The 115,857-nt window shown below is 32.3% G+C and overlaps 7 protein-coding genes and 3 long non-coding RNA genes across 13 annotated transcripts; 5 read left to right on the top strand and 5 right to left on the bottom strand.

The window, feature by feature from the left end:
* Positions 1 to 9,861: 9,861 nt before the first annotated feature.
* Positions 9,862 to 14,916, top strand: LOC124454241 (angiopoietin-related protein 7-like). The gene is made up of 4 exons (XM_047005055.1): positions 9,862 to 9,947; positions 10,233 to 10,660; positions 10,741 to 11,118; positions 14,489 to 14,916. The coding sequence occupies exons 1-4, from the start codon at positions 9,892 to 9,894 to the stop codon at positions 14,749 to 14,751; spliced, it is 1,125 nt and encodes a 374-aa protein (XP_046861011.1). The 5' UTR covers positions 9,862 to 9,891; the 3' UTR covers positions 14,752 to 14,916.
* Positions 11,031 to 22,387, bottom strand: LOC124454240 (choline kinase alpha-like). Of its 3 annotated transcripts, XM_047005052.1 has the most exons (10): positions 22,007 to 22,387; positions 20,979 to 21,219; positions 20,499 to 20,632; positions 20,210 to 20,317; positions 18,551 to 18,609; positions 18,390 to 18,474; positions 17,707 to 17,815; positions 17,024 to 17,115; positions 16,880 to 16,961; positions 15,233 to 15,532 (listed from the first exon to the last, which is right to left on the bottom strand). In XM_047005052.1, the coding sequence occupies exons 1-10, from the start codon at positions 22,165 to 22,167 to the stop codon at positions 15,422 to 15,424; spliced, it is 1,182 nt and encodes a 393-aa protein (XP_046861008.1). In that variant the 5' UTR covers positions 22,168 to 22,387; the 3' UTR covers positions 15,233 to 15,421. The 3 variants fall into 3 exon arrangements, with proteins under 3 accessions (XP_046861010.1, XP_046861008.1, XP_046861009.1); XM_047005054.1 differs by lacking the exons at positions 15,233 to 15,532; positions 17,024 to 17,115 and adding an exon at positions 11,031 to 11,067; XM_047005053.1 differs by lacking the exon at positions 17,024 to 17,115 and having other exon boundaries at positions 15,446 to 15,532.
* A 3,711-nt stretch (positions 22,388 to 26,098) lies between these two features.
* On the bottom strand, positions 26,099 to 27,879 carry LOC124454478 (angiopoietin-related protein 7-like). The gene is made up of 2 exons (XM_047005286.1): positions 27,740 to 27,879; positions 26,099 to 26,852 (listed from the first exon to the last, which is right to left on the bottom strand). The coding sequence occupies exons 1-2, from the start codon at positions 27,854 to 27,856 to the stop codon at positions 26,184 to 26,186; spliced, it is 786 nt and encodes a 261-aa protein (XP_046861242.1). The 5' UTR covers positions 27,857 to 27,879; the 3' UTR covers positions 26,099 to 26,183.
* A 2,528-nt stretch (positions 27,880 to 30,407) lies between these two features.
* LOC124454415 (collagen triple helix repeat-containing protein 1-like) lies at positions 30,408 to 33,311 on the bottom strand. Its single transcript, XM_047005225.1, has 3 exons — positions 33,215 to 33,311; positions 31,741 to 31,851; positions 30,408 to 30,966 (listed from the first exon to the last, which is right to left on the bottom strand). Exons 1-3 carry the CDS (start codon positions 33,272 to 33,274, stop codon positions 30,616 to 30,618), a joined length of 522 nt encoding a protein of 173 aa, XP_046861181.1. The 5' UTR covers positions 33,275 to 33,311; the 3' UTR covers positions 30,408 to 30,615.
* Positions 33,312 to 34,671: 1,360 nt separating this feature from the next.
* On the bottom strand, positions 34,672 to 62,327 carry LOC124454620 (collagen triple helix repeat-containing protein 1-like). 2 transcript variants are annotated; one of them, XM_047005401.1, is made up of 6 exons: positions 62,316 to 62,327; positions 53,289 to 53,298; positions 40,057 to 40,238; positions 38,934 to 39,160; positions 36,900 to 37,001; positions 34,672 to 35,668 (listed from the first exon to the last, which is right to left on the bottom strand). In XM_047005401.1, the coding sequence occupies exons 3-6, from the start codon at positions 40,160 to 40,162 to the stop codon at positions 35,318 to 35,320; spliced, it is 786 nt and encodes a 261-aa protein (XP_046861357.1). In that variant the 5' UTR covers positions 40,163 to 40,238; positions 53,289 to 53,298; positions 62,316 to 62,327; the 3' UTR covers positions 34,672 to 35,317. The 2 variants fall into 2 exon arrangements, 1 of the variants encoding a protein (XP_046861357.1); XR_006951537.1 differs by lacking the exons at positions 34,672 to 35,668; positions 36,900 to 37,001; positions 38,934 to 39,160; positions 40,057 to 40,238 and adding exons at positions 41,767 to 41,922; positions 44,245 to 44,248.
* LOC124454621 lies at positions 57,105 to 85,149 on the top strand. Its single transcript, XR_006951538.1, has 5 exons — positions 57,105 to 57,164; positions 58,128 to 58,203; positions 63,367 to 63,375; positions 78,715 to 78,724; positions 85,139 to 85,149. It is a non-coding gene; the product is annotated as an uncharacterized LOC124454621 (long non-coding RNA).
* LOC124454622 lies at positions 59,201 to 60,790 on the top strand. Its single transcript, XR_006951539.1, has 2 exons — positions 59,201 to 59,354; positions 59,631 to 60,790. It is a non-coding gene; the product is annotated as an uncharacterized LOC124454622 (long non-coding RNA).
* On the bottom strand, positions 64,412 to 67,362 carry LOC124454619 (angiopoietin-related protein 7-like). The gene is made up of 3 exons (XM_047005400.1): positions 67,143 to 67,362; positions 66,344 to 66,722; positions 64,412 to 64,831 (listed from the first exon to the last, which is right to left on the bottom strand). The coding sequence occupies exons 1-3, from the start codon at positions 67,299 to 67,301 to the stop codon at positions 64,578 to 64,580; spliced, it is 792 nt and encodes a 263-aa protein (XP_046861356.1). The 5' UTR covers positions 67,302 to 67,362; the 3' UTR covers positions 64,412 to 64,577.
* Positions 85,150 to 87,666: 2,517 nt separating the features above from the next.
* On the top strand, positions 87,667 to 88,676 carry LOC124454525. Its single transcript, XR_006951485.1, has 3 exons — positions 87,667 to 87,773; positions 88,150 to 88,205; positions 88,632 to 88,676. It is a non-coding gene; the product is annotated as an uncharacterized LOC124454525 (long non-coding RNA).
* A 21,280-nt stretch (positions 88,677 to 109,956) lies between these two features.
* Positions 109,957 to 113,862, top strand: LOC124454904 (fibrinogen C domain-containing protein 1-A-like). Its single transcript, XM_047005656.1, is given in 4 exon segments — positions 109,957 to 109,960; positions 110,386 to 110,763; positions 113,607 to 113,700; positions 113,702 to 113,862. Coding segments are annotated over 4 exon segments (624 nt in total). The 3' UTR covers positions 113,850 to 113,862.
* The last annotated feature ends 1,995 nt before the right edge of the window (positions 113,863 to 115,857 follow it).

Here is a 115,857-nt window from a genome sequence, read left to right on the forward strand (position 1 = left end):
TATCTTACATCATTATTCAATATGTAAGCAATGTTGCTTTTGATTGGTCAACTACCTGCAAATAATTCTAGATATCTGGAGGTAGGACGTCTACAATTTCAGTTAGTAACAGTCAACAAGTAACAGTTTCTACAATTATGGACGCCATTAAAAGCCGGTTTTGAAAAAAAGTCAAATCATAGCGATGTTTTCCACAGTTTCTAAAAGCGATGTAAAAGCTTTTAAACAAGAAGCATCCAGAAAACACAAAAAAAGCGGCAAAGATGATTTTGAGCATGTTTACAACATATTCAAACGGGACGAACTTAAATAAACCAGCTGACAAAAACAAATTAGCGAAGGTTTTAAAAATATTTTATATTGATTTGTGTTGATAACATTTCAGTTAGTTAAAGTGAACAATAAAACAATTATTGAACTCGGTTTTCGTAGCTATGACTTTAAAAATTGTTCAGACCTCGTCAACGTTATCTGCTTCAGCTTTGCTTCTGCAGATAACAATGACCTTGATCTGAATAATTTTTGATATCATGCTAACCTTATCCAAACAATTGTTTATTATCTGGCTCGTCAGCAATCTTGTTCCTTCCAAAGAGATTGGTTGCACACCATCTATAACCGCGTTTACACTTATTGCAAACTAACATCTGTTCTGAACAAATCCACATGGAAAGAACTTAGTGCAAAAGACCATGCATTTACACAAAATGTTTGTGAAGAAATAACGCACACTATATGCAAAAAGATCATGATATCGTGGTACACATTTCTAACATTGTTCGATTTAGAATAGTCATAAGATATGGTATTTTAAAAATATCAAATGTTGTTTAGGATACTACGGTGGCCGGTACGGGTCATCAGAAAAATAATTTAAGAAACATAACAAAGAATAAGAAAACATCACTCAAAATCATACTACACATTTCAAAATACTCACTACACATTTCAAAATACTCACTACACATTTCAAAATACTCACTACACATTTCAAAATACTCACTACACATTACAAAATACTCCTACACATTTCAAAATACTCGCTACACATTTCAAAATACTCGCTACACATTTCAAAATACTCACTACACATTTCAAAATACTCACTACACATTTCAAAATACTCACTACACATTTCAAAATACTCTACACATTTCAAAATACTCACTACACATTTAAAAATACTCACTACACATTACAAAATACTCACTACACATTACAAAATACTCACTACACATTTCAAAATACTCGCTACACATTTCAAAATACTCACTACACATTCGTCTTAGTCTTACCCTGGTCTGGCCTGCCCACGGTCGTCATTAGTTTACATATACGAAATTGACGTGATGGCAGAAAGCTGATATACATATACGCTTCCGATATTACTAATAGTTCAGTACGCGTAAGGATATTTTGATGCTATTGTGGCGATATATTGTCTATTTGGAATTCGGCACATAGACAAACATATCACCACAATAGCATCAAAATATGCGATACGCGTACATGAACTATTAGTAATGTTTCTTCCAGGGATTTCTTGGTCTTAGTTAGAAAACACAACATGAGTGGTCAATCTACAGATTGCATGTAATTGTATTTGTATTGGTGATATTCGACAATCATTAGTTTAACTAATGCACTTATTGACGTGACTGGTATTGGGTTGGAAACGTGTAAATTTCCTCTTTGGTTTCCTTGTTATTTTTGTAACACATCACACAAGTACGTACGCGACCTAGCGAATGCAAATTCATATACTCAAATTTTTGCTATTAAAGTACGGACATGTGTCGAAAGCCACTGCAAATACATTTGCTGGCGATATGTAGATCGTCTAATGTTGTTGCCCGACCAAGACCAGCAAAACCCTGGAAGAATTTCTGATTAGAGTTCAGCCAATATTTTCATGCTATTATCCCAATGTCCCATTTTGTTTGTCTTGTGAAATTCGGAATTATATATTTAATATGCTTACTTTATAATGTCATGTCAGTTTCGTAGATGGAAACTAGTGATGACCGTGGGCAGGCCAGATCAGGGTAAGACTGGGACGAATGTGTAGTGAGTATTTTGAAATGTGTAGTGAGTATTTTGAAATGTGTAGTATGATTTTGAGTGATGTTTTCTTATTCTTTTTTATGTTTCTTAAATTATTTTTCTGATGACCCGTACCGGCCACCGTAGGATACAATACCACGGTACGACAATACAACAAAGAAAAAGACAAATTCAGTCACGTGATATAAATCTAACGGTAAACAACACTATTTAACTGTTCATCTACTTACGAGATAACCAAAATTGAACGAGGATTTATAATTTTGAGGAATTGAAAACATCGCTCAAAAGAAATGAGAAAGAAGAGACAACCTGTAGAAAAAAGGAAAACAAAGCTGAATGATGTTATATTAGAAATTTTTTTAAACATACGTAAAATTAAAACATTTATTCACAGAAAGATAAAACCGACACCAATATGTAACCACTTGCGTACAATGGTTAAAAGAGTAATTGAATAGGCGATGTAATAAAAAAGAGAATTGCTTTGAACAGTTTTGTATTAATTGCATCAGTTATAACTTGACAAGCCCTAGGTATACCTAAAACTGACCTAAATGGTGTCAGTAAACTCTAAACTGATTTAACTGAGCCTTAAATAAACGAGAACTACGTCAGTGAATCAGTCAAGACATACGTACCCATAGAAACCTAAAAAAGAACTTTAAAAATTTATCTTGCACTATATTAATATAAGAGGACGATTGTTATAAAATTTACCTGTCAGCTTCGTCAATAACTTTTTCAATCTCGTCTAACGTGATTTCATTCGTTTCATTATAAGCTTGTAAATACGTACGGACGAAAAATGCCTGAAATATCGAAGAGTTTAGGTTATATAAAAACAGCAAACCTTCGGGATGATTTCGAGGCGGATAAAAAAGCAGCTTTTGTGCAAATTTTTATAAGATTGTTAAAAACACAAACATATGCGTGATTTTCGACCTGGAATGCATAATACCTCCGGCAGCTAAACACCGAGGGAAAAAGGCTATACGGCAAAACACCGAGGGAAAAAGCTATACGACAAAACACCGAGGGAAAAAGCTATACGACAAAACACCGAGGGAAAAACATATATACGGCAAAACACCGAGGGAAAAAGCTATACGGTAAAACACCGAGGGGAAAAGCTATACGGTAAAACACCGAGGGGAAAACATATATACCTCAAAACACCGAGGGAAAAAGCTATAGGGCAAAACACCGAGGGAAAATATATATATACCACAAACACCGAGGAAAAAGCTATACGGCAAAACACCGAGGGGAAAAAGCTATACGGCAAACGCCGTATAAACGCTAGATTTTTGGCACTCAAACGCTGTTAAGAAATCATGTACATCTTCATCATCAACTGCAAGAGAATGAGAAAGTACATTTTTAACCACACTAGACTCAGTGGTCGAAACATACTTCATAAAGGAACTCAGGTACATATCTTCTGAGACATAATCTTCGCCAAAAAGACAGGAGCACAAGAAAACGCGAGAAATTTTGATTCGAAAATAGCGTTCTTGAGTGTAACCATTCACAAGAATTCTAGCTATCGCTTGCCACTTCTCTGGGGCTCCTTCATCCTCGCCTAACAAGAAACTATTATATATTTCATTCCAAAACAGAGAAAATGCATCCCTGAAAACGCCGACGGCTTCGCCCTTTTCTTCAACACCTCTGGAATCTATCATCTTGACATTCACACACTTCTTTAAAATATCACCTTTTTCAAAATAGTGCAGCAAGTCAGCTTTCACATTACAATGATGAATAAGCAACACTTCTCGCTCCATAACCTCATTTGTCATACTTTCTGGGACAAAAGTAGCCCCTTCAGAACTTTCACCTGCAATGTACAACACTTAATATAGTAAATATGGGTGATAAGCCACATTATTTCTGACTGTTCTATTTTCAAATTCCATTCATCCACTTTCTTTAAATGAATTCCCAATGGTATTTCGCACCATCATCACAATACCCACTCATCATTTCATGAAATATTAATTGAACATCAAATTAGTGGATATTTTTCTTCCATACTATGTAACTAGAAAATCTTTTTCATAAAAAGACTGACAAGTACAAGTAGACTTTATAGTACTCACAAACCTTGGAAAGTATTCATCTCAAAAGCATCACAATTTTGGAGGTTCTCCAGTGCATGTTGTGTTAAAGTTGCATCATCAATAGATGACAGTCCAACCAAAGTTGTGGAATGTGATTCTTCTCCAAGCTGTGGTTCTGTGCACAATGATTCATTTTGAGTCTTTGTTAGTCTGATTTCTTCCAAATCTAATTGTTCTTCCACAACGTCATCAACTAATTCATTAGCAACTACAAAACAAATATTTGTATTTTTATCAAATATGTAACTTATTTAAATAAAGATTGTTGCATAACACACTTTTGCTGATTTCCTTATGCACTCATATTGGAATTCTCAAGTATAACATCTGAATGAATGTTGCCTTTTACAGTATTATTGTGTAATATTTAATATTAGCTCCTTATAAAGTAAGTGTTTAATTTTATTTGTATAATGATAGTTTCATAAAATTAAACAAATGGTGCAAAAATTATTATATACTTGACCTTACAGAATTACTTTGATTGTTAAATGCTCATAATTAGGTATTAGTCAACATTAATAAATTGCCTACACATTAACAAAGTGTTTTTAATAATTAATAGAAAACCTCCTCACTTTCTTAATCCAAAGTATTGCAAATATACAAATTCACTCGACTGCATGGCCTGCCAAGGAACTCCTTTTACTTTTCTACAAAAAAATATTTCTGTTGTGCCAGGTAAACATAAAACTCCATATCTGGGTACAACAAAACTCATTCGGAACTTTAATCATGGAGTTGCTTATTGTGAGCAAGTTGCTTCTCCACCCCAACAGTTTTTATGACAACATGAGAATCACATTTTTTTACATCAATAGGAAAAAGTGAGCCTCGCTTAATTTTCAAATGATTCTCATCCAGCTCAATAATTCCAATGTTTATCTGCGGTGGAAAAAATATCGAGTTACAAGGTGTCCCTGACCTGCCATCACAAAATGTTTGATGAAGAATGAAAAAATAATTAGACATTTTAATGGAAAATACTATTCCATCCTTCTCCATGAAAACCTGAGCCAGATTTTTAAAGCATGCAACAAAAGTATTGTTGTGTTGATTCGAATGAGTGCGAAAAAAAACAAATTTCTTATAGCAGCATTTTATATTTCAGCTTATATAGGTGGGAATTACATAAGTAATATCTACATAAAAACAAGCATTGAATATAATTATTCACTACCATCACCCATCCTTCAAATAATTATTGACATGACCTATTTGCAGAGGTAGTAATAATCACAAACCTTGACAGTCTCATTCTTCTTCCTCTTTTTCGTGGAGACAAAACGATCTTGACGCTTCCTTGTCTCAACAGTGGCAAATGAAATATCTGCCAAATACTCTTTAAAAGTCAAAGTTTGGTGGCACGAGGATCAGTAGAAGGCCCAGCTGATATTGATGGATCACTACTCCGCAAGATCTTTGATTAGTCAGACTTTCGAAGATCCGTCCCACAGTTAGCACAAAAATTACCCCTTGTATTTAGTAAACTCCCGCATACTGTACAAAACATGGTGTTCAAGTTCACATTACCAACAGCCGGGAAAGATAATACGAACATATACATAAACGCTAAATGTAATAAATATCTCACGAATGTTTTGTATTTATCTTACTTTCTCGAAATAAAACGAAAATATAAGAATATGACAATATTCTGCACTTCGGCAACTTTGTAAATTCAGAACACATTTGGCTGGCAAATCAACCGGATATGAATTTTGCATATTATAATTTTGTTTGTGTATTTGAACTTGTGTTTGAGTATTTGAATTTGCGTTTGTGTATTTGAATTTGTGTTTGTGTATTGCACCTCTGAGCCTCCGTAAATTACTGCTAGTAATACAGTATTTTGATATAATATTGCATTTTTTTAAAGATAAGTGTGTAATAACGGATTGTTGACGGCTGCTAAATGTCATTACATATCGCCAGAATCGAGGATTACGAAAAACATGAAGAAATCCCTTTCGTCGAACTTACGAAATTTGATTGCGTATGGTGATTGTTGTGCTGAACTGCTTTTGATATAAGGTTCAATTAACTGACTCAAGTAGAGAAACATTTTTAGGCCAAATAACATTGCAAAGTTCGTGCTAATGCAGTTTCAATAGTTTTCTTACTCCAAAGCTTGTTTTCTAATCGAAGATGATTTCTCATTATGTTCTGAAATGGGTCAATCTACAAACTTCTCAATTCTGAGCCACTTCTACACTAAAACAAACAACTACACCAAATCACAGAAACTCTTACGACTTTCCATGTTGTATTTTGTATTTTAGTTCACATTTAAACATTAATTAATTATAATTAGGATATTCACTGAAACAGCTAATATATTCATTTCAAAGAAATGCTCAACGAAAACTTTGAGCAGAATCCTTAACAAACTTCATTAGAAATAAACTTTCATACTTTATAAAGTGTTAAAGGCGAAATAACTTCGTCCAACGTAAATTGTTTTAAGAATGGTCAACGGCGAAATACAGCTTGTAAGCAATTTCACTGCATCAGAAGTATGTACACAAAATATAGTTATATTTGAAAATGATCTGTATCAAGTGCCACGTTTTAAAGGTTTCTTTGTAAGTCGTGCATCTAAATTAATTACTTAATTCAATTGAGTGCTGAGACAGAATATCAAAAGAAGGATACATGTCACTTGTAGACAGGAATACAGTTGGGTTGAGTTTTAGGCGTAGAAATTTATATAATTTGTAAATTTGTTATGTTTCATACAACAAAATATCAAATAAGTAAACAACAGGATGTGTAATGAACTCACTCATAATCTCCACTCTATTGATAAGAGTATCGGCTGTAACGATGCCTTTTTAACTATATTTTACGACCGAAGCAAAGCTTATGTAATTATTTCCACCACAAAATTGATATGGCGCTAGAATCTCGCCACACTACAGAACATCCGGTCAAAAGGCCCGGTGTACTATGTCTGACAATTTATATCGTTACATCAATCTCCTCATAAGGAGCAAAACAAGGTTATACTTTGAAGGACCTAAGAGAGTTTTCATAAAAATTGATAATCACATGTAAAACACTCATTTTTATGCACGTCCTAGAAAAAATTTTCTTTTGACTGAGGGGTTCAATATGTCGGTGTCTGGTCGTGCCTGATTGGTTTCTATACTGACATTTGTGGACGTGTCTTGCGTAGAGAACTTGGCTACACCGGTTGCTCATTTGGGTCTTCGGACTCAGATTATTCATTTTCTTTCTCAGTACGCTCTTTATCAATCTTTCCCTTTCTACAGTGCACGCCAGATGTCTTCTGTTCCGTCTGCATATTTAGCCTTCCGAAATAACTTGGTACGACGTGGGTACAAACTTCTGGTTACACACTTCTTTCCTTCATGTCCTGCTCGTCTGGTCTGGTCGTATAAGTACTGTATCTCCTGGGTTGAGATCTATTAATGGCTTGCTGCCACGGTTGTAATATTTCGCTTGTTTTTCCTTTTGTTTGTCAACAATTTCTTCATTCGATGGGTTAATTTTGGCTTCAATAGTTTCCTTGCCGTAGGGAGAAGCGTTTTTGTTCACATAGCCCACTATGTATGTACGTGGATAAATAGTCCAGTTTAGTTTACATATCAGTGGCTTAATTATCCTCTACCAATAGCAAAATAAATAAAACAACATTACAACACTGAATCAAAATTATAAATGAAAGGTAATTAGAAAGGTAATCACGTTGCTGGAACAGTTTATCGTTCTCTTAGTGGATTGAAGTCATCTCCGATTCGTCAGGAATGAAATGAAAAATTTAGAGCAAAAATCTTCAGCATCGTTCTCGTTGACGAAAGCGCGCTAAAAAGAAAAGCAATGATACGCATGCGTATTAATTTTACATTGCAGTACCCAGCCATTGCACCTAGCATGCTCGCTCTGCGATCTTCAGGTCTACCGTTGTGAATATCAGTGGGACTAGTGTAGAAGATTCTGCCAGAATGTAACATCATGGAGCAGAGGAAAATATCTCAGTTTTAAAAAGGAAGGATTTGTCAATCACTTTCAAAATACAAATTCTTATTAAACGTCTAGTAAAATTGTTGTGTGGCTTACAAGGCCAAGAGAATCAATGCAATACTGGCATATTCAACCAATTCAAGTTAGATCAGTGATGTCAGGTTCTCTAAATGATCATGTTTTAAATAAGGCATGAGCGTACATACATAAAGAAAAACACATAATGTAGACTAGTGAGAAATTAATCATTTTAAGAAATATACAACAACTGAAATCATTTCAACTAATATCATTATAACGTATATTTTTATAAATGCCACGTTTGTGTTTTTACGTTTCCTTTGAAAATAAAGCATGAATTAATTATCAATTTTAATAGCTTGCTGAAACTAAAAACAAGCACATCAACACAAGCTACTTTTAGAAATGTATAACTTCGGTCAATTTGAGAGGTAGAAGTTTATAGCTACATACCTTGATGGTGGCTATGTTTCAAGAGATGTTTAGTTTTTTAGTTCTCAAGTTTTAGTCCAGCTTTTCATCATCCTTATTCATGTCTATATAAATTCATTGTTTTTACCGTGAGTATAAAACACAGAGAAATTGACAGCAGGATTACATGAGCATGAACTGTAAATAAAACATTTTTCTCATTTTGGACCACGTTTAAAAAAGAATTTCGTGTACATTCATAATTTTAAAGTAGAAGTTTCAAAAATTCTTGTTGATGACGTTAATATGTTCGTAATTGCATATGTTGTTAGTTATGATACAACAATTCCCTTCAATATACGTGCAAAGTTGATATTAACAATAAAATTGCTGTTTGAAATAATAGAGTTATATTTTTATAATTTTTATACTGGAGACAGCTGGGGGAATTATTGCCAGTTTGGTTCATTATAGCTGCAACGTAAATTGTTTTAAGAATGGTCAACGGCGAAATACAGCTTGTAATAAATTTTACTGCATCAAAAATATGTACACAAAATATAGCTATATTTGAAAATGATCCGTATCGAGTGCCACGTTTTAAAGGTTTCTTTGTAAGTCAAGTATGAATAAATTACTTAATAGAATTGAGTGCTGAGACTGAATTTGAAAGCAAGAATACACAGCTCTCACTTGTAGACAGGAATACAGTTGGGTTGAGTTTTAGGCACAGAAATTTATATAATTTGTAAATTTGTTATATTTTATACAACAAAATTTCAAATAAGTAAACAAAATATCAAATAAGTAAACAACAGGATGTGTAATCAACTACAAATTTGACACATACAATGCAATATTTTCAGTTTGAATTTGTAGACAATCTGTTGTGTCTGTTGTTCCTTATAAATAGTAAAATTGATTTTCATACTAAAGACAACAGAAATTTTTTCGTGCTAGTTGATTTACATTAAAGTTAAAATGGTGGCCCAAAATTCGTCATTTAAACATTGCATAGTCAAATAGAGTTTGTAATATTGCAAATTCATTGGACGAAACTTCGAGCACAAAATGGCTACTGTCTAAATCTCAAATAATTAAACTCTTTTATTATCAGCTGAAACCACTCTATTCTTCATGAATACTTAACATGATATTACGTGCATGCATCATCGATAGTTGGCAATAAATTATTGAAATACAGTCGACCCAAGTACATAAATAGAGGTTTCATGATCTTGTCCTCACTCCAAGCTTGTGGGTATCGATCACATATCATAAAATGGCAAAATTTGCTTTTGCGTTGGTCGTTTTTTGTATTGGTGTTATTATTGAAGGGTAAGTCTTCATATTTAAAGTTCAATTTTGGGATTTTTCACTAAGTTTTGTTGAACGACATCAATGTGTCTACGAGGATTTACGGCATATCTTAACACGTAAATAAACATCTAGCCATTTTCAGTTAGCTGCATTTTAAGTCATCAAACTTTTTACGAGTTCGTTTAAAAACAATTTCATTTTTTGGCTATATTAAATCAATGATTGGAGGAATATTATGTCATAATGGATATAGTAATAAAGAAAGTATATGTATTGATCTCATTTCCTTCATTATTTCCATAGAGCGAATTTAACAAGTGAAAAAGAAATTAATTTAAAAGATAATTTCTCATCGCTCAATTTTGACATGAAACGCAATTTGAAAGTTGTTCAAGGAAATGTAACATTAAAGACACAAATTACATTAATAAAAGGGCAAATAAAGACACTGAAAAAATATCACAAAAATCTACAAACACAAAAAAAGCACCTTCAAACATTTAAAATAGCGCTTCATTCCAAAATCAATAAGACACATGTACAAACGTACAAATTAGTAAAATTGCAAAGACAAATTAAGAAAATTGAGCTTAAAATGATTAAGCTGTCATTAATAATGAAAAAACTAGATGTGCAAATAGCAACAATTCAAACAAAGCTAAAAAAACTTGAAAAACAACTGAAAACTCTTTACAAAGAAAATACAAAACTCACAGGAAAATCACTAATAGGTAAGAACGATTTTGAGATATTAAGAGTGACATTTAACAACATATTATTTCATAACAGATCTCTTTGTTTACATTACCAGGGAAAGATTGTGCAGATCTTTACAAAAAAGGTGAAAAAAAGAACGGAATTTATCAAATTGATCCAGATGGTCAGGGATTTTTTGAGGTTTTCTGTGATATGAAGTCATCTGGTGGAGGTTGGACTGTGTTTCAACGACGTCAAGATGGAAGTGTAAACTTCTATCGAGGTTGGAAAGACTATAAACAAGGTTTTGGTGATCTGAAAGGCGAATTCTGGCTTGGATTAGATAAAATATACCGACTAACATCTGCAAGGAGAAATAAACTTCGTGTAGATCTGGGAGACTGGTCAGGAAACAAAGCATATGCTGAATATGATTATTTTGCTGTAAAGAATGAAAATAAAAAATATCAACTAAGTGTTGGTAAATATTCTGGTAAGTTAATACGTTAATATAAACGTTTGAGGGAAAAATATTTTGATATATGTAATATTTTTGAATGATTTGATTGATTGCAGTTTGCAACGGGGGATTCTGCAAGTTCTGAAAAAAACGGATAGTAACGGTTGGTTTCGAACTAAAGCCTTGTTTGTCAATAAAAATATAATTAATTTTGAACTTAAAAACTTATTGAAAAAATACAACAAACAAACGTAAAGTAAAAAGTCGTTCTGTTTTGCGAATGATTCTGTTGCAAAGATTGATTGTGACATGTAATGATTGTGATTAGCTTATCATCAATACTAAATGCAAATTCAACTGCAGCTTTGTAAATTAGGTAATGATAACCTAGCACATGAACAACATGTAGCTAATAAACACAACTAAATTATTTGGTACATAAGAAAGAATCTATACTGTGAATATCATTGTCTAATGATCATTGTCTGAAACCTTTTTTATAAAATGCATGCGTTCAAGTAAGCTCCTAGTAATTAATTGTAAATGCAAGTTTTAATGCCTAAATGATGTATACATTATAACTTGTTCTTACATATAAAAGTTTTTATGAACTTAACAACAACCTAAAACATAACAGAAATTTATTTAAGTTTACATGGACAATTCACATTTATAAGCATGAAACACAAATATACCAATTGAGCCTCGGAAAATACCCAGGTACGCCATTAAGTAAGGTCTGTTTCATACGTCAAACTTTACATACACCGAACAGAGCCCTCTATTTGTAAGAATTGGGACATGTATTGTTCTCTGGTTTGCGAACGTTGACTGGACAATATCGATCATATGATTAATTTCCACTATTTTCGTTCCTAGTTTTGAAATTTCAACTAGTGTTTATATGGCGATTATTACAAGTTTGTTTGTATTTTGAGAAAATATTTGGATTTTTTGGATTTTTTGGTATGGCTACAATAATTGATTATTTGATAGCTAAAACATGTAACTGCATGTCGACATAATCATAGATCGGGAAAAAAGAAGGAAATGGCTTTACAATAGACTGGATTGTGCGTAGTGACCATTGTGTCTAAGTGATCTTTATCTAAAGGTTTATTTACGAAGATTGTTTTCGAGTAAAAAATCATTGGAAATATTTGTCCTAATGCTAACGATTCAATAGTTTTCCAACATACCAAGCTTGTGCTTTATAGAAAGATTATGACTTATCATTATGTTCGGAAATGACTCTAATTTACAAGTTCCTCACCACTTCAAGAGATATTTATTGCTAATCCAAAATGCTAAAATAATATACTTTCAAATATTGTATTTTGCATCTTTAGGAAATCCTTTGACAGTATAGTATCAGTAATCATGAATAAAATATTTACTGAAACAGCTAGGTAAAATTACATTACTGGTAATGAAATATACATTTTGACTGTACTTTAAACCAGAGCATGTTCAATTTGGTTATCAATGATTTTTTCTGGTCTTTAAATAATCAATGATTTGGTGTGGTCTTTGGTCTTTATGATTTGGAAAACCATGTAGAAGTTTTGTCATTACTCAACTTAATAATTTTCTACGCTTTATTAAAAACTGGATTAGACTCATATACAATATCAAAGTCTCTACAAACAGTAACATTTGTAGCAAACAAGACTGTTCTTCAACAGCAGAATTGTTTTATAATACACAAACATAATTTCCTTTTCAACAAATGCTGCACCAAAATAGAAGCCTATACCATTTTGTATTTTAATTCAACTTTAACTATAATCTCAGTTTCACAAGCAATAAAGAAATCAACAACTTCACATTAGATTAATAGAATATAAGAGCTACTGCATCTAACAAATATTTCAAATTCATAATTTTCCAGCAAAAAACCTTTGTAATCTGTCTGCATTAAATTTTTATGCCTGGATCACATTGCAAAATATGTACTACCTAAGCAAAATTTCATGACTACAGTGCTTCAAAACAAAACTTGGATAAAACTGATTTAATGGTAGGCACAGTTTAAGTCAAAATAAATCGTAGCAGCTCAACTGTAAATTCAAAATACTTTTTGTTATAGAATAAGATTATTAGTGATGAATTTCTAAAGAATATATTTTTACCAAACAGTTAAGTCGCCTCTACGGTTTCTAAATGTATGTGTAACCAAAAATGCGTTGTAGTGATTTATTTTGACCACCGTATCCCTGAAAAGCATTGATTCATATCTTGACGTGTGTATGCGTACTAACGTATTTTCCCGGCCAAGAATATGCAACCAAAATGTCGAGTATTTTGTTTATCGTTCGTAAATTATAAGCAATGATTACAAATATCTTGGTGCTGTAGTAGAAAACTGTCGGAATATACGCTCACATACGTAAAAACGTCTAGCAGTGAGTCACGATTAGTTTCAAAGCACGAACTAGTCAACCGCGAAAATAGCTAAAATCTGTGAAATTGAGTTTGGTTTGCAGTAATTATTCACAAAAACACCAAAAGCTTGATTGTGGTTTCCGATATATTCAAAATTTCCATTAAACAAGGCGGAATTGTTTATTCTTTTGCTCATTTAGCCAATTTCAGACTATTTTATTATAAGTTTAACTTGCAAGTACTCACGAAAATGGCGGCTCCGCGCTTGCCCCAGACCCGTTGTCCTAACACTTACAAATAGAGGGTTCTGGCACCGAACGCGTTAAAGACAAAAGAAAATGACGAAAAAATTCCACATTATCTTTTGTTTTTAATGCATTCGGCTTATATAAAACGCGACGTATGAAACAGGCCAAAGCAAACAAATTTTGAAAATCTATAACACAATAAGAATCAGGCCAGGTACCAATTGAGATCAATGTGAATAGACTGGATAGAGAAAAAACGTCAGGGCAATGAAGGTGGGATGAAAGAAAGTTAAAAAGCCTTCATGACTTGTCGCTAGCTAATTCGTAGAAAACTTTTACTTTTGCGATTTATTTAAATTCGAGAACGAGAAATGGTTTAATAAATTAGTGACAACAACTATAATACCAGCGAGTACATTGTGCATGATTGTGGTTGGAACTTCCGCTAACATTAACCAGTAAAATTCGATTTTAGCTTTGTATAAAACTTAATAATGAGCACGGGACTGAATCTATCTAATGAAAACTCAGGATTGTAATATGTTTTGGTATTTTTATACCACTTCTTTTTCACTCTATAAATTAAATGAAAAAACTAATTGACAAATCTCATAAAAGCCTCCTAAACAAATGACCATTAAAAAACATCTTGAAATCGTCTATAAACGACATAAAACACGTGTTGGGTATTTTCTGCAATTCTTAAGGAGAATTGTAAGGTAACATCAACTAAATACGTAAAATTTTTCTGAGCAAATTACTTTTCTTAGGAACTGCTGGAGATTCATTACGTTATCATAATGGCATGGCGTTTTCAACCAAAGATTCAGATAATGATCAAAGTAGTGGAAACTGCGCCACTGGCCACAAAGGTGCTTGGTGGTATAAGACATGTCATAGTTCCAACCTGAATGGGCACTACTATAGTGGAGCATACAGCAGTTGGAGTGGTGTGGTTTGGCAACAATGGAAAAAAAACAATAAATCCTTAAAGTTTTCAGAGATGAAAATGAAAACCACAAAGAATTTTTAAATATTGTGTTTTCTTAACTTTGAAATATCTTATGAAACTTCATATAATATTGACATTTGATGATAATTCTTTTAGTAGAACTTTTACAATCATCATTCTTTTAAAAAAGCGTGGAAAAAATGTTTGAAAAATGCTGTGGTGAAATAATAAATTTCATTTTTCCCCAAATGATGGCAGATTTAATGATATAGTTTTGCAGTGACGTCTTTTCTTTCATTTCTTTGACGTTTGTGGTGAAAGTTAATTGCAAAAAAAATTGATGTTTTTTGCCTCGTTCTCACGCCATCTTGGATTTATCATGCATGTCATGCGACTATCTTATATTATTAACTGGTTTGTCATGAAGCAATCTTGTTCCCACCAAAGAGAATGGTTGCACATAACCTATTGACAACACAGTGTGTCTAACTGCTTGTTGTTTAGATAGACTTAAACCACTAGAATATTCATTTGAAAATTTGAGTAGAAATTCACACACAAGTGAACGCAGTCATACACACCTTACATTAAAGCCAATTACAGTTACTAATTAGAAAATCAAAAAGAAACCTCGTTATTCAAGAAGACTTTGAATAAAGACGCAAACAAACAATTGTGTTGGTGGAGATAATTTACATACATGCTACATCTGAATGATGTTCTTTCTAATAACCAAAAAATGAACTTCACCCTAAACATCACAATGGATTTTACCATTATCGTGACGAAACTTGTCTCCAGGTTTCTCCTCGGAAAAATGCCTGAAATGATTTAGGCATTCCATTCGAAAAAGGGCGTATTCCTGAAAGAAAAAGAGAAGTAATCAAGTAGATGAAGACATATTAACTACACATCAACTTTAGCCTTAAGGAGGTCCATAACATCATCCCATTATACTGAAAAGGCAATCTTATTAAAATAATATTTACTAAGGAGTAATTGAGACAAAATTTACTGCAAAAATGTAAACAAGTTTGTGTACATGATAGAGGCCCCATTCAACGTACAATAATGCACCAGTTAAACTGCATGCAAATAACTTTGTTTGTCTGTTTAGGTTTTAATAAAATTTCCTATGAGCATATTTTAATATACAAAAAAGGAATATTTTTTATCTATCCTTTATAAAGCAACAAAAAGATATAACGCAATACGCTGCTTGACTACAGGTCAGTTTTCAATAGCCTTTGCAAATGTGGAAAGTCGATCTCAGCTTAATCAATTAAATCAATTAAAGATAATTTAGAATAGATAATTTCGCAAAACATGTTTTATTTCAAATAATACTGGGCAATGGTGATAAAAGGCTTTTCTTTTTAAGACTTCTTTTTAAAAACAGTTCTTTTTAACAACTGTTTAAACTACCATCTTGCAGTAAATGTAATATTTGCGTAACATTTCCTATTTAAGTAGAGCTTCGCATTTCTCTAGATATTTTCTGACGTTTTTAAATACGTTGTATGTGAGACTAATACGTTGTATGTGAGATTAATACGTTGTATGTGAGATTAATACGTTGTATTTGACACTTATACGTTGTATGTGAGACTAATACGTTGTATGTGACACTAATACGTTTTATGTGAGATTAATACGTTGTATGTGAGACTAATAAGTTGTATGTGAGACTAATACGTTGTATGTGAGACTAATACGTTGTATGTGAGACTAATACGTTGTATGTGAGACTAATACTTTGTATGTGAGATTAATACTTTGAATGCGAAATCTTTCGATTAATAATACAGCTGGGAATTGTTTTATATTAATTTGATTATTAAAAGAAATCCGCGCATAACGGAAAATTCAATATCTCTCATACGTGCATAACGTATGAGAGATATTGCATGATAACCTCTGTTCTGAATAAATCCACATGGAGAGAACTTAGTGCAAAAGACCATGCATTTACACAAATGTTTGTGAAGAAATAACGCAAACTATTCGTCAAAAGTTGATGAAGTGGTAGTTCGCATTTCAAACATTGTTCGATGTAGAATGTTCCTTATAAGATATGGTATTTTAAAAATATCAAATGTTGTTTAAGGTACATTACCACGGTACGACAATACAACAACGAAAAAGGCAATTCAGTCACGTGATGTAAATCGAAAGATAAACAACACTATTGAACAATTCATCTACTTACGAGATAACCAAAATTGATCGAGGATTTATAACTTTGAAGAGTTGAAAACATTGCCCAAAAGAAATGAGAAAGAAGAGACAATCTATAGAAAAAAAGGAAAACAAAGTTATATTAATACAAGAGGACGATTGTTAAAATATATACCTATCAGCTTCGTCAATAACTTTTTCAATCTCGTCTAACGTGACGTCAGTCGCTTCATTGTAAGCTTGTAAATACGCACGGACAAAAAATACCTGAAATATCGAGGAGTTTAGAATAAGAATTTTTCACGAAATTTTTATTTCATGAGCCCGCGCGTTTCCGCTGACTTTGACAACCAAATCAGCCATGTTTTTGACCACGGGCCGCGCGCTAATAATTTATAGTAATTTTGTTAACGTGTTCCCTCCAGGTCTCATAGAACTCAATGGAAATACCTCTACGGCAAAACACAGACGACAAAAAACCTCTACGGCAAACACCGGGGGAAAACCTGTACGGCAAAACACCGAGGGAAAACCTCTACGGCAAAACACCGGGGGAAAACCTGTACGGCAAAACACCGAGGGAAATACCTCTACGGCAAAACACCGAGAGGGGGAAGCAAAATAAGCAAAGCAATCAAAAGCAAAAAAAAACACGAGAAAAACCACAAGGAAAAGCACAATCATCACATCATTAACACATGGTAGCTATAAATGTTGTAATTCAAATCAAGCAATGATAGATAGCCACATTGTAAACAGCAGATCATCCTTTTCATATGAACTATAGTTCGGGAGTTATTTTTCACCATAAAATTGTTTTTATCTTTTCTTAACTTATTACATATATTAGTGATTTACCTTTTGATCATAAGAAGGATATTTGGTGACGTCTCCGGTAAAAAAGGGATAATGTGGATGATTATAATCAAATATCCATTCACTGAAATGATTACTAATATCGTATCCTCTGAATCAAAAAATAACAAATATTATAAAAAAAGTTTGACAAGGTAAACGATGTTTAAAATAAGAAAAATTGAACAGTTTTGATGAAATAAATAATTTAAAATGTTCAAGAAGAAAGTTAAGCAACCGGTTGAAAAGCATTATGGGTACAATATGGTTATTTTGTTGCCAGCTCTTCCTCCCCTTGCTCAATTGTTGACTGCTTTAAAGCCCGCCGCACACTGGTTAACTTGACGCGCGTACTCGTTATTCGTGACAAGTGTGATTGACAAAATTTCCTAGTGTGCGCGGAAGTTTTGAGCAACATTTGTCATTCGTGACAGATGAGTCAAATATCAAACGCGCGTTTGTTTAATTTTGTAGATCACACTTGTCACGAATAACAAGTACGCGCGGCAAGTTTACCAGTGTGCGGCGGGCTTAAGTGAACAAACAAAACCCTTGCTATCATAATATTTGACAACTCTACGCAGCGCAAAGATGAAATAATATTCCAGATATAGAACAAAATGTCTCCTTTCTTCCTTCCTCATTTGCGGTTTAAACGAAAATCATCCTTCTCTCTTTTTTTTCACCTGTAGTTATAACAAGAATATTCGAAATCAATCACACGAATTTTTGCCTCATCGAGATCTTCATTTGCTTTCACCAACAAGTTTCCTGTAGGTATTTAAATTATATTTAACCTTTATTAAAAACCCATAATATTCACAATGACATAGTTGGAAATCTTTACCTGGTTGTACGTCATTATGGCAGAAGAAAACTGGTGATTGGCTGTTTTCAACCACGTGCCTAACACATCAACAACAAAATAACAATAATGTAAGCAACACTTAAATTCATTGATCCTAAAACGTCTCTTTGGCACATAAGTATTTCCAGTTTAATTAACTTTGTACATGGTTTGTGCATAGCATTTCAGCAGTTAATGTCTCATATTATATCATTAAATAAATTAATGACTTGTGATTATGTGAATTTAAAGTACTCAAAAATCTATTGCTTTTATTCATTTAGTACTGTGGTTGATTGACTGTGTGTCCAAATAAGTAAGTACGTCATACAATTGCTTCCATATAATGTTCTTCTTTGTAAAAATTCTTAAGTAAAGGCTACGTAGTCCAAAGGCAGCATAATAAAAAAAAACGCAGTAAAATAAGAAACATTATTATTCTATCAAGACGTTGATATTTGATCTTCATCTGGCGTGAAGCATACAATTTTCAACATCACTGTCAGACTACTGACTAGCAGTAGTAGTAGCTTAAACAGACAAGGACAACCTAATGCATATGTATAAAAATTAGCATTCATTTATCATGTAGCTAAGTAATAAAAAAAATTTACTGTGTTTCTAAACGCGGGAAAGTTTGGAAGAAAAAATAAATTATGTGCCAAGCACGAGCACGAATTGAGTACTTTCAATGAATTTCGAGTTGCTCCAAAACTTTCACAAGTATGTATTTCATTCATAAATGAAAACCAACATTAAAAAGACAAATTTAACGACATATTGTTTAAATTTTCTGTTTCCACGCAAACCACGCAATCTGCGATACTTTTGCGAGACTGAAAAAGAGTTTCTGAAACACGGGGTTTGCGAGCATTCAACCAATCAGCGCCAATTATAAATTTATTTTCAAAATACCAGAAAATCTAAGACTAAGACAACTTTAAAAAGGGAAAACCGTCAGTATCATCTACTTTTCTAGCTAATCCTACATCGTACGTACGCTCAGTCAGTCACAATGTATGATCTCAATTATAATCACAAAATTTCTTAAAAGCACGATGGATATCAGACATTTTAAATGAACGACGAGTTTTTTTTATCGTAAACATGTTTCGCATACTCGCCATCTCTCCACAAGCATTAAAGAACACACACATTCAGAAAAAAACTCACATATTTATAAACACCTTCACACTTCACTACATTGCAAATCAAAATACAACCATTCATGTTTTCGCATCTTAGACACCGCCAACTCTCCTTTTTCACTTAAACTGAAAGAAGCTCTCTACATTAAAAAGCTCAAACCAGACCTCAACAAACAAATATACCACATTAATACAATATTTAACCTGTAATATAATATCTAACACCAGTTCTGTAATTTGATACACCTAACGATAGTCACATACACACATATATATATCATGTAAATAACATAATTACTTTCACTCTATGTACTGAAGAAGGCATAAGCATGCCGAAACATGTTACGATAAAAAAACTCATCGTTCAATTAAAATGTCTGAAATCACAAAATCATGTAAATACCCCACCTGTAGAAACACTAGTTTCCCAACAAGCCCCCCCCCCCTGTGACCTCCCTAGTCCCCTAGTCTCCCTAGTCCCCATGACCGTTCTGTTGACTATTTTCCATACCTGATAAATTTGAGAATTTCATCAATGTCAAATTTATGAAAAATTTCATCCAAGATCTTCAATTTATCAACATTGGAAAATTTAAGACCTTTAATTTCCTTCACAAATCTATCAAAAAAAATATAGTTTATATACTGTACACTGTGATAAAATAATAATATAAGGAGATGGTGAGGTCATTTCGAACAATATGAAGTCTTGAATATATTTTAAAAAAGTTGTAACAGAAAGTGGGTTTACTTCAAAACTATTTCAGATTGGTGCAAAAGATTCAAAAGGTCAAACTCACATTTGAAGTGAATCCAAAAACCAAGTTCCTTCCTTTGAAAGAGGAAGTTTTAGCTTATGAAACGCAGCTACATGCTCAGCTATTTGTTGTGATAAATGAGGATACTGGACTTCCCGACTAGTCAATGCTCGAACCTTTAACAAATTACAACACAATTAAATTAAACTTTGGTAAACAATGCAAAAATTAATGTTGCAAAAATTTTAATTAACAGTTTAATTCAAAAATTATAAACTCTTTCCAACACAAATGGGAATGAATTTACAATTTTTCTATACAGACTGTATAGTTAGTGTGAAATAATCAATACTGATTATACTACTATCAGTGGAATACAAAACTCAGCTGTGCTAGAACAGATTTAAATTGACATTAAAGCTGGAAAGCTAGGGCATGTTATTTCCATGCAAGCAGGTGATATACTCACTATAAAAAGATAAACTTTCCTTACAATAATCGCTGATTTTCTTTGCTACTTACATTAGGAATAAACTGTTCAAGTCTTCCTTCAGGAAATATACCATACAACTCTGGGGCCATCTTTTTTTCAGCTAAAAGGCCACAAATGATGCATTCCTCCATCATGCGAACATTGTTGTCAGACAAATCTGCATAGAATGCACCATATAGCCGAAGCAGTGCTTTGTTCACACCATCAGGATTTGAATTTGCATATTCCTGTGGCAGAGAGCACAGAAACAAATGATTTGTTAATCCACCACTGTAATTGTAAAAGCGTATTGGTTAAAATAATCACTCAAACTATGATTTCATCTCTTCTGAGAGGTAAGTTTATCAACAAAAGAACAAGATAGACAAGCATAGAGGTAAGATCAGAGCATTGGTTAGATAAATATACAAAATAAGCCCATTCTTAGATTAATCATATCTTACAAGATTTTTTCTTTCCGAAATTAATTTATAAATCAAAGGCACTATTATGAAGGTACTTTGCATATAAAACAAGGATGCTTATTTTATTTCACGCATGTAATCTGCCTCCACCCCTCAACAAAACTAAAACAACTTTGAACAAGAAAATATCAGACATAACAAATATGAGACATGGAAGTTGGAAATTACAAAAAAATTAGCTGCACTTGAGAAATTTCATCACTTTCATGGACAGACACCAGAGAATTCTGCAATTGCAGAATTCTGTGTTTATTTGGCTGGCATAATTGCTGGAGAAATTTCTACATATTAAGATGAACCTGGACTTTAGGTGTGACCGAAGATATCTTTTAGAAATCCATCACACTTTGCAATCTGCAGCCTTGCTAAACTACAGAAAATCTTGCATATCGCATGGAAACATATAAATCTTGAGAAGAAATTTAGTGTGGCAGCAAACACAAACAGCCCAGTACTCTTTAAAATGTTGGCAATAGAGATATAGAGAATATTTTCACCTTAAATATCATTGAGAACATTTTTACCATTAAATAAATGCCGCCGCATCTAAACAATATAGTTCTTACAGTTACGTATTCGAAAATTGTACTTACTGAATTCGTTCAATTTCAAAATGTTGTGGACTGATTTTCTTCCATTCCCCACCGAGATATTTTCGACATAAATTATAGCCGAAATCTTTGATCTTAGCGTCAACCATTTTTCCAGTAAGAAAATAATTTTTCAAACTACGCAGAACTTTGTAGCGAAGCATGGTCGAAACCAGCCAAGCAACAACGCAGTCATTTTAGTGATGGCTTGAGAAATGTGTCGAATTTACTCAGGAAATGACAACAATCACTGATTCTACGGTCGTTGAAGGTCGATCATGAGGTCGTTTGGTAAAATGAGGTGTAAAATTGCAAGAACTTTGCACAAAGTACATGCAACAAATGACATGATTCAACGTAAACAAAGCTTTAGCCATGTGATACTTATTCATTCGTGCACAGAAGGCGGTCGACCATTTCCTGTTATGAAGTGACGTGTAAACTTCATCCGTCAACATCACAAAATCATATCCAACAAAACTAATCGTGAAAACGCAGAGCCAAAGGACTTCTAGAAAACGATTAACATGGTAATGAAATGTGCTTTTGACTCTGAAAATGACTACCGCTAAGGTTGTCGAAACGTCAGTCAACAACAACAAAAACAATCCTTCTCAAGACTATACCAACCTGGACGATCTACATTTACAAACTTGTAACGATACTCCCGGGTTCAAACCATTTACTTGAAATGTGCATTGCTTACAGTAATTAAATTATCATCGCTTATTAGTAATTGTAATATTACAAATTATTAGTGATAGCAAAAAATGTACTGCAACCAGTGGCGTAGCTAACAATTACATTAGACGTTGCAGATAGATAAATTTTCCTACAACGGGGCGTGGCAATTTGGGCGTGGCTAAAAGAAATGTATTTTTCAAAAATGGGGTTTAAAAACTGTGTACAAATGAATATACATAAGGATATACCATTTTAAATAAACCAAGTGCAACAAACGTGAAATAACAAATAATTATTAAAAAATTCTTTTAGTTTCCTCGTTCAAGAAAGGCATTGGAAGTTGTGGAATCGAAATTTTTGAAATAATTTCTCGCGGTTGATGGAAATACATGCGAGATTCGAATGGCGCTTTTCTGTCATAGTACTGCTTATCTGTTTTTTATCGGAAATGATTAGTGACATTTGGAGAATAAGGAAATTTGACGGACACTGAACTTAACACGTGAATATCTTTTACAATTTGCTACCTACTTATAAATTACTGCAAAGAATTAGATAAAAAAAACTTTTACAAATGGCACACAATCTATAGCTATTAATTTTATTGGTGAGAATGGATTTAAAGTCCAAATATATTTTATTTTTGTTGTACAATTGAATAAATAATCACTTTCATCACTTTGCCATTTCACTTCAAAAATTCCCTCAGGTCTCCAAATTTCCGACAAACACCTTCAATAACGTTGAGCGCGGGGGGAGGAGGGCTGGCGCTTAATTTTTGTGAAAACAATCAAAAAAAATTTTATCCAATCTGAATGAATGAGAAAACAATTTTAGCCAATCTGCATTGCGTTTGAGCGTTCAAAAATATGACGAATATTTAGATAAGTGTCCTAGCATAGGTTTTGAGAAATATTTGGCACAAAACCTAAAAACAATCGCATTTTCATATGCATGGAAATACATTTTAATGTAAAAAAACTGCAAAATGCAGTAAAATTATTCATGACAAATGAGATGTATTTTTTCGTGGTCTTCCACGTACTTATAAGATATTTATGGTTTTGTGAAAGTGTTTCTGTTAACGGTCGTTAATTTGTATTGAGAGTTGCCTACCTTGTCAAAATATAAGACCTTTAAGACCATATAAACGTGTAACTCACGCGAGATAGTCCACGTAACAAACATTGCATATAAATCAAGAAATATACTTACTACATAAATCGATTGTATAAAAAAAGTAAACAGATTTCTGGGCCGCCTATGGTAGGACATACAATAATAGAAAGTTTCTACCTGTGAATGAAAGTGAACTAATATCTTTTACGATTTCAGGGCGAAGCTGCCAAATTCTCTGTTGGTCCTTGTACAATTCCTCGTCAATGATATTACTTATAGTACTCTTCTCATAACACTCCATCCGTATATACAAATTTTGCAGAGAACACTTTGAATCTTATTGCAAATCTCTTGTGGTGATTGCTTCCTCTTCACTTTCGAAATCAGATTCCTCGTCCTAAAGCAAAGACACTGGTATGTATTTTCTCATGTCTTTAGCAAGATAATGAACAAATCCCACTACTATATACCACGTGAGCCAACGACCTTTGAAAGTGTAAGTATGATTCATCGATATTTCTTTTGAAGAATATCTCCAGAAGACTCGGTGTTGTTACTCGATTGTTTTGGTATTGGAGCCTCCTCTTCGCCAGAGCTATAGAGTTTTTTTCGTCTTCAACATGGTTGGAGTCAGTGGCGTAACTAGAACGTTAATTGGTGGGGTGCATATTCATATATTCCGCTGTGCCCTCCTGACTTCTTATGAAAGTGATTTGGATTTCAAAAGAAGTCGATAGAGCAAAACTGAATATATTAATAAATACCCCACCCCACCCCCAATTAACGTACTAGTTACGCCTCTGGTTGGAATCATTCGTATTTTCATTGGTCCACGAGTCATCATCCCAAATTCTCGATTGTACGCTAGATGCTTCAACTACGTTCAATTTTATCAAGCTATCTTCAACCTAAAAACGTCTTAATTACCAATAACTAAACAATGAGTTACTTAAAACATACCCACGTGTTACCAATATCTCAACAAGTTACCAATAATATACCAATGAGTTGCCAACGAGTTACCGCTAGCAACCTACTTTTTAGTCTACATAGCTACATTGCTTAAAGCTCAACAACAAGTTTGCGAACTATTCTCAACACAGTAAAAAATTCATCAAAGAGATATGAAGCATTTTAAAACACTAAAACGGATATAAGTCAAAATGTAAGAAATCATAGACTGCTGCAGCTGCTTTTCGTCTTCAAGGGGATAAAAAGGAAATTTATATTTTGATACAAACACGCAACATTTGAAAGCTCAGATACTGATCTTTCACTATGGTAAAAAATCACGGAAACTTACTTAGTAATTTTAGTTATGCACAAGAGCGAGCTGAAGTTGGGTTGCTTTTTTGCGATACGGTTTCAGTAAATACTATACCTAGTTCAAATAAAAATCCATCTGCAAATCAATCAACACGAATAAAGACTGTAGAGATTTATTTTATTGTAAAGACTATAAGCAACAAATTCTACGACAAAATACATAATGTTCACTACAGATATATTCATTATCGTCATGAAATCATCACTTTATTAAAAATTTCCTGATGGTTTCATTTTCATTTCAGTGAGCTTTAATGAATAAGAAAATCCTTTCCAGTCTTTCCAAACAACACCTTTGTACCAAGATGCAGAAGGTTGATAATTGCCATGATAATAATATCCATTTAGGTTGGAAACATAACAATAATAATACCACCAAGCCCCTTTAGCATTTACAGCGCAGTTTCCTCCAACATCTGTATCGTTATCTGAATCTTTGTCGTAAACGACTTGTTTTATGGGCGGATAACAAGTCCCCAGCAGTTCCTAAATGGTGATAATTGTATTCAAGAGAACACACACTTTACAAAAAAGTCTTTTATAACGCATTACATTTTGCTACTACAGTCTTACTTGAATGCTTGTGTATAATATTAAGGTTTATTCAATGGACAATTGAAAAAGATATTTACAATAAAGATATTCTTTTTGCACTAACATGTTTCTCATCATTTAGTTCTTTGATTATGTAGAGAAATATTCAAACTAATATACCAAATTCACCTGTGTTTTATATATAAATCTGTTCAGCCCTTGCTCATAATTTGCTGTACACAAAGCTGAAGCTGAATTTGTAATTTATTTTAATGAGTAAACTAGTCTTTATCCTTGAATGTCTCTAGTATTGCCTGTCCAGAAGTAGTTGTTGCAGTTTGTAATTTAGTTGTTCTACTGGTATTTTCAAAACTGTATACACACGACAAAATAATTTTGATTTACCAATGGGGTTGTTTGTTGTATTTTATAAGTTTAAACAATATATTGTTCTTATGACAAATATTTACCAAAAAAGGTGAATCAGTTTATGCAAACTCCAAGCATCCAAGGCATTTTAACTTAATGATGATATAATTTTTATCATATTAACCTTTAGAATTTTGTGCTTTAATTGTTTGTATTTGCCTATTGACTTATCAGAATATTTTGCAAGACTCAATTGATATTTTTCATTTTCGTTCTTTACAGCAAAATAATCATATTCAGCATATGTTTTCTTTCCTGACATGTCTCCAAGATCAACACGAAGTTTATTTCGCCTTGCTGATGTTAGTCGGTATATTTTCTCCAATCCAAGCCAGAACTCGCCTTTCAGATCACCAAAACCTTGTTTATAGTCTTTCCAACCACGATAGAAGTTTACACTTCCATCTTGACGACGTTGAAACACAGTCCAACCTCCACCAGATGACGTCATATCACAGAAAACCTTAAAGTAACCCTGACCATCATGATCAATTTGATAAACTCCGTTCTTTTTTTCACCTTTTTTGTAAAGATCTGCACAGTCCTTCTCTTGTATCTCCTTTGAGCTTTGTTTTATTCCTGTTAGTTTTTGACATTTTTTTGAAAGCCTTGTCAAATGTTTTTCAATAGTTTTTAACATGTTTTGTGTTTTTGCTAGTTGTGCTTCGAGTGTTTTCTTTTGTATGTATAGCTTAAGTAATCTTTGGCGGCACTTCGAATTCCAGAAGCCACATTTCATGTTAGGGCTGCACGTTTTCTAATATATATAAATATAATTATATGTTTAGCATTAATGTTTTTCACATACAGCAACATAGATTACCTATTTTTCACTTTAATTACTTTTATGCAATATGAACACAGAGTTAAAAAACGATAAAACTAAAGTCTTGAAGGATGCGAAAGGTAATTGTGATACCAATATGAAAATAGCACGGGGTGCACGAACAGAATTACACTGGAAGGTTTTTAATGCTGAAAATTTATTTCAGAAATTTTCAGGGAGAAACACCAGTACACAATTACTACTTATGCTTTCCTCTCAGGGTGGGAGGCATGGAATCAAGGAATATTCACAAGTGGTGCATGGAAAAATCCGAGTCTACAAACAACATTGACTATTTAGAAATGTTAGCTATCTAACGAGGTCTACACACCTTTGCAAAGCATATTGAGATCACGCTCATATAATACTGTGTGAAAACACAACTTCAGTAAACATAAGTCATTAGGGTACACGCTATTCAGACATAAATAATACTATGACAAAAACGATTTGGGAAATGTGTATAAATAAAAACATCTGGATTAGTCTTGCTCTCATCTTAGGCAAGCAAAATGTTGTCGCTGATTGAAATACAATCGTTTTGATAAGAAATCCTTTTTGAATAGAAGGATGAGCAGTTTGATAACCTTTTCTTGAACATTTGCCATGAGTAGATTTATATATATGAATATTTATAGGTAACAGCCTATAACAAACACTTAGAGCGCAGTACATGCACGAGTCAATGCTATCAAAATAAGAATTTTGATATAAATGGTATACAAAAAACATTTTATGTTTTATGATGACAGTAGCTGAAAGTAAATTATTGTTGATGTCGTGTTATATGTCATAAATGAATTTTTTCATTTTTTTACCTCGATCATTTTTGATGTTGATTCAGTGAATGGTTCAGAAGTTGCATATACTTGAGATATGACATTTCCATCGAGAAAAACGCAAACAAAAATCGCTAAGAGAGCAAAGGTCCTCATGATCTTGTAATGTAGAAACCAATATGACTAAAGAAAATGAACTTGACCGAGAATTTAAAGTGATATACGATCCTGTTTTTGTCTTCATTTTGGCAAATGACGCAAAGCACCTCATAAATTTGTCAACATCACCAGCTGTAGTGAATATCACTTTCTATTTTCAGATGTCATCATATACATTTAAAGCGTTTCATAGAATAGATTTTTTCAAATATAATTTTTTTAAAAAAACGACAGTGTGTATTTTATTGCAATGAAGAAATACGTTATAAAGTAACAATCAATCACGTTTTTTGATTGAAAGAGAATTGACATAAGCGAGATATCAATTCGCTAAAAGAGGAAGAAATTTAGATGGAACCCATGCCGTGGCTATTTTTATCGTGGCTATAGACATAATTAAAATAAAATATTGTACATGTTTAAGTAAATCCTATTTTATTTCCTATTCTAAAATTTATAACCTTTATACAGCTATATTGTCCCTATGGAAGATATCTTTATAAATTTAAATAACTTAAGCAGATTTAATTACAACTTAACTGAGAGTCGTTCTGATGCTTAAGAAATCATGCAAAACGCTTAGACTTCAATTTATGTTCGAATAAGTTTACGTACGTCAAAATTTCGTGTTTTCTTACAATACTAACGTCGTAGTTTTGTCGTTACTTTTCATCAAATCATATTGGTATTTTGTTAAATATTTGTAAATGATCATTGGAATTATGTCTGATATATAATATCATTAAGTTTTCAGACAAAAAAATAGGGTCCCCTATTGATTTGACCTCACTATGAAGAGCAAAGCTCATGCTAATTACGTATGCCAATGTTGTTATCGAGAACTCCTTTCCTAAACATTGTCATTGTTGATAGTTTTTGCTTGAAGCCACTGTCGATAGCTAGCAGTCCAGCTGTGTGATACAGAACAATAATTACTAGGTCAATGTCAAATTCGTTGTCAAAGGCGGTAAGTGGTTTTTGAGCAATGTCATAGATTCATTGGATTTGTTGTGATGCAAAGTGGATGGATTGTGATGCAAATTCCTGTAATAATTAGTAAAAAGTATCAAAAACTTGAGAATTTGCTAAACTTCTTAATTTATGACCAATATTATAAACTATTTACATTGGCTATTCACATTTGTTTTCACCATAGACTGAATGAGTCACCGAAGCTATATAGAATAAGTTCCAGGAAAAGATGCACAACAGAATTCCAGTTGTTAATGAACTGAAAACCTCTGCATGATAAGAGATAACACAAAGTTATTTACGTTCGGGATGGAGTGGTTGGTCAGTGTTAAGTAGAAGGAGGAGGACTAAGTAATGTCAGTACAATGTAGGGGGTACACTGAGAGAGCTCAGTACAATTGCTTGTGGACGATATGAAGGTATATGAGGAGGTGGAGGATGTGAAGGTGTTTAAAGAGGTGGAGGATGTGCAGGTGTATAAGGAGGTGGAGGATGTGCAGGTGTAAAAGGAAAGAGGGTGAAGGAAGAGACGAGGGATAATAAATGGTAATCCGTAGAAGGAGATGAGAAAAAGGTAAAATAAAATTGTTTCTCCTCCTTTCCTCTCTCTCCCTTCTCTCTCTTTTCTCTTCTCCTTCTTCTCTCCTCTCTCTCTTCCCCCTTCTCTCTATTTTCTCTTCTCCCTCTTCCTCCCTTTTCTCTCTCCCTCTTCTCTCCTTTTTCTCTCTCCTTCTCTCCTTTCTCTCTCTCCTCTTCTCTCCTTTCTCTCTCTCCTCTTCTCTCCTTTCTCTCTCTCCCTTCTCTCCTTTCTCTCTCTCCATCTCTCCTTTCTCTCTCTCCTTCTTCTCTCCTTTCTATTGTTCTCTCTCCTCTCTCCTTTCTCTTTTCTCTTCCTTCTTCTATTATCAAGCATCCTCCATCTCATGTTCTCCTTTCTCTCTCCACCCATTTTTCCTTTCTGTTTTTCCCTATTTTCCACCAGTTTTCTAATGCGAATAGTGAAACGAATACTAGCATTAACTAACACAAACATTATGGGTGTCAACACATCACGACTATTATTATTATTATAATTATATAATATTTATACAGTATTTTTCTTCAGTACAGAACACTGTCATCAACGAAATAGCTGTATAAATACATATAAATAAAACTTAAAACATATTTTAAAAAATTACAAAACTAAAATAGTAAGACTAAACGAAAATAGTAAAAAAACAGTAACTCTTACACGAAGACCAACATCAACACTAAGAAAACACCGGCACTATGACGAACACTAACACTGATATTAACACATTACTTAAACTTTGACAAATATTAACATTTTTCCTGTTTAAGTGATAACATTTTTCGTTACTATTTTCTTCACGTATAACCTTATTCTTAATCACAACATCCCATTTTGAATTTTTCAAACAACGTGCACACCATTTATAATATTTTTACCATAAAGACCACTGTATTCTATGTGTTGTATTTTGCTTTTCAATCAAGTAGATTGTTTAAAAAAATTTCTTAAATACGAATTCTTTCTAATATTTGTAACTATTTCACACAATTTCTACCCATCTCCTTTATGTCACAATGTTTATAATTATATCTACTTGATGTCTACCTTTATTTATCTTTATGTCAATCATTGTGTCTTTCTTCATGTTTATCTACCGTGATATATCTACATTTATGTCTTACTTTATGTCTTTCTTTATGTATACCTTCATTTTTTATGCAATATCAATATAAATTTACAAGATGTAAGGACTTCAGAATGTTCAGACTTAAGTCTGAGGTGGTGAAACTTCTTGGATCACAATTCGAGAGACTGAATTCCATCCACTGTTTGCATAACCAGCGTTTACTTTATTGCAATCGCCGACATAGAAGCCAACATTAACTGTACCATTGTTAATGTTGCCACAATATCCCTCTATATGACGATGACGATGAATATTTTGTGTTCCTTTACCTTTCCACATGTAGAGGACACCTTCAATTGTTGGACTACATTCTTTTCCATTCAATTTAAAATACCATCGTTTGCAACAATAGTCACAGTCAGAAATACGGAGATTACCACCATAGAACACACGAAGGTACGTGTTGTTACATTTTTTAAAAAAACTACAAGACTAGAAAAACAAAACAAGCAGAATATAAAAACATTTTCCAATGCATCCTTACATCTAATATGATGAATGCCTTACACAGGTAGCAAGCTCTATGATTGTGGGAATCATATTTGTATACGTCATAACCTGTAAACAATTGTTTTAAAGGATTTCATTAACTCGGCATATAATGCATATACGTGTAGTTATGAGACACCCCCTCCTCCAATTACCAAGCTTGCGACGAAACTCTTAGAAATTTGCAGTATACAGGCTGTTAAAAAAAGTAAGTTCGTGAAAAAATTTTCTAAAACAAAACGTCGTGTTCTTTCTTCTTCTTTAACCTTGTGCTACAGCCTTTTTTCTTATGCTTGCATTTATATCAATGCTTATGTCACATGCGTGCTTGTGCTAATATCAATGCTTATGTCACATGCCTTTGGTTGTGCTAATAATATTCACTTCAACAGTGTTAACCAAGCTTGATGCAAATGATCTGTCATTGCAATTTACATTATTTCAATTACTTTTTTCCACAAAACATTATTTAGCTTGACGTTTTGCTATGAATTCAAATTCTAGCATCCAAATCGACAAATTTATAAACCTAAATTTGCTATATACATCAGCGTTTTTTGTACACATACTTGAAATTATAGTTACAATTGCATTTAAGTTCAGAACCAAAAGTTACGTTTTGGGCCGTCAAATTAATAATGAAAATTTGCTTTTTGCTTGTAAATTTAACCTTTATAGGTAGTATACCTTTATAAATCAGACATTCGTAATAAGTACCTTTATAAGACCATAATTCATGTTAAGTTCTTTCTTCCATGTGCATTGCTTCCAGTTCGATTCGATATAGTCTTCTTGAGCGCCTTGTACACAAAGTTTGCCATTTTCAACCTTTATCACAAAAATATCTACAGTCAGAATTATAGTTTAGTCATGTTATCAATAGTTAAGTCTGGAAAATCGGTAATCATTACGCTCTGATTTTCTTTTTGCACAAAAAATAGTAAAATTCAAAATGTCAAATGTGTAGTTGATAATTGGAAGAGGTATTCGTAAAATGCTTATCATTTGTCTTCAACTGAAAGCCAGTAGTTTTTGCATACCAAAAGATATACTCAGTCTTTCATTTTGCATGATATTGCGTATGTCGAATTTAAGTTCAGTAGCGTATCCGACTAATCCAAGATCCCTCTTTCATAAGAGTCATTGAATGTTTAAAAAGCATCTACTTTCAGTAGCGCAACAGCAAAAAGTTAAAAATAACAGAAATGATGAGACGCAAAATTTTGTGTTATCAAAACTATAAGTTCTTAAAATACTTGTTTTTAATTAACTGCCAAATGAAGAAATACAATTTGTTATAGATATTCTAAAACAGGTGCATTCTAGTCATAATGACGTTTAATTATTTGTACGTGACAGAAAAATGAAAGAGGCTTTTATTTGTAATTTTTAAGTTCTCGATACAAAAAGTTTATGAACAAGATATATCTAAGCAAAGTAAAAATTAGCATGCATGCTCTATTCTGGAACCGTTATTCAGCATACGTGCATGTACTTACTGACAAGTCAAATCAGCCAAAATTATCTTTGTTTGTCAGCATATATATGCATGTCCATGTGATAAGATTATAAGAAGTATTTGATAAAGAAAACGTCTCAAAACTTAGACGATTCAGATTTAGAAGCATTGGATAATAAACAAGTTACTTCATAATTCGGATTAACAGCTACCGCAATAAAGAGCTGATGTCCTTAAGTTGAAATGATGTGGAATGTCTTTTACGACATTAGATTCTTCTAGGCTGAATTATATGGCAAGCGTTACTCCCGGTAAATTGGCGCGTTTTGATTAGTTCAGAAGCATTTTTGTCTGTCCATTAGTACCGTAATAAACCACCGTGAAAAACACGTAATTATACAGTCAAATGTAAACAAATTTTGTAAAGCGAACAGCTAAACGAAGAAAAACAAAACAAAAAACCATTTACGAATGTGAGTCGAAGGAAAAACACTTGGAAAACAGTTTAATTATCCAGGCGATACAATTTGAAACGATTTATTTTTTACCTAAGCTTTCCCGTTCTATACTGAGAAATATCGAACTTTTGTTTTTTTGTACTAACCATGCGGCTCGGTCTGTACAAAAAACTTCGGTCCGATATTTCTACGTAAAAACCTCGAGCTCAGTTAGTAAGGGCTTAGTATTGTAAACGTTATGATATTCATTTTGAATAAAATTTTCATTGTTTACCTCATTCGATGCACTGCCAGCTGCAAATAGAAGACAAAATAAGAAAATGTGAGCAGCCATCTTTCACGAAAGAACGACAAGTCTTAATACTTGAAAAATCGCTTGCACTGCTACTTAATATAGGTAACGGCTGCCATGAAATACTAACTATACTTAAAACAGCTGTGTTTATTTTGTCCTCAATATGCAATGTATACATTGCATAAACGTTCACATCATATAAGTTAATTATAGTTCATTATCAACAGTTTCAGTTCCATAAAATTATTCTGCAACAAATCATCTCCAAACTGGATAAGAACTATGTAGGAGACTAGTTTTTCTCGGTTACGTTCCACAACATGCATTCATTTATGGCTTTTGCAATTTCCAAATGCTTACCTTATTTTCAACATCTTAGTCTTAAAATGGAAAATATATTTATAGCAACATTGAGCATGATCAATTCAACAAGAATTGAAAAAGAAAAATTTTGTATGGTTCTAAAAGATGTAAACGATTTATATATTGAATTTAGTTTTAAGAAACAAAACTCTAAACAACTGTCTACTGTAGTGATCGTTAGACTATAAAACGGTGTTAGATAATAATTTTCTCTTCAATAAATGCAACACAACTTAAATGCAAGAAAACTAATATTTCTATAAACAAACAGAAAGCTAAGTAATTGAATGAAAGAAGAAAACATATAAATTTTTATGTTTCAGTGAAATACCAAATGAAAAATATATTTCTTGTACTCCAAAACAAATTTAATTGAAGAAAATATTATGAAATATTGACGTAACCTTCAAGATATCTGCATGATCACGCGGCATTGCTAATGATAAAAGGCGTCTTTCATTAATGGGAGAGCTTGTATATCATGATGACTATGTTATTTGATGTTTGCGTATTCTAAAATTTTCATCAACATTACATACAACAAAGTATAAAGTTAAATTTACGTTGCTTTTAAACCTAACACATACCCGGGATACAGTGCTTAGTTGTTTTTCGCGACATGTTAGCTACATCAGCCAAAAGATTATTAAATATGGGCAAGAATTTGAACAATTGTTCATTAGTGACAAACAAAATACAACTCTAGCATGTTTTGATGTACTGTGTTTAAAAAATGTTCCTGTCTAAGATCAAGCAGAAAGTTCGCCATAACTAGAAAAAAAATAAGCTTGGAGTAAAGCAAAAATGATGAAACTGATTAGCAGCAGGGAATTTTTAAGATATGACGAAATATTTGCTCTTTTTAACGAAAACATTCAACAATAATATATAAAGCAGTCTTTCTCCTATGTCTCTGGCAAAATTCATTAGCCAATTTACGAGAGACATATGGCTACCGAAATTGAGCTTTTACCTATCAAATAAAATATACAGTCAATGAGTGCGTAAAAATATGCTAGCTGTTTTAGGAATAAGAATTAAAATAAGTACATTCAGTAATGATAACACAAACCTTGAAAATTTAAGTACATTTAGTATTCATAACAAAAACCTTTAAAATTATTCTTAAGCTCAAATTATTTTTAAAACAACAGTAGCTATGACTCCAATTTTTTTTTTAAATTAAGTTTATTAAAATTTTGCAACCACAAGCCAAAAAAATTCCTTGTAACAGTTATCTTTTTAAAAACCTGTTTTACTTACACATATAATGATGAAACGACGTATTTTTCAATGTTTAGTTATAACTATTAAGATTAACATTTAATTATTGTGCGTTGTGCGCAATAACGACCGCAATAGAAATCAAGTACAACCCAAAAGGGAAAATGTTGCTCACGCTAAATAGGGTTAAAAAGTATATCTGTTGGTGTATTTCACGAAAACGATGAGCTAACAACAACGACGTACGTAGTTCGAAAGATCAACTTTTTCAAAATTACCATTTTACTGGTATTTCAGCAATCATTGAAACACTATAAAAAAACCTCTATGGTGTTATTCTAATTAAGCTATTATCTAAGCAAACGTGCATATATGTTTTTAGCTTTGACAAAGTCAATCACGATGAAACAGCTTTTCTAATAGAAGCTTTACTATAAAAAAACAGAAAATCATTCAAAGGGAAATAACTTTTTCTAGGCTTAAGTTTAAATTGACTTAAGTCTGAGGTGGTGGAACTTCTTGGATTACAATGCGAGAGATTGAATTCCATCCACTTGCGGCATCTGCATCAGAATATCCTTGACAATTACCAACATAGAAACCAACATTAACAGTACCACTGTCGATGTTACCACAATATCCCTCGATATGACGATGACGATGAACATTTCGTGTACCTTTACCTTTCCATATGTAAAAAACTCCTTCAATTGTGGAATTACACTCTTTTCCATTGAACTTAAAGTACCATCTCTTGCAACAGTAGTCACAGTTTTGAATACGGAGATTACCAGCGTAGAACACATTAAGATAGGTATTGCTACATTTTTTCTCAAAACTACAAGACTAGTGTAATGAACAAAAACAAATAAGTAAAACATTTGTAAGTATCGAAAGCGATCATGCAGTATGACAATCACAGAAAACAAAAGAATTTGTAAAGAACATCGAATATAGTTTTATTGTTGTCATTTTAAGTAATAAATGTTAAGTTGTTAACCGCAATGCTGCATAATCAAAGTTTGAAATACTGATATTTATTGACAGGAAACTGATATAAATGTAAAATCGTAGAGAAGATATTTTCATGTTACCATGGTCCTGAGGCTATGCATTTTTCAGATCGTCATTTTAGCCAGTTTGTTTGTAAGGAATTAGACAACTTATGTTTATATTTGTTTGCGAGTTTTTATTACCAGTCAGCAGTTTATTGACCGCGCTTAACTATCTTTCAAAGTCGTAGCTAGCTCGCTAATTTGAGAAGCCAATATTTATATATTCATGTTCTGCTATATTACGTTTTTTCGAAATAAATTTTTTCGTGGATTATAACATTCATGCATGTATGAATTATGCCTCTCTACTCCTCCCCTAAACCACCGAAATTAGCTATTGCATTGCTTTTTTTGTTGAAAAAAGAAAAACACAACAAAACGAGTTAAATACACTGACGAAGACACATTTTTTGAAAAAATCTTCATTTCTAGGTATTTAATTACTATCTAATTAATGAATGAAGTAAAAAGAGATTTAATTGGAGTGACGCTTTGCTTGCTTACTATTTTTTAAAGAGATGTTAAGTTCCATTGCAAGAATTAACACTTGTACGAAGTGCATGATAAAACAAGCCTATGCTTATTGATCTCGCTAAACATATCGACGTATGAAAGAGCAAATGATATATTAAGAGAAACGTATTTAAAGCGATAAAAGAGACCTTCGACATTTTTGAAAAACTATTTTGGATCTCCCTTTTGTAACCTAAAGGCTAAAGAGATCATATGACAAAAGTGTCTAACTGTCATGGCGAAGGACTTTTTATTTCATAATCTTTTCATTGTTCATTCCTATGTAGCTATAAGTAATTTTTTCAGTTGACAATTTAGAAGTACTTTTCCAAATTTATGTTCAGTAAATGTTCCAAAAATTAATATTTAGTTCATTTTTAGCTCGAGTCAAAAGATTGGCATAGCTGACTGTTTTCCATCCAACCACAATTAAAACATTATCTTTTTCGTCATTTTAGTTTTTACGTTATGTCAAAACGTCCGCGGACTTTAACAAGTAATTCACTTACCTTTATAAGTCCATTGTTAAGACCAGTTCCTTCAAACCATGCGCATTGCTTCCAATTTGATGTAATATTTTTTCTTGTAGATTGACCGTCCTCTTTTTCTCCCTTTAGTACAAAAATATTCACTGTCAGGATCAAAGTTTTTAGTTGTGGATTAAGATATTAATTTTTAAGTCCAGCAGCTTTGAAAAATTCTTAATACCATTACACTGATCAGTGTGAAATGAGTAAAAAATTATATTACAACGTTTATAAAGCATCAACGAATGTTTTTTACCATGATTCTATACCGAAGTTGTTTTCGAATATATGAACTCAGCACAGTTTAATTCAATAGAACAAAAATGAAGAATACAAAATAGCAAGTTTTCACATTTGACTTACTTTCATAATCACAATTTAATATATTCTTATATGGTCATGCACTTGTAGTTGTTTACGTAGTCTATCCTTGGAGTTCATCTCAATGCCGACTCAGCATTTTAAGGTCTTGTTTTATACCACAGGAACACCTGCCAACTCGCCCGGTTTTATTGGAGTCGCCTTAATCTTAAAACAAATCTTCTAAACGCCAGATTTTTGATCAATTTTACCCTTCTTTAATGACATGTAGATAGTGAAAAAACCTTCAACAAATCAAGTTGGACTGAGTATTTAATTGCCATAAATATTTATGCATTTTATATGTTATGCACCCAAATTTTCCACGCACTTTCTTTTTATTAACAAGAAGTCCACTTGAGTGTTCTCTGTTTGCTGTTTCTTACACAATTCCCTTTTATTGAGTTCGTCTGTTTGTCAATGTGTTTGTTGATACAATTCTCAATCAAACACTTACTCAGACTTGATTCGTTCAAAATTATTTTACTGAATACATGTGATACCAAAAATTCAAACAAGAGAAGTGATTGAATATCTGGTTAACTGAATATTTGCATTAAGATTTCGGTGACATTCGATAAAATCAAGGAACTGGCAGGTCTGCTTTCCTATGGTATCATGGTAAAAAAAACATTAATTGATGCTTTATAAACGAGTGACTGAAAAGAAACAGTGTAGCTTACTTTTTTGCTCATATCATGCTTGTCTATGTTTTGATAACTATAATGAAGACATCATTGAGGATAAAACGTTAATTTCTGCTTATTGTGCACACTTATCGCTAGGAGGCACATTAACTAATTACCTGCTTTTACAATATTAACTATAGCACCATGAAAGAAATTAGTTATTTGTTGGATGTGGGCGACGAAATTTTAGTTAAAGCTCAGTAAAGCATGTACCCAGGGCTATTAGTGTAAATAGAAAATATTGGTAGCTTTTTTGGCATTTAAATATTTACACTTTAGTACGCTCTAAGAATTAAGCTGTCAGATTGTAAAGAAATTCATGTCTTGTTTGGAATTACCACAAAGAATTTTCGGCCGAAGAAATTACATCTCAAAATCTTTCTAAAATGACACATGAACAATAAAGGAATCATAAGGGAGGCCTGAACGTAGATAATTGGGGAGATGGAAAATAGTCATTTATACGTGTTTTTCCTGATGATCACAGGATTCATTTTATGACTATTGAACAAAAAAGAATATATTTTTGAATGAGGTCACTATGGTCATATATTATTACTTCATGGACTTCAATTTTAAAAATTTTTGTTCATTTGTTGTAACTTAATTAAATTGAGTGTCTATATTGCTTTCCTTACAGCGATTTTCTCCTTATTTTGAAAACAATGTTCACAAACATATAATAATTCTCTTATTTACGTATTTAAGCTGAAGGTCAGAAAATTTATATCACAATTTCACCATTTTCTGGTTGAATATTAGACTGTTAAATGTTTCCCGGAATAAATATTTTTATTCAAATTAACTTTAGTTTATTAAATATGTAAAGCAAAAGTTTTTTAATTATAGTTGAACTTGAATATATTTTGCGCTACGCAGTTTTGTGAAAATTGTCATGAAATTGTATTGCACGTATTTAGTGAAATTATAGAATAACTAAATAATGTTGACTTTGTTAAATTCCTACCGTCTTGAAAAGAGCTTGATAAAAAGTCCATTTTTCTTTGACGAACAATGTCTTCACTCTGCTTCTGGTTGTTGTGTTGGAAATATGGCAGTTTATCTCAGATTTTTTAGCTTCGTCTAGATAGTTAAAACCAACACATCTCTTCTCTCGATGACATTCAAATGAACATTCAATCGCACTGTCAACGCCATGACTTGCAATGATATTTTTTGGTGCCAAAGCATCACCTGCATAATGAAAAGTAAAACGAAATTAAATTCTCGCGTATTTTACATCGATAATTTCTTGTTAAACAGAGTCTGGAAAACATTTCTCAATTCGTCAGACCTTAAGGCTTACATAAATAATTCAAGGATAGTTGGACGTTATACAGTTAATATATAACAAAAAAAATGTCGTAACTTTCTTCTCTATAGCAACATGTACTGTACTTTTATATTCCAATTGAGTATGTTTGTGTGATTATTATGCACATTCTATTTAATTAAAGAGGTTCAGTGAGTGAACACAAAAAAAATTGCATAGAAATACGATATGTGCAGCCTTGCTACGACTGTTGCAACTACGTATGTGTTTAGATGTCAAATGTTGGTATGCAGATAATGATTTGCAGACTGAAGATAGTTGCTGATGACTGAAATGGCTTTTTCTAAATCCTGCTCTTTTTAGGTTTTCTAAGCTTTATGTAACTTATAGCTTATACTGCTATATATAGCTTATACTCATATATCTTTTACAATTGTTATTTATAACTGTTTTCGTTTTAAACGTTTTGATTTTTTATAACAATTGTTAGCGTTGTCACTCCATTTGTGCACGATAAAGGGATGCAAGCTGTAAACAAAAATAGAAAATAACTCAAATTTACACTTGTAACTGCTGTAGATGAATAATAAAGTTTTTGCGTGGAAATGAAGTTAAACATCTAAGCTAAATTGAGACACTGGAACAAAATTTTCAGATTTAAAAGTTTCATCTAGAATATTTTACAATACAACTACAAGCTAAATGACGATAATTCAAAATTTGATGTACATGTATCAGCTATAGACTTAAACTTTTCTTTTCTTCAAAAAAACAAACGAATAAAAGTAAATTACTATATTTTATATTGACAACATACCATTTTCATTTATTTTCATGAATGCACTTTGTGGAATTTCGAATACTTTGTTTGTTGCATTGCATGCACCGATTACAAGAAAAGTCACAAAAATGTACACAACCATCTTTTAGAAATGAGTGATAACTTCAAGAAACACGTCTAATGACAAGACGTTTGCATGCACAATTACCGTAATGTATCTGCTGTCATAAAGAGCTAACTATATATACGTGTACAGCTGTGTTTAGTTTGACCAAAATTTCAAATGTAAATATTGGAAACATGTGATGAGCTTGGCTACATAAAAGTCAATTATTTGATGAATCTACCGCAAAACTTTTCGCTCGCTTTATTTGCAGGAAACGATTGCTGGAAAAATTTGGGCAATTTGGTGAAAAATATATTTCCTGTGTGTTTAATTATTACAGTTACAATCCTTTTTGATGGTCGACCATTAATAATTTAATCAATTCATAAATAATGTACAAGCTTTAATATAATACAAATTACACACAAACGCTGTTAACCTGCCAGCTATATGCGGGTCTCCTCGTTTAAAAAAGATGAAACTTCTTCTCTAAGAAAAAGATTAAACTCGCTGCAATCGAATCGCTATAAACTTCCTGTCAATCCATGTATATTTGTATAAAAGTTGCTATCTATTCCTCTCTCTTTCTGTAGGGATCTATGCATCTACAATGCTTCCACAATATTTTATTTAAAGAAATATTTGTTGTTAATTATCTTTTACATGAAAAAAATTTGCTGGTACATTAACATACATTTTAGATAATTAAATTTTAATGAAAATAGAGCTGACTTCGAAGCTTTCGGTAGATTCTGTACGTGACAGCAAAAATGAAGCGCATTTTTCACCAAGGTGATGAAAGGTTTTATAATAACAATTTTGAAGCCAATGCTTACCGCCTAGAAGCCCTCATCAACATTCATTTTCAGTCTTAAAGTTGTATCAAATAGACGATTTGGTTGTGGCTGTTTTACTAAATAAACCAAAACATTGTGCTCCAGACTTCCATTCAATAATGAGCGTAATTCTTCTGTCTCAATATTTAAGCACTGCTACAGAACGCTTCTCAGGAGGGGGGCAGTGCCCCCCCAACTATTCATTAAAAAAGAAGAATTACCATAAAAGGGAATGTTTACTAATAGACTACTTTGAGTATAAAACATGCATATCTATAGTGCAGGGAGTGGACTCTAAAAACAATCACGTAGGAATCTTTTGTAATTTTTCTTTTATTAGTTTATTACGTTCGCGATTAGACGACAGGAATTGCTAGAAATCAAAATGATGACTACTTAATTTCTAAAATGTCACACCGAAAACCGAAATCATAGACTGCTGCAGCTGCTTTTCTTCTTCAAGGAGATAAAAAGGAAATTTATATTTTGATACAAACACGCAACATTTGAAAGCTCAGATACTGTTCTTTCATTATGGTAAAAAATCACGAAAACCTATTTAGTTATTTAATATTAGTTATGCACCAGAGCGAGCTGAAGTTGGGTTGCTTTTTGCGACACAGTTTCAGTAAATACTACACCAAGTCCAAATAAAAATCCATCTGCCAATCAATCAACACGAATAAAGACTGTAGAGATTCATGTTATTGTAAAGACTAAGCAACAAACTCTACGACAAAATACATAATGTTCACTACAGATATTATCATTATCGTCATGAAATCATCACTTTATTCAAAGAATAAGAAAATCCTTTCCAATCTTTCCAAACAACACCTTTGTACCAAGATGCAGAAGGTTGATAATTGCCATGATAATAATACCCATTTAGGTTGGAATCATAACAATAATAATACCACCAAGCACCTTTAGCATTTACAGCGCAGTTTCCTCCGCCATCTGTATCATTATCAGAATCGATTATCGTAAACGACTTGTTTTTATGGGCGGATAATGAATTCCCAGCAGTTCCTAAATGGTGATAATTGTATTCAAAAGAACGCACATTTAACAGTGGACTTTTATTATGCATTATATTTGGTCACTACACGCTTACCTCAATGCTTGTGTCATATTAATGTTTAATCAATGGACAATTAACAAAAATATTTACAATAAAAATATTCTTTTTGCTCCATCATGTGAGTCATCACTTAGTTCTTTAATTATGTAGAAAATATTAAATGCTGCTGTGTTTTTTCTATATAAAATTATGTTCAGGCCCTTACTCATAATTTGCTGTACACAAAGCTGGAACTGAATTTGCAATTTATTTTAATAAGTAACCTAGTCGTTATCCTTGAATGATCTCTCTGGTATTGCCTGTCCAGAATTGTTGTTGCAGTTTTTAATTTAGTTGTTATACCGATAGTTTCAGAGCTGTATATACATGACAACATATTTTTGGTTTACAAAGGGGGTTGTTTGTTGTATTTTATGCAAATTCCAAGCATCCTAATCGTTTTAATTCAATTCTAGTATTATTTTTATCCTATTAACCCTTTTAATTTTGTGCTTTTATTGTTCATATTTGCCTAATGACCTACCAGAATATTTTCCAAGTCTCAATTGATATTTTTTATTTTCATTCTCTACAGAAAATTAATCATATTCAGCATATCTTTTATTTCCTGACGTGTCTCCAAGATCAACACGAAGTTTGTTTCGCTTTGCTGATGTTAGTCGGTATATTTTATCCAATCCAAGCCAGAGTTCACTTTTCAGATCACCAAAATCTTGTTTATAGTCTTTCAAACCCCGATAGAAGTTTACACTTCCATCTTGACGTCTTTGAAACACAGTCCAACATCCACCAGATGTTTTCATATCACAGAAAACCTTAAAGTAACCCTGACCATCTGATTAATTTGATAAACTCCGTTCTTTTTTCATCTTTTTGTAAAGATCTGCACAGTCCTTTCCTTGTGTTTTCTTTGATTTATTTGAAATTTTGTTCCGTTTTGTTCTTTTCCTGTGAGTTTTGTATATTCTTTTGAAAGCGTTGTCAATCGTTTTTCAAGAGTTCTTAACATGTTTTGTGTTTCGCTAATTGTGCTTCGAGTGTTTTCATTTGTATAGAAAGCTTAATCATTTGAACTTCGAGCTTCTTTATTTGTTTTCGCAAGGTTATAAGTTTGCTTATTTGTCCTTTTGTCTTGTTGATTTTGGATTGGAGTTTTATCTTAATTGTTTGAAGGTGTTTGTTTTGTGCACCAAGTTTTTTGTGATATGTTTGAAGTGTAGCTATTTGTGCTTTTATGGATGCAATTTGTGTCTTTAAAGTTACATTTCTTTGATCAGGTTTTAAGGTGCGTTTCATGTCGAGGCTGATTGTTGAGAAGTCATCTTTTGTACGATCTTCTTTGCATTAGTCAACATTTATCTACGGAAATAGTTAAATGATATGAGACAAAACAGTCAACTGACATATTAAAGCATGATATTCAGTGGCCGACTACATAGTAGGCTCTGTAGGCTGAAGTTTACAGGCCCGGGCATTTGAGAGTTCCATAGTTTCTAGACATAAATAGTTTTAGCTTCTGCTATTCCGGACTATAGTTAAATGCTCTAATTTAGACCATTTATGCTAGTGAAAACTGTACAATCTACTGTTGAAATTCGATGCTTAGAAAACATGAAGTGTTAGCTTTCCCCAATTTGAAGTTTAAATTCATTCCTTAATGTTGATACTATGAGTTGCAAAGACAAGCTGGGAAATACAAAGGGTAAGGGCTATAGGAGCGTAAGGAATGCAAATGTCATCATGAGATTGAACTTAGTGGGAAGAATACATATCCGATTTAAATTTCAACAAATTTGTTTTAAAGCACTGTCCTATTAAATCATGCACGCCTCAAAATACAAAGGTTTCACACCTCGCACATTTTAATTTTAAACAATTACAACTTACCCATGAAAATAGCAAAAGACAAGCTATTACAATCATCGCATAAGTAAAGTTCGCCATCTTGTGATAAGTCTCACTTGTACAGCTTTGAAGCGTGTGTGAAGAAAATAGCAAAGCTCTATTTATATATTTGTGTTAATTGTGTTCAATAACAACTTGTTATAAAATTTGATTTCATGTTGACTATTCATAAATATTTATCGACTTGCTACAGCACTTGAATTTAATCAAAGTGATTGTATGTTTGTGCTATAACACAAACAAAACATTAAAAGAAGGCTTTGCATTAAACATTTCATTTTGAAGTTTCCAACGTACCTTTGAACAACTTGTTCTGACAATAGTATCGAAATCAAAAGCAAAATATCTTTAATTGTGTTTACACAAGTTGGAATTCAGCCAGAAATAGCAAACATAAAGACATGGAGTGCGTGGTCCTTCTGCAAATATGTAATGTGTACATTCAGGATGAAAATTTACACATTTTGTTGAAGCACTCTAATAATATATATAGGATAGGCAGGCTTACGTATTCAAGCAAGGCAAGATTATCTAGCATATCACGATTTAATGAGCTAGTTAGGCTCCAACACATGCTTTATATCTTACTTATTCAAGCCAGACAAGATTATCTAACATATCACGATTTAATGAGTTAGTTGAAACAACCATGCTTTATATTTAAGTTATGACCAAATAGACATGTCCTTAAATGGCTCGCCAAAGCAAATTTAATGACTGAGTTGGTTTCCTTTCAGTAGTTTGCAAGATGTATTTAGCATAACTTCAAGAATTCGATGGCTATAATTATTTAGAAGCAGCTCTATACGCTTGCTATTGATGGGAAGTATTTGGATACATCTCGTACGTAAAATCATAATGATTGTTTTTTTAAAGATGATGCATAAAACCTGTATTTAGTAAACACTCATTTATCACTCACGTTAGATGTATAATCATATTCCCGAGTTCCAGGACAAAAAATTTCACAAGCTCACATTCTTGTCAAACTGCTCGTTAGTACATTCAGCCTCATGACTACTAACTCAATGTCATACAGACTTCTGCCCTCTCGGCAAAAAGCTTTTACCTCATAGAAACAGCTACGTATTTGAAACGCCGCACATGCAGAAAATGATACTCAAACAACTTTAAACTCTAAAGTTTATCTTCCTCATCCAACGGTGAATAGTTTAGATCACCTCAAATTTCAATCAATATCTTTCTCTGTTAGCCTTTCATTTCACTGTCAAATGTGGACGACCATACAACAGCGCAAAACTCAGTCAACTTGAACTAAATCCAAGTGCATGGAAGCAAACTAACATGAAATTACCGAGCAAAAATTATGAATTTTTAATAAAGTTGAATACCAAAAACCATCGCTATGGCAATCTTGCTTTTTTGTATAGACAATAAAGTTAAAAATTTAAGGGTTAAACCAACCTCCAGGGACTTGTTGAACAATGTAGCTCGCCCACGATGGCTGGTGCCCACAACAGCATGAATGAAATATTCTTTTGTATTTGACAACCAAAATGAAGGTCTTGACGGCTTATGATCAGTGACTTACGTAATTTTTTTTACACAAATTGAGAAAAAAACAGAATCTTTTATACATTAAGCATTATTTTATGAATTTTATATATTTAATGTAACTTTTTTGTTACTGGAGCTCCTTTCAAGTAAAATGGACATTTTTTGAAAGACGATCTGAGCTTCACCTTGATTGGCCACTTATCTCTATACCTTGGAAGTGAGTAGCTATATATAGGTTGCAATTAAGATATTTTGTCTTAATCCATATCCAAATCAAATGGTATTAAATCAATGCTTTATAGTATAGATTATTTGTAATAGATGGTCTAAGCACTGGTATCTGTACCCTAGCTGGCTTATTGTCAAATAAGCGAATTTGTTCCAATATTTTATGCATTAAGGGCTGCAGTGATGTCAAATGCTTTTAAATAATCTTTTCCACATTAGGTGGTATATTTTTGCTTTTTTTCATGATGTTTTCAATAACAGTAAAATAGCTTTTTGTAGTTCTTTAAAGAAGCATCGACTTTTTCATGTATCTTGAGAAACACTTGTCTATTGTGTTGACTCAACAAGAAAATCGTTTTCCCTTTTGCACAAAGTAAGCCTTAATGGTCATGCTCAGCTTTTTATCGGTAGCTAACATGCCCTAAGTTGTAAGTTATACTAAAAAAAATCAGGCATATTCCATTCTTTTATCTTCTATAAAATATAATGGACCATCATTAAGAGGTAAGCTCAATAACTATATATTTTAAAGCGATCATTTTTTAATTAAATTTGTAGCATGAAGGTTTTTTTATTGAAGACATTTCTTTGTTGATACACATAAGACATCTTCAACAGTCTTAGATACAACAAGCTAAATGAAAAATCTAATTAAAAAATTACATTGCATTAAATTGCATGACAAGATTAACAGGAATAGCGACTAATATGACAGATAAGGAAATAAGGAAAGATATACGTACATGAAACTATCACATGATCAGTGGCGTAGCAAACCCGCAAGTTTCTTCTTGCTATGTAAACATTTTGTTGTTCATAATACTATGAATTTTTAATAAAGTGAATGATGCTGATGATAAAAATTACGTATCATGAATAAATTGAGGGCTAGCTACGCCACTGCCCATAAAGGAATAAAATTGAAAAATCATGAAATAAAATTTTGGATGTGATGTGAGCAAAAAGAAGCGTTTTTTATCTCTCTAACATAAGGCTGAAGTTTTGTGTTAACTTTAAATAACCAAAATCATTTAGGTAGGGCGCAATGTGTTTCTTTTTAATTGACGATGTTGAAATGAAATATTTTCCAAAGATTACAGTTATTAAATTATGTATCGTCTGGTTTACTTTTGAGATTAAATCTAGGATGAAAACAAATTAATGGATTTTTCTTTACAGGCATTTAAATGCGTTACATATATTATCATTGCGAATTTTTCTTACTATTTGCCTTTAAAAATCAGCAATGATAATGATGCTACCAAGTCTAATGATTTAGTTATCAGCTTCTTTGGTGTACTTGAAGAAACATCTAGTTTTTTTTAACAGGTCTGCAGATATTAAGAAACCTGGCTGCATTGGGCCTAAAGATAAATAGGTAAGCCATTATCTCTTGAAAATTAGATAATTAAAACAGCTTTCAATCAAGAAGGTAAACTACATGGTAATAACCACATGGTCAGATTTAAAGGTCAAACAGAGCAACAATTGCCGGAAGTTTAGTAAAATTGATACTTAGTAAATAAGGAGGTTTTATAAAGTAGAAAGTTTAGTGGAGTAGAAAGTTTAGCAAAAAAACGAAGGTTAAGTAAGGCAGGAGATTTTGTAAAGAGGAGGAGGTTAAGTAAGGAAAAAGGTTTTGTAAAGACAAGTAGGTTAATTAAGGAAGGACGCTAAATAAAGAATAAAGTTTATTGTGCAAGATATAAAATTATTATTCATTATGACTTGCATCTAACGGTACAAAGAAGCCAATAAAGCAAATACAATTAATTTCATGACGATGCTCTTTGCAAATTTTTAATTTAAGTGGAAGCAGATATCAATCCTTTGTTTTTATAATTTGTTTATTTTGATACACCATAAAAGTCAATTATTTAATGAATCTACCGCAAAACGTTTCGCTTGCTTTATTTGCAGGAAACGATTGCTCGAAAAATTTGGGCAATTTGGTAAAAATATATTGCCTGTGTGTTTTATTTGGTGGTCGACCATTGATGATTTAAGCAATTCATAAATAATGTACAAGCTTTAATATAATTTGTGGCATAAACGTCATTAAATATATGCAATAAATGTTGATGATTTAGGTAATTTATTGATGATTTCGGTAATCCATAAATATTTTACAAGCTTTAATATGATTTTAGCCGGAACGTGTACAAAGTATTTAAATATATTTCAGTAATAATGTTTCAATGTTGATCATCACCAAGTAGGAGAAAGCTAAATACTAACAAAATTTAGTTACAAAGAATTGCAGCTGAATATATAATAATCACTAGCTAGCATAATGTAAGAAATGAGTGATAACTTCAAGTAAATGAAAAGACGTTTGCATGCACGATTACCGTAATGTACCTGCTGTCATGAAGAAATAATTATATATACGTGTACAGCTGTGTTTAGTTTGACTAAAATTTCAAATGTACACATTGCAAATTAATGATGAGCTTGGCTACACCATAAAAGTCAATTATTTGATGAATCTACCGCAAAACGTTTCGCATGCCTTATTTGCTGGAAATGATTGCTGGAATAATTTGGGCAATTTGGTGAAAAATATATTGCCTGTGTGATTTATTTTGTGGTCGACCATTGATGATTTAAGGAAGCCATAAATAATGTAGAAGCTTTAGTATAATTTGTGGCATAAACGTCATTCAAAATATGCAAAAAATGCTGATGATTTAGGTAATTTATTGATGATTTAGGTAATTTATTGATTATTTAGGTAATTTATTGATGATTTAGGTAATTTATTGATGATTTAGGTAAACCATAAATATTTTGCAAGCTTTATTATGATTTTGGCCGGAACATTTACAAAGTATTTTAAATTATTTGAGTAAAAATGTTTTAATGTTGATCATCACCAAGTAGGAGAAGGCTATATACTGTCAAAATTTAGATACAAAGAAATGCAATGTAACAGTTTGCCTGATATTATTTGAAATTCGTCATTTTTTACGGAATATAAATAAATATATATAAATATCAGCAATTATAAATGTTGCCTCCCCCCCTAAAATTATCGTTCTGGCTACGTGCCTGTTCTATACAAGCATTGAAATGAATTAACTATGTATTATTATTAGTCTTATTAATGCGAGGGATCATATCATGCCTATGAAGACAAAAATCATGGTAAAGTCGTTAAAAAAGCAAGCTAATGTCATGTTATAACACAGAAAGCCGCACTTGTTTTGAGTTGGATTTGACATGACATCAACATCATTTGCATAAAATGTCAGAAACTCATATTTCATCAATATCATTGATTGAAACAATATTTTTTATTACTTCATGAAATGATTACAGTTTTCTTGACTTCTATCTATAACAATTTTTTGCTCATTTGTTTACTATAAACAACGTGTGTAAAGGTATACGAGTATAAAGACATTTAAGATGACGTATTTGAAGATATATTAATCGTAATCATGAAATCATAAATTGTTAAGAGAACAATTTATGGTTTAATTTTCATCTCACTCGACTTCGGCGGGTTAGCTATACCATTCCACTGCATATTTTTACCATTTAGATTGGTGGTATAACAACTTTTATACCACCAAGCACCTTTCCAAGTAGTAGCGCAATTTCCACCACTTATATCATTATCTGAATCTTTTGTTGTAAACTTCATGTTATTGTGATACGATAATGAATTCCCAGCTGTTCCTAAAAAGTAGAAATGGCTCTTTAGTTTTCTGGTGATCTGTAGCTATTTTAGAAATGTACAAGAAAGCGTTCAACTCTATACGCAATATACCATGTATTTAATAATGTATTTACATTAAATTTAGAGTATTTACTAAACAAGTTGTTTCCACGTAGTTGGCTTGATTCAAACACGAGAGAGCTAAGAAAAGCATTGCGAGTGCTCTAAACCGCTTTTTTACCCAAGAACATTCCCAAGTGTGTGGATAAGGCCATACAATACTTCAAAATTATTAAGTAGCTAATTGTTATATGAAATGACAACAAATCATCTTCACTCTCAGAAATGTTTAAAATTCTTGCTCAGCAATTTAAATTCCTTGATTAGATTGCCACATTTAAATACAGGCATCAACCATTTAGAGGACGATTTTAAACTTAATATTTTATAAATTTGTTACAGCAGGCTTATATTTTCCATGCTTTGCAAGAAAAAATATTTTCATATAATTAAAAATGACATGGCATTTGTTTTGTTTTTCCTAAGTACAATGCAGAAAGTTCATAGCGCAAAAAGAGCAGTTTGTTTGTAAAAATCCTAAGATATACAAAATGTGCTTATAGAAAATATTCAGACAATTATCATCTTTCTGAAGAATACAATTTTTCTTTACACTTATTGGATAACCTGACTGCTATTTAAAAATGGTCTCGCTAATGTGTGGTTGCTATATTGTTTAAAAATTAAAGGTGGTATCTTTCTTGTAGATGACATTTCAGACAACTTTGTCATTGTGTGAAGATCCTTTCTTTACCCCTAAGGTACAATCTATTAAAGCAAACTGCTATCACAGTCAATCATTTCGTTCACTATTTTCTTACCTGTGTATTTTCCAATACTTAATTGATATTTAGAAATTTCATTCTTTACAACAAAATCTTCATATTCAGTGTATTTTTTAAGTCCATTCTTGTCTTTAAGGTCAATTCGAAGTTTATTATTTTTTGCCGATGTTAGTCGATGTATCTTGTCCAATCCAAGCCAGAATTCAGATTTAAGATTACCAAAGCCACGTTTATAGTCCGCCCAACCCAGATAAAAGTCTGTATTTCCTTTGTATATATGTCTTTGAATTACACTCCAACCTCCACCCGATGTCGTCATGTCACAGAAGACCTCAAAGTATCCTTTACCATCAGGATCAATTTGAAAAACTCCGCTAGTTTTTTCACCTTTTCTGTACAAATCTGTGCAGTCTTTTCCTGATGGTTATAAAAATATTAACTAACACAAAGAAATTAAATGAAAGATATTGTTTTAATTGAACAAATATTACTCCTCACTCGATTCTATAAGTGTTTTTTCTTTTTTTTAAATCATTCTTACCTCTTTTCAAGTTATTTGTAAGTTTTTCATTTTCCATGTGAAGTGTTTTCATTTGCTTTTCAAGACTTTTCAACTCCGTTTGTAATATCGTCATTTGTGCTTCAAGTTTTTTCATTTGTGACGACAGATCAATCATTTTCAATTCAACTTTCTTGATTTTTTGTTGTAATTTTACTAATTTATACGACTGTGCTTCTGTCCTATTAATTTTGTGCTGAAGCGTTAACTTAAACGTTTGTAGATGTTTGTGCTCCGTCTGTAGATTTTTGTGGTATGTTTGAAGTGTTTTTATTTGTCCGTCTATTATTGCAATTTGTGATTTCAAAGTTGCATTGTTTTTATCGGATTTTATGGTGCGTTTCATGTCATGGCTGAATGTTGAGTAGAAATCTTTTAAATAATCTTCCTTTTCATTTGTTAATCTCAATCTGCAAAAGTAAGAACAGTAAAGTGAGTCATGGAAAAGTTTTCAGATGAAATATTTCACACTATAAACAAGGAATTGAGGCAGATTTATATCAAATACATACATGACGTAGCTAACGACTTACTAAAAATGTGTAATGCATATAAAAGTCTTACTCCTCCCATACACAATTTAAGCAAGAAAAACTTCGCTTGAGCTTATTTGAAAAATCCTTAGTTAATCATGTTTGTATACTTTCTCAGCATTGAATATTAACTACAACTCGACAACTTGTACAAAAGGCTATTCAAATTTAAAAAGAAATACGCCATAGAAGCGTTTCTAACACAGTCTTTTTCGCGTTCAACAAAGCGCATTAAACATTTCATAGTTCTTAGTTCTTTACACTAAACCATAGCTTACCCTTGAATATTAACAACGATGCAGCTCATCACCACCAATGCACAAATAAAGCTCACCATCTTGTCTTGTTTAAATGTCTTACAAGTAAACACTTTAGGTTGTGATGACGATCGAGGCTCTTTATATATGTGTGTGTCCATCATAATTAAATTGTGAGGATAAAGAAGCCTTTACAAATTTATACACACTAATTTGTTTCAGCAGATAATTGAACTGCTTTAAATAGTTTGAATATGTTGAATAATTTGCACACATAGCCACAAACTGGACATTATTTCAATTTTAAAGTCAAATTCACTCAACTTAGAAGAAGTTTACAAAATTGGCTCAAAACTTAAAACTCGGTAGTTTTGAAGGATTTGCAACATAACATTTACTCTTTAATAAACAGGCCTTTATTTATCGTAAAACAACAACACTAGCTAATTAATATAAAATTAATGAATAAAGACTTATTGTGATATTTTGGTAACATACTATGTGTAGCTGTTAAATATGTTGTACTTCATTGATAGCTTGCTCGCGATGTTATAGATTTTTTAGAAAACAATTTAAAAATAAGAAAGAGTTATAATAAAAGCACAAGGCATTACAGTTAGCGTTGTGTTTTGCTAAAAAAAGAACCGAGATCTTCAAAAATTTCCAATTAAATGCTCTTCATGACGTCACCCTATAAGGGAGCGACATCCAAAACAAAGCTTGCATTGATATAAAGACTGTTTGTTAAAAATTGAGGCAATTAAAAAGCATTTAACAGTATCCTTTGACAATTTTAAATTCATCTTTTGAATAGGATCCAGAAAAACGTGTGTTAAAGAGCACGTATGCTCTATGTTGTTGATATAACGAAATAACTATGCTTTGAATGGTGCTTGACATCGGTTATTGTAATCCGAGAAATGTTGTATCTACATAACCAGCATCTCTATATTACACTCGCACTTGAAGTCGTAATTTCATTACAAACTTTTCAATCAAGCAAGTCTTCGGAGGTGGGCGGCAGAATAATCTCTTTATAAATAAAAAGAACATTATTTACGAATAAGTGGTCAGTTAATTCGTTTGTCTTTCACTAAAAGTTTGGTTGATTAAGGCCGTGTCAATATAAGGAAACTTAATAAAATACGAGGCATTTGAATAACCCTCAAGATTTTTTACATAACCCTTGCAAAAAAGTAATATGCTTAGGGAATTCTATTAATGTAGTTTTGAAGGATTTGCAACATAACATTTTTTCTTTAATAAACAGGCCTTTATTTATCGTAAAACAACAACACTAGCTAATTAATATAAAATTAATGAATAAAGACTTATTGTGATATTTTGGTAACATACTATGTGTAGCTGTTAGATATGTTGTACTTCATTGATAGCTAGCTCGCGATGTTATAGATTTTTAAGAAAACAATTTATAAATAAGAAAGAGTTATAATAAAAGCACAAGGCATTACAGTGAGTGTTGTGTTTTGCTAAAAAAGAGCCGAGATCTTAAAAAATTTCCAATTAAATGCTTTTCATTACGGCACCCTATAAGGGAGCGACATCCAAAACAAAGCTTGCATTAATATAAGGACTGTTTATTAAAAATTGAGGTAATTAAAAAGCATTTAACAGTATCCTTTGACAATTTTAAATTCATCTTTTGAATAGGATTCAGAAAAACGTGTGTTAAGGAGCACGTATGCTCTATGTTGTTGATATAACGAAATAACTATGCTTTGACTGGTGCTTGACATCGGTTGTTGTAATCCGAGAAATGTTGTATCTACATAACCATCATCTCTATATTACACTCGCACTTGAAGTCGTACTTTCATTACAAACTTTTCAATCAAGCATATCTTCGGAGGTGGGCGGCAGAATAATCTCTTTATAAATAAAAAGAACATTGTTTACGAATAAGTGGTCAGTTAATTTGTTTGCCTTTCACTCCAAGTTTAGTTGATTAAGGCCGTCTCAATGAAAGGAAACTTAATAAAATACGAGGCATTTGACTAACCCTTAAGATTTTTTACATAACCCTTGCAAAGAAGAAATATGCTTAGGGAATTTTATTAAGGTAGTTTTGAAGGGTTTGCAACATAACATTTTTTCTTTAATAAACAGGCCTTTATTTATCGTAAAACAGCAACACTATCTGATTAATATAGAATTAATGAATAAAGACTTATTGTGATATTGTCGTAACAAGCTATTAAATACGATGTACTTCATTGATAGCTTGCTCGCGATGTTATAGATTTTTAAGAAAACAATTTAAAAATAAGAAAGAGTTATATTAAAAGCACAAGGCATTACAGTGAGTGTTGTGTTTTGCTAAAAAAGAACCGAGATCTTCAAAAATTTCCAATTAAATGCTCTTCATGATTGCACCCTGTAAGGGAGCGACATCCAAAACAAAGCTTGCATTGATATAAAGACTGTTTATTAAAAATTGAGGCAATTAAAAAGCATTTAACAGTATCCTTTGACAATTTTAAATTCATCTTTTAAATAGGATCTAGAAAAACGTGTGTTAAGGAGCACGTATGCTCTATGTTGTTGATATGACGAAATAACTATACTTTGAATGGTGCTTGACATCGGTTGTTGTAATCCGAGAAATGTTGTATCTACATAACAAGCATCTCTATATTACACTCGCACTTGAAGTCGTAATTTCATTACAAACTTTTCAATCAAGCAAGTCTTCGGAGGTGGGCGGCAGAATAATCTATTTATAAATAAAAAGAACATTGTTTACAAATAAGTGGTCAGTTAATTCGTTTGTCTTTCACTAAAAGTTTGGTTGATTAAGGCCGTCTCAATATAAGGAAACTTAATAAAATACGAGGCATTTGAATAACCCTTAAGATTTTTTACACAACCCTTGCAAAGAAGAAATATGCTTAGGGAGTTCTAATAAGGTAGTTTTGAAGGATTTGCAACATAACATTTTTTCTTTAATAAACAGGCCTTTATTTATCGTAAAACAACAACACTAGCTGATTAATATAGAATTAATAAATAAAGACTTATTCTGGTGTTTTGGTAACAAACTATGTGTAGCTGTTAAATACGTTGTACTTCATTGATAGCTAGCTCGCGATGTTATAGATTTTTAAGAAAACAATTTAAAAATAAGAAAGAGTTATAATAAAAGCACAAGGCATTGCAGCGAGTGTTGTGTTTTGCTGAAAAAAGAACCGAGATCTTCAAAAATTTCCGATTAAATGCTCTTCATGATTGCACCCTATAAGGGAGCGACATCCAAAACAAAGCTTGCATTGAAATAAAGACTGTTTGTTAAAAATTGAGGCAATTAAAAAGCATTTAACAGTATCCTTTGACAATTCTAAATTCATCTTTTGAATAGGATCCAGAAAAACGTGTGTTAAAGAGCACGTATGCTCTATGTTGTTGATATAACAAAATAACTATACTTTGAATGGTGCTTGACATCGGTTGTTGTAACCCGAGAAATGTTGTATCTACATAACCATCATCTCTATATTACACTCGCACTTGAAGTCGTAATTTCATTACAAACTTTTCAATCAAGCAAGTGTTCGGAGGTGGACGGCAGAATAATCTCTTTATAAATAAAAAGAACATTGTTTACGAATAAGTGGTCAGTTAATTCGTTTGTCTTTCACTAAAAGTTTAGTTGATTAAGGCCGTCTCAATATAAAGAAACTTAATAAAACTATTGTAGTGGTATAACATGGAATTTTCAAACTTATTTTCAATTGCACATTATTGTTTTGAAAATTTTGCTATATTTAAGTAACCAAATAAGACAAGAGCATGCGCAGTCTCCTCGCTTCCAGCCCAGTTCAGCCGTGCCGGCCCGATTGATGCAGTTAAATGAGCCCGTTAGAAGCGAGATCTCGCTTCCTTCAAGCGAATCTCGTTAAGCCGGGATGGCCTGCTCTAATATAGAAATACGGTGTTTCTAATATAGTCTTCATAGCGTTTAATGATCACATTCAACATTTCCAAGTTCTTCTTGGCAGTAAGCCATAGCTTTCCCTTGAACATTAACAACGATGCAGGTAATCGCCACGAATGCACAAATAAAGCTCACCATCTTGTCTTGTCTCAAATGTCTTACAAGTAAACACTTTAGGTTGAGATGAGGATCGAGGCTGTTTATATATGTGTGTGTCTAGCATGAATAAGTTGTGAGGATAAAGATGCCTTTACAAAATTACACAGACTAATTTGTTTTAGCATGTAATTGAACTGCTTTAAATAGTTTAAATATGTTGAACAATTTGCACACATAGCCACAAACTTGACATTATTTTAATTTAAAATCGAATTCCCTAAACATGGAAGAAGTTTACAAAACTGACTCAAAACTTAAATTCGGTAGTTTTGAAGGATTTTGCAACATGACATTTACTCTTTAATAAACAGGCCTTTATTTATCGTAAAACAACACCACTAGCTGATTAATATAGAATTAATGAATAAAGACTTATTGTGATATTGTGTTAACAAGCTGTTAATTACGTTGCACTTCATTGATAGCTTGCTTGCGATAATATAGATTTTTTAATAAAAAAAGTTTAAAAATAATGAAGAGTTGTAATAATAGATAGCACTAGGCATTGCAGTGAGCACTGTGTTTTGCTAAAAAAAAAGGACCAATATTATCAACAATTTCTAATTAAATGCTCTTCATGACGTTACCCTATAAGGGAGCGACATCCAAAACAAAGCTTGCATTGATATAAAGACTTTTAATTAAAAATTGAAAAGATTTAACAGTATCCTTTGACAATTCTATTTTCATCGTTTGAATAGGATCCAGCAAAATGTGTGTTAAAGAGTACGTATGCTGTATGTTGTTGATGTTAAGAAATAACAATGTTTTGGATAGTGCTTGACATTTGTTGTTGTAGGGTCGCCTAAATTTAAAAATTTTACATCAGCTACTTTCTTTTTGAAGAAACATCTAGCTATTTAAATGCACTTGTTGAACTGATTGAAGACTTAGCAGCGTGGAGCGCCGTATACGTCAGAGGAAATTACTTTTTACGTCATATCATCAAAAAAATTTGAGCTTGCTGTTTACAAAATTAAAGTTATGTTCAATGTTTATGTTACACAGCATGGCATTTAAAAACAGTAAAAAAACACGCACAATTTTGTTTTCTCGATAATTTTGAAAGTGATGTAGAAGGCAATCTAACAAATATCTTTCGTAATAAATTAAATGGTTTGAACCCGACAGTATCGTTACATGTTTGTGGATGTAGATCTTCCAAGCTAGTAGAGTCCTGAGAAGGACTATTGTTGTTGATGTTAACTGACGTTTTGACAATGTTATAGCGGTTAGCCATTTCAGTTTTTAGCCTGAATAGTCGGCTAATGAAGATCAAGAAGGTTATCAGTCAAATGAGAATAGGAATTTGAGTATGTTGATCATCAGCATTAACCAATCCTCAACAGTTGATGACGAACCATGGTGTGCCTTTCTACAATAATGAGTAAAAATAAGAGTAATGTTGACAGATGTTTTGTAATTATAGAGATGCAAGGTTGGATCAGCGCCCACTGTCAAAATAAATTATAAGTGAATTCGATCAAGCAATACGTAGGTATGTTTGTTTGAATAAAGTGCATCGTTAAAATAATTCGACGTCTGCCGTAAGAAAACTGGCTACCACTTTCAAATGTGCACGACGTACAAGATTTTTTTGCAATAATAAGTTTTGAACCATTACAAAAGTTTCGTCGAAATAAAACTTTCATTATATATATTTGTTATGACTGAATATATAACAGCATGTAGATCCAATCAGGCTTTAGCATGCATGTTCTCTGTTACATAGTAGCCATACAAACCTACCAAGCTTAATTGCATTCAAGATTTACTTGAATACAATTAACTCGTGTAACGCTAACGAAGTACTTATTTGCAAGAGATAAACAATTTGTAATTATGGAAAGTGTAAGTTATACACATAATCTTAACATAAGTTATAAGCTGGGTGCTTACAATTTCAAGTGTATGTATATAAGAACCTATTCATCTGAGCCGGGCTGGCCCGCTTTACCGAGCTTGCCCTGCAGTAGCAAGATCTCACCTCTTTTAGTATTTACATATAATTACAAATTTGATTCATATGAGAGACGGGCTTGCCCGTTTTGCCGCGATGTCGCTTAAACGAGGCAAGATCTCGTCATAAACGGGCTCATGTGAATGCACAAGGCGGGCTAGACCGGCATGCGGAATTAAACATCGTATTAGTACGCATGCTCATAAAATTCAATGCAATGCAAAAGATAGGGCAAGCAAAAGAACAACTTTCGGTGGACTATAGACTAATAAATAACATCATTGAGTTTCTTTCAGCTTATAAAAGTAACATAAAGTATAGGGATTTGGACTTTTATGTGGCGTGCGTAAATAATTGTTACTGTACTAGGTCGGGCTAGCCCGCCTCATGTCAATCAAATAATAAACTGGCCCTGCAAAGTCGGCCAGCCCGGCTCACATGAACAGGCCCTAAACTAATAATATATCATTATTATTTACATCACATTTTTTTGACATAAAGGCACCCGTCATACTATGTCACCGACCAACGCAAATGCAAATTTTGCCATTTTATGATATGTGATCGATATCCACAAGTTTGGAGTGAGGACAAGATCATCAAAGCTCTATTTATGTATGTGAGTATTCATGAAGAATAGGGTAGTTTCAGCTGATAATAAAAGAGTTTAATTATTTGAGATTTAGACAGTAGCCATTTTATGCTCGAAGTTTCGTCCAATGAATTTGCACTATTACAAGTTCTGCTTGACTATGCAATGTTTAAAAGACGAATTTTGCGCCACTATTTTATTGTATAGAGTCAAACCTTGATGTAAATCAACTTGCACAAAAATATTTCTTTTGTCTTTAGTATGAAAAGCAATTTTACTATTTATAAGGAACAACAGACACCACAGTTTGTCTACAATTTCAAACTGACAATATTGCATCACATGTTTGGAATTTGTAGTTAATAACACTTCCTGTTGTTTACTTATTTGATATTTTGTTGTATAAAATACAACAAATTTACAAAGTATATAAATTTCTATGCCTAAAACTCAACCCAACTGTTTTTCTGTCGACAAGTGTTAGCTATATATTCTTGTTTTCACATTCTGTCTCAGCACTCAATTAAATTAAGTAATTTATTCATACACGACTTAAAAAGAAACCTTTAAAACGTGGCACTCGATACAGATCATTCTCAAAAATAGCTATATTTTATGTACTTACTTTTGATGCAGTAAAATTGATTACAAGCTGTATTTTGCCGTTGACCATTCTTAAAACAATTTACGTTGCAGCTATATTGAACCAAACTGGCAATAATTCCCCCCAGCTGTCTCCAGTATAAAAATTATATAAATATAACTCTATTATCTCGAACAGCAATTTTATTGTGAATATCAACTTTACACGTACATCGAAGGAAGTTGTTGTGTCATAACGAAAAACATATGCAATTACGAACATGTTAACGTTATCAACACGAATTTTTGAAACTTCTACTTTAAAATAATAAATGTACAGGACATTATTTTTTGAACGTGGCCAAAATGAGAAAATGTTTTATTTCAGTTCGTATCGCCAGCATGCTCATGTAATCCTGCTGTCAATCTTTCTGTGTTTATACTCACGGCAAAAACAATGAATTTATATAGACATAAATAAGGATGATGAAAAGCTGGACTAAAACTTGAGAACTAAAAAACTAAACATCACTTGAAACATAGCCACCATCAAGGTATGTAGCTATAAACTTCTAAAAGTAGCTTGTGTTGATGTGATTATTTTTGGTTTCAGCAAGCTATTGAAATTGATAATTAATTCATGCTTTATTTTCAAAGGAACCGTAATAAGCACAAACGTGGCATTTATAAATATATACGTTATAATGATATTAGTTGAAATAATTTCAGTTGTTGTATATTTCTTAAAATGATTAATTTCTCACTAGTCTACAACATGTGTTTTTCTTTATGTATGTACGCTCATGCCTTATTTAAATGTGATCTTTTAGAGAACCTGACATCGATGATCTAACTTGAATTAGTTGAATATGCCAGTATTGTATCGATTCTCTTGGCCTTTGTAAGCAACACGACAATTTTACAAGACGTTTAATAAGAACTTGTATTTTGAAAGTGATTAACAAATCATTCCTCTTTAAAAGTGAGATATTTTCCTCTGCTGCATGATGTTACGTTCTGACAAAATTCTTCAACTCTAGTCCTACTGATATTCACTACGTTTCTGAAGATTGCAGAGCGAGCATTCTGGGTACAATGGCTGGGTACTGCAATATAAAATTAATACGCATGCGCATCATTGCTTTTCTTTTTAGCGCGCTTTTGTCAACGAGAACGACGGTGACTATTTTTGCTCTAAAATACTCATTTCATTCCTAACGATTCGGAGATGACTTTAATCCACTAAGAGAACGATAAACTGTTTCAGCAATGTGATTACCTTTCTTTAACATTTATATTTTTGATTCGGTGTTGTAATGTTTTTTATTTAATTTGCTATTGGCAGAGGATAGTTAAGCCACTGATATGTAAACTAAACTGGACTATTTATCCACGTACATATATAGTAGGCTATGTGAACAAAAACGCTTCTCCCTACGGCATGGAAACTATTGAAGCCAAAATTAACCCATCGAGTCAAGAAATTGTTGACAAACAAAAGAAAAAACAAACGAAATATTACAACCATGGCAGCAAGCCATTAATAGATCTCAACCTAGGAGATACAGTACTTATACGACCAGACCAGGCGTGCAGGACATGAAGGAAAGAAGTGTGTAACCAGAAGTTTGCACCCACGTCGTACCTAATTATTTCGAAAGGCTAAATATGCAGACGGAACAGAAGACATCAGCCATCCACTAAAGAAAGGGGAAGATTGATACAGAGCTTAATGGGAAGAAAATTAACAATCTGAGTCCGAAGACCGAAATGAGCAACAGGTGCAGCAAACTTCTCTACGCAAGACATGACCTTAAATGTCAGTATAGAAACCAATCAAGCACGACTAGACACCGACACATCGGACACATCAGTCAAAAGAAAATCTTCTGTAGGACGTACATTTACAATGAACGTTCTACATGTGATTACCAATTTTTGTGAAAACTACTCCTAGATCCTTCAAATTATAATATTGTTTTTTTCCTTATGTGGAGATTGATGTAACGATATAAATTATCGGACATAGTACACCTGGCCTTTTGACCAGATGTACTGTAGTGTGGGGAGATTCCATTGAGTTCTATAATAACTGGAGCGGCTAAGTGGACTGGGAACTGTTGTAAAAAACATGGCGGCCAACGGACGTATTTCCGCTGAAATGATCGCTTTGCAGAAAAATAATATTCTCGACCTCCCCCTGGTGTCTATAGTAAATTATAAAGAATTTTTCAAAAACGATTCTTTTTTGGCATTTCTTTTATAATGCCAACACTTCAATCGTTCAATTGTTGGATGTCGTAGTTTCCACTAAAAGGAACATATCGCTTCTCACAGGTGAGGTAGTTGTTTGTTTTGTTAGTCCGTCAACGATTGAAAAGCAATTATACATGCACTTGAAAAGCCATAAAATACATATTAAAGATCGTATTTTTTAAGACTGACTTGAACGGCAAATATATTGATGTTTTCCTGTTTATAAAACTCTGTATACTTGTAAAATTCTTATAAAATTCTGTATACTTTTCTGTCATTTGTTAATGCATGAAATCGTAAATTTACCCATCTATTTGCAAAATAGTTTCCCTAAAGCAAAAAAGACACTGCACACATTTTGCTCTGTATCAAAAATGTGATCTGGTATCAAAAAGAAATGATCAGCCCCAACGGTACCCATGATTTGGAGCAGAGCTTGTTATGTTCTATTTGCTGACAACATGCAGGGAAGATCAAGGAGTAAAGATGACTGGAAGATGTTATTGATTGTGGTCAAATTCTATGGATGGAGACAATGGATTCACTAAGGATGCCTTGAATGCTTTGAAGTTAAAGTTCATGATCCAAAGAAAGATGGCAAGAAGGTTGTGTGTGTTTTGATGCTTAATGAAATGTCAATTCACAAACATGTAAAATGGAAGGCCATAAAGTTTGTGTCTATGTAAACATTTGTACTGAGATTGATGATGACTCGATGCAGATGTGAAGCTTCAAACTGTATAAGCCATTGGGTTTTATGTAACTTAATGTTTAAATCATGTCATATCTTTGTCAAAATAATTTAGTTGAGTGTTGTTTGAATGTTTTTAATATCTAATGCACTATACTGAAGAATTAAAGATTCAGTGATGAAACCTTTAAAGTTACTGTACTGTATATTTCTTATATATTTCTTATATTTCTTCAAGAAAAATTTGAGCTTATTTACCTATTAGAGTACAGAATGGAGATTTATCATATGCATTATTGCTGCTTTTTTATAGAAAAGTTTTTCACTTTTCAAAGCTTTTCTACAAATTTTTTGCTTCTTATTTCTTATCATGAAATTGATGATATAGAGGTAATATAATCCAATAACTTTCTAATTTCTAAAAAGCTTTTAAGCTTCTAGCATAAAAGTACACTATAGGAATGTAATTCATTTGGTTTTATTGCCTTGCTATGACATATCTACTTGCACTTCATCATTCTTGTATGAACAAAACACCAGATGTGGATACTCAGAGAACAAAATGCACTACCAACTGCTTATGAAATTTATTATTGAGGTGAAGACTGTGTTAATCATTCAAATTATACTGCACTTATATTGCAAATATAGGAAAAACAAAACAAAGTGAAAAAGAAAGGTAGAAGTATTAAAACTACAAATGAATTATAAACACCATTGGAAGCATAAGTGTTTTGATGATTATTTGTATTTTGCCCAATTCATATATCAATACAACAAAATCAAAATGTGCTACAACTTCACAAGTATTTGATGCAGTTGCACTTCAGAACATCACAAAAAGGTTACTTAAAGTAATTTCTACACAATATTGTTTGTTTTTATTTACCAAACCTATGCAGACTTGACTCTTTTTGAAATTTCATATGAAACTCAATTACAGAAAATCCGTAAATATCCAGAGATTTAATATGTACTTTTTTAAAGAAACAAGTAAAAATCCTACAATTGTGGCGAAAAAAGCCATTGCCCATTGCATGAAAAGAAGCAAAATAGCAATGATAACAAATAAGCTGACTTCTCTCTCGTGAACCGTGGAGATGAACTATGATATACTTTTTTGTATAGACTAAAGAGTTTAATCGATCAAACAAATTTGACGCTGGTAAGAAAACGACGCACATCTGCATTCATACATGTGTAGCCGACATATAGGTCTTTCGTCGATAGTTATAAATGCATCCTCGTAGGAGCAGATAACTGACAAGCACAGTTGACTCGCTGTTATGAATTTAAGGTTTTTACCTTGATTTTCAACAAAAAATTGCTTGCCGAATCCCAAATACACATATACATTTTCCTCACTCTTTCCTCAGGAGGGAGTGGGAAATTGTGAAATTTTCGGAAAAGCGGTCAATTTCGGTAAATCTCAGCGGCAACGGACGAAATCCGCCATTTTTTTTACAACATCAGATATCTAAGGCCGCGCTTGAGATAGCCGCTCCAGTTATTATAGAACTCAATGGGAGATTCTAGTGTCTTCTAATATGTGTAAGTTTTCCTAGGACTACGTGCTATGATGGGCCGAAAACGTCGGTCCTTGTTGAGTCCTAGGTCAGGCTTGATGTGTTTACACTGGAGGCCTAGTCAGTCCTTGGTCAGGTACGAGACCGCAGTGTAAACGCGGCTTATAGATTATGAGCAACCATTCTCTTTGGAAGGAACAAGATTGCTGACGAGCCAGATAATAAACACTTGTTTGGATGAGGTTTAGCATGATATCAAGAATTATTCAGACCAAGGTCAATGTTATCTGCAGAAGCAAAGCTGAGACAGATAACGTTGCCGAGGTCTGAATAAATTTTAATACCATAGCTACGAAAACCGAGTTAAATAATTATTTTATTATTTACTTTTAACTAACTGAAATATTATTAACACATATCAATATAAAACATTTTTAAACCTTCGCTAATTTGTTTTTGTCAGCTGGCTTATTCAAGTTCGTCTGGTTTAATTATGTTGTAAGCACGTTCAAAGCCATATTTGCCGGTTTTTAGTGTTTTCTGGATGCTTCTTGTTTAAAAGCTTTGACATCGTTTTTAGAAACTGTGGAAAACATCGCTATGATTTGACTTTTTTTCAAAACTGGCTTTTAATGTCGTCCATAATTGTAGAAACTGTTATTTGTAAATAGATGTCTTACCTACAGATATGTAGAATTATCCGCAGGTAGTTGACCAATCAAAAGCGACTTTGCTTACATAATGAATAATGATATAAGATAATTGCATGACATGCATGATACACCAAGATTGCGTCTAACATGACAAAAAGAAAAAAATAGCTACTTACAGAGCAACATCTCATTAAAGAAATGAGTGAAAAGACGTCAGAAATCAGCTCTAATTTTTAGGGAAAATGAAAATGATTATAACGGTTCTTTAAAAGACATAAAAGGTAAAATGTTTTTATACCTACAGATATGTAAAATTATTTGCAGGTAGTTAACCAATCAAAAGTGACATTGCTTACATAGTGAATAATGATGTAAGATAATTGCATGACATGCATGATACACCAAGATTGCGTGGAACATGGCGAAATGATAGAATTAGTTACTTGCAGAGCAACATCTCATTAAAGAAATGAGTGAAAAGACGTAACATTAGAATCATATAATTACCGAAATCAGCTCTAATTTTTAGGGAAAATGGTTATGATTATAACGGTTCTTTAAAAGACATAAAAGCTAAAACGCTATAATTAAATGTTGAAAGTTTCATTAGAAATAATATCAAGTTTATAACGTCACAGTCTTCGGAAGTTTTTATGGTTTTATTTTCATCTCAGTGAACTTTAAGGATTTTTCGTTTTTTTTCCAATAATACCAAACCACACCACTCCCACTGTAGTATGCTCCACTATAGTAGTAGTGCCCATTCAGGTTAGATTGATGACAATGCTTATACCACCAAGCACCTTTGTAGTCTGTGGCGCAGTTTCCTCCATCTTTATCATTATCCGAATCCTTAGTTGAAAACGCCATGCCTTTATGATAATGTAATGAATCTCCAGCATTTCCTAAAAAAAGTAATACCTTTCAAAAATCGCATTTAATGCAGTTATAGAATTCTTTTGAACTTGCAGAAACTCCCAAAAAAAGGGTTTTATGTCGTTGGTAGAAGATTTTTATAGCGGTCGTTTGTTTTGGGGGCTTTTGTGAGATTTGCCAATTAGTCTTTTTTTATTTTATGTAGTAAAAGATGAAGGACTGATGTAAGTGTTAAAATATATTACATAACACTGAGTTTTCATTTCACATATTCTGGTGCATGGGGGAGATCCAACCTCAAAAACATTATAATATTGTTACCGTTTGTCATAAAGTTATTGTAGCTGACTTATTTAACAACATGCTGTAAATCCTGCTTCAAAATGGAATGAATAAATTGCAAAGGTAAAATTTGTCATGACTTTGACTTTGATACTACTTTCATTTCCCAGAACATTATTTCTACATCCAGCTTTAACTCATTGCTCTCACTCCTAAGTTAAGTAATGAATGGTATTTAATTTTTATTATAATAGACCTTTAAAATTCTTTATTGACTTGATGATATACCTGTAGTGTTGTCCGAGACTTAATTTACATTTATGTTTTGCATTATTCTATATGTAAATTTATCCACGTAAACTTGAATGAATTTCAGTAAGGTTTTTATATGTATAAATATATTATATATATTTATATTCTATATATTTATGCATATTTATAAGATTAAATAGTTGGAGTGTTATTAAACAAAAAAATAATAGCATAATGCTCTATCCAACAACTAAAAACAATAACGACCTTATCTAACAACATTTGAAAAATTGACCTTCCACTCCTTTTCCTTGTAAACAAGACAAGTCTGTTCAAAATCAGAGAGTCTTACGTTGCAAGACCCGGGCTTGTGACCGGTATAGCAGAGTATAACTCTAAAACTACAAGGAAGAGGAGTGGAAGGTTAATTTTTCAAATTTTGTTCGATAAGGTCGTTATTGTTTGTAGTAGTTGGATAGAGCATTATGCAATCATTTTTTTAATTATACATATATAAATAATCTAGGAATGGAGGTCTGAATTTACAATCATATATTACAGGCTTGCATGCTTTTTATATAAAAGGTTTTAATGTTCATTTAAGTCCACATAATTTAGCAATGTTTCAGGCGCATGCTCATTACTTGTTTACAAAGCTTCAATTGAATTTTCATTTAATCTTAATGATACGGTAAGCACAATCCTTGAATGATCTCTTATTGTAAGTCAAAAATTTTTGTCGTAGGATGCAACTTAATGATTCACACAACAAAATGATTTTTATGTTTGTTCAATGTATTTTGTTGTAAGTTTGTAATATCAAATTGATTATATTTTTTAAGATCTAACAAGACTTCCGCTCAAAGTCAACCGTTAAAATATCTATGTTTTTCTCAAAATTGCTGACCTGTCTACGCAAACTCGAATCATTCCAACATATAATGCTTATATCAAAATATTGCTTAGAAATTTGTCCATCAAATGTTTATATTTACTTATTGACTCACCAGAATATGAACCAAGACTCAACTGATATTTATGTGCTTCGTTCTCTACAGCAAAATAATCATATTCAGCATATGCTTTGTTTCCTGACCAGTCTCCCAGGTCAACACGAAGTTTATTTCTCCTTGCTGATGTTAGTCGGTATATTTTATCCAATCCAAGCCAGAATTCGCCTTTTAGATCACCAAAACCATTTTTATAATCCCTCCAATCTCGATAAAAGTCTACACTTCCATATTGACGACGTTGAAACACGGTCCAACCTCCACTAGATGTTGTCATATCACAGAAAACATTGAAACTGCCCTGGCCATCTGGATCAATTTCGTAAACTCCATTCTTCCTCTTTCCTTTCATGTATAGATCTGCACAGTCTTTTGCCTATAACAATATTATTGAAAAATCTATTGCAGTGTACTTCCTACGTGTTATAAATCATTAGGCATCCAAAGAAAGTGTTATGAAAAGCTTTCCTACATAGATCCATTGTGCCAAATAGCTATTCAAAACATTTTAAGATTAAACTAAACATAATTAAAATTGACACAATTTCATTCTAATCCTCGAAATCGTATGAATTTTAAAATTGCATTCGTTTTCTCAAAATCGGATTAAATTCAGTAACCTAAAAATAGACACTTGATTGGGCATTTTTCTTTTAATTAGTACTTTAAGTCAGATTTTATATAGTTTTGCACAATGCTTATCAGGAAAAAAATAAGCGTTAACAATATATTTAAAATTGACACATAATACCCACTTAACAAACATTTTCAAATCAACCACTTTCTTTTTTCTTACCAATACAAGAGTTTCATAAAAAGTCCATTTGCCTTCTGAGGCTAGTTTCTCTATATTTCTGGGGTTTTTTCTGTTGGTAATTTGGCAGTTTATCTCAAATTCTTTTGCATCAAATAAGAAATTAAAGCCAACACATAGTTTCTGTTGATGACATTTCATGGAACATTCAATGTCATTGTGAACATCATGAGTTGAAATGATATCTTTTGGTGATAGCGTCTCACCTTTAAAACAAAGAACAAAACAGGATCAATTACAAAAGGTGTAAATAATACAAAAAGATAACAAAGTCTATTTTATAGTCAAAAATACAAAAAAGAAATAACAAGATTTATAAAATGCAATGTGTCATGGAGCAAAAGAGAGTGAAAGATAATCTTCGTTTGTGAAAAGTAACCAATCATTATCAACGTTTAAACCTAGATGGAAACATTTTATATAAATATCATGAAATATAGGAAGATTACACGATGGTAAATATATGATATTTCCATATAATTGCTACACTGTGTTTCGTATATCACCACTTTTATTGCTCTTGCTTCTGAAACTTTTTGATAAATATTTCCTCAATCATAAAGATTTTTATACAATTTAAATATTAGCCGTCATGTTTAAAGTAAACATATAAGATCAGTACTGTACATTGCCACTTGCTACTGTTAAATAAAAACCCAGATTGATGGCTGTATAATTTCGGACTTAAAGCTTCATTTGAAAAGCTACTATTACATTTACACTGATGTTGAAAAGAACCATAGCTACAAGTATAACAGGTAGATTCTTTAATCATGGAATGAATAGAATCTTAGAAATCATAACATTACGACTTATTTCTTATATATAGCAATGAAACACTATTTTGTAAGTATGCCTGAGTGTTCAATAAGAATAATTGACTTTATGAGGTCAAATGCGATGTTCTTAAACAAGTCCCAGCGTATTAATTCTGTCAGCGCAAGCTCCCGTAACTTTGCCTGAAAGAGAAGGTTTTTGTTTTTGGATAAGGGTAGAACTAATCATAAAAGTTTACAACTGTTCAAAAAAAACCGTAAAAAATTTTGGCTAGCGTTTATTTTTAGCATCGGCCGACCATTCCCACAGATATTACGTCCATTTAAATTTTAATTATAATAAACAAAAAAAAGAACTCCTTTCATACATTTTGGTTTGTTTTTATTTTATACGTACAAACATGTTTTTAATATCTAACCTCTAGTTCTTTTCTCTTTTTTCTGGAAATAGGATGACATTGCAAAATTTTTAGAAGTTAACTTCGATGCATCAAAGCTGGAAAATAACACGACAAACATTGCCTCGTCAAATTTATACCGTCCTAACAGCAGTTTTGTTAAGTCATGGTTTATTCCAAACATTTCATGAGAAGGAAATAGCAAAAAGTTCAAAATATTGATGTGTCCTTGTCGGCTTTCTGATTTAATTGGTAACATACACCAGAAAGGGAAAACAGCCGAAGACCTTACTATAGTCAAAAAAATTTTGAAGCTGAGAAGTCTGCATGCTTCTTTTTACTATCTACAGAGATGGACATTTCAAATCTAAATTTTTTTTAAACTACAGTGTATGTTCATTTTGAAGCAGGCAGACTTATTACTTATTAGCATAGATTCATGACGTTAGACAGAATGTACTAATCTCACATCAGAAGACGCCCAAATAATAAATAAGAATCAATGATCTGAAATGTGTTAGAATGCTGTTGAATTGATTTGATAAATGTTGATAAAACAGCAAAATAAATTATCATAATTATTTTTTTGTGGGTTTGGGAGCACTTACGATAGGAATTGTTGTTCAAATATCAATCAAGATATGGTTTAAAGGTATATATGCATATGTAGATGCTTTTGCAAAAATTTTTTTACCATGACATAGTGAGGACATTGGGATTATTACTGTTTCATTATTCATGATGATAACTCACACTGGAGGTTTATAATACATCTGCTTACAGGACCCTAATAACGTCATAAAGTGAAAAAGTAAAGAACACAAATGTAAAATATTTAAATTCGTGTAAAAAATTTATATTTTATTTGAAACAAAAAAAATTTGGTAAATTTTGCTTCAGTTTTTCAGTGTAATGTAATAAGACATATTTAAGGAATCGCTGGATCGATGAAACATTATATAATTGTCCTTATGGTTTTGTCCTTTATCATAAAACAACTTTCAAAACTTCAGAATAAACCAAAACTCAGTATTTCTACAAGTAGATTGCTTTGTTGATTTGAGTGACCACTAGGTAAAATTTTCTTGATACAATATTTGTCGTGTTATCGCTTTGATGGATCCAAGTTTACATTCAGCAACTCTACAACGTTATCCTATTTCCAAACAAGTGGCTAAGACTACCATGGAAGCAGGGGCGAAACTAGAACGTTATTGGGGAGGGGGGGAGTGAATTTATATATCTAGACAACACAGACGTTTCATGTAAATTAAATACATTAATTTCTTTAATTATATGTCTGGTGTCACTTCCAGTAAAATAGCGTGCCTTCATTAGCTCAAAATCTGTTTTGTAGGTCCATTTTTGCAAACAAACATAAATAAATTTCGTAAAGCAAATATTTCTAAAACGGAAAAAGTTAAGCAAAAAACAATGTACGGAACTGATTCGAGCTAGAAGTCTCGGAGTCTTACCTGTTTTATTATTCTTATCAATGACACAATTACATGTATTTTTACTAACGATCAAACGTAAAGAATTGAAGGCCGAAAACAGCGAGAGCAACAATGCTAGATAGAACGCTTAGTTTTAGATTAGAAAACATATATGAAAAATACTATCTTCGCTTGTTCAGTTTTTGCTAATATATTTTGCCAGAACGGTATAAAATAGAAATGAGAAAGCTTTATTGCAATTAAACAACTACAAATGTAACCTGCAGGTACGCGTTTTAAAACATACTAGTTTTTTACATCCTCCAAAACATTTATTTTATCTTTTACTCTGTAGCTTACCGTTGTCTTTTGTCTTCATAAAAACTTTGTGAACTTTGACAAGCATTATTCGATGCATTGCAGATAGCAACTAAAAGAAAAACTACAGAAACGCGCATCAACATCTTGCATAAAAGAAAGAAAACACTTTATGTTTGAAAACGTTTTGAGAACATTTATATAGCCACCGTCATAAAGAATAATGTATATTTTGTACATGCAGCTGTGTTTGATTTACCTAAATTGCATAAAAAAGCACTTTCCGATATTTTGGGAAAGTTTTAAGGCGATAAAAGCGATTTATATTCAATTCCTAAAGGCGTAAGCTTGTAGAAATATTTTTGCTGGTTGACAATTGATAAATTGGATAAATTGGTGTATCAGTGAACATTACCTTAAAACATTGTTCACACTAATTATATCCTATGTGATAGACAACGCATTGACTTAAAACTACTAAGTTATTAATCATTAAGTACTCATGTGTCTTCGTTTCACATATCGTGGTTAATAATTGATTGCTAAAACCACCAGGTCTGTGTTAATTAAAAACGTAAAAACTTTGCAAAATCATTTATAAATAAAGTAACTGCTAAAGACATCTTTAGACGATGTTGTTGTCTTTTGTACTGTAACATACCATTGTCTTTTGTCTTCATAAAACCACTTTGTACGCTTTGACAAGCATTATGTGATGCATTGCAAAAAGCAACTAAAAGAAAACTACAGAAACGCGCATCAATATCTTGCATAAAAAAGTAAACACTTTGTGTTTGAAAACTTTTGACAACATTTATATAACCACCATCATGAAGAATAAATTATATTTTGTGCATGCACAGCTGCATGTATGCTTTACTTAGATTGCATAATAAAGCCCTTTGGGGTTTTTTAGGCAATAGAGCTATAAGGCCATAAATGCCGATTTTTCTTTAATTCTATGAGGGGTAGGCTTGTAGAAATATTTCTTTCTTGAAGATAATTGATAAATTGGTGTATTGGTGAACATTATCTTAAAGAATCTACACATCAATTTTACCTATGTGACAAAATATATATAGATGAGTTAGTTAAAACTTAGCTTTTTTATCATTAAGTACCCAAATATGTCTTCCTTTCACAAATTATTGTTAATAATAAATAAAACACTAGGTCTGTATTAATTACAAACGTTTCTAGTTTAAAAATCTTTGCAAAAAACCTCATTTTCAAATTACTGAACAGTTGTAAAGACATCTCCTGTTTTGTTTTTTTCGTTTAAAATTAATTTTCTGCTAAGTACGTACCATATATAAGGGGTTTTTTACGCGATATCTAGCTATATGATGATGGTGTTAATGTCCGGAAAATGTTTTTATTTCAAATTGGACTGAAATTAAAAAGCTTTTACCGGACAATGACGTGCTGTTTTGATAAGCTTAATGATAAGCTCTTTTACAAAAACATATACGTCAATGTAAGACGTATATGATAGTGCTCAGGACAAACAACAGATGAAGCGTTAAGTAATATATCTCTAAAAAAGATAAAAGCATTTTTAAAGAAAAAAATTATCTCACTCTTGAAGTTCTATAGTATTAAAATACATGGAACCTATATGTTTAAAAGAATGTTTCAAAGAATAATATTTTATTAAAAAGAGAGTCTAAAAAATGCATGCATATAGCTAATTCATAAGGTGATAAAAAGGTTTTTATACTTCACAGCGATTATGAAAGAACAACAAAGAAACTCCTATAGCTGGGGAACATCCTTCAACATAAAGAATCATAATATTTTAATGATTAGGTTTATCATTTCACGAAAAACATTAAAAAAGAGCAATCACATTTTTCTTTTCGTGAAATTGCAGTTGTGTTGCATACATTTTTTTGCTATTTTTTTATTATTCGAAATGTTTAAAGACACCTGTCATCTTCCTTCGTTCAATTTCTTGTCCATTAGCTATAATAACGAAATTAATTTAAATTGAGACAAAATGACAAAGCGTGAATTAAACAATGACATCCAATAATTTTAAAATCATTTGCTATATTGTTTTCACTCACAGTCCTTAACATTAGTCCAGTCTCGAACTTGTGAAACGGGGAAACTGGCAGGAACTTAAACATAAGACTTACTGAACACAAACGAGGTACAAAGAAACAAGACAAAACTAATCACATTGTCGAACATCACCGAATCACAAAGCACAACATTGACTGGGACTCGGCAAAATGCATTACTTACAGTACTGACTATAGACAACGGCTTACATTAGAAAGTTGGTATACCAACTTTGAACAAACCCCCCTGAACAGACCACAGCAATTACCGGCACCTTACAAACGACTTATTCACAATACAAACAAACGATCAACTAAAAACATTACACTTCACATTAATTCACAATGACAATACACAATTGACACCCACACTTTTCCAGTACACACAATACAATGAGGTAAGAACCAGCTAAAAAATACGGCTAACCTGACGTTTACTCCTCATTGAACTCTGAAGATGACTACCGCTAAGGTTGTCGAAACGTCCGTCAACAACAAGAAAAACAGTCCTTCTCAGGACTATGCCAACCTGGACGATCTACATTTACAAACATGTAACAGTTATTATATTCAACATGTTTTTTGTTTTCTGACCAGTCTCCCAAGTCACCGCAAAGTTTATTTTGCCTTGCTGATGTTAGCGTATTTCATACAATCCAAGCAAGAATTCAGAACTAAGATTACCATAGCCTTGTTTATAGTCATTCTAACCACAATGTTTCTGTTACTGCATTGCTAGAATATAAGTCAAGCGTTAAATATGACATGTAAAATTGTTTCTTTGAGATTAAAATGTACACTAGTGTGCTACTTTAGTAAGAAATCAAAATGGCGAGTTTGACATCTTCATGTTAACGAAAAACAACAAACAGGAAAATTGAGAACATTTATATAGCCACCATCATGAAGAATAATATATATTTTGTACATGCACAGCTGCATGTAAACTATTCTTAGATTACATAATAAAGGACTTTGGGATATTTTAGGCAATCTAGCTGTAAGGCCATAAGAGCTGATTTTTCTTTAAATCCAGGAGGCTTAAGCTTGTAGAAATATTTTTTTCTTCATGATAATTGATAAATTGTTGTATTGGTGAACATTATCTTAAAACATTGTTCGCACTATTTATATCCTATGTGATAGACAACGCATTAAGTTAAAACTACTAAGTTATTAATCATTAAGTACTCAAATATGTCTTCGTTTCACATATCGTTGTTAATAATTGATTGCTAAAACCACCAGGTCTGTATCAATTAAAAACGTAAAAACTTTGCAAAATCATTTAAAATAAAGTAACTGTTAAAGACGTCCTGTTTTGTTTTGTGAGCTAAAATCAATTTTCGCTAAAGTCCCGCCATAATGGGTTTTTAATTACGATATCTACAGCCATAATATATTTGCAATAATGCCCGAAAAGTATTTTTATTGTCAAGTGAATGCAAATTAAAGCTTTTGGGGTACAACAAAGTGCTATTTTTATTATAAATGTTATTTTAATACACAAGTTTAATGATAAGTTCTTTAAAAAAACATCAATTTCAAAGTAAGACGTAGGTGAAAGTGCACAGAACAAACGACAGCTGAAGCAATATATCACTAAAAGGCAAACGCATTTTCAAAGAAAATAAATTACTTTTTCTTATAGTTTCATCTGGCTTGTTGTCAAAGAAACGAATTTGTCCCAATATTTTTTACATTAAAGGCTGCGGTGAAGTCAAATGCCTTTAAATAATCTTTTCCACATTAGGTGGTATATTTTGCTATTTTTCATGATTTTTTAATAACAGTAAGAAAGTTTTTGTAGTTCTTTAAAGAAGCATCGACTTTTTCATGTATTTTGAGAAACACTTGTTTATTGTGCTGACTCAACAAGAAAAATCGTTTTCCCTTTGCACAAAGGAAGCCTTAATTGTCATGCTCAGTGTTTTATGGGTAGCTAACATGCTCTAAGTTGTAAGATATACTAAGCAAAATAAGGCATATTCCATTCTTTTATCTTCTATAAAAATATAATGGGATATCATTAAGAGGTAAGCCCAATAATTATATATTTTAAAGCGTGCATTTTTTAAATAAATTTGTAGCATGAAAGTTTTTTCATTGAAGACATTTCTTTGTCGAAGCACATAAGACATCTTCAACAGTCTTAGATACAACAAGCTGAATAAATAATCTAATTAAAAAATTACATTGCATTAAATTACATGATAGGATTAATAGGAATAGTGTTTAATTTTACACATAAGGAAATAATGAAAAATATACGTACATCATGAAACTAACACATGATCAGTGGCGTAGCAAACCTGCAAGTTTCTTCTTGCTATGTAAACAATTTATTGTTCATAATACTATGAATTTTTAATAAAACGAATGATGCTGATGATAAAAAATTACGTATTATGAATAAATTGAGGGCTGGCTAAGCCACTGCCCATAAAGGAATAAAATTGAAAAAGCATGAAATAAATTTTGGATGTGATGTGAGGAAAAACGAGCGTTTTTTATCTCTCTAACATAAGGATGAAGTCTTGTGTTAATTTTAACGGTAATTTTAACGGTACAAAGAAGCCAATAAAGCAAGTACAATTAATTTCATGACGATCATCTTTGCAAATTTTTAATTTAAGAGGAATCAGATATCAATCCTTTGCTTTTATGATTTGTCTTTTTGAAAAAACACAACGTGCTATATGAATGTGTAAGTCATGCCATGAAGAATAAAGTATAATAATTACAAAATAACCTTTAAAGAAGGCAGCCCACTTTAAAGAAGGCAGCTTACAGCATGGTAAAACTAAAAAAACTGCAGTTATTTATGAAAAGTCATCATGGTTTAATTTTCATTTCACTTGTTTTCACGTTAAAACTAGACCAATACATATTTTTACCATTTAGGTTGGAACCATAACAACTTTTATACCACCAAGCACCTTTGAAGGAAGTAGCGCAATTTCTACTATCTTTATCATTATCTGAATCTTTGGTTGAAAACTTCATGTTATTGTGATAGGATAATTGATCCGCAGCAGTTCCTGAAAAGTAGAAATAGTTCTATAGTTTTCTGGTGATTTGTATTTTAAAAACGTTAAAACCACTTAAAGTTGGACTAGCTGGCTTGCAGGACCAATTTGTATTCGCATTCATCTGAGGCGGGCTGGCAAGGCTGAAATGTTGTATTTAATTTCTGCCAACAAACATTGTATTTTGTGGGAAAATTAAATTGTGTTTAGACTCAGACATTCAACAATCTGATTGCTACCAGTGAGTTCCACCGATTATTGTAGTGGTATAACATGAAATTTTCAAATTTATTTTCAATTGCACATTATTGTTTTGAAGTTTTTGTCATGTTTAAATAACCAAACAAGACAAGGGAATGCGCCATCTCATCTCTTCCAGCCCTGTTTAGCCGGGCTGGCCCAATTGATGCAGTTATATGAGCCTGTTAGAACCTCGCTTCCTTCAAGCGTATCTCGTCAAGCTGGGCTGGCCCGCTCTTCATATGAACGCAATTTCAAAAAAATTGTAAAATAATATACGAGGCGAGATCTCGGCAAAGCTACCTATCCTGGCATAAGCGGGCTGGCCCGTCTCATATGAACTGGTCCTAAGGTACAATCTGTCAACACAATTTGCTATCACAAACACTCATTTTCGTCAATATTTTCTTACCTGTGTATTTTCCAATACTTAATTGATACTTATAATTTTCATCCTTTACAACAAAATCTTCATATTCAGCGTATTTTTTAGTGCCTGACGTGTTTGCAAGATCAATTCGAAGTTTATATTTCCTTGCAGATGTTAGTCGATGTATCTTGTCCAATCCAAGCCAGAATTCGGATTTAAGATTACCAAAGCCACGTTTATACTCCGCCCAACCCAGATAAAAGTCTGTATTTCCATTTTTTATTTGTCTTTGAATAACAGTCCAACCACCACCTGATGACGTCATGTCACAGAAGACCTTAAAGTATCCTTTACCATCAGGATCTACTTCGTATATTCCATTGTGTCTTACACTTTTTCTGTAAAGATCTGAGCAGTCTTTTCCTGATGGTTATAAAAATATTAACTAACACAGAGAAATTAAATGAAAGATATTGTTTTTATTGGACAAATATTACTCCTTACTCGAATCTATAAGTGTCTTTTCTTTTTTAAAATCATTCTTACCTTTTTCCGAAATATTTGTAAGTTCTTCATTTACCATGTAAAGTGTTTTCAATTTTTTCAAGACTTTTAACTCTGTTTGTAATGTTGCCCTTTGGGCATCAAGTTTTTCATTTGTGACGAAAGATCAATCATTTTCAAGTCAACTTTCGTAATTTTTTGTTGTAATTTCACTAGTGTATATGTTTGTACTTCTGTCCTATTGATTTTGTGTTGAAGACTTAACTTAAAGATTTGCAGATGTTTGTGCTGGGTTTGAAGATTCTTGTGATATGTTTGAAGTGTTTTTATTTGTCCGTCTATTATTGCAATTTGTGATTTCAAAGTTGCATTGTTTTTATCGGATTTTATGGTGCGTTTCAAGTTATGGCTGAATGTTGAGTAGAAATCTTTTAAATAATCTTCCTTTTCGTTTGTTGATCTCACTCTGCAAAAGTAAGAACGGTAAAGTGAGTCATGGAAAAGTTTTTAGATGAAATATTTCACACTATAAATAAGGAATTGAGAAAGATTTATATCCAGTATATACATGACATAGCTAACAACTTACTAAAAAGGTGTAATGTATATAAAAGTCTTACTCCTCCCATACACAATTTAAACAAGAAAAACTTGGCTTGAGCTGATTTGAAAAATCCTTAGTTAATCATGTTTGTATACTGCCCCAGGATTGAATGTTAACTACAACTCGACAACTTGTACTAAAGGTTATTCAAATTTAAAAAGAAATACGCCATAGAAGCGTTTCTAACACAGTCTTTTTTGCGTTCAACAAAGCGCATTAAACATTTCCAAGTTCTTAGTTCTTTACACTAAACCATAGCTTACCCTTGAATATTAACAACAATGCAGCTAATCGCCATCAACGCACAAATAAAGCTCACCAACTTGTCTTGTTTAAATGTCTTACAAGTAAACACTCCAGGTTGAGTTGAAGATCGAGGCTCTTTATATATGTGTGTGTCCAGCATAAATAAATTGTGAGGATAAAGAAACTTTGCATATTTATACAGACTAATTTGTTTCAGCAGATAATTGAACTGCTTTAAATAGTTTAAATATGTTGAACAGTTTGCACACATAGCCACAAACTGGACAGTGTTTCAATTTTAAAGTCGAATTCACTCAACTTGGAAGAAGTTTACAAAATTGACTCAAACTTTAAATCGGTAGTTTTGAAGGATTTGCAACATAACATTTACTCTTTAATAAACAGGCCTTTATTTATCGTAAAACAACAACACTAGCTGATTAACACAAAATTAATGATTAAAGACTTATTGTGATATTTTGGTAACAAACTAAATGTGGCTGTTAAATACGATGTATTTCACTGATAGCTTGCTCGCGATGTTATAGATTTTAAGAAAACAATTTAAAATAAGAAAGACTTATAATAAAAGCACAAGGCATTACAGTTAGCGTTGTGTTTTGCTAAAAAGAACCGAGATCTTCAAAATTTCCAATTAAATGCTCTTCATGACGTCACCGTATAAGGGAGCAACATCAAAACAAAGCTTGCATTGATATAAAGACTGTTTATTAAAAATTGATGCAATTAAAAAGCATTTAACAGTATCCTTTGACAATTCTAATTTCATCTTTTGAATAGGATCCAGCAAAACGTGTGTTAAAGAGCCCGTATGCTGTATGTTGTTGATGTAAAGAAGTAACTATGCTTTGAATGGTGCTTGACATTGGTTGCTGTAACCCGAGAAATGTTGTATCTACATAACGAGCATCTCTACATTACACTCGCACTTGAAGTCGTAATTTCACTACAAACTTTTCAATCAAGCAAGTCTTTGGAGGTGGGCGGCAGAATGATTTTTTTTTTTAATAAAAAAAACATTGTTTATGAATAAATGGTCAGTTAATTCGCTTGTCTTTCACTCAAAGTTTATATGATTGAGGACGTGTCAATATAAAGAAACTTAATAAAATACGAGGCATTTGAATAACCCTTAAGATTTTTTATATAACTCTTTCAAAGAAGTAATATGCTTAAGGTTTCTATATTTACATTATTCTATATTAACCTCTGAGTGAAGAGAATGAGTTCAATCTTGTAATTTAGCTGTGTCATGTCACAAAACAAGAACTTCTTTTGATTCATTCAATACTAGTTAGATCAATAAAATAAAAGTTCCTTTTTGGTTGGTTAACGACGAGGAATTTCCTCTTTATTTCGGTCAACACTAGGAAAGAATGTCCGTTAAAGGACAAATCCACCTTATGACAACGTCACTATCAAAACTGTATTAGTATGCAAAGGTCACCATAGTTTGAAAATTTTACATCAGCTACTTTCTCTTTAAAGAAACACGTAGCTATTTAAATGCACTTGTTGAACTGATTGGAGACTTAGTAGCGTAGAGCGCCATATACGTCAAAGGAAATTACTTTTACGTCATATCAACAAAAAATTTGAGCTAGCTGTTTACAAATTTAAAGTTATGTTCAATGGTCATGTTACACAGCATGGCACTTAAACAATAAAAAAACACGTACAATTTTTTTTCTCGATAGTTTTGAAAGTGATATGGAAGGATATCCAACAAATAGAATTCGTAAAAAATTAAATGGTTTGAGCCCGAGAGTATCGTTACATGTTTGTGGATGTAGATCGTCCAGGTTGGTATAGTCCTGAGAAGGACTGTTGTTGTTTATGCTAGTTTTTAGCCTGAATAGTCGGCTAATGAATATCAAGAAGATTACCAGTCAATTGAGAATAAGAATTTGAGTATGTTGATCATCAGCACTAACCAAGCATCAACAGATGATGACGAGCCATGGCGTGCCATTCTTCAATAATAAGTTAAAAATAAGAGTAACGTTGACAGATGTTTTAATTTCTAAAGAATCTATGTAGTTTGTGGAAAGTACTCTAAAAGCTAAATTTTGACCAGGCATGGTGCAATAAATTTTAAAGTTTTTGTTTCCTGTCGCTCTCATTCAACTTTATATATGCAAGTCAACATTCTTTGTTTGACACTTCGTTGTCAATGTCGTAAATGTTAAATTATGGATAGTAACAAGAAATGCTTATGCTATTAAGAAATACCAAATGGATGTGACAGATTGTGCATGGAAGCCGTTGAACAACATGAAAATAAAAAATTCTTATAAACATTAGTCCGCGTCTCTAACAATAAAAACAAGGTTGACATTGATATGTAAAACTGTTTGTTTAAAAAATAACAAGTGGCGCAAAATCATTGAAACTTTTGAAACGATATACTTTGCATGATAATTCGAAATTTATCATTAGAACAGTAGCCTAGACAATGAGAATATTTAGACCTTTTGAGCTCAAAGTTGAAAATGAACGCGACCTATATATCCTTATAACCTTCCATGTAAGAAGCGCTCCATAACACAGCAGTATCTGTGGTTCCAGTTCAATAATTGCACATTGCATAATTATATCTGGCATCTACCGACCTTGTTAAGATAGGTTTTACGCAAAGATTGCAACTCTTTAAGTTTCTATCAACATGTTGTATGTTTGAGTTACTAACTTCATATTGAAAATAATTAGCTAAGAATTTCCTTTTTTAATTATGGTTAGGTTTGTGCTAGTTATAAATTCCAGACAAGTTTATAAACAAGAGCTTCCTTTGTTAATTCAGTCATTGAATGATAGCAAAAATTTCCGTTAAGTTTATAAATAAAACTTCCTCGGTTAATTCAGTCAATGATAGCAAAATTTCCGTTATGTTTATAAATAAGAACTTCCTCGGTTAATTCAGTCAATGTTAGCAAAATTTCCGTTAAGTTTATAAATAAAACTTCCTCGGTTAATTCAGTCAATGATAGCAAAATTTCCATTAAGTTTATAAATAAGAACTTCCTCGGTTAACTCAGTCAATGTTAGCAAAATTTGAGTTAAGTTTATAAATAAAAACTTCCTCGGTTAATTCAGTCAATGATAGCAAAATTTCCGTTAAGTTTATAAATAAGAACTTCATCGGTTAATTCAGTCAATGTTCGCCAAGAATTTCAGTTAAGTTCATGCACAAGAACTTTCTCTTTAATTCAGTCAATGCTAGCAACGAATTCTGTTAAGTTTATAAGCAAAGACTTCTTCTTCTTACTAGATCCGCCGCAATACTTAGTATACTAAAAACACGCTTCTTGGGATTTTGGAGTCTTGTTTAATGTTTTCGATTTGTTGGTAAACAACACTTTGGAGTGTGTCTAACTCTCGCAAGTCGCGGTTAGATTTATCAGTGTCCTTTGACAATTCTAATTTCATCTTTTGAATAGAATCAAGAAAAACGTGTGTTAAAGAGCACTTATGCTGTATGTTGTTGATATAACGAAATAACTATGCTTTGAATGGTGCTTGACATCGGTTGCTGTAACCCGAGAAATGTTGTATCTACATAACGAGCATCTCTACATTACACTCGCACTTGAAGTCGTAATTTCACTACAAACTTTTCAATGAAGCAAGTCTTTGGAGGTGGGTGGCAGAATAATCTCTTTTTAAATAAAAAGAACATTGTTTACGAATAAATGGTCAGTTAATTTGTTTGTCTTTCACTCAAAGTTTATTTGATTGAGGACGTGTTAATATAAAGAAACTTAATAAAATACGAGGCATTTGAATAACCCTTTAAAATTTTTTTATATAATTCTTTCAAAGAAGTAATATGCTTAGGGAATTCTATATTTCTATTATTCTATATTAACTCTGAGTGAAGAGAATGAGTTAATAACTTCATACTTGAAACAATTAGCTAAGAATTTTCTTTTTTAAGTATAGTTAGGTTTGTGCTAGTTATAAATTCCCAACAAGTTTATAAACAAGAACTTCCTTTGTTAATACAGTCAATGATAGCAAAAATTTCCGTTAAGTTTGTAAATAAGAACTTCCTCGGTTAATTCAGTCAATGTTTGCAAAATTTCCGTTAAGTTTATAAATAAGAACTTCCTCGGTTAATTCAGTCAATGTTTGCAAAATTTCCGTTAAGTTTATAAATAAGAACTTCCTCGGTTAATTCAGTGAATGTTAGCAAAAATTTCCGTTAAGTTTATAAACAAGAACTTCCTTTGTTAATTCAGTCAATGATAGCAAAAATTTCCGTTAAGTTTATAAATAAGAACTTCCTTTGTTAATTCAGTCAATGATAGCAAAAATTTCCGTTAAGTTTATAAATAAGAACTTCCTCGGTTAATTCAGTCAATGATAGCAAAAATTTCCGTTAAGTTTATAAATAAGAACTTCCTCGGTAAATTCAGTCAATGTTAGCCAAGAATTTCAGTTAAGTTCATGTACAAGAACTTCCTCGTTTAATTCAGTCAATGCTAGCAAAGAATTCTGAATTTGAGAATAATGACAAAATCATTGTTCTCAAACCTGACAAAGGCAATGGTGTAGTCATTATGGATCGTCAGGTATACATTAACTCTTGCCTCACTATAATTAACAATTTATCTAAGTTCAAACCACTCGATCATGATCCTACAATTTCCCGTGAAGCAAAGTTACAACGACTGCTACGTAACTTAAAGAAAAAGAACGCTATTAACGAAAAATCATTTCAAGAAATGTACCCTAGAGGTTCACAGCCAGCTCGATTATATGGTTTACCTAAACTTCATAAATTAAACAATATCAATGACATACCTCCTATCAGACCTATAAATTCTTCAATCAATTCGTATAACTACAAATTAGCCAAATACCTCAGCTCTTTACTCCAACCCCTAATACCTAATGACCATTCTGCTAAAGATTCTTTTAGTTTTGTCGATGATTTTTTATCTTTTAACACTAACGCTCCACATGACAAATTCTTTATTTCTTTTGACGTTGAAAGCCTTTTTACCAACATACCACTGACCGAAACCATAGACATTGCTATTGATTTAATTTTACCAACAACCCTACATTCAAAATGAACAGAACAGAACTAAAACTATTGTTTAACATCGCTACGGCCGAGACTCATTTTTTATTTAACGGTAAGTACTACGACCAAATTGACGGGGTAAGTATGGGCTCACCCTTGGCACCCATTTTAGCCAACATTTTCATGGGTTTTCACGAACGAAACTGGTTAAATAACTACGGCAACAACAAACCTTTATTTTACCGCAGATACGTTGACGACATTTTTTGTATTTTTCATAACAAAGACGAAGCATTACTCTTTTACGAATACATCAACAAACAACATCAAAACATAAACTTTACATACGAAACCGAACAAGACAATCAGTTGCCCTTTCTTGACATCTTACTAACTAAATCACATGAAAACTGTATGACCTCTACGTACCACAAACCAACATATACAGGACTACTGACTAACTTTTTTAGTTTCACACCATTAAATTACAAAATTGGACTCACTCTCCAACGTAATTCTTTTCCTTTTCATTTCATCAACAACACTATACAACACTATTTGGACAACAAGATAAGCACTGACTCATCTAACGCCACAACTAACACTAACGATATACAACAACATGACAATAAACGTTATTTCAAACTACCTTACATAGGTGATTACTCACGACACACACAACGCAAACTCACACAAATCATTAAACGCTACTGCACTGACATTGACGTTAAACTTATTTTCACATCTTTTAAAATAAAATCTTTATTTTCGTTTAAAGACCCACTTCCCGAACTTTCCAAATCTATGGTAGTTTATCAATTTTCATGTGCGGGATGTAATTCCCACTATATTGGTGAAACTTCTCGCCAATTATCTACCAGGATAAAGGAACATACTCACACAGACAAAACTCCACTATCTACAAACATCTTCAAGCCTCTCCTTCATGTAAAAACAAATTCTCACCTTCCTGTTTTAAAATCATCGACACTGATCAATCCACTTTCTCACTCAAAATCAAGGAAGCTCTACACATTAATAAAACTAATCCCGATTTAAATATCCAAGTTCACCACTACAACACTATATTTACTTTATAATAATATTTTTGTTATAAGTTCTTAATACTTATTTTTCTTTTCCTTTTTTGTAAATATTTTATATTTAGTAACTGAATTATAATCCTATTCATTGTAATTAATTTATTCATATCATATTACGTATCATATTACTTAACACTAACCATTCTGCACTGAAGATGGCATTCTGATAATGTCGAAACATGTTTGCTCTAAAAAAAATCGTCGTTTTTCTCAAGTGTTTTTTAAAATTCTGTTAAGTTTATAAGCAAAAATTTCTTCTTCTTATTAGATCCGCCGCAATGCTTAGTATACTAAAAACACGCTTCTTGGGATTTTGGAATCTTGTTTAATGTTTTCGATTTGTTGGTATACAACACTTTGGAGTTTGTCTAACTCACGCAAGTCGCGGGTAGGTTGAAAAAACTCTAATTTGCATTGAAAAGTTCGTGCAAAGTTGTTGCTACCTGAGCTCTCGGGAGTCTCTATTTCTATGTATGTTCATTTGAATGTGCTCTTGGTGTCAACTGAACAATCAATCATTCAAGAATCACTTTAGATATATGGTGTTAACTTGAAAATCACAAGGTATTATGACATCGAAGAGCTATATTGCCTATTGTAAAAATTCAAATGCATTGAAAAATGATATACTTACTTAAGCCATGAAACAGCACAATATACATTAGTGGGAAGGTGTAAGTATACTTATAATATACGCATTTTTTAAATCCTGTAATTATAGAGATGCAAGGTTGGATCAGCGCCCACAATCACAATAAATTATAAAGGAATTCGATCACGCTATACGTAAGTATGTTGTTTGAATAAAGTGCAACGTTAGAATAATTCGACGCCTGCAGTTAGAAAAACCGGCTACCACTTTCACAAGTACACGACTGACAAGTGTTTTTTTGCAATAATAAGTTTTGAACCATTACAAAAGTTTCGTCATAATAAAACTTTGATTATATATATTTGTTATGACTGAATATGTAAGAGCATGTAGATCCAATCAGACTTTAACATGCATGTTCTCTGTTACATAGTAGCCATGCCAACGTACCAAGCTTCATTGCATTCAAGACTTACTTGAATACAATTAACTCGTGTAACGATAATGAAACACTTATTTGCAAGAGAAAAACAATTTGTAATTATGGAAAGTGTAAGTTATACACATAATCTAAACATAAGTTATAAACTGGGTGTTTACAATTTCAAGTGTATGTATACAAGGGCCTGTTCATATGAGCCGGGCTGGCCCGCTTTACCGAGCTAGCCCGGTAGTAGCAAGATCTCACCTCTTTTAGTATTTACATATAATTTCAAATTTGATTCATATGAGCGCCGGGCTGGCCCGTTTTACCGGGATGTCGCTTAAACGAGGCGGGATCTCGGCATAAACGGGCTCATGTGAATGCACAAGGCAGGCTAGACCGGCATGCCGTGTTAAACATCGTACTAGTGCGCATGCTCATAAAAATCAATGCGATGCAAAATACAAGGCGAGCAAAAGAGCAACTTTAGGCGGACCATAGACTAATGCATAACATCATTGAGTTTCTTTCAACTTATAAAAGTAATATAAACAATCGGGATTTGGACTTTTATGCTGCGTGCGTAAATAATTATTTCCGTACTTTGTCGGGCTAGCCGCCTCATGCGAATCAAATAAAAAACTGGCCTAGCAAAGTCGGCCAGCCCGGCACATATGAACAGGCCCTAAACTAATAATAATTCATTATTTATTGACATCACAATTCTTTGACTTGAAGACATCCGTCATATTATGTCAGAGGTCAAATTTACTCAAAAAACGTACCTTTAACTTTATTGATCAGATGCCTTTATTTTAACAGTCGGCGTTGATCTAACGGCAGTATTGAACAAACAATAGTTTCACTTTATAGAAATTTTTTGTGTAGCGCACATCTTATTACGCATGTAATAAGCATAGTGGCAGCCAGTAATTTGTATTTTCTGACCAATAGGAGTGCTAAGGTGGAGTCGCAGCCAGTAATTTAATTAAATATACAGCACAAAGTTACACGGTAAATTGAGACTACTGTTTGTTTCTATAGACCAATTGCATCTACGTCATTAACATCCTAGCAATCGTTGCTAAGGCGCATCTGGAGGACAAGCATCAGCACTGACAGGCTGACAGGACATGCACATGTTTTGAATATAGTATGGCAAATTTTTTTCCGAAAACCAATAAAGCCAAGAAAGGCTTGCTTTCTGGCTACGCTAACTCAATTGTTTCTGCAGAGTGCAGACTGTAAAGAACAGTAGTCGGTAGCCAATCTTTCAGCATTTATAATTATATGATTTACAAACTTTAGATATATTATGAGTATAACTTACATTCTTCCACCATTGAAGAACTGCTCGTCCTTGGTAAAACTGTTGATATGCCGTTTTCCAATGCATTGAATTTTTACAATAGGCTTGGCCTTCAATCTAATATTTTGTCAGTGTCAAGTTGACAACATATCTAAAGTTACAGCTATCTAAATACTTCTTCAATGATTAATACTTGGTTACTAAGTATGAATGATTTCAACAAAAAACCGCCATAAACTACTTTAAATGTAATATATATATTAATTTGGATATGCATGATAAACACAAATCATAAAATTCGAAAGCTCTAGTGACATACTTTAATGTTGACAGCAGGGAACTTTGACTCCAAGAGAACATTTAAGTGAGCATACATAGAAATAGAGACTTGTGAATTCAGCGTCCACTTCGTTCAAACGCAATCAACTCTTCGTCATTCGAACTTTCGTGAGATTGTTCTTTGAGATGATGTTAAAGCACCAAATATATTGCTCTTGTAATGCAGTTAAATGCGATGTAGGTATTGCGATTGTGGTTGTGTTTAGGGGTTTTATATTCTTGTATTGCAGCCAACCTCTAGGGACTTATCGAACAATGTGGCTCACCCAAGATGGCTGATGCCCACAATAACACTAATAAAATGCTTTTAAACGTGTAACTGTGTAAGCATTAGTAATGTGAAAAATCATTTCATGCCCACGAAGACGAAAACAGTCACATTACAAACTCAAAAACGGAAGTCGTTTTGAGTATGATTTGATTACATCAACTTCATTTAGATAAACATGTTAGAAACTCATATTTCATCAATATCATTGATTGAAACAATATTTTTATTATTTCATGAAATGATTACAGTTTTCTTGACTTCTATCTATAACAATTTTTGCACATTTTCTCATAGAAACAACGAATGTAAATGTTTAAGACATATAACATGACGTATTGACATTGATTTTGATCATTGCCGTGAAATTATAAATATTTATGAAAATTCTTCATGGTTTGATTTTCATTTCACTGGTTTTTACGTTATTAAAACCATACCAAGCAAGATTTTTACCATTTAGGTTGGAATAATAACAACTATTATACCACCAAGCGCCTTGCCAGTAAGCAGGGCAGCTTCCTTCATATTTGTCATTATCAGAATCTTTTGTTGAAAACGCCATGTCTTTATGATAGCTCAATGCATCCCTAACATTTCCTGAAAAGTAGTAATGGCTCTTGAGCTCTGTCGTGATTTGTATTTAAAAGTACACATGAACACATTTTGGTGTTAATTATTCTGATAGATCTTAAAAAAGTTATTTAGAAAATTCTAAATTTCATTTTGGGTATTTAAATTTCGGTGTTTCGATGGCCTGATTTAAACACAGGACTCGACCAAAAAGAGAGCTCATTGAATTTATGTTATGTATAATTTTTTTTAGTCCAAGCTTACAATTTTACATGCTTTACAAGAAAAAATCTTTTCATCTCACGGAAAATTACAAATATACCTTTTTTTTTTGCGCTGTGATGCTTGCGCCATTCCCTTCTTTGGTTATATATAAAGACAAAAAAAAAGAAATCCTACGTAAAAGTGCTTAAATACGAGCTGTACTTGTAGATAATATTCAGACAATCGTTCATCTTTCGCAGGAAATTAAATTTATCTTTTAAAGTTATTCTTGACAATGTATGGTAAATTTTTTAGCTGTAAAGGTGGTATTTTTGTTGTGATTGACATTCTTTACGATCACTAGCAACGGAAACTTAAATATTTCTTACCACATTTTGCAGGTGCCTTTCAGCAGAAGCAAACTTTGATTTAAATAATTTAAAAGCCTAAAGCAGTGTTTCAACAAGACAAAAATACTTTTTTAATAATGTATCACTGTTTGTTAAGCTCTATTATGAGTTTAAAAGTAAAGAAATACACAAAAATGCATTTTTCCAGTGTATGATCCGGTGTAATGATATGATCCAGTGTAATGACGCCAATGCGTGAAACTTTATAAGATTATTCAACTACATAATGAAAATCATGTTAAAACCACGAGAAGTTGAACTTGAATCCTAACTTCATTAGTATTTTCTCTGATAGCATAATTTTTAATTTTGTAAATATGCATTAAAGATGACCTTTAAGCGAAAATCTAAAAGGTAGGAATTCTGAAATTTGTCCCTTGATTCCAATTTGTACTATCACTACTATGGTATGGCGTATGGGTGAAACAAGATTTACTGTTGGTTGACAATATTGGTGATTAATAAAGCAGGGACGATTTTCATATTAGAATTTATAATTTTTATTGCCTATTATGTTATATTTTTTAGATGTTGATCGTCCAGCTTTGTGCAGTCCTGAAAAGAATTCTTGGTGTTGACGTGTTACTTGATTCTGATGATCAAAGGATGTCAAAATGTCAATCATTAACAACACCAACAGTCATTTTCAGGACTGCTCGAACCTTGAAGATCTACATCTACAAGTATTTAGCTTTACTCATGTTTTATTTTTCACCATCATCTCTTGCAGGAAAGGGAGGAAAAATGTTAATTATACTGATATGAGCTCCAATTGTGAAAGTGATGGTAATGTATTGTACATACGGTGATTTAATAGCTACGTAGCTATTAATGAAAATTATAATTGCTCTGTTTTACAGTAAAGTATGTGGTTATACACACTGGTTTACATAGGTAGGAGAAGGGTACATTTTATATTGTATCAGTTTACATGTACCTACATAGACACTGTTCAAAAAATACAAATGCAACAAATGTGAATGTAGGCCCCACAATTATTTACTGGCTGCATGATTGATCTAGTGCACTATTAAACATTTTACATTGTTTTATTGTGAAAAAGTTGAGATTATTAATTTGGTAGATATGCAATAAATATATACGGGGATCCATACTTTACTTCCTTTTCAATGTCATGCCTGCATGTTCTATAGATTTCTCTTGTTTTAAATTGCTAAGTTTTTGTATTTATGACTTCATGATATGTTTCAGATGATTTTGAAGTTGATTTTGAACCACAAACAAAGAAGGCGAAGCATAAAGAGAAGGAAATGAACAAAGAGAAGAAAGGCGAGAGAAGGTGTGACCCAAAAATAGATTTTTAATTTTGGCTAAAGGGCATCATGCTGTTTTACACAGATATTAGAGTAGATCTCTAATCCTTTATAAGCCTTTGTTTTGCCTTGTGTAATCCAATGTACACACTAATTTCTTCAATGTGTGATACAACAACGTCATGAGATTTTTTCTATTGTAAGGCCTTCTGTTCGTGAAAAGTTGTACCAAAGAGATATAGAAAAAGCAATTGAAATGTCACTAATAAATACACCTTATGACAGAAAGGATAATGATGTTGGACAAAAAGAAAGCAGTCATATCAAAATAAATAGTAAAGGTATCGGTATGTAAAATGATAAATGAAACTGTGAAAAGTGATTACATCATAAAAGATTACATTATGATTTCATGAAAGAGGAAAAAGAAGCTGCCCTAATCTACGCAGTAATGAAGTAAATCCAATTCAAACAATGATTTTAGAATTTTAAAGTTTTTCATTGTTAAGCATTATATAATGCTGTCTTACATTGACCTCAAATTCACATTTTAGTAAGACTCTTTTCCCCATCACAAAGCCCTTAATTTTAAACTCATAATGTTTACAGAGTAATCAGTCAAAAGCACAAGTTTTGAAAATGACAACTTTGTTATACTGTCCTAAATGAGGACAGAGAAGGATTTTCTCAGAGTTTTAAAAACTAGTCACCACTCTTAGTGGTCTGAATTTAACTGTTGAATTTAGGCACATAGTAGCATATATCCATCAATCACAGTTATAACTGGGTAGCCTTAAAATTAGGAATGTTTAAAAGTGCGGACATATGAAGGTGTGTATGGATGAAGGTGTGTATGGATGAAGGTGTGTATGTATAAGGGTGGGTATTTATAAAGTTAAGGATGTATCAAGTTGTGGATGCATGAAGGTTTGGATGTATTATGGTGGGGATGTATGAAAGTATGGTGGGGATACATAAAGGTGGAGTGGGGATTTATGAAGGTGGTGATGTATGGATGAAGATAGTGATGTACCTATGAAGATAGTGATGTGTTGCATGTAGTACTACTTTTAATGGCGTGATGAACTTTCTAATTGACTTTTTGCATGGTATTGTAGTGTGTGATTCAAAATGAAAATACATGATCATTATTATGTAAGATGCAGTACCACGTACATATAATGCTGATAGATCGCTTACTCATTTAATCTAATTAAGATGATGATGCACGTGACACCTGCGATGCACGTGACACCTGCGATAAGAGTAGTGCTAAAGTGAACAAGATTCATGACAATGATGTCGAAAGTGATTCCAATGAAGAGAAAATTGTGAACCTGAAGAACGGCAAGAAAATGTCTGGTGGGAGTCATATGTTTTCCGGCAGGCTTTATTTTGTATTTATAAAAATTGTCATTGATTTCAAGCGTCTAATTTGCATATAATGAAATAACCAAATACAGTTGGCATGATTATACAATCAAAATATCAAAACAGTTTGATACATACGTAATTGCATTTGCTCGCAGCTTGTCTTTCGTGTTATTCTTATTAGTTTTTCTTCTGACGAGTGCTTATAATAACAAATTTTGATACACATTTGTTTTAAAAGAGTCATCCGACTACAAATGCACCCTGTTGTTGGTACAAAGGAGAAAAAGTCATCACCTATAAATTCTTCCAAAGAGAACTTTGGACATTTGAAAATGAAGGAAAATTTCCACATTTTCTTGCGTTGGTACAAAGGAGAAAAAGTCATCACCTATAAATTCTTCTAAAGAGAGCGTTAAGCATATGAAAAATGAGGGACAATCTCAACATTTTCTTCACCTAAACTGTTTACAAACAAAACCAGCGGTTCTTTTTTCTTGGCGGTGTTAAAATTAAGAATCCAGGTCCGCCATTACGTGTAGGACTATCAAGAAACCATAAGGTAAAACCACTTCACAATAACGTTACGCTTTCTCAATAACAACTTACTTACACCAAAATATTTTATCTCTGTTTTAATAAAATATGTGAAATGAGTTGTAGGTGATTTGTAAATATTTCAATGTATAATAAACATTGTAATTATACACTAAAAAAAAACTCAAAACATGTCGTTATGGCCAATTGTTGGAGAGTGTAAAGTCAATCTATGAAAACCACCAACTAAATAGTATTTGGTAAGCCTTCCTCCAGCCATGCTATATACCTATGAAGGATTTTTTAGGCTTTCACGTGATAATTTCCCAAGCAATGTGGATACTCTCCCACTGCTCATTCTTGGGATTTTAGTTTTGGACCATAGTTTCCACAGATCTTACTCTCTACATAGTCACTGACATTTCTTTAGCTGTAACCCACTTCACTAGCTAGTTTGCTTTTGGAGTAGCATTGATCTTTCGACCTTACCAATACCATTTCACGACATTCAACATTGATTCGTGGCTTTGGACGTATAATTCAGTAATTTGTCTAGATTCTTCTTATCCACTAAATAATTTTTCTTTCACTAAGTGCTGTTGGAATGAAGTTCGACTATATATGTCTTAAAGTGAATGGTTTGAACCTGGAACTCTGAAGATGACTACCGCTAAGGTTGTCGAAACGTCAGTCAACATCAACACGAACAGTCCTTCTTAGGACTTTATTGTCATGGGTGATCTACATCTACAAACATATATATATACGTCAAATGTCATTTGTGACTGTTGTGGGACATCTAACCGTGGTTAAATATGATTAACAACAGAATGTAAATTTGTATTATAGGCTATAACGTCTTCCCAAATAAAATAAGAAAATTGAGCAGTTCTTTTTGACAGTTGAATGGTGAAATTATACGGTCTATTACAAATTGTAAGGGAGAGAAAGTCGTTTGAAACTTAGTTTTTGGCTTGCGCTTGTAGCCAACCATTGTATCATTTGCATATTTAAATTATTGGTTCTCTCTTGCACATTAAGTATATAACTTTCACGCAAATGCCCTCAAGAGCGTTAACTGTACCTCATAAAAATGTTTCTACCTTTTTCAAACTTATTTCTGATTCATTTTGTATACAATACGTAATACAATTATATGTCTTTCAATACTGGCTCCTTAAACTTATCCATACTAAATTCCATCACTATTGTCTATAAAATGATTTAAAAGTGGCAGATTTCAATTGGCTCGGTTGCCTGTTTGGACCAAAACTCCCCAGTGATCTCAAATATATATGCATGTTCTACTTTGGTTGCTCCTAACAGTCGATTCATTTCAATTGAATTTATAATCCACGTTTAGATATACTAAAAGCATAGAAACCTACATTGTCTTGCATTTTTAAGCTTTTGTAAGTTACAAGAAAAATATGCATGTGTATATGTTTTCAAAGTTCCTTTGTCGACGCATCCTTGTAAAAATCTCACTTTTGAAACATGTTTTTCCATATTTGTACATTATCATACATTAGGGCATTGTCAATCGCTTAAAAAATGTTTTGGGATAAAGAAACAACAGTCTCAACCTCAAGGCCAAAATATGTCAAAATGTCATTATACGAAGTTTGCATTTTGTACGGTTCTTGCTCGCTGGGTTAGATTGTGCATCTTCTAAATGTGTTTTTCTCGCGATATGACTCTAGCCAGTCACGTGCTGCTTTCATTGATGAATTCATTGCTCCCTGTTCGCCCACGTATGCGACTTTACCTTCTTCGATGGCGTAGAGTCTCTCAGGCAACGCTCCATAGGCCACATTTGCATTGTCGTCCATTGTATCTACCATTATTTGACATGGAAGATTGGTTTATTCATTTAGTGTACTTGAAAGTTCTTAATTTGCATTTTTATTCTTTTAAAAAGCGTAAAATCACGGTATAATATTTCCTGTTCTCTGTTTTCATGGGACATTTCAAATGCCAGGAATAACTGAATACACATGAATAACGGACCAACAACCATAAATTTTCTCTCACAAAAAATTTACATGCCTGATCCTTGAAAGAAAAGTAAAATGTATGCGAGACATGTTTTGAAAATTTCTTGCAAAGAAATCATGTCATAGCAAAATAACATGTAATAAACTTTAATATTCAATGCGAATGACGTAGATAAGATAGTGTTAGTCACGCTCGTAAAATGACCACTATTGTGTTTGATAGTTTCATCCGTGCCAGCAAATGTTTGTAACGATGGAAAACATCAAGGAAGAAAATTCAGAACATTCTTTACTCTATATAGGCATAGACGTTTTAAAGCATTTTTATATTTAATGAATGCAATCGAACTTACCGTAAAAGGACACCCTTAAGACCAAGACTTGGTGTTCTTTTGTCGGAGGTGTCCGCTTATGAGATGTTTGTTAATTTTTGCATAATTATAAAAATTTTTAAATATGACTGTTTTACAATGTTTTGAAATATGATTATATGCTTGATAACGACTAAAAGTCCAACATCTGTATAGTGAAACGTTTGAGTCCATAGACGTTATCATATAACAAATTCATCATGTATATTGTCATTGTACAGACACAATGCTTAAAGTTCACATGACATGAAAAAATTTTCTTTGAGGAACATAAATGCGCAAAATCTGGAGAAGAAACTATAGTGGTTCAGGAAGAAAAATGAAGAGACGAAAGAATTTACATGCATTACAAAACAACATCTATTTATATACCGTAATATGTCAATTTGTCGGGATAATTACTAATTCAACCGCTTACAACAGTTTATAATGTTGTTTGTGAATGTTGTTTTGGTATTCACCTCCGCTAACGAAAGGTCGTAAATGTGTCTTCACATACAAGAGGTCTTGGCTTTTGAGAAGTGTCTAAGTTTCTTGACTGTATACGATTTTTTTCATACTGTATCAACCCTAAATATGGTTTTCAATTATTATTTGGTATATTTATGAATATATAAAAAATTTTATTGAAGTTGTGTGTTTCTTAGTCAAATGATTTTCGACAGATGAGAGTAGAATTATTACATTAAAGATCAGCCGGTATAAAGACGGTGGAGGTAGTAGGAGAATAGAAGTAAAACATTAGTGATCGAACAGTATAAAGCTAGGACCATGGACGTTAGGCTCATCTTTGCTCTCATTTCCTCTGTTTTACGATTATCGTAAATTTTTCAAACTAATAGTTCATTTTCATTCAGTTAAATTCCTTTATCTCCTCGATAAAAGCAACTTTTAAATTTATGTATAGTGATTATGAATATGTTAATTAAGGATTGTGCTTGACTCTCAATTAGAATAATATCAATAGGTAAATTGGAGACTTGTTAATAGTATTTTGTCTTTTTAAAATTAAATCCATATGTACGCTTTACGTACCTTTTTCCTTAATCTGCCCGTACTCGCACGGTCAGCGGCTAATCACTATGTGAAATGTGGTTGTATCTAAAATCTTTTAGTAACATCGGGCATCGCATAATAAGGCCTGTTTCAAGCGTTGAATTTTGCATTTTCTCGAATACAATTTGGCGCTCGCGTTTTGCTCACAACAAAGTCTGGAACGCGATAAAGGAAAGGCGTCGTGTAGTATTATTGAAAGAATAACAATCAACGTTGAATAAGGCTTGCTGCATATTTTCAAAACAAAGTAGAAGTGCTTTTACAACAGAGATTTTTAAAATACGTTGCCTCAGACTAGTTAAAATATATAAAGCATGTACAATTTTTCATCTTCTTTGCTTAGCTTGCGATGTAACATGACAGTACAAGTCTGTAATTGTTTACCGTGTTTAAATTTGAGCTTTGCGCCATATTAAAATATCTATTTTTACCATAGATGTAGTAGTCATAGGTACGTACATATTATATGTGTGCGCGTTGGGCCATCATGATTATCCAATATGGCGGCGTCAACAGGGCAAAAGATATGTAGATTGTATTACAAAAATGAGGTTTTTCGCAGTTCTTGCCATTGTATTGTATCGAAATTTATCCAATCAAAGTTTATTTGAAAAAGGAACATACAGCGATTATTTTAAGCATGTATTTGAGTGAATTCAATAAAACCCGCGAAGTTATCCACCGATAACAGTTTGTGTAAAATGGTCACTTGGTCCATTCCTGCGTTTATTGCCAGAAATATTGTACTTGTTGACATCTAGCTTTTTCAACTTAAGTAGTGTATCATGCTCTTAAAACAGAACATTCAGACAATTTTACAGGTTCATTTGTCTGCATCGATTTAACATGAACTATTTGCTAATCAGTTCAGTAAAGTTCAAATCAATAAATTGTGAATACGAGGAAACTGATTTTTCATACGAAATTGGTCGTACAGCTGTCGTAAAATGCAATGGATAAAAGTCATATTACAAAGCGCAGTTTAAGTACAGATTGCCTTTAAAGTACTTTCACTGACTTTTCCTTTGCATGCATATTTAATCAGTTTGTATCAGTTTCCTTTTCTTTCGATGAAATAACAGCAACACAGACCTCTCAATAACGTCCATAGATTGCTTTGTGATGTTTTTTCTGACGATGTAATTGTTTGGTTCAATAGTCCGTTGAGGATTAATTAATTTCCAGGCATCCAATGCAGTTTTTGTCGCACCCTCAAAATAAGACACTGTGTCACACTCAGTTAATGGATGGAATAATAGCTGGCTTAAAGATCTGTTAAAGCTAGGAAAGCTTGCTATGTCGTATACTGGGACATTTTAAATTTTCTTTTCCGAGCCATAAATTATTCAAAGTTTTCAAAATCGATAACATTCTCCAGTGAATCTATATTGAATACAAGATAAGATATTCCGTAGAATATCAACTTTATTTGTTGTCTCAAGCTGTTTCGGGAAGTAGAAGAGAAAGTCGGTGGTAATGTTTTCTTTAAATGTTCATAAAGGTATTGGCGGAAGCATTTTTCGATAGCAGCACTATAAACCACCTTGTGACATGCAGTACAAAGTATATAATTAAATCCATCTGTTTTAAATGACGTGTCATGCTCTATGATATTGCCGTGTTGAACAAGCACTTTGATTAGTCTGCTTGTTGGCATGTTCATAGCTGCTCGATAAAGATAGTTGCATAGGTTGGTTTTTGTAGTAAGTCACTCTTTGAAGTATCTCTTACTTTGCTGGCAAAGTATGAACGCGAAACCAAAACAACAGTCAATCTTTAACAAAGGAGTTTTGGCCTTATTTTTCAAATAGATTTCTTAGTGTGTTTGTTTTTCAGTTATTTTTCTGCATCAGATCTGTGATTGCATGGTTTGAAGAGAAGCCAATAGATTGAGTGACATTTAAATGTCCACAGAAAAGGACATTAGCAACGAATTCTTTGTAACAAATAGTTTACATTGCTACATGACAACATATTTTATTAAAATGACCTCTGTCAACTAGTGAAAGTTTAACTCTGTAATATATCAAAAACTATTCGGTTGAACAATAGCAAAATTATAATGAAATTTCTTACTTTGCAGAAATCCATACATTGTAAATATAGTCAATTAGAAATTTACAAAACAGCTTTTCAGCTGCTAGAAGAAAAAACTAATTTATTCTCCCACACAAACAATTTTTAAAATTTAAATATTAAAGCAGCAGGTAAAGCGTTTCTATTATGCTGCGTAAATGCAAAAAAAATATTATGAGGCATCATGCATAGAGAATTTTCTAAAGTATTTTTGGATGTATGTTAAAGCATAAAAGATAAATAAATTGGGTTCATTGATACCTGACGAAGCAAAATTTATTAGAAACATGATGAATAAAGTACAATCTCTAAAAAGGCGTGTTAGAGCCACATCTACGTCCTATGACTTCTCTAACTGGCTTCTCAAACCTAAAAATTCACAACTCTTGTTGACGTTGCGTGACTCAAAGAAGAGAATGAACAATATTATACGCGTGTCTTCGTGAGAATTTCAATGCAAATTTAAAGCACGCTAATATAATTACGTCAATGGAATTAAGCTGTTGAATAATTTAAACATTAAAAAGAATTTTTTTAAAAGGTGTTTTTATTTTTTTGCAATCAGTATTAAATATTCCCTGTCACACAATCTGACTCAAAAGCAACGTAACAAAAGAGACATTTCTTTGCAGATTTTTTTTCAGAAAGCGTTTTTATTGTAGAAACTGAATAAATTTGAGAGAATGTTTTTGCATCCAATGACAATGTAATATTTTTAAAACCGAATTGTAGAAAATCATTATTATTTTCAGAAAAATTGTTCAAAAGTATAATCTAATGATGTACATTTATACATATTGTACAAGTAATGGGCCCAAATAACTTAGATTTGACATTATGTTAACAAGACACAAACATACGTAGTACGCCAAAATTTATGATAGAAAAACAAAAAAGTATGTGCAAAAACTTTGCTTTTATACATTCGGTGAAAACGAAAAAACACTTACCTGTATGAGGATTGTAACTTATGAAATTGTAAGTCTTAATTTTCTCTGAAAATGTTTAGGAGGAGTCGCAACCATTAATTTGTCTTTTTGTCCTTATTTTCCGCATCTTGAGAGAGAAAGGGAAGTAATACGTTAAAATGAACTAAATTTGTTAAAAACATTAGAAATTAAAATCATGTGAAATGTGATGTATAGAGATAATTACCTAAGAAACTAACGTTGTTTGAATATGATGTACTTTGGAAAGTTTATGTTAGGTTAAGTAAAAGGGTAAATCATATTATAATGAGCTATAAAATTAAACAAAAGTTGCTTATAGACAATACTCCTTTTTTGCTTTATAGTATTTTATCTATGAACGGAAACTAACATCTGCAGTGCACATTTTTCTTTTAGTTTATAGAGACACTTGAAATAGTTGACCAATTTGAATAACGTCAAAATAAACATATTTCTTCCCGGGTGTTGTTATAAGGAATTAAAATAATTTGGTCTGTTATTTTCAATGTAAAGGTATTTCTTCGAATTGTTGAAACAATATTTTTGTTGCATATTTTTCTGACACTAAATTTCTGCAATTACGGCTCTTTATCCAAAATATAATTGAAAATCATCAAAATTTGTGTCCCCGTCCACAGAAAAGTACTTGTCTTGTGTTGATATCAAAATTCAAAAGCCAATATTACTAGCACTTTAGGACAAGACAGTTTCTGCTTCAGTTATATTTTTCTAAGCTGCTGTTTGAGAAGAATAGAAAACAACTCGTCAGAATTCAAAGAGAAATTTATTGATAGCCAAATTGCCTCTTCAATGGTAAGTAATGAAAACATAAAGAAAACCTAAAATTCAGAGCTTATCACATAATTAAGAACAATAGCTCTTATGGATTAAACTTCCTTATCAAGACCATACATTTCATTTATCATAGTCATGCTTATACTTAATCCAACAGATAATCTAACACAATCTTTTTCTTATAAAATACCTAAAGCATTATGAAACATTTTTGTATGTTTTTTAATCATTTTCTGTAGTTTAGAGTAGCGCAACCATGCATCATATATACATAGCTGCCATTTGGTAATTTGACTAACTTAAAATTCTTAAAAACTTTTACTGTTTCGCAAATCTTTTATCATTTTATATTTATCCTTATGATGAAAACAAAACGAATTGATTGATCACAACCAATGATAAAGTTCTACTAATTGATATTTATGAATGTCTGGAAATGTATTATATCATATTTCCATTGATACGACAGAGAAAATAGTAGCTACATCAAAATATTTGAAGCAACCATCATTAAGTATTTTTGTTCTGAATACAGATAACAAAAAAATGTTTTCCAACTATCATAGACATTTAAAAATTATAAAATATTTGCAAAGTGTTTTACGTTTTACATGAGAATGATAGTAAACTAAAACTTGAATGCATGTGTGATAAATAATATTTGATTGGACATTAAAACTAAGACTTATGATTGAGGGAAATGATAAAGAAAGAGAGGTACATAATTCAACAAATTGAAATGGGGCAAATCATCATCAAATATCAATACAGAAGTCATTTTAAAAAGCAAGGAATGTATGCAAAACAATGATACATTTTTCGTCTCTTGTTTCTTTTGCTACAATTATTCAATATTGCAAGAATATTTTGAACAGTTGGAAAACGCCTTTTAATTATCTGAAACAAAATATTTGAAGAATTAAAACTTTTTGATACTTAAAGTTCAATTCCTCTATTTAGTTCTTTAGACTTTTTTTACATTAGCAATTCTGTCGAAATGCTAATAAATTTCATTCAATTCAGAACTTATATAATTATTAAAGTCGAGCTTCTCTTTACGACTGACAGATGTTGTAAACAGAATATCATGTATATCATGTAAAATGTAAGTCGAAAATTGTGCTCTGAAAATGTTTAATGAGGGGTCTGCAACCACTAATGTGTCTTTTTTGTCCTTATTTTCTGCATTTTTGAGAGAGGAAAGAGAATGAATACATTAAAAGAAACTAAATTTATTAAAAACATAAGAAATTAAAATCATGTGAAATGGGATGTATAAAGATAATCACCTAAGAAACTAGCCTTGTTTGAATTTGATATACTTTAGAAAGTTTCATGTTAGGTTAAGTAAAAGTAGGTAAAACATATTATAATGAACTATAAAATTGAACAAAAGTTGCTTATAGACAATACTCCTTTTTGGCTTTATAGTATTTTATCTACGAGCGGAAACTAACATCTGCAGTGCACATTTTTTTTTTAGTTTATAGAGACACATGAAATAGTTGACCAATTTGTATAACGTCAACATAAACATATTTTTTCTTGGGGTATTTGTTAGAAGGAATTAAAATAGTTTGGTCTGTCATTTCGAATGTAAATGGTATTTCTTGGAATTGTTGAAACAATATTTTTGTTGCATACTTTTTCTGACACTAAATTTCAGCAATTATGGCTTTTTATTCCAAAGATAATGAATAATCATGAAAATTTCTGTCCCCGTCCACAGAAAAGTACTTGTCTTGTTTTGATATCAAAATTCAAAAAGCCAATATTACTAGCCCTTTAGGACAAGACAATTTCTGCTTCAATTATATATTTTCTAAGCTGCTGTTTGAGAAGAATAGAAAATAACTTGTCCGAATTCAAAAGAGAAATTTCATTGGTAGCAACATTGCGTCTTCAATGGTAAGTAAGGAAAACATAAAGAAAACCTAAAATCCAGAGACTATCACATAATTAAGAACAATAGCTCTTATGGATTAAACTTCCTTATCAAGACCATACATTTCATTTATCATAGTCATGCTTATACTTAATCCAACAGATAATCTAACACAATCTTTTTCTTATAAAATACCTAAAGCATTATGAAACATTTTTGTATGTTTTTTTAATCATTTTCTGTAGTTTAGAGTAGCGCAGCTAATCATCATATATACTTAGCTCCCATTTGGTAATTTGACTAGTCTAAAATTTTTTAAAAATCTTTTACCGTTTCGCAAATCTTTTATCATTTTATGTTTATCCTTATGATGAAAACAAAACGAATTGATTGATCACAACTAAAGATAAAGTTCTACTTATTTATATTTATGAATGTCTGGAAATATATTATATCATATTTCCAATGATACGCCAGAGAAAATAGTACCTACATCAAAATACTTGAAACAACCATCATTAAGGATTTTTTTCTAAATCGAGATAACAAAAAAATGTTTGTTAACTATCATAGACATTTAAAATAATAAAATATTTGCAAACTGTTTTACGTTTTACATGAGAATGATAGTAAAATAAAACAGAATGCATGTGTGATAAAGAATATTTGATTGGACATTAAAACTAAGCTTTAGGATTGAGGGGAATGATAAAGAAAGAGAGGTACATAATTAAAGAAATTGAAATGGGGCAAATCATCATCAAACATCAATTCAGAAGTCATTTTAAAAAGCAAGGAATGCATGTAAAACAAATGATACATTTTTCGTCTCTTGTTTCATTTGCTACAATTATTCAATATTGCAAGAATATTTTTGACAAATGGCAAATGCCTTTTAATTGTCTAAAACAAAATATTTGAAGAAGTAAGAATTTTTAATACTGCAAATTTGCCTTCCTCTATTTAGCTTTTTGTACTTTCTTTACTTTATCAGTTCTGTCAAAATATTCATAAATTTCATTCAATTCAGAATTTATATAATTATGAGAGTCGATCTTCTCTATACGACTGACAGATGTTGTAAAGCAGAATATCATGTATTGTTTAACGGCCTCCATTTCTGTAACTAGACGACATGTAGTTACGGAGAGGCCAGCGAGTCTGTTAAACACTGCGCAACAGATTATTTGGCATTTAACTTTGCTGGCTTAGTTAAACAATACGTCTTTCCCATTCATCTGGTAAACTGAGTTAACATGAGCAAATTTGAAATCAACCCATTTTAAATTTTTTCTAAACCGCTCTTGGTGAATTTCATATATTGCGCCATTTCCTTATAGTGGTAATTGAAATGTTTTATTTCTTTCTATTCTTTCGCTTCCTAGAAACCTTACATCTATATATTCAAAACACGTTCTAGGCGGGTGAACTCTACTAATTGTTGTAAACATGAGTCTTTATAATGAACAATTTGTCTAATCTATTGCAACAATATCCAGTCATCATAAATTATCTGAAAGCAAACGTGAACATACTTTTTGGAGAAGGAAGTTAAAATGTTACATAATTATAGAAATCAATACTTGATTTATATACCAAAAAAAGTTTAAGAACAAATGATTATATGATTATATTGATGATAAGCCTTTCATAAATAAAGTAAATGTTTTACTACAAAAGCTTTAAAGAAATTAGTAACCGTCCACCTTCTAATAAATAGAAAATAAAGATGATATCAAGCTCAACAAAAGCGTTTCTTGGGACTCTCATAATCCTGTCTATTAGTGGCCAAATAGTAAATGGTAATGACGACATATCAATCTGCAAGAAAAGCTTAGAGACATTAAAAGACAACGTGAAAGAATGGATGGAAACTTGCGTTGATAAAATGGCAATGACGATAACACAACTGCATGCAAGGAAGTAAAACAATACAACAAAGAAATGATGCAAATGCAAACAGAAATGTGTTTTACAAAGGTACAATCTTTAGATTTGACAAATTTTCATAGTTTCTTGTTCATAGCACCAAAAAAATATTCAAAAAAAATAGGTAGAAGTTTTGCAGCCAATCTAATTTCAGTTATTAGTAATATTTCTACATGAAAAATTCTTTCTAAAAATACTTATTCTGGTCTTTCACAAAATATTATGATCGTAAAGTCTATAAAATTTGCATTTTTAATCCACTCTCATCGTTGTTATTTATAGTTTTTATTATTTATTTAGATGTTTATCCAAAGCCATATTTGATTATTATGAGCTTTGATAAAATATACTCTGTTGATTTTATTACTGGAGATATTCATGTCAGCACTATTAATGGCTCCAGTAAGAATAAATCTGACAATGCATCAAGATATAATGACATAGAAATTGATGTAGTTGAGAATGTGCTTTACTACATTGATGACAAAGACATCAAACGGGGAAATCTTGACTTGACTAGAAACGAAATTTTTGCGAAAAACGTTTTTGTTCATGATATTACAGTTGACTGGATTGGTCGTCGTATCTTTTACATTGACTCCACGAACATTATCTACCAAATTTATTTGAAAAGAAAATTACAAGTGTTATGAGGCTTCAACCAGGCTTACAATTTTCCAGCATTGCATTTGACTCAAAACATGGGTAAGGCGATATTGAAATTCTTTTATTTACTTGTAAGCGTAAAATTAATAAACTATGTCAATCTATTGGAGGGTTTTCTTAAGTAAGGTAAGAGTTTTTGTTTTAGAGACGGTGTTTTAATTTAATAGAAAAGTTGAATTTTATAAGTCCGTATTATGGTTTGTTATTTAAAGGTTTAATAATAGAAAAAATATCGATTTTCCAGGAAATCAAAACTCGCTTTTCCCGAGGGAGCGAATATTAAGTATTTTGTTGGCTATAAAGAAACAAACGTCATATAGTTCGACAGATTTTATTAAAATCAACGTCTTTCGGAGAGATTTGGCCAGCAAAATTTTATTGCGTGACTATAAGGCATTTCAAACCAACTGCAATAATGAACACGTTTCGTGTGATTATTCAGCACACATGCAGTAGAAAATAACATGCAGATCCTGAAATTGCAAAAGTCGACAGCGATATTTATGTTGAGCAACCAAAGAGCTTTTAGAAAAAAGGTAACAACGGAGGGATCAATGTTTATAAGTGATGAAGTCATTAAATGAAATAAAACAGAGCGGTAGAAACTGAAATAAAATATTAAATAATTACTTTGCACATAAAACTTTAGTCAAATACTCACAGAACCTTGGCTTTCCACAACCTACAAAAAAGAAAAACAACTTTCCTGTGCAACTTAGTGTTGTACATTTAATTCTATTACTGGCTTCGGCTGGCCACCTAAGAGCGCTTTTCTTTGTCAGAAAAAGCAATTTGCTTGACGCCTCCATGTTAATCATATGCTTAATAAGATATGCCCTACACAAAAGATTTCAACAAATTGGGAGCATTGTTTGTTGCTATACTGTGCTCTTTTGTATACTTTCTTGAGGCAGTGTAAGAGATATGCAACAATCTCATTACGGATTGGCAATAAAGTTTTAAAATATTCACGAATGTGGTGAACGTAAAAAACTTCAACTTTTCGTTTTGTAATGAAGATAAAAAGAACTACACACATTCCAACGTAGTTACATGAAAAATATAAAAATGGATTTTAGTTTTCTAAAATGTGGCAATTTAAAAAAACATAATCACTATATCAAGTTTATAGTTTTTCAAGCCTTCTTTTAACTTGCATTGAATGGCAGAGTATATTGAAAAGTCGAGAGCAGCAAATTAAGTGGCTGTACACTTCCTTTTAATATATCCAATCACACATCCAATCAAATCACCTGAATGGAAAATCATTCCACGACCTTTAGTTCATGCAGTGTTTCTTAGTGTAGTTTAGGCAAACGTTAGGTCTGTAGCTGCTCCACTGATAATGAAGCTGAAGATAATAATCATGTGATAAAAAGAAATATTGGCTTAAAAGCCTTGTGGAGCGAGAACTTTCTGAATATGTTATAAATAATTTACGACTTTAAAATAATTTCCTCTTCTAACGATTCCTATGAACTCTCCATTCATGAGAGCCTTCTAATCAATAAATACAAGCCTTCACTCTTCGTGCAAGGAGGTTCCATTCCACTTAACCTCTCTTAACTTCACTAAATTTTACTTCCCAACTTCTTTATCATGTAATCCATTTGACACCGCCTCCTTTAGTCGTAATTTAACACCTTTTGTAAATACAATATCTTGTCTTAAAATCTCATTATAAATTATTACTTGCCTGAATATGTCTTGAGTAAGGACGAAACGTCAGTATAAATTCAATTTTACAGCTTTTGGTCTATTTCTATAGCTCTAATTAAAACTTTATGTTAGGCATTAATTGTTATCATATTACAAGAAAAATTAAGTTTCACGAACACAAAAAGCCAAAAGAACGGTAATATATACGAGAAAGTTTTAAAGAGTTCGGGGCAAGTGCAATGAACGACAAGAACACATGGACTTTACTGTTACTCAAATGCGTAATATATTTAAGAAATGTATTGAGAATGCAAATATGCTGCGATGATAATCAAAACTGCCAGTTGCATCAAACATTTTCGATAAAGTAAAGGCCATAGTGTTCAAGCAGTTTTTGCAGCTTCTCCAATCCAAAGATTCTAAAAAACACGAACATGACATGGCGATAGAGTCATCATTTTTAAATGATACAATAGCCCTAGCTCCAGTGTCAATCTTTTTCTGATTTTTCAGAAAAACAATAAAAAATTTGACAATTAAAAAGAGAAGGTTAAGATAGTTATAAAAAATCGTTTGTCCAAACAAACAGAAAAAAAGTATCAACAAAAGACAATGTTTTTGAAGCTATAGTTCTTTTAAAGACATTTGGGGATGATGATCCATCCAAGGAGCTGCTAATTTTCATGCAAGATGAAACTGAAAAATTAAGAAAGCTTAAAATTGAAATGACAAAGCTTTCTTAATTTTATATCTACATAAAATGGTGCATAACATTTACCAACACCAAATTTTCAATTCGAACAAAAATTCCACGCATTAGCTAATTTTCAGCATTATCACTTACCAACACAATTCATTCAGCAGCCACTCCAAACTACAGCATTACTCATTCCGACAATAATCGCAAACAATACCAATCATTATAGAAGTTATGTGAATAAAAATAACATATTACATTTATTATTATGTTCTGAACCACATGCAATGTTTAATTACTTCATATATTTTAGTTCATTTTTTAAAAGAGAGATTTCAAATGATAAAGGTGATCTTTTCCTGTTAGTTACAACAGCTTTAAGTTGCTATATTATCAAATTTTATGAATATGTTCCATTAAACCGTCTATATATGAAGGTAGTTCTGAATACTTTGACAACATCTTTGTCTAAACTAAAAAAGTATTCTATCTTTCCTTTCTTGCATATATTTGCCTGCCAATTGTTTATATATTTCAGTACGTATAGAGAAAACTAATGTACAAAACAAATATTTTTATTAAGGTATCTATTCTTGGCAGAAAGTACAGAACTTTTCTTATGGTTATGGAACATGACTGCAAATAAACATCATATTTTTTCAGTTTCACTTCAGTCAATAGCACATGATCTAACGCTTGACATGGCTAAAGAGAAGATTTATTGGCGAGTTTCAAACGGAAATATTTTTCTATGTTTACTACTCCCATAATGTAATAGATTTTGGAACTTCAGGAGGTCCAATGGCAGTATTTGGGGATTTCATTTACATCATGACTAGTGTTGGACGAAGTGTTGTTAGTGTCCATAACACAACAGATCAACGTACAAGACGTAAATACTTTCTTCCTGTAAACAACGGTGATCTTGATTTGGCTGTAGCTATACACAGTATCACTCCTGACTCAAACGGTAGTTAAATATTTACTTATTTGAAATAATAATCTAAGACTTGCAAAAACTCCCACGGTAATGTTAATAAAATGGAAAGACGTTAAAAAGTTCAAAGTTACATTGCCTTAGTAAACGGTTGTTCTTCCTTCCAAAATTATAGAAAATTTGTTGAACATTAAGTTCAAAGTGCAAAGTGTCTAATTTGGACATTTTTGCCGTTTGTCTATTCTTATCAAACTTCTTGGGTGTTAAATTTAAGTCTTTATTGTTTCTTACATCATTTAAACAATTACTTGGGCTTGAAATCAGTCTTAAATAAAAAAAATCATGAAAATAGATTGTAAGACAAAAACGTCCAAATTGAGCATGTTGTGCAGTGAGCTTAATGTTTATCAAATTTCTTAAAATTTCAGTATATTGCAAAACAGAGTTTAAACTTTTACATCTTTGGATTAAACTAGATTTGAAACTTTTCATTTTCTTTGTGCATGCTGTTCAAATTGAGGCGATTACGAAGTACTCTCATGGTTTTCGAGATTAATTTTTATTCATTTTACTTTAAATAAACAAGGCAAAGCCATGCCAAAATACATGAGCTTTGACACATTTTGTGAGAACTACTGATGAATTGATAATTTTCTGAACATTTTCAATTATCTAACTTCTTTAGTATATCCCTTATAGTGTCCCAAACAGCCAGCAAATTTGTTCATACTCTGTAAATTTTCAACATTTATTTAATTGTTTTGTTTTACGAAATGCGCGAACACCAAAATTACCAACATTGCATAACAAACTTGCTTGCTGGGTACGTCAACGTGGATACTGAGTGACAAATTGTGTTCTTTGAGGAAGAATATGTTTCGTTTAAAATCCCTGGTTAATTTTATTTTTAATTTTATTGATCGATATAGCGACAAGCACTTTTCACTTTCCTTTGTGTGGACCCAACACATACTATCGTAAAATTAATGGAACATTGAACTGCACGTGTATGGAAGGATACTTTGGAGAATGTAACTCGTGCAGGGTATGGATTTATTACTGTCTTTATCAAGATTTTTTATCACCGATCATGAATAAAGAGCATCTCTGTGCAGTTTTAAAACTTTGTTCTTTGTTGAGAATCCTGAGCTGTTCTCTGTGCTGTTGCTTCTGTGCAAGGAATTTGCTGCATCTACATTTTACATGTAACCACAAAAATAAGGCTCACAGCCACACATACAAGTTCATTATTATCAATACAATCAAGCAGGAAATCAGTAATAAATTTATGAAAAGCTTCAATACACTTAAAACTTCCTCAGCACACAACATTGAAAGTGTATGGTTCTCTAAATGACAATAGCATATGTTAACATTAACACATTTTGAGTTTCTCTACATTAAGGAGGGGTAGGGTTAGGGTTAGGGTAAGGGTTAAGGTTAAGTTTAACACTCCTCCTGAAGTTAGTAATCTAGCCATGGCCCTGCTAGTCTAGATACACCATATTAGACAGTCTTGAATTTATTATTAGTTGGCTTTCCTAAACTAAGAATTCTGTAAATACAAACTTTAAAAGCATTTTGACAGACATGCTTCCAGACAGGGGCTGCGGAAGTATCTCAAAAGTGGGGCACTGACCGAAAAGGGCATGTGAGTTTGCAGCTTACTGTTTTAGTATATTACAGATATGCATTGCTTCATGAATCATGATTAAGTTTCAAAGTCTGCAAAATATTGGTAGACATTCTTAGAATGCTATGCGTATTCTCTACTGCTCGGCGTGCGTGCTAACAAATTGAACTAAGATGACTACATGAACAATTTTATTAAGTAATGCGATCTCATTAAAATTTCCCAAAAAATCTAACCCTACGTTCGTTTTTCAGAACAAAGTTATTAGCTATTAAACGTAAGTCCAGTTCGTCAGTTCTGGCCTTGTTTACATGCATAACAATAAGATTATTGTAGCCTGCTGCCGTCATTGCGCTCTTGAGATGTGTCTTGACAAGCCACTGGCATGAAAAAGATCGTTCTGAAGAGGCTGCACTCATTTGAGCAAGAAGGTAAATCTGCAAGTGTCGAACAACATTAGACATTGCCATGACAATCTGCGATGAGTTATTTTCTTCAGTTGAGAACATTGATGTTATAATGTCAATTGATGTCACCTTCTTTACTTCTGGAAGTCGCTGCGAGATAACTCCTTCAAGAAGCTTTAACTCTGCCTTCAGCTGGTGAAAGTCGAGGTCATTTTCGTAAAGGTGTTCAACTTCATCATTCAACTCAAACTTACGCCCGTTTGCTGCATTAATGAGCACGGTTTCGATGTTCATCAATACAGAATATGTTTTTTGATCGAAGCGCTCCTGTAGTGAAGTCAAGCACGCACCAATTACTTAGTTGTTTTAGCAACATTCTTCTTCAAGTTTCCTGGGTTTTCTTCAATTCCCTGACCAATATCGCTCCAACATCTCTTCTCGAATCATCAGATAATAAAACTTTCTCAGTCGCCTCTGAGTGAAATTTAGACTGAGAGTGTTTTTTAAGCTTTTCTCCGCACTTCCTCCAGTCAATGAATTCTCCTAGGAGAAAAGCCTTTTCACCATTATGACTGAAAGTAATAAGGTCTTGACGCATCGCTCTTTTACAGAAGTAACAGGCAATGGTGCCTTTTGTCATGCAGTATGTGACCCATGTATATTTCAAAAATATAGAAGACGGCCAAGTTCGTACATTCGACGATCCTCCTGTACTGGTTCTTTCTAGACGTGTGCTTTATTTCTTCTAGGGTAGGATGGTAAGGATGTCGGCCTGTACAGCACAAACGCTTACAATCGAGTCCTAGCAAACATTCCGTTGACTCAATCTGCATAGGTCCTACCAATAGGGCGGTAGTCGTGGAACTTGGCAAAGACGCATACGTTAGGTTTTGAGAAGGTGTGTGAACTGGCTCGGTCGGTGGCGCGACTAGTATCTCTGAAGACGATGTAGAGTCAGAATCGCCGAATTTTGGTTTGGAATGAGAATGAGGAGATAAACACGTTGATGGAGTTTCTGTAGCTGACGGCAGTGTCAAATTAGACCTAGAGTCGATGTTTTGGTCAACAACGTTCTCTGCTGGAGCACTACTAAAAAAACTCGTCAGTTTTCGCATCCTTTTAGCTCTTTCTACAAGCACTTTTCCTTTTCTCGTTTTCGCCTAGCAGCTCTAGGCATGATGATTTTGATTAGAAGTGATTTAAACCGCAAAATTTTCAATTATTATGATTATGAATTGTCAACAGTTTTGTAGGACCAATGGCCTGAAAGACAATACGACGGGAGCAATGCGTTGCCGTAGAATTTATAGTCTCATGTGGATCATAAATTGCGACTTCTCATTGGTTAATTAAGTTACTGGGCGGACGTCTGCGAAGACAACCCCAATCGACAAACGCGATTTTTGATCTATCTGGGTAATCAAGATCAAAACTAAGCTATAGCTGATTTCGCATGATGCCGACAGACTATGTTCTACTCTCGGGCTACTTGTATCTAAGAAAAACTTCTTCTGTCCAATTTTGCCTAAAACAAGGGCATTTCTATACCATGAAAAGGGCACTTTCATTCCAGAAAAGGGCACATTTTTCCCTGTTGCAAAAGTGGGGGCACTTGCTAATGCCCAGTTCCGGCCTCTGCTTCCAGACCTCCTAGAATGAGTGCACCTCAATAATATTACATCAAATGTCTTCAACCAATGGATTGTAGCTTTATGAACTTATTCCAAGAACAGACAAATATGGCCGTTGTCCGATTACTCAGTAGGCTATGTAGGCTGAAGCTTACATTCCCGCGTTTTAAAGTCCTGTTCTCTTTAAACATAGTTTTTACTCTTTGCCATTCTAGATGAGATAAATGATCAAAATTTCAATAATATATCCTGTTGGAAACTGTACGATATACTATTATAATGCTCTATGTATAGAACTCATAAAGTAGTGAGTTTATCTCGTTCGAAATTTAAATTTATTCTATAATGTTTACACTATGAGTAACAAAACTGAAGCAAAGGCAATGGAGCATAAGAAACGGAAACGTCGTCAAAAGACTGAAATTTTTGGGAGAAAGTTATATCACTTAAAGTCCCACAAATTTTTCTAAGCTTACAGGCTGCGCAATTAGTCATCCGCCGCTTAGTATGGATGGTATGCACTGATAATGTTCATTCATAAATATCTTGTTAACTTCCGATGTAAGAAAATTAGGTTTTACTATTAAGAATTCACTTCCTTTAAAAACCTAAATAAGCAATATTTTTAAGAGGTACAATAAATAAGGTCAAAAATGTATGTAAATAATGGGTAATAACGTTTTCAGTAGATGGCATTAAATTTCTACTGGGTTTAATAAAATTTCAAATGACTTTCTTACTATTCAATTTAACGCTATTAGAGTTAGACTGGAATTTTCTATTCAGACATAAAAAATTTCATGTAAGCACATTACAATGAAATTGACTTTATATTCTGAAATTGAGTATATTGCAAAACAGCATCCCCACTTCAAATGTAATTCACAGTAGTCAATAATATCCATATCTTACATGCAATGCTTGTGTTCTGTACGTTTTCAGCCTGTGAAACATGAAACAAGCAATTTTAACAAATAATAATAATACCTAGTAATGATTTCATTCGCTTAAAACACTTTTCACAAAATTCAGTCGTTTATCCTATCATAACATAACCTTGAGAAACTGAATTTTTAACATTTTCAATTTAAATAGCCAAAGATTGCACTGAGGTACAAAATAATGGCAAGAACGAAAGTGGAGTTTATCAAATTGATCCTGATGGTCAAGGATCTTTTAATGTCTACTGTGACATGACTTCATATGGTGGTGGCTGGACTGTATTTCAAAGACGCCAGGATGGAAGTGTTGATTTCTATCGTGGGTGGAATGACTATAAAGAAGGTTTTGGTAATCTTAGTTCTGAATTTTGGCTTGGATTGGATAAAATATACCGACTAACATCTGCAAGGAGAAATAAACTTCGTGTCGACCTGGGAGACTGGTTAGGAAACAAAGCATATGCTGAATATGAATATTTTGCTGTAAAGAATGAAAGTAAAAAATATCAACTAAGTCTTGGTAAATATTCTGGTAAGTTAATACGTTAATATAAACGTTTGAGGAAAAATATTTTGATATATACAATATTTTTGAATGATATGAGTGATTACAGTTTGCAACGGGGATTCTCAAGTTTTGATAAAACGGATAGTAACGGTTGGTTTCGAACTAAAGCCTTGTTTGTCAATAAAAATATAATTAATTTTGAACTTAAAACTTACCGAAAAATACAACAAACAAACGTAAAAAAGTCGTTCCAATTTCGAACGATTCTGTTGCAAAGATTGATTGTGACATGTAATAATTGTGATTAACTTATCATCAACATTAAATGCAAATTCAACTGCAGCTTTGTAAATTACGTAATAACCTAGCACCTGAACAACATGTAGCTAATAAACACGACTAAATTATTTGGTACATAAGAAAAATCTATACTGTGAATATCATTGTCTAATGATCATTGACTGAAATCTTTTATAAAATGCAAGCATTCAAGTAAGCCCTAGTAAATAATTGTAAATGCAAGGTTCAATGCCTAAATGATATATACATTATAACTTGTTCTTACATGTAAAAGTTTTTTATGAACTTAACAACAACCTAAAACATAACAGAAATTTATTTAAGTTTACATGGACAATTCACATTTATAAGCATGAAACACAAATATATCAATTGAGCCTCGGAAAATACCCAGGTACGCCATGAAGTAAGGTCTGTTTCATACGTCAAACTTTACATACACCGAACAGAGCCCTCTATTTGTAAGAGTTGGGACATGTATTGTTCTCTGGTTTGCGAACGTTTACTGGACAATATCGATCACATGATTATTTTCCGCCATTTTGTTCCTAATTTTAAAATTTCAACTAGTGTTTATATGGCGATTATTATAAGTTTGTTTGTATTTTGAGAAAATATTTTGATTTTTTGGAGGTATGGCTACAATAATTGATTATTTGATAGCTAAAACATGTAACTGCATATCGCCATAATTATGGATCGAGAAAAAAGAAAGAAATGGCTTTACGATAGACTGGATTGTGCGTAGTGACCATTGTGTCTAACTGATCTTTATCTAAAGGTTTATTTACGAAGATTGTTTTCGAGTGAAAAATCATTGGAAATATTTCTCCTAATGCTAACGATTCAATAGTTTTCTTACATACAAAGCCTGTTCTTTATAGAAAGATTATGACTTATCATTATGTTCGGAAATTACTCTAATTTACAAGTTCTTAACCACTTCAAGAGATAATTATTGCTAATCCAATATGCTAAAATAATATACTTTCGAATATTGTATTTTGCATCTTTAGGAAATCCTTTGAAAGTATAGTATCAGTAATCATAAATAAAATATTTACTGAAACAGCTGGGTACAATACATTACTGGTAATGAAATACACATTCTGACTGTACTTCAAACCAGAGCATGTTCAATTTGTTTATCAATGATTTGTTCTGGTCTTTACATAATCAATGATTTGGTGTGGTCTTTGGTCTTTATAATTTGGAAAACATGCCGAAGTTTTGTCATTACTCAACTTAAAACTTGGTTTTAAGTTGAGTAATGACAAATTAAAACTTGGATCAGACTCATATACAATGTCAAAGTCTGTACAAACAGTGACATTTGTAGCAAACAAGACTGTTCTTCAACAGCAGAATTGTTTTATAATACACAAACATAATTTCCTTTTCAACAAATGCTTCACCAAATAGAAGCCTATACCGTTTTGCATTAGGGTTAAACTTTAACTATAATCTCAGTTTCACAATCAATAAGAAATCAACAACTTCACATTAGATTAATAGAACATAAGAGCTACTGCATCTAACAAATATTTTAAATTCATAATTTTCCAGCAAAAATTTTTTGTAATCTATCTGCATTAAATTTTTATGCCTGGATCACATTGCAAAATATCTACTACCTAAGCAAAATTTCACGACCACAGTGCTTCAAAACAAAACTTGGATAACACTGATTCAATGGTAGGCACAGTTTAAGTCAAAAAAAATTATAGCAGCTCAATTGTAAATTCAAAATACTTTTTGTTTTAGAGTAAGATTATTAGTGGTGAATTTCTAAAGAATATATTTTTACCAGTTGAGTCGCCTCTACGTTTTCTAAATGTAAATATAACCAAAAATGAGCTGCAGTGATTTATTTTTACATACCTTATACCTGCCAAAGCATTGATTCAAATCTGGAGATATGTATCGTAACGTGTTTTCCCGGCCAAGAATATGCAACCAAAATGTCGAGTGTTTTCTTTATCGCTGGTAAATTATAAGCAATGAAAACAAATATCTTGGTGCTGTTGGTGAAAACTGCGAGAATATACGTTCACATACGTAAAAACGTCTAACAGTGGATCACGATTAGTTTCAAAGCACGAACTAGTCAACATCGAATGTAGCTCAAATCCATGAAATTGAGTTTGGTTTGCAGTAATTATTCACAAAAACGCCAAAAGCTTGATTGTGGTTTCCGATATATTTAAAATTTCCATTAAACAAGGCGGAATTTTATTATTCTTTTGCTCATTAACCAATTTCACACAGTTTTATTACAAGTTTAACTTGCAAGTAATCACGAAACTGGCTGCTCCGCGCTCGCCCCAGACCCGTTGTCCTAACTCTTACAAATAGAGGGCTCTGGCACCGAACGCATTAAAGACAAAAGAACCATTGTCAAATGAAGACTGACTGAAGTCCTTTTTATATCTAAGCCTCTAATAATGAATTGTAAATGCAAATGTCAAAGCCTAAATGATATATACATTAAACTTGTGTTAATGGAAGTTCAAAAGAATTCTATAACTGCATTAAATGCGATTTTTGAAAGGTATTATTTTTCTTAGGAAATGCTGGAGATTCATTATCTTATCATAATGGCATGGCGTTTACAACAAAAGATTCAGATAATGATAAAAGTGGAAACTGTGCCATACTACAAAGGTGCTTGGTGGTATGTAGGTTGTTATGCTTCTAACCTGAATGGACACTACTATAGTGGCAACCAAAACAATTACAAAGGTGTGATTTGGAATACTTGGAAATATGATAATTCCTTAAAGTTCACTGAGATGAAAATAAAACCATAAAGAATTTCCAAAACTGTGATGTTATAAATTTGATCATTATTTCTAATGAAACTTTCAACATATAATAAAAACATTTTAGCTTTTATGTCTTTTAAAACAACCTTGATGAAATTGTTAAAAATGCGTTGGTGAAACAATACTTTTCTAATATTTTCCCTAAAAATTAGAGCTGATTTAGGTAATTATATGATTCTAATGTTACGTCATTTCACTCATTTTTTTAATGAGATGTTGCTCTGTAAAGACCGGTTTCCATATGATCGTTCCTGTCGTAAGGATCATCTTTGTCGCTTGCAATTTGTAGAAGCGACAGAGACGATCATATGCAAACGCTCAACTCAAACGACAAAAGCGATCCTTACGTTAGAAATGATCCTTGCGTATCGATCGTTTGAGATAGACTAGAGTTCTATCCTTGCGACAGAAACGACCGGAAACACCTTTTACGCGCTTGCATTTTTTTAATGGAAACCGGTGCAAAACGATCGTTACGAAGTAGCTAATTCTATCTTTTCGCCCGTTTCACGCAATCTTGATGTATCATGCATTTCATGCAATTATCTTACATCATTATTCACTATGTAAACAATGTAACTTTGATTGGTCAACTACCTGCAAATAATTCTACATATCTGTAGGTAAGACGTCTATTTACAAATAACATTTTGTCATGAAAAGCCGATTTTGAAAAAAATTCAAATCATTACCCATGTCGCATGTTCTTAATCGTCTGAAGCAAGACTTCTTGAATGGAGAACGTCGCATGTATGTGATGTAGGAGATCCTCTAAGCGTTCTTGTTGACGCCATATTTAATTTATATATGCACAATCTATATATCATCAACACACGACATGCACGACACACGTATGCCTTATGAAGTATGGAAATATAAGTCATTACGAAAATGAATACTGAAACAATACAAAGGCAGCTGATGAGGCAGGAACTACATTTGAAAAGTTAAGTGAGTTAGTATTTCTACCTACTTTTACTTGGAAGGGCAGGCTACTGCAGTACTCTCAGAATTGTGCGCACTAAAATCTCGTAATCCAAATCTGTGACCAAAACCTATTTCTAGTTTGAAGTATTAGCATACATATATTTTTGTTAAAGGTATTGTTGCCAATGAAGTGCCAGGCGGGAAGCGGATTCTCAATATAAATATTAGAGCCCAACATACAATTTTAAAAATCGTCATAAACAATTTGGTTTTATGAAAGGTACTGAAATTTGTCATCATGAAGTAAATGTAGTATTTGTAACATTTCCTATATAGGTGGAGGTTTGCACGTAAGTATTTCTCCAGATATTTTCTGACGCTTCTCACTACCTTATATGACAGATTAATAAAACGCACTCAAGATCGGTTGCATGGTTACTGCTGCGGATGGGATTTACTTTATAGTGATTTGATTCTATAAAATTTAAACACAAAATCCTTCTTGTAAACTTATAAGAAATCTTCGCAAAGTGTTACGTTGCTTTTACGTTTGTTCACAATGATAGTTCTCATTATGTACAAGTTTGATACTACATAAAGACATTATTGCTGACTAACATCTGTTCTAAACAAATCCACATGGAAAGAACTTAGTGCAAAGACCATGCATTTACACAAATATTTGTAGAAATAACGCACACTATATGCAAAAAGTTGATGAAGTGGTGGTTGCACATTTCTAAGATTGTTCGATGTAGAATGTTCCTTAAGATATGGTATTTTAAAAATAGCAAATGGTGTTTAGGATACAATACCACGGTACGACAATACAACAAGGTAAAGTCAAATTCAGTCACGTGATGTAAATCTAACGGTAAACAACACTATTTAACTGTTCATCTACTTACGAGATAACCAAAATTGATCGAGGATTTATAACTTTGAGAATTGAAAACATTGCCCAAAAGAAATGAAAGAAGAACAATCTATAGAAAGAGGAAAAACAAAACTGAATGATGTTGTTTCAGATTTTTTTTAAAACATACGTAAAATTAAAACATTTATT

This window comes from Xenia sp. Carnegie-2017, unplaced genomic scaffold (assembly GCF_021976095.1).
Source record: "Xenia sp. Carnegie-2017 unplaced genomic scaffold, XeniaSp_v1 HiC_scaffold_3, whole genome shotgun sequence".
NCBI lineage: Eukaryota > Metazoa > Cnidaria > Anthozoa > Malacalcyonacea > Xeniidae > Xenia > Xenia sp. Carnegie-2017.

Bases quoted from the DNA above. Each gene is read 5' to 3' on its own strand.
- LOC124454240 (XM_047005052.1), bottom strand. From the start codon at position 22,167: ATGCTTCGCTACAAAGTTCTGCGTAGTTTGAAAAATTATTTTCTTACT. The intron at 21,220-22,006 runs GTAAGTACAATT...TTACAATTACAG, and splicing joins TTTGAAATTGAACGAATTCA to TGGTGGATTAACAAATCATT. The intron at 16,962-17,023 runs GTATATATTTTA...TTTTTTCTATAG, and splicing joins GTTATTGACGAAGCTGATAG to ATTGTCTCTTCTTTCTCATT.
- LOC124454415 (XM_047005225.1), bottom strand. From the start codon at position 33,274: ATGGCTGCTCACATTTTCTTATTTTGTCTTCTATTTGCAGCTGGCAGT. The intron at 31,852-33,214 runs GTAAACAATGAA...TTTGTGATAAAG, and splicing joins CTGGCAGTGCATCGAATGAG to GTTGAAAATGGCAAACTTTG. The intron at 30,967-31,740 runs GTACTTATTACG...TTGTTTTTCTAG, and splicing joins TGAATTATGGTCTTATAAAG to TCTTGTAGTTTTTTTAAAAA.
- LOC124454620 (XM_047005401.1), bottom strand. From the start codon at position 40,162: ATGGTTGTGTACATTTTTGTGACTTTTCTTGTAATCGGTGCATGCAAT. The intron at 37,002-38,933 runs GTAGGAATTTAA...TTTGTACTAAAG, and splicing joins ATCAAGCTCTTTTCAAGACG to GGAGAAAAAGAGGACGGTCA. The intron at 35,669-36,899 runs GTAAGTGAATTA...TCATTACACTAG, and splicing joins TTAACAATGGACTTATAAAG to TCTTGTAGTTTTGAGAAAAA.
- LOC124454478 (XM_047005286.1), bottom strand. From the start codon at position 27,856: ATGAGGACCTTTGCTCTCTTAGCGATTTTTGTTTGCGTTTTTCTCGAT. The intron at 26,853-27,739 runs GTAAAAAAATGA...TATATATATTAG, and splicing joins CAACATCAAAAATGATCGAG to AAAACGTGCAGCCCTAACAT.
- LOC124454619 (XM_047005400.1), bottom strand. From the start codon at position 67,301: ATGAAATGTCATCAACAGAAACTATGTGTTGGCTTTAATTTCTTATTT. The intron at 66,723-67,142 runs GTAAGAAAAAAG...ATATTGTTATAG, and splicing joins TTTATGAAACTCTTGTATTG to GCAAAAGACTGTGCAGATCT. The intron at 64,832-66,343 runs GTGAGTCAATAA...TACTTTTTTTAG, and splicing joins GAGTCTTGGTTCATATTCTG to GAAATGCTGGAGATTCATTA.
- LOC124454241 (XM_047005055.1), top strand. From the start codon at position 9,892: ATGGCAAAATTTGCTTTTGCGTTGGTCGTTTTTTGTATTGGTGTTATT. The intron at 10,661-10,740 runs GTAAGAACGATT...TTACATTACCAG, and splicing joins CACAGGAAAATCACTAATAG to GGAAAGATTGTGCAGATCTT. The intron at 11,119-14,488 runs GTAAGTTAATAC...TACTTTTCTTAG, and splicing joins AAGTGTTGGTAAATATTCTG to GAACTGCTGGAGATTCATTA.